We start from the raw sequence: 142,532 nt of genomic DNA, 5'->3' as shown, positions 1-142,532 counted from the left end.
ACAACAACAACAACAAGAACAACAACAACAACAACAAGAAAAAGAAAAAGATCTCTTTCTCCGCATTGATATTCAGGATATTTCTCTGGGCTGTTAGGGGCTGCTCCCTCAGCTCTTCAGGCTTTGACTTGAGTGTGATGTATTTAGAAGTCGATTCCTGTAACTTTTACTGCCGAGGGGGTTGAAAGAAGAACAGTGTAGGGCCCTTCCCAGCTTGGCTTAGGGAAGGAGACAGAGATGAGAGTTTGTACTAATACCAAATTTCCTGGGTTAAATAAAGGTGATCCTATTTTATTTCTGTAGGGGAATACTGATGTTTAATTTCTTTTTTGGAGCCTTCCTAGATTAGAAGGGCTTGAAGTGCATTAATGCCTTAAAGCTTCCTTGCCTCTGACTTAGCTTTGCCTGATTAGCCATTCTATTTCCTTTGGCTACCTTATCTGTTTCCTTTTGATGTCCCCTATAACGCATGACTGCTATTTTTTGTGGAAGAAAAACTGAGGATAATAACCTGCCAATTTCCTGGCAATATTTTATAGGAGATTCATTAGTGGTAAGAAAATGCCTTTCCTTTTGAATCGCAGCATGAGTATGGAGAGTTAAGAAAGCATACTTGGAGTTAGTATAAATGGCAGCTACCTTCCCCTTGCTTAATTTAAGTGCTCTTGTAAGAGCTATTAGCTCAGCTAATTCAGCACTTGTGCCTGGGGAGAGACGTTAAGAGTGACGACTGCTTATCCTGCCTTATGTACTTCTTGCTTTACCAGCTGTTTGTTAGCTAAGAGCTCCCCCTAGAGGACAGTAATCCTCACACATTATGTGAAGTGTAAACAGTTAAATTATTTCCTAGGGTTAACTTGGAGGCTTTTCTGACTAGTAGAGTTATTATGACTTGGAAGCATGTGTAAATAGGTCCTCCTAACTACAACTATGGTTGAGAAAAATATTGGATTAGAGTTTTTCCTGAGACACCCCTTACGGTCGTACTATGGGAAGAGGAGAGGCCTGGATTAGAGAGGAGAAAAGGGAGAGACTGGCTCTAATGTTTAGAAGGAGGTCTACTTTCCTTCCTTTAATTTCCAGAATTAGCCGGGGCTCCTGTGCTATAATGGCAGTTTGAGCCACTGAAGCCAGGGTTTGAGCCCCAGGACCCATCAGTCCTGCGGGACCATCTGTGAGACTGGTCCTGAACCCAGTGGCCTCCATCTCTGGGGGCAGTTCCATCTTCAGTGGTCTCTGCCACAGCCTGGACAGGGTTGAGGTGGCTTTGTCTTGCTTCCTGGGGGTTCCTTTTTAAAATGCCCTGGGCTGCCGCACCAATAGCAACTAGCGAATGCACCTTGGGGATCCTGGATTTTGCAAACCTGCAAAGCAGCTGCTAGAGCCTCTGTCCTTCTCTTGAGCTTTCTCTCTTTCTTTTGGGCCTCCTCCTGGTTCCTGTTACAAAAGACCAAAGTGGCTACCTTCAGGAGGTTCTCTAAGGTGCTATCTGGTCTTATAGCCTGCTTTTGTATTCCTTTTAATATCGGGAGCTGCCTGTGTAATAAACGTGTCCTTTAGAATGAGCTGTCCCTCGACTGAATCAGGGTATAAAGAGGTGTACTTTATTAGTGCCTCTCTTAGCCTTTCCGTAAAGGCTAGAGGATTCTCATCTGGCTTTTGGTTTATCCTAGACAGTTTAGCGTAATTGAGAGGTTTGGCCCTGGTCTTCCATAGGCCCTTTAATATACATCTTAAAATGTGCCTCCTTTTCCATTCATCTCTTGAGTTATTGGGGTCCCAATCGGGGTTGTTTACCAGAACTGCTTCCCTTCCTAGTGGGAAAGGAGTCTACACGATTTTTTCGCTTTCCCTATCTGCGTTCTTCCCTTTTGGTATATTATAGGAGATATATTGCTCATCCCCGAAATCTCTGCTGCTTGCAGAATTGCCTGCTTTTCAGCTGCTGTGAGGGTATGGTTTAGGAGCAGCATAACATCCCTCCATGTGAGGTGAAACACCTGAGTTAAATTTTGGAAAGCTTCTATATACCTATCAGTGTCGTTAGAAAATCGGCCTAAGTTTCGCTTTATTTGCTTAAGGTCTTGTAATGAGAAGGGAACTTGAAGGGGCCCAAAATAAGGGGGATCCTCAGATGGTTCCCCTGGAAGTTGCTTTTCTAATTTGGGGGAACTGTTCTCCCTGGGCCTGCCCGATGTGATTGCTAAAAGACCTGGGTTGATCTTAAAATGCTTGCACGGGTTTTGTAAAAACACCATGCCCTTGTGTAAAAGAAAATGAGTCACTTATTTCTTCAAAGTCCTGAGGTTAAGGAAGTTCCAGTGTTTCAGAGTGCACTCCAGCGGGTGCAAGCCAAAGATAATCTGTTTCCCATCTAGAAAAAGAAGCAAGAATAAAAGCGTCCTTTTAGTCTCCTCCCTTTCCGTATGACCCAGGGTGGAGGAGGAGACAGGGAGCATCCTCCCACTGTTTTCCCTCCCTGCTTCCCGGGTCCTGGCACCATGTTAAATATGCGACCCATGGCTGTAGGCGTGGTCCTCCAATCCATCCATGGTCCTCCATCCATGGAACTGGATGAACTAAGTGATGGGACTAACCACACTTTACCCATGCAGCTTCAGCTTATCCACCTTGTGTGATTCCCCTTTGACTTCCTAAATCTGTGTGATCCCCCTGGCTCCCCGAAAAATGGATCTAGGGAGAGACTGTGTCGCCTTAGGGCAAGGCTCCTTTAACGGAGGCAGTGTGCTAGATTGCCTGCTACTATGGCCCGTGCTAAAGCATTTACTCTTAGACAAATGGTTCCGGTTAACTTCTGGACTTAAAATCCCCTTACTAATTAAATATCATTTTAATCGGAGACAGAATAGTTTCCTTAAAAGAACATAGGAACTAAATGGCCATTTTTCTGCTGATGGGTCAATATCGTGACAAAATTTGGCTGCAGAAGACATCTTACTCCTAACTGCAAAAGGCAGAAATTTCCCTTTTACAGAAGTAGATCAGAGCCTAGCTTCCAGTAGAAAAGGCGCAAAAAGGAAAAGTTGGAAAGCTGTAATATACTGCAGAGAACCAGCAATGTGTCTTACGGAGAGGATTTTTTTCTTTTCCTTTTTTTCTTTTTTTTTTTTTTTGAGACGGAGTTTCGCTCTTGTTGCCCAGGCTGGTGTGCAATGGCGCCATCTCGGCTCACCGCAAACTCCGCCTCCCAGATTCAAGCGATTCTCCTGCCTCAGCCTCCTGAGTAGCTGGGATTACAGGCATGTGCCACCACGCTCGGCTAATTTTGTATTTTTAGTAGAGATGGGGTTTCTCCGTGTTGGTCAGGCTGGTCTCGAACTCCGTACCTCATGTGATCCGTCCGCCACGGCCTCCCAAAGTGCTGGGATTACAGGTGTGAGCCACCGTACCTGGCCAGAATTTCTATTTCCACTAGGTGGCGCTATTGTCTTAGGAATACCATGTCTTACCAGCGAATTAGTAGCAAGTAACCTCACCACGTGGTGGGGAGGTGGTGGTGTGGTGGGGGAGGTGGCATTGGGGGGATGGCGTGGAGGGGTGGGAATCTCTGTTCCTAGAAGATTGCAAGGACATTTTCCTGAGCTATATCCCCAGTGCTACAGCATTTCCTGATCTTGCTTAACAGGATTACTCCCTTAGGCTGTAAAAATTCCTGCACATTCTACACACACAGAGAGAGTAAGAGACCACGGATAGAAAGAGAAAGAAAGTTTGGCGACAGAATAGCAGGAAGAGAGCCTTGAGATTAAAGGACAGATTTGAGTTTGAGATTTGCTCCACTCTGTACTCACCAATCCGTTGAATGAATTCCCGGCCAATGCACCAAAATGATATGGCTCCGATGACTGGAGGAACACCAGAGTCCTTGGTCTCATGATGACCGACATGGACACAAGTCTGGAGTGGTTTTAAGGAGCAGAGAATTTAATAGGCAAGAAAGAGGAAAGGAAGAAGAAAACAGCTCCCCCATACAGAGACAGAGGGAGGGGGATCCAAGCAAAGAGAAACCCTGTGTGTGGCAGAAAAGTGGTTGGTTATACGGGAGGCTGGAGGAGGCGGTGTCTGATTTGTATAGGGCCCAAGGGATTGGTTTGAACAGGTGTGTCATTCACGTAGCTGGCAAAAAACCTGGCCATCCCAACTTAGCCCTTTAGTATGCACATGCGGGCCTGCCATGATGTCCCAAACATGTGGAGTTATCTGGAGGTGCCCATGACACTTGGCATACCTGGTGACAAGAAGAAGAAGGTGGGAATTGCCATATTGGGTGGACCCAGTTTCTAATGACGTGCATTTGCATATCAAAGCTTGCCCGCCTGGCCCTCTTTAAGTACCTTTCTGTTAGAAAAGAAATAGTTTGGAGGTTGCTTTCATTAAAAGAAAAACCCTGACTGAGAACTCCTTTTACCTTCTCTATCTGCCTGAAAATTATTTCTTAATAACTCCTGTATTAGCCCCACCATCCACCCAGAGTCACTCAGGCCAAAACCCTAGAGGTCCACCCTCGATTCCCTTCTCCCGTTTAACTCACATCCAATCCACCATAAAGTCTTGTCGAGATGACCTCTAAAGCATTTCCCAAATGGATGCAGCTTCCTCCCTCTCCACTATGTCCAGCCTGGTGAAAGCTACCATCACATCCTGCCTGGAGTACTACAGCAGCCTCTTGCTTGGCCTTCATATTTGTATTCTCTTCCCCTTTCGGGTGTTCTCCATAGACCATCTGGAGGTTGTCTTTTTAATCTAAGTTGATCACATCACCCTCCTGGTTAAAAGCTTCCAGGGGCTGTCCATCTGATTTGCAAAGAAATCCAGACCCCTCTCCCTAGAAGCTGCATAGGGCCTGGGTCCTGCGGACCTTGCCAGTGCCTGCCCTTGCCTCCCTCACCCCTCCTGGCAGTAGGCTTCAGCCATGGTTGTCTTTGTGTCTGTCCCCTAAGTTTGTTCCTGCCTTAGAGACTTGTATAAGCTTCCTCTTCTGCAATGCATGCCCCTGAAAGACAGTTAATTTCTTTTAATTGCCTGAGTTTAGCCTAAACATCATCTCTTTAGGCCCAAACTAGAGGTCCTCCCATCATTCACCTATCACAACTCCTGATTATATTTTCAATACATTATGTACAAGGTGATCTAAAAGTTTTCATGCATTTCTGTACTTGTATAGGAATGGCCAGTGATGACAGGTTCATCTTGACCAGTGATGAGAGTTTCCAGTTCTTCTTAGTCAGGAACCCAGATAAGGATTTGGGTTAATTTCCTTTCTTATCAGATGTGCCATGGAGCTTTTTCCCAGTCATTTTGGATCAAGCGAAGTCCTATTCCCAGATGCTTAGTAAACATTACTGTCCTGCATGCAATACCATCCTGGCCCTCCTGCCTCTAAACCAGGCATTATCTCCATCTGACTCTGCCATCTTGCTTTTTGTACTGTTTTGGCCTGTAGACCTCTAAGGGGATGGGCACCAAGGCAAAGGTCACTTGGCTTAGGTAATATCCTTGGGACCACTCTCCTTAGTAGCCCTGGAACTAGCCTTGCTAGGGTAAAATCCTAGGAGGGGCAAGTAGTTGTCCTCCAAAGCCACCCACTTTTAGTCTTTTTGCAAAACCTTCTTTTCTAGTCATATTCTCGATTTCTTCTAGACATGTTTTGTGATCAGTAAGTGTTGAGTGAAGGTATTGGTCAAAGGGGAAAATTTAGAGGTCAAGTCTATATCAGAGGGAAAGGGAAAGGCACCAAGAATATGCCAGTTAACACAATTTCTATTTAAGGGGCTAGAATGATACATTTAGGAGAAACAGCACAGGCTTCTAAACATGGTAGGACAAGAGAGTCAAACAAGAAGAAAACCCAGGCTGTTCAGTGGTGGGTTTGTCTTTGTCCAATATTAAGATTGAGAGCTTCTGACCAAGCTGAGGAAAAGCTAGATTGAGCTGCCTGGCATGTTCTCCCCTGGATAGCCTGGCAGCAGACACCCCCTGTGCTATGGCATTGCAAGGAAAAGACAGTGGGTAATTAAAGCCCGTGGTCATCTGGAGCTCAGCCACCTTGTGGTTCCCTTGGTTCCCTTTGGGGAAGGTTGGGGAACATGGGGAAGGGAGGGCTTTGTACCACAGAAAGGAATGGCTGGTAGGAATGGGAGATTTTGAGTGAAGCATAAAAAGTTATTTGGAGCCATGGGTTGGAGAGAGCCTCTAAGCATGGGGACCTCCTGCTCCTGCTTTTAATCAGACCAAGAGGGTAAGTAATAGATCCGGAGTTATATCCACATTGTCTCATGTGGCCTCCTCATTGTCATTGCTGCTTAAACAAAATGGGCATAGGGAGAGGGAAATGTTCATCCTCCTTGTGCCTCGGGAGGGTGCCGGGGTAGAGTGATCTTGGCAGCCTGTGGCTTCGTCACTGCCTCCCATGGGAGGACTGGGCCTGCCCAGAGCACAGAATAGTAATGGGTTGATACTATGCCTTTTTTATTTTTCGTCTCCAAACACAGGTGAATCACTTTGATTTAAGTTTCTTATAAAATGCTGTATCAGCTACTACTAGTTAAATGAGTTACTATTTGTCAAGAGCTTAGAACAGCACCTGGCACTGTCACATATTAATTTAGTAGCAATTGTCACCATGATTGCAGCTGTGGTGTTTCAGGTACTAACTTCTGGCAGCCTGTATAGATAATCAGCTCTCAGTGTTACTCCGGGGAATCAGGGCAATGCTTATCAGCTCAATTTGCCTGATGGGCTTAAAAGACATGAAAGGGAAAAGGTTGAGGGAACCGCTCCACATGCAGTTATTTGTTCTGACCAAATATCCGACATTGGTGCCTTCTGAAAATGAAATATGCTCCAATGGCCTCATGTACACATGCATGTGTTGCATAATGTGTGTGAAGTGTACCTCTGTTACTGAAACAGGATCCTATTTATTGACAATGGTGAAAGAAACATGAAGACGGTATTTATTGGGTCGGCTATGAGGTCATCAGACCACTTAGAGCCATCTCTGAGCCACCTAATACCTGGCCCCATTGATGGGGGGGGGGTCCCATATGATTCCACTTGGATTCAGAGACTAGGTTGATAAGCCTTCACAGTCAGGCCTCCTACTGAAATAGAATACTTGTTTTCTAGTCACAACCCTGCTAACCGAAACAGGATGCAGTCCAAACAGGTTAAAGTTAAAAAAAACAACAAAACCAGCAGATGGTGACAAAATGATTGCTAGCTGACCTCATTGCTCACTTGCATTAGACACTCCCACCAAGCGCCATGACAGTTTACAAATGCCATGACAACAACTCGGAAATTCCCACTCCTTTCCATGGCAACAACCTGGAAGTTACTGCCCTTTTCCTAGAAAGGTCTCAATAACCTGCCCCTCAATTTGCATTGACCCATCCTTTAACTTGCATATTATTAAAAGTGGGCTTTTGAGAGTATAAATATAGTTGACGAGAGTCCGTACACTGCCAACTCTAGGTGCACTGCTTATGAGTTAGCCCTACTCTGCAAGGAGCAGTACCAGTCAATAAAAGATTGCTAACACAATCGGCTCACCCTTAAATTCTTTCCTAGGCAAAGCAAAAATCTCTCCAGGGCTAAGCCCCAGTTTTGGAGCTTGCCTGTCCTGCATCACTACCATCATCCTGGAACACGAGGAAAGGAAAGCCAAGGCCCTCCTGGGGACATAGGGCTCCCTCCGCACACCCACCCTCACACCTCCTTGGGCACAATCACTGCCCGCCTGTTCCTTGGCCCATAGATGTTCCCGAACCCCGTGAGTGAAGTTATACCACTGGATTACTGGCAAGAGGGATTTAAGCCCAGGTCCCTAAAGTAAGATCCTGTGTTAGGCTGCCTGTCTCTGAACCACTTCACTTGTAAGGACAGGCTCGCTTTCTCTCTCTGTACTCAAACATTCGCTCCTTTACTGTTTGTCCCTGCTCTGCTCTGAGAGTCTCATATCAATTGGCTCCTGGGGCCTCTTACTTCTCTTGATAGTTTTCTTCCCTGTTTGCAGAATCCCCTCCACCTGCAGACCAGTGTGAGCTGGCTCTCTCCCCGCACTGCCTCAGCCCCGCAGCCTGACTGCCAGCAGAGTCTCACTCCGGTTGCACTGCCTCAGATGCCTGCTGTTCTGGGCAGACACCTGCCCAGGTTGCCGCCAGCCTGCCTTGGCGCTCTGAGGGGTTCTGGGACCCAGGTCCCCTGTCTGGAGACTTGTCTAACCCTCTTTAATTCCAGGGGTTTCAGTCAGGCTTCTACTGGAAGCAGAGTCCCAGCTGTGTGTCAAAGAGGCTTCTTCTGCCACCTACCAGTGCTTGTTGGAAATGCCAGATTCCCCCCGGGGACCCCTGAGTAAATGCCAGAGCATCTTTTGGGTCATTTCAACCTTTGATGAAGGCTGCTGGTGGGATAGGTGGGCATGGATTACTATCATAAAGTGTTCTCTTTCTCTCCCCTCCCCTCTTTTATTTGACGTAACTAGCAGGGTTTTCCCCTGCCCCCATGTGATTTAGAACAGTGTACTCACTTTTCAGAATGGCATTGATCTGCTCTTCTGAAACATTGAGCCATCCTGACCAGCTCATTTGGTGGAAAAAACAATTTCACATGCGTGGCGTGACCTAGCCACACAACCCGTTTCTGAACCACGTGGAGTCCTGGGGGTTCATGTTGATGAGCCCTGAGGGGGTGAACTTTCCTCCTCCTTTGGCCCCCAAGGACCACAATGGCCCACAATGGCCGCTCTGGGCATTCCTTGGGAGCCAGAGACAGAATCTGCACAAAGACAGAAAAGCACCTGGAAGGCAAAGGAGTGACAGGAACATTTCACTTTGTATCAAGATGTGAGAGCAGAGTTTCGTTTTTGTTTTCCAAAACAGGTACTTTGTCTCCATACACCTGAATTATGAACCAGCCTATTCTCTTCTAAAAGAAGAATAGATACTTGATGTTATCAGAGCTGCTAAGTCTTGATTTTTTAAAAATCTTAATTTTATTGAGGGACATTACATTTATTTTGTTGGGGGGCCATTCTAGTCTGCTTTCATTTTCTCTGCCCGCTTTCATACCTTCCTGAAATACACCATGCGGGTTCATACCTCTGGGCCTGGGCTCATGCTCTTCCCGGTGCTGGGGCAACCCCTGCTCCCGAAGCGCCTCTCCCACTCAGTAGCCAAATTCCCACTCATCCTCCAAGACTCAGCGCAGACATACATTTCTCAGGAAGCCCCCCTTCTCCCCTTTCCAAGGGGACAAGACCCCTCCCCACTGACCTCCTATATCCCATGCATACATCTCCCTTCTCCCTACCCATGTATCAATCAAAATTTCAGCTGTGTCTCTCTTTCCTTCTACACAGTAAGCTTTTTGGGAATAGTTGGTGAATTTTAATCATGGTTGCATTGCTCTCAGTCATCACAAACCTTGACACGTCATTGATGCTTAAGTTGGCGTTGTTTACCCCTGTGCTGTCCTCTTTACGTTATTGCATTCTAGATACTTTCCTTGCTTGAGAAGAAACTACATGTCCTTGGGCACACCTGCATGACATTTTCTTACTGTTTTAAAATTTTTATTTTTGAGACAGGCTCTCCACTCTGTCACCCAGGCTGGAGTTGCAGTGGCAGAATCATAGTTCATGACAACCTTGACTTCCTGTGCTCAAGAGATCCTCCTGCCTTAGCCTCCCAAGTAGCTAGGGCTACAAGCACATGCCACCACACCTGGCGGTTTAAAAAAAAAAATTTGTAGAGATGGGGTCTTGCTGTGTTGCCCAGGCTGGTCTCCAACTTTTCACCTCAGGCAGTCCTCCCACCTCAGATTTCCTTACTTTTATAGTGGTTAATATGTGAGGCTGCTCAACACATTTTGTTTTGTAATGTCTTTGCTCTATTGTCTGTATCAGCAGTTAAACTTTTTGGTCTCAGACCCCCTCAATAATCTTTTTTATTTTGAGACAGGGTTTTGCTCTGTTGCCCAGGCTGGAGTGTAGTGGTGCACTCATAGTGATCATAGCTCACTGCAGCCTTGAACTCCTGGGCTCAAGTGATCCTCCCACCTCAGCCTCCCGAGTAACTGGAACTGCAGGTGCACACCCTATGCTTGGCTAATTTTTAAATGTTTTGTAGAGACAGGGTCTTGCTACGTTACCCAGGCTGGTCTCAAACTCCTGGGTTCAAGCAATCCTCCTGCCTCGGCTCCCGAAGTGCTGAGGTTAGAGATATGAGCCACCACATGTGGCCCATAGATGGAGCTGCCCAGGGAGAAGGATTAGGAGAATGAAAAGTCCATACAGCGCCCCTGATCTCGGCTGCCCCTGTCCTCTTCTCAGACTAACACTTCCATCACAGGCATCTATATTCTGGCAGAGGCTGTTTCCCCTCTGCCACCAGGAGGCTCCTCGGGGGCAGTGTGTGCAGATGTGCTTTGTCTCGTAGTTGGATGATGATCATTCCTGGGCTGTGGGACCCTAGAGCCATTCAGACTAAGGTATACATCTCTTCCAGTTCTCCATGTGGCCTCTGAAAAAAGAGTGATTAACTGTTCTGTTTAAATAAAGTTTCGGTGCCACCAAAGAAATAGTACTCGAATATAAAATTTTCCTCTTAATTCTCAGCAAGGCAAGTTACTCCTACAGAAGGGTGCACCCTCACAGATGGAGCAATGGTAAGAGCACACTTGGACAAGGGAGGGGAAGGAGTTCTTATCCTGGATGCACGTGGCCCCTGCTGCTGTGTCCTTCCCCTATTGGCTAGGGTTAGACCACCCAGGCTAAACTAATTCTGATTGGCTAATTTAAAGAGAGTGACGGGGTGAGTGGTTTGGCAGGAAAAATGGTTATGCAGGGTGGAGAATGAGTTCGGGTGGAGCAGGTGGCAGGTAATCGGAATGAGTCAGGGTGGAGCATGTAATCAGAATGAGTCAGGATGGAGCAGGTGATCGAAAAAGGTTGCTTTGTGAGGAAGTTAAGTTTAAAAGTAGAAGGCAAAGAATTGAACATACCGACATATTGATTCTTTGGAAGGAAATTTAGAACTCATATCTAACAGTTCCATGGCTCATCCCCAAAACAAGTCTCCAGGCTTCTCAGATTCAGCTTCGGTCATTAAGTGATTCTCTTCTACAAAGAGGGCAGGAACTCATCTCAGCCTCCAACCCCATCCAACATGCACCTTCCCAGTGATGGAGGGGAAGAGCTCCCTAGAGTGTGCAAGGCACACTCTACAAGGACAAGGCAAGAAGGGACGAGTTCTTAGTCTGGAAAGTCTCTGGCTTGCGTGTTGGGGTGGAGTTTCCAGAGCACAGAGTTTCCCCTGCAGCTATGAGTGAACGGTAGGAAGGTGGGCAGAAGTTGTGGAAGCAACTTTGGAAAGTCCCTGGTGGGTCACAGGTCTGGATCAGAAAACAAGTGCACGAAGGGAAGGCAGAGAAACTGGGAGAGACACCGCATAGGCAGCAGTTAACCAAGAAAATAGATGGCAGATTAACCCAGTGTCAGGAAGGTAAGTACAAAAGTGTGTGAATAGATAGATAGGCAGATGGCATGGATATTTAGTCTAAAGGTGGACTAGCAGACAGCTGGTCAGTCAATTGACTGGGATGATGAGTTGGTTGTAATAACAAAGGTGACTGCCTAAGCTATCCCAGAAGGAGGTTTAGGACACCATCTGAGGACCATGTCAGACTTTGGGGCCAGTATCCCCAATCCTTCCCCATTTTCATCTCATTTTTCCTGCCTTGCCCCTTTACCCCAACACTAACACTATATCTTCAATTCTGCCCAGATCACAGTTCATAAGATGTGCTCAGGATACAAGAAATGGGTTCTAGCAAACTGTTTAGAAACTTGAGGTACTCATATCCCAAGTCACACTTAGTTTCCAAACATCATCAATCCCCCAAAAGAGAACTCCTGGGCTCTGACCTGGAATCCTTCTTTCCCCATTCCCCAACCTGAAGCATGTGCTCCTCACCATTGTCCTCTGGTAATTGGTGATGATATTTGTCACCTTCTAGCACAGTGGAGTTGACATCTTGTTCTTTAAGATGTCTTTGTTTTGACCTCTAGTAACTTGAAGGTTCCTCCAAAATTGCTTTCCAACAAATATAGAAGAGAGGGGATTCAAGAAGAAAGGAAGGCTAAAGGGAGAGAATAAAGAGAATGATGATCCTTGGTGGAGAAAAGAAGAGGAGCTGATCTAGGGAGAGGATTAAAGCTGGACCATGGCTTCAGGGGAGCAGAAGGTATGGGTCAGTCTCAGGACAGGTGACCAGACCTGGAGCTGGGAATGCACTGGACCAAGTAGTGCTCTGCTGACAGGATTTCCTCCTGGGTATGTGCCCAGCCAGCTACCTTGATGGAGGCGGTCTACCTGTTACCAATAGAAGGTGTCTGAGTTATTGGCGGTGAATCCATTGGGTCCGCAGCAACTTCAATTCTTGCCTTCTCAGAAGAATTTGATGGAGGGATATAAAGCAGAAACAGAGACCAAGGAAAGTTTCAGAGAAGGAGTGGAACTTTATTAAAAAGTCCTTAGAACAGGAAGGAACACTTGGAAGAGATCCAAGTGGGCAATTTGGAGAACAAGTGCAAGAGCAGTGATTAACCATGAGCCTAGGACTTCACAGGCTCACCTCTTTCCCATGATTCTTCCCTTAGGGTGGGCTGCCCGCATGCACAGTGAAATCCTTACCCTTTGGAATTGAGCATGCGCAGTGTGTTTAGGAAGTCCTATGCATGCCCATCTGAGGCTTTCTTCCTGTTTCCAGTGGAGTGTACCCAGGAGGTCATACTTCACCATTTTGTCTCTTAATTTGCATGCCTAGGAAGTTGCTTTTTCCAGGGTCTGCATTCAATTAACACTTTAAGGTTAACAGCTGTGGATCCTCAGGAGGTTGTCTCTCCCTGGCGCTCTCGCCCTGCTGCTGAATTATCATTTTTAGGGAGGCAGTGTGATAATTGTCGAAACATCACATTCCTAGTGAGTGGTGGAGAAGAACCCTCTTCTGCCCTGCTCATGCCTCTCTAACTACCTGTAACATACCCTGGCTGGAGCCAGGAAGGTGTCTGAGATGCCCTCATTTTAGCAGCAACTTGTAGTGCCTCCATAAAGTTGCCAATGTTCCTTCTGGAGAGATATCCTTTTCATTGTCTTCTAAGGAACCTAGAAGAACTGTAAATGTCCCTGTAAGGAATAAAGATGGAGGGGAGTGTTTCTCTCCTGCTGGAGGTGGGAGTTTCATTGGAGGTGTTTTATCATGGTGGGGTGAAAACATCAGAAAACTTCAGTTTGGCTTCCAACACAGACTCTGCCCCTCACTACCAACTATCCTCAGGTAACTTGCTTAACTCCTGGGGCCTCCATTTCTTCACATGCGAAATAAGTTCAATAAAAATTAACATGAGAATCAAGAGATGAAATCCGTGCTAATAGATATCAACTTTCAGGATCTCAGCCTGTTCTTTGGGCTACATCTTTTCACTTGAGGTCATACGTGCATCTTATGGGTAGTAGAAAGTTGTAGGGGTGAGGGGTGCTTGTCCACAGGTCTATGAATAATTGATTACCACTAACTACAAACTCCTATCACAGTCACATGTACCTTTTGTTTAGTTAATAGTGATAGAAAAGAAAAAACACAGCAAATTAATTTAGGCAGGGCTGTGTTTACAACCAGTCACATTTTTCTCCCATTTTAACATCGGATAGGTCTGAGAGTGGTCTATCTCTCTGAGCGGTCTCCTCAGAAACTGCCCAGGGGATTTCCTATCCAGGGCAAGAAGCTGGGATAGGTGGCCTCTTCTGGTCCCTTCCAGCCCTCTACGGTAACTTAAGGCTGCACCTCTTAGTTAAACAGGAGAGTTCCCTGCTCCCCCACCAACCCTGTGCAGGATATGCCACACAGGTGTGGCTTGTCTGGCCGCCACTCAAACCCCTTACGGGAGGGAGAGCACACAGACAGGCAGATGCAGGAGCTGAGGTGACTGCTTTTGGGATTTGGCCCCATGGTGGCATCTAGGGGTGTGTGCCTATGACTCTCAAAGTCCCAGTGGGCATGCTACAGTGCTCTTTTAGCTCTACTGCCCATAGATGGCTTAAGTGTTAACCAGCTCAGTGTCCTCTTGATACCCGGGTTCTTGTCTGGCATCCAGGAAGAATCAGGTCACACATGGACTTGAAGGATGGTGAATGCGGGGATTTTATTGGGTGATGAAGGTGGCTCTGAGAGGGAAGGATGGGGCGCTGGAAAGGGGATGGAGTGGGATGATGATCTTCTCCTGGAGTTTGGCTGTCCCATGGCAGATCTCTCTGACTGTCCCCAGCCGAACTCCTCTCGACATTCGGATGCTCCTTCTTTTCTCTCCTTCTCCACTGCGTCACTCTTCTGCTCCCCTGCTCTTTTGTTCATCTTCTTGTCTGCTTGTGAAGCCTGGGGTTTGGGGTTTGTATGGGTACAGGATAGGGGGGTGTGGCAGTCCAAAAGCAACATTTGGCTTGAAAACAGGAATGCCTGTTCCCATTTAGGGCTGTGGGCTTCCAGGCTTGGGGGTGGGGCCTTTGCTGGGGAACTACCCTCTTCTACCCAGTATTTCCCTGTCTCCTGTCTGTATCATTAGGACTGTAATGTGCAGGGCAGCTATGTGGACTGGAAGCACCTTGTTTCACAATCCTAGGAAGAAGGTCTGCTGTCTTCTGGGCCTCTTCCCAGGACCTCTGCCTCTCCAGGTTTGGCTTCCCAGTCCCTCACCAAAGCATTAGGTTCATGAACACCCCGTTGTGGCTTCAGCTGGAGGTGGAGGATGGAGGTGAGGGAAGGTGCCTTCCAGCGTGGGTGTGGGGGCGGAAGGCAGAAGTGGATGAGAACCCTCAGACAGGACAGAAGAAGGGGTAAGCCAGTTCAGAGGTGGGTGCTGCCCTCACTTCTGCTCTGTCCCCCACCTCCCTAAAGTGAATGGACTCACCCACTTTGCCCTTGCCAACCTGAACAAAGAAAGTGCCATTCACCTAGCTGTGAGGTGGGCTTTTTGTGCATACATGAGAACGGGCTGCCCAGCCACCACCTCAGGGTGCACAGAGGAGGTGGGGCACAGCCTGCTCTCTGGGCTCTGTCCTGAGGACAGACCTGGACAAGGGCCTTCACCTCTGACCCCTCCCAGCAGGGGAGGGGAGGGTGTAGAGCTAGATAAAACCAGTGTTTGCTGTTTTAATTACCTCCCTCTAAGGGCATTTTCATATGAAACTTTGTTCTATATTACATTAAGGAAGAGTGATTTTTAGAGGAGCTGGGGGAGGAGGCCCCAGGGGTTTTCTTCTCCCCACAGATACATCTGTCAGTGAAATAAAACACAGCGAAGCACTCAGCACAATGCCCGGCACATCGTAAGTGCTCATTGAACATCATAACCCTCTCTTCCATTGCAGTTGGTAAAAACAACACTCAGGATGCTTCAGCCTGGTGAAGAAGGAAAATAAAGCCCAAGTTCTAGCTCTGGGGCCTTGTCCTCTATGTGGCTGCTCAAGGATAAGGGCAGGTCTGGCTCCAGGATTGCTCTTGCTCAGAATGGGCCAGTATGTCCTGTGGGTCGTGGTCCCTTCAGAAGTGGTGTTGCCTGCCCTCTGCCATTCTGCGTCTTCAGCTCAGCCCACTGTGTCTTTCCAAAGCACAGGCCATATTCTTCTCCTCCCGTTCTACCTGGAGCTCCCATGGCTCATCTTTCCTTCCAACTGGGGGGGTAGTGATATAGTTTGGATCTACCTCCCCACCCAAATCTCATGTTGAATTGCAATCCCCAGTATTGGAGGCGTGGCCTGGTGGGAGGTGACTGGCTCATGGGAGTGGATTACTCACGAAGGTTTAGTCCCATCCCCTTGGTGCTGTCCTTGTGATAGTGGGTGACTTCTTGCAAGATCTGGCTGTTTAAAACCATGTGGCACCTCACTCTTTCTCTCTTGCTCCTGCTCTGGCCATGTGACATGTCTGCTCCCCCTTCATCTACTAACATGATTGTAAGTTTCCTGAGGCCTCCCTGGAAGCCAAGCAGATGTCAGCATCATGCTTCCTCTACAGCCCACAGAACTGTGAGCCAATGAAACCTCTCTTCTTTATAAATTACCCAGTCTTAGGTATCCCTTTATAGCAATACAAGGACAGACAAATACAGGTGGGTAGCCCCGAGAGAGCTCTGCCCCTCCCCTGTCTGAGTGTCTCAAAGCCAGGATCTTTTCCTGGTACCCTCAGGTGCTTGAGGATAAAGTGGCCCCCAGCATGCAGGGTCTATAGAAAGAAAGATGGAGGGAGGTACTGAGCTGAGCACTGCTAGGAAAAGGAAGAACACTTAGCTCACACCTCAAGAAGTTGTGACTAGGTGAGCAAAAGCCCCCATCCCAGTGGGGAAAGTGTTACCTCCCAAGGCACATCCTGGCATAGGAAGATCTGGAGCTCAGGTGGGATTCAGGCTCAGCAGGGCCTCAGGCTCACTATCCTTTGCTCAAAGACACTATCAGAAGAAGATATCAGGAACTTCTCAGCTGTGCCAAACAAAGGCCCAAAGGCCCAGCTGTCTACAATGGAGGGGAGGGACAGCCTTCTCTCTAGGGCCACACTGCCCTATATCGTATGGCCCAGGACCCTCCTTTCAAGTTGGTTCTTTGCATACTCAAAGCATCATCTCATCTGTTACTATATTTGTGACTCACAAGAAGCTTTTGAGTCAGGCAGGGCATGTGTTAACCCAATTTCATAGAAAGGGAAACTGAGGCATAGGGTGGGCTAAGTGATTTGGGCTAGAGTGAGTGGGGGTCAGAACTCAGATCTTCTTGGATCCAAATCAGACACCCTTCTCCCACGTAAAACCCTCACCCTAATCTTAACACTTTTGTGGCTCCATGGCTTCCTCAGTGATTTTAGGAGGAAAAAGGCCACAGCAAGTGTGTTGGTGTGCACATGTGCATGTGTGCCTGTGTGCTCGTGTGCATGCCTGCATGTGTATGTGATGCCTTACTTGCTGAGGGAAGGGCAGGAGGGTTGGCAGTCTCTGATTTTTTGTCTGGATCTCGGACATTTTACGTGCCACTCCTGAGACAGCCAGAGACCTGTAGTGTGTCAGGACAAGGGGTCTCAGGAGGAGACATGTGAAGTAAGGGTGAGTGAAGACCCTGAGTCCCACAGGGAGTCCAGCCTGTTCCCCACAGAGATGTGAGCTCTGCAGTCCTCTGCCCAGGCCAGCCAAGGTTTGGGGAAGGGTCTGGGGGAGGCAGGGGCAGATCCATGGAATTTCTCCTCTGGACATGATTTTGGGAAGAAGAGGAGATCAAATATTATAAAACATCTGCACAGCATGTGGCATCTCATTAGGGGGATGGGACCACACCCATATCTCTCTCTCTCTCTCTCTCTCACACACACACACACACACACACACACACACACACACACACACACGACTCCCTTTTTTAGCTTGGCCTTTCCTCACCAGGAAAACTTTCAAGCATTCTTTTTAGGCTGTAACCAATAGTCATCAATATGTTTTCCAGTGAGACTCAGTGCACACATCCATATATTAACAATTAACAAATTTTTTATGCAAAGCCTTATAATAAAGTCCCAGAAAAGGACACTGTTGGCAAATCTAGGGCTGAGATTTTTGTTCTTGCTGGAATTTTTGGAGTAGAGTGTTTAAACTGCAGACCTAGATCCATTAGGAGGTCGTGACATCAATTTGGTCAGCCCTTTAAAAGAATTGCACAGTGTAGCACAATAGGAAATATCAGAGTGCATCAAAAGTCACAAATGTTAGTATTATGTGGTGAAACATTTGGTTCATTGCCAATATGTGTGTGTATCTAGAAAGTCTCCTTGTAAAATGCCTTGATGACAGTGGGTTACATTAAAAAACATTAAAGACACACTGTTTTTAGAAGCTTTCCTGAAAGTACTTTATATTGAGGAAGGACTAGCTTTTTAGGCTTGTGAAGAAAGGAAAGGTGTGGCTGGAGGTGAAGGGAGGGAGGCCCCGGGCCCCTCAGGGGGTTGGGGGGAAAGGCTCCAGACAAGCTAGCACAGCATGTGGCTTCCTGGGGTCCAGAGCTTTCTGGTCCAGAATTGGGTTGGAGGAGTAGCAGAAGTGTCTCCTGTCCCCCTGATGAAGAAAGAAGAATCTAGTGAATAAGGAAAAGCATGGAAATAGTAGAGACAAGGAGCTCTTGACAAATCCATCAACCACCCTGTGCCTTCATGTCCCCATCAGCAAAATAGGATGGTGGGGGTGATAGACCTTCATGTTCCTGACAAAATGAAACACAGTCAACACAAAACCAAAAGAAACATTGGAAGCTTCTTAAGAGATGACATTCCCTAAATTGATTTTTGGGGAATACAAACTCATGCACAACCACCTATCCTAGAAGTCAGGAAAAGTGTATGCTTTAACCCATTTTGGCTCTTCTTGAGTGCCTGGTGCATGCAGGCACTCTGATAGGTTGTGAATAAACCAGTCCCCATACTCAAGGAGGTTTTCCAAACTAGTTAGGAAGCTAAGAGGGTCTCAGAAGAGGAAGATAACATGGAGAGCTCTAACTAATTGCCCACAGGGTGGTACAAACCCTGAGGGGTACAGCCATTCAGAGAAGGTTGAGGGCAGGATGAGCTTAACATGTACGATGCACAAGGTCAAACAGCTGGAAGTGCAAGAGTAGGGGTGACTTGTCTAAGAGGAAATATAATAGGGAGGGCTTGACTAGTTGAGAATGAGAGCAAGGCTTGGAGGCATAAGAATGTGAGGTCTCACTCAACAAAGGCTGTTGCACGTCTGTAAAGACTCAAAGTCACTGTGCCAGGAACAAGGGTGGATTCACAGAAGATCAAGGCAGCAGTGTCTCTCCTCAGGGTGGGGGTTGCACCAGGGACCAGCAAGTTGATGGCTTCATCTGCAAAAGGAGGTTAAAAGGCAACTGTGCCTCTCAGACTGCAGGCCGACACACTAGGGATTGTGAAATCAATATTTTAATGAATGAGAACAGACTGAAGTAGACTAGAACTTACCAGTGTGCAATGTATTCACACTGGAAATTTAGCTGCACAATAATCCATCCACCGACATGGAGAAATGACCCAAGAAACTGCCAGCAACATGGTCAAGAGTAGAGAATGGCATCCAAGGAAAACATGTCAGGGAGATTCCCTGGACGGAATACCTCTTGGCCTGGCTGGCTCCAGCTGAGATACTGAAATGCAAGATTCCATTAGGTGCATCCGTGCGTGATGGGAATGTGTCAAATATATTCTCACTGTGAGTCACCATCAAAAGACCTGGATGCCATTGACTTAATACCTCCCAAGATTCCTTACAGTGCATCTAGTTGCTGACTGAATGATTGTATGCTTGTTGTAGGCAGCTGCTTATGTGCCCTTGGTGATGAAGAGGTTGGCAGGGCAGGGAGAAATGGGGGGTGGCTGATAAGTCTGGGTTAAAGTTGGAGAGCAGCTGTGGCACATAGCAGCAACACATGCAAACACAGGAGCCGAGGCCTTTCCCTGAAAGAACCTAAAGGGCCTAGAATGTTTTCAACTCTCTTGACACCTTTGACCTGAGACTGCCTTCACTGTCCTAAATCTGAAATGCAAGTTCATAGGACAGGCTGTGGATGAGGAGCTGGAAACTCCCAACCAGCAGGTCTGGAGACATCTGTGATGCCGGGGGCACGGTGGAATTTCCTGGGAGGGAAATGCATCAACCTGTATGTAAGCACAATATGGGGGGGCAGGGGGAGGATCTCTTCACTAAGGAAAAGAGCAAACTGCTTTCTGGGGGTGGCAGCTGTCCCTACGCAGTGGCATTTCTCAGCCTCCAGGAACGAGCCCCAAGAGTTCTGTGTTCCAGGCTCTCCTACCGGGGTGATGAAAATCAACAATTGACACCCCCAGAAGAGGACAAGAGAGACATCTGGCAATCCCTGAAGACGGGCTCCCTCTGCTCTGCCTCACTATTAAACACACACATTGCTCTCCAGATGTGGCCAGTGGTCCCCTCTGAGGGGACACCGGTCAGTGCTGAGGGTTGATTGAGAGATCATGGAAACCTGACTCAAACAACCTCCCCAAAGTGGGCTGGGCAGATTTTCAAAGTGGCGAAACAGAATTCCAAAGGCAGGATGTGCCCAGATGGGCCTTGGACATATGCTGCACAGTATGTCTCAGAGATAAGGTGACAGGGTGGAGAAAGGAGGTGTGCCTGGGGCCACAGACATTGCTCCTCACGCCCCAGCTGGGTGTGAGCCGTCTCAGGCTAGCATGCTCTTTCCCTGCCCTGTTCCTGGTTCTCTGGCTGGCTTTGCAGGTCAAAGGGCCTCCTTCTACCTGGAATGTCTGAAGTGACAGAAGAATTTAGGGGGACACATCTCCCAGAAGACGGTCCTGCCCTGCGTCTACTTGACCCTCTGGTGGCTCATACATTTGGACAGGCTGCCAGCCACCACCCAGCAGGATAGATGGTCCCCAGGATGAGGGACAAATCCCCGAGAGATCAGTCAGTCTTCCCTGTCTCCAACTGCTGGTACCTCCTACCCCTGGCCCTAACGGCCCCTCACTAGGGCTGCCCACTCTTCCTGGGCAGGCGAGAGCCTTAGCAAGGTCGGTAATGTCATAAGGTGGATCTAGGAAATACTGCTGAGTAGGAACTCTTCCCAGGATCCTGAAGAATCAGCAACTGCAGGATCTGCCTGAGCTATCTTCTTTTGGTGCCACAGATGTCTCCTCACCAAACAGGCTTAAGCTGTGGGGCACCCGTGCAGATGGAGTTTGAACACACTGGAAATTTAGCTGCACCACAATCCATCCACCGACATAGAGAAATGGTCCAAGAACCCGCCAGCAACGTGGCCAAGAGAAGGGAATGGCATCCAAGGAAAACATGTCAGGGAGATTCCCTGGATGGAATCCCTCTCAGCCTGGCTGGCTCTAGCTGAGATAGTGAAATGCAAGATGCCAGTACCAAACGTATTCTTGGTATTTAGGACTACTCACTTAAAGAGTTATCGAAGATCATTCTATTAACCCCAGGCAAGATGAGGTCTAAACCTTGGTTTCCTGAAGTTTTACTCATTTAATTATATATTCCCTACATGGACCTAGGCTTTAAATAATTTTTTTTTTACCCAAAGGCATTCAGCTGCTAATCGAAGTTCATAATCTGCATAAGATGACAAGTGTGACCCAACTGACGTCAAAGAAATGCACTGTTTTGCTTAGCCCAGGTGGCGTTGCCTAAAAAGGTATGATTTCCACTGGGCTTTCCAAAATATTGAACATACCTTAAACTTTTCCTAGATCTCCAGGGACCCAGGAGCCCCAGGTTGGGACCATGATGAGCTGGGATAGGGACGTGGCAAAATGTGGGGACACTGTGTGCGTTATTCTAAAAGATTTCTTTTTTCTTTTATTATTCTTTTTTTTTTACTTATTTTATTTTAAGTTCTGGGATACATGTGCAGAACGTGCAGGTTTGTTACACAGGTACACATGCGCCATGGTGGTTTGCTGCACTCTAAAATATTTCTAACAGTTGATTTCCCCCATCTGTTCTCAGCCTGCTGGTAGGCAAGAAGGTCATCTTTATTTTGTACTCCTCTTTATCCCTTTCTCCGCCCTCCCACCTAGGTGGTGATCTTCCCATTTTCTCCGCCTCTCAGAGCTGGGCTTTCCCCACACAGTGTTGCTCTCTCCTGGGAGCACATCTCGTCAGAGCAGCTGCTGCTGGGGAGCCTCTGCCAGGGTGGGTCGTCAAGGCTGGTCCCTGCCCTCAGGATGCTCAAGAACATGCTGGGACAGAGGACACGATATGTAAATCGTTTGATTACAATACAGTGTAAGACTTAAACTATGGATCAACGACAACCTGAGCTAGAGGCTGATGGGGCATTGTTAATGGCCCAATTAATTGCAAAAATTAAAACAGCAAATACTGGTTTGGTCTAGCTCTGTGAGATGTGCACTGTACTTCTTCACAGACCTTATTTTGCTTGAACCTCACACCAACCCTGTAAGGTGGATTGATAAAGAGGGCATCTGTGTTCTGGTTTATAGAAGATACAGGCATCATCATTCTCTATTATACTGATGAGAAGACCAAGAGTGAGAGAATTCACAGCTACTAGGTGACAGGGCCAGGGCTGAAATGCAGATTATCTTGATTCCACTCAGCCACAGCTTTCTGAAGTTAGAGGAGAAGCAGGCCACATTGCACTGAGATAACATAAAATATATTTTGAGATGGTTGAGACTCATGCCAGGTCTGATGAGGTAGGATTGAGATGGGTGAAAATGATGGCATGTGAATCCCAGGTGGGTGGAACTAGCTGGAAACAACAGCTGCAAAGCAGTGGTTGCTCAGAAGCAGGGGCCTGCCTTGCCTGGCGCCAACCACTCCCAACAACTCCCACTGTTTGTGTGTCCACAGGCATTTTCAGCGGTGGGCCTGAGCCCTCTTCTTCAGAGAAGCCATTCCCCTGCCTCATTCCCAGGCCATTCTCCACCACCCCTGCCATAGCCCCCAGCCCAGGCAGGCCCTGCAGCTGATTCCCACCCTGTGCGGGAGGTGGCTGAGTCCAGCAAGGACCTCACCAGCAGTGTCCTGTCCAACCACTGCAGCTCCTGTGCTGAAGACACCACCCCCTGGCACAGGGTTGGCAGCACAAACCAAAGAGCCCGGCCTATCTTCTCCATGGTGGGCAGCCAGGCTGGGACCCTAGGAGGCAATTCCATGCCAGTGCCAGCAGCCTGGTGAAGTGGTACATGACTCCCCATCACACAGCAGACAGGGGAGGGAGAGGCCATGGGCAGCAAGGGGACTTGGCATGCGGAGCTGAGAAGGGAGAACCTGGCTCTTTCCAAACTGATGGTATGTCAAGCCTCTGAGCCAGAAAGACCCTCCCTTCCCTCTCAGGGCTATAGAAGGATGGCTGGCTTGGGAAAATATGACCACACAAGATGTTACTGGCTCTCTTGAGGCTGGGCCTGATACAGGCAGAGAAAGAAGCTACTGAGAAAAGTATCCCTACCATAGGCCGGTAAACCTCGAGAAAGGCCTCGAGGCTCCATCGTATGAGCCAGCCATGTGCTGTGATTGCACAAGATGGAAATGTGATTTTGGACTGTATTTATGCACAGAGAAGGTCAGGATCTGTGGTGCTCAATGCTGACTGCTCATAAGAATCACCTGTGGTGCTTTGGAAATCCATGACAAGTGAAACTGATATTTTTAAAAGCCCTTTGATGATTCTAACGCACAGCCAGCTTGAGAGCCGCTTGTCTAGCTAGAACAAGAGAGCTTTCAGTTCCACTGTACTCTGCCTGGTGAGAGCATCTAGAGCATCCTGGCACCATATTTTAAGGGACCTTCAACAAATTGGAACAAACCCAAAAGAGGATGATCAGGATGGCAAGGTCCCTAGGAACCATTTCATAGGAGAACTGGTTGAAGGAATTAGGTAAACCAGGAAAGGAGATGACTTCAGAGGCTGTGCTGGGCATCTCACACCTGCAATGGGAGGCATGGGGAAAGGGTCACGCTCCTGGAGCAACTAGCTCAACGGACAGGCGGGGACATTTCAGCTGACATGAGGAAGACATTCCCAACTGAGCTCTCCCAAAATGAGGGGGCATTTCCTAAAAAGTAGCGAGCCTCCCATCACTAGACATATACAAGCAGAGATGGTGCCCATCAGTCATCAGGCTGTCATGCAGGAGATGGGGAGTTAAACCAGATGGCTTCGAAGGTCCCTTGAAACTCCAAAACTCTGATGCTTTATGTGGCCTTGTTATCCTTTATTCATTTCACAGATCTCTCCTGAGCACCTACCATGTGCAGGTGCTGTTCTAGGTGCGGGGACACAGCTGAGAAACAGAGCCTCCGCACTAGTGACTCACATTGTGGTGAGGGGAGACAGATAATAAATAAACACGTATGCAACGGGTCAGGAAGGGGCAGGAGCTCCAAAGTAAAATTAGGCAGCGTCAGGAGAGAGTGATGTGGGTTGGGAGAAAGACGAATAGACACCCGGGAGGAGCTGTGCGAGGTGCGCTCTGTGGCTTCCTCCCATCCTTTGTCTCAGGAGCTTGTTTTCCCGTAGCCAGGCATAAAGCTGCCAACAGGGAGGATGGAGAAGTTTTAGGCGTCGCCTGCTGGCCCTTCCGAGCAGGTGCGTGCACGGTGTTTCCATGCATACTTCTGGATCCTCACCCCAGGAAATACAGCCAGCTGGCTATGGGCAGTGGGCTCGGGGCTACAGTTTCAGCAGGGAGAATGAAGGTTTCTTGGGAGGAATAATACGAAAGGCATCAGAGAGAAGAGAAGGGCAGGCTGGGGTAGGCCTAGGAAGCAGCAGGGCAGGCTTCCCCGTCCCTCTGTGAGCCAAGTCTTTGTTTGATGATGGCTTTTAATACCCAAGGCAAAACTTCTCTTCTCCGGCCTACACATCCCTAATCCTTCGGTTGATGCTCCCTCTCTGCTCATTTCCTACAAGCACCCCTCACAACCCCTCACACATGCGCACACACACGCACGCACACACACATGCACTGGCCCGCGAAGTTCCGCGTCAAAAGCCCCTTACTGCCACCCTCTAGAGGAGTCGAGCTCCAGTGATAATGTTCCTTTGATTCTTCATGGCCTCCAACCCCGCCCCCTAGGTTTTGATTTCAGGACTGGGGCAATTTGCTGAAGACCCGGAGTTCACAGAGGTCTCAACCCAGAAGCTGGCCTCCGCCTGTGACAGCACAGGAGACGAGGTGGAGTGCGAGGCCCACAGCGTCCTCAGCGGGGCGCCCCGCGGAGCCCTGCAGAGGCCCTCTTGCCTTTAGTGAACTGCGGGGACCTGGCCAATGCCGGCAGGGGCCAGCGCAGAAAAGCCTGGGAGATGCGCGTCCAGGGCCGCGAGTGCAGGGAAGCTGCGGGACCGCAGAGTCCGCTCGGCAGCCGGTAGTCAGGGCGCCGGGGCGTTAGGCTTCAGATTTACTTCAATGTTCCTAATGGGCTTGCTTCAGAAGTGCTCACTGTTCTCGCCACCTGAGGAACCGCATTTTCATGTATTTGTATTGGGACAAGACGCGGAGTCCGGTGTGTAAAGGGCCTGCTTTGAGGGAAGAAAGGCCGCAGCCCAGGGTGAGTTCGCAGAGACGGCGGGTGAGGAGGAGGCGGGAGATCAGGGACGAAGGGGAGGGCAGAGGCCCCTGCCTGCTCCTGGCACTGCAGGCCCTGCGCCGCGAACCTGCGGCCGCCTCTGGGGAGAGAGGAGCCCGGCTTCCTGCGGCGCTCACCAAAAGGACCCGAGAGCAAACGGGTGTCTTTCAACTCAGCTTGTAATAAAAGCATTTGCACATATCCTGTATGAGCCTCCCTGTCTCCAGAGAAACAGGGCCTGTGGATTTGGAGAAGGGAGCGGGGCAGGACTTCTCGCGAGGACCCCAGCCCAGCCCACAGAGGGAGGGCGAAGCAGCCGGAGCCGCGGAGCTCCGGGAAACAGGCGTGGGAGCCGGGGCCCAGGGCAGCAGTGCAGCTCACCCCAGACCCGGGCACAGCGGCGGCTGCCCGGCCACCTCCGCCCGCCCGCGACGGGATCACTTGACCTACACCCAGCACGCGGAGCTCCAGCCCAGCAGCTGGGCAGGCAGCCGAGAAAGGAGCTGGCGCCGCCCACAGGGAAAGGGCACCAGCGCCCACCAAATGAAGATGTGCTGAGCTTCTGTGGAGCGCTCTTTTGTTTTGTGGTTTGACACTTTTCTTGCAGTTTTCATTTTTTGATTTGTTTTGGGCTTTTTTTTTTTTTTTTTTTTTTTTTGGTTTTTATTTTCCCAGAGGAGAGGAGAGGAAGGAGAGTGTTTACAAAGTCCTGTAGCCACCCACTTTGTTTTCACTTTTGCCAGTGTAACTCGGGTTTGGTTTTCTTGTATTATTTAAATGGTTGTGGTTTCCTTTACCCAGGTAGGGTTCAATAGAAGCCTTTGTTGGAGAATTATACTAAGTATTGTGTATGCCCAATAATTTGTTATAAATCCCTTAAGTAGTAATCCTTTTTTTTTTTCCTGGCTTGGTTTAGTTTTCTAATGTAAAGGTAATTGGCAATGCACTTGATATATCTTGCACAATATAGGTAATTGAGTTGGGTTCCATTTTACCCTGGGTGTATAGGTAGGTGTGGGAGGGAGGAGCATGGGTGAGAGAGTCTTTGTGTGTGTTACACATGTGTGTATGTAGTAGGTTGTGTACATATGTCCAAATGTGTATGCACCCATATCGTGTGCCCATGGCACCTGTGAGTACACAATCCCCCTATTCTGGTTTAATTGTGCGGAGATCTAAATCTGGGACCGTTTGAATACAAAAACAGACCACTGTCTCTACTTCTAAGGTGGTAATCCATAACTCTTTGCATTTCTGTCCCACAAGATAATGCAAAAACAATGCAATAATATTCATTTTAAAATATAGTTGTGAGTTCCCTTGGCATTAAAACTATATTTTAAAAAAACACAGAGAAATTTAAGGGAAAAACTCAAGAAGGCATTTTGCTTCGATACATCTCATGTAATTTTTTATTACTTTGCTAATGTTTCTGTTGAAGAAACTTAAATTCAGGTCAGTTTCAGTATTTTTCAAATTTTTTTTAATGGAGTTACAATTGTGCCAAGTGAATATAATGATTATATTTTAATTCACTTCTTGTGTAATTTGCTGCATGTAAATCATTTTGTATTTGGAGTGTGACAAGGGTTACTTCTGAACACTTAAGTGCTTTTCTCTATGTGATTGAGGGAAAGGGAATGATTTTTCTTTTAATTTGTATGATGAGCAAAGGTATTGTTGCAGTCTCACTGATGCATCTTATTGTAGCAGTTTCTCATTGTTTGAACTAGTACCCAGGGTTCTTTGTCCTACATCCAAGAAGGTTAAGGAATGTGGATACAAGGATGAGGTTGGAGCAAAAGTTTAATAAGCTAAAGAAGAAAGCTCTCCGCAGCAGAGGGGAGTCCGAGTGGATTGCCAGGTTGCAGCTGATTGCAGTAAACTTCTATAAGCAACTGCTCTCCTCCCTGTAACTGTTTTAGTAACTTTTTACCAGTAAAGCTGTCCGTGCAATTCCCCTTATGCAGCTGTAGGTATGTCTTTAGGCAGGCACAAAGCGCCACTTCTCTTATTTATATAACTGTGGGTTTGTTTTAGGTAAGTCCCCCTCCTCCCTGTGCCAGTTTCTGTGGAGCCCACCGTGTATATGCCTGAAAAGGGGAAGAAACTTTTTCCTGGGAGTTTGCTAATTATACAAAGAACAATGGGCTTCTCTGCAGGACCCTGTCTGCTTATCTGTGTGCATGTGCAGCCTGAGGTTTTACCCATGTTTGTTTTTGTTTGTTTGTTTTGTGTGTGTGTGTGTGTGTGTGTGTGTGAGTGTGTTTTCCTGTTGCTCTGACTTTTGAGGCAGGCTGCTTTTGCAGTCCAAGTATTCCCCAACTGATTTTTCCCTTTCCTTCTCCCTCATTATTCTGGTATCTGTAAGTCATTATTCTGGTATCTGCAAACAAGTTAGGACATTGCTGTTTTGAATATCTTGTGTTTGCTTCCATTTCCCTCAATTTTTCTAAAATCATGTGATAGGTATATTTGTACCACGTCTTACTTTGTGAAACCAAGACCTGTTTTATTCTTTCTGTTGTTTTTTGAGATGGAGTTTCACTCTTGTTGCCCAGGCTGGAGTGCAATGGCGTGATCTTGGTTCACTGCAACCTCCACCTCCCAGGTTCAAGAGATTCTCCTGCCTCAGCCTCCCGAGCAGCTGGGATTACAGGTGCCCACGACCATGCCCAGCTAATTTTTGTATTTTTAGTAGAGACTGGGTTTCACCATGTTGACCAGGCTGATCTCAAACTCCTGACCTCAGGTGATCTGCCTATCTTGGCCTCCCAAAGTGCTGGGATTACAGACATGAGCCACCATGCCCTGCCTGACGTGTTTTATTCTTGTCTTCACTCTATCCACTCGTTTTGGGTTCTTTGGCTTCATACTTCTCCAAGAACAATGCTTCACTGTGAGGTGTAGGGAGGCATTCTGACCAGCCTCTGTGTCCCTGAGCTGGCATCAGAATCCTCCACAGAAGAGGTGGCTGACCTTCTCTTTATTGCCACAGCATGGACTTCTGTCATTGGTTTCCTGGGGAAAATGTGCACTGACTGAGAGTATGGAAGTAGTCTCAGGCTGGCTGGAGGGAGGGGCCTCCTCACTCCAAGCCTCTGCTCTACTCAAACGCAGACATCAGGGGCTCAAGAAGGGAAACTGGGTGAAACCATTGTTCATCCAAAAATCAACTCTGTCATGCTCATTTCTCTATCCTTTCCTCACTTTAGACCAGGCTTTCCTCCAGCTGCCATGGAGGGGACCAGGACAAGGGAGGAGGCAGCAAGCAGGAGCTCACAGTGGTGGAAACAAATTTTGTGGGGGCAACTCTTATGCTAGTTTGCATCTCCCTAGAACATTGCCCTATGGTGTTGTGTCCTTCAAATGTATTTTGACAATGATGGTTGAAAAGCAACTGCTTTGGGGAAAATAGGACCCAACTATTCACCCTGAATTGGCTCATTGAATCTCTTGTAGTCCCAGTGTTCAGCCCCTCTTGGCACTTGTATCAGCAAGCTAGAAATTAAAATAGACCATCATCCATTCCTCAATGACGATGAGTTGTGCTTTCATGGACTGATTCATGAAAAAGTGGAGAAAGTGTCAGTAACTCCCAGATTAACTGTTTCTAGAGTCTAGAAACAAGAGTCTTTGTGGTTCTCCAAGTTCAGCCCATCTAGATTTTCTTGGTTCCTTTTCATTGCCATAAAGGTCTTCTAGAAATTGACTTTAGGTAACATCCTTTTTCTAGTTTCCCAAGGTTTCTACCACTGCGCTGCTAAGATTCTAGTTATGATGGTGATGGGGGCCCTTTTGAACTGACAACTGGTTCTTGCTGTATATTTGGCCCCTAGATGGAAATTTGGAGTTTTGACAGACCCAACACACACACACTCTCTCTCTCTTTCTCTCTCTCTCTCTCTCTCTCTATCTTTCTCTCTCTCAAAAGTTTTCTGCTGCCTTCTCTTTTGAATTTTTCATTCCCAGGTCTCACTGGACAGTGGCATGGGCTATGGGGTGGGCTCCTGCCCACAACTCCCAGGGTCCTGCCAGTTATGATCCCCTCACCTTTCCCACTCATACCCACAGGCTCCCTTCTTGTCTAATGTCAACACTGGCCAGAGTAGCCTTCCTCCCTGCACCCTACAAGGAAGATGTCAGCTGTGACAAGGACACCTTGCCCAGTGCTGCTGTGAGGGAAGGAGGTATAGATGGGAGTTCCCCATCTAGGGCAGTGGATCTTTCCTAGCCTGACCTGCTGGTCATTTAGTCTAAGACTGATGTACGATGCCTATCATCAGGATAGATTAGTTCAATGAATAGTGACATCAATGAACCACATCCATGATGTGCTTGGTGATGTCTACTCTCCACCTAAAATGGAATTTTCCCTATGACCTTGTGAAACATAATTGCCAAATCTCCTGTAGCCCTCCTGAAAACCCCTGCATGGCAGGAGAAAACAGCCAGTGGCTGAGGAACCAAAGGACTTGAAGAAGCACAACTTAAGGTCTTTGATTTGATCAACTTAATTTTTATTTGTCCTCTGAGCAGCCCTGCCTCTTTTATTTCTACATCTTGATCTTTTAGTAATTCTTCATGTGCATGGCCACAAGAAGCAAAAAAAAAAACAAAAACAAAAACAAAAAACTCCAGCTGTTTGTTTTCTGCCTGTTCCTAGAAGATTTTCATGGTTTTGAGATAAAAAGAGGAGGCTTTTTTCTAGGTTTTGACTTGGATTAGTGAAAATTTCCCTGCTATTCAGAAGCTGTTAGTTATAGCCCCCAGTGGGCTTCCCGCTGACTGGGGAATCAGGTCAAAGAACAAGAGGATGTCTCTTATCCTCCCGTTTCCCTGGTTCCAAATTCCAGGTACTTGTCTGGAGTGAAGCTGCCTATCACTCCCTGACAGCCGTTCTCCATCCAGAATGTCTCCTGACCCTCCAGCTGAAGACAGCAGAGCCAGCACAGGAGAAGCAGACCTTTCCATGCCCAAGTTCAAATCTTTCTGAGAAATAAGAACACTCTGAAAATGAGGAGTTTGGAATCATCAAAAGGGTGATGGTTGCTTTATAGAGGCTGAACGATGCACACTCAGCACTCCTAAAGGCAAAAATATAGAATAAGAATTTAGGTTAGGGATAGACTAGAACCCTGGTAATTGGGGTTTTCAGCACCATCAAGCCATTATCATAAATGTTCCAAAGGAGGATGATGGTATCTCCATGCCTACAGGCCTAGAATAATTGAAATGCCATTCTCTAGGAGTTAGAATCAGTTTAGCAAAGAGACCAAGAAAAGGGTTGTCTGGCTCCCAGAAGCCCTCTTTAAACCCCAGGACAATCAAAAACTTGCTGATAGAGTCTGGGCCAATTCTGCTTTTTAAAGAAGACCTGGTTCTGGGGTAAAGGTCAGCAGAGAGAGGACTGTGGGGAGAATAGGGGCAAGAAAAGGGCATATTTTGGCTCCTTCTGTGTCTTCTCATTGTTGTAGAAAAAAACAGGTTCTCATCGCACAACCAGGAAAGATTAGGCATGCAGACACTTTGAAGGGTGAGTGGTTACAGAATTTATTGGGCAAAAAGAAAAAAGATTCTCAGCAAAGCTAAAGGGGTTCCTGTTAAAAGGCCCCCATCTCACAGATTGAATTCCAGGTCACCACCCAGGAACAGGAGAGGCCAGGCTCCTCCCCCCTACAAACAGCACGAACTTCCTGAGGCCCTGCCCCATCCTCCCAGTGCACAGGCCAGTCGGAGGTTCTCCAGGGACCACTTTTTACTTGGCTGTCTCACCATTTTGTGGAAAGACATGTTTAGTTCACCCATCCACAGTGACCAGTGGGGTGGAGTGGCTGATATATCAAGGGTCTATATAGGAAGATTTTCAATCTGGTGGTGTTTTCGCAGTCACATTGACCTTCCTGGCAGGTGTGAGGGTCTCTACCACCCAGTTCCCCACTCTGCTGATGTCCTTCCACTCATGCTATCCAGCTGCCACATGACACAGGTCCTGTCTGAAGGCAGGCGGGGAAGCCCAAACCTGACTCACAGGGCAGCTCGCAGTTGCCAGAGTCTAGGTTCTCCAGCAGCCACATTTTGAAGAAAGACATGTCCTACAATTGTCACGGATGGGCACCCTTCCCCCTCCCTACACAGATCTCCCTCTTCCTGCTCCCCTCCCAGCTCCCAGCTCTCCCTTCTCCTTGTAGCCTGGTGAGAGGGACAAGTCAGAGAGAGTTCTACATACAGATATTTGCACAGTTTTTTTGTGAGGCCACTTTTGGTTTTAACTTTATTTCTATCTCAAAGCAATGAAAAATTGCTTTATTGCATCAGATACCAATATAACAGTTAAATGCGTTTCTGCTAGATCTCCGTATTGGTTTTTTGTTTTTTGAGACAAGGTCTCACTTTGTTGCCTAGGCTGGAGTGCAGTGGCACAATCATGGCTCACTGCAGCCTTGACTTCCTGGGATCAATGGATCCTGTCAACTCAGCCTCCCACAAGTAGCTGGGACTAGAGAAGCACGTCATCACACCCAGCTAATGTTTGTATTTTTACAGATACTGGGTTTCACTATTTTGCTTAGGTTGGTCTCCAACTCTTGGCTCAAGTATTCCTCCCATCTTGGCCTCCCAAAGTGCTGGGATTACAGGTGTGAGCCACCACACACACCTGGTCTCCACATTGTTGGGGAGATACTTGAACACTCCCTCTACCAAAACACACACACCCGTAAGGCCCAAAGATGAGTGGAGCTCTAGATAAGGGACCTTTCTTCTTCCCAGAATGGTGAGCACTGTATAGACAGACATGGAGAGAGAACCAGAGTGACTCCTTGGATGGAAAAATGACTTCCTTGGGGGAAAGAAATCATTCTTATTAATAAGCAAGATGATTTCTACATAGAAAATTCCAAGGAATGCACACACACACACACATACACACACCCTAAAAGTAATACAAGGTCAACACACAACACACAGCTGAATTTCTAAACACTAGCAATAAATAAAACCAAAAATTTTGAAATAATTGCACCTATAATATCTCTGAAACATAAAACTTCTAGGTATATATAGGATCTGTGTGCTGAAAACTTACACAATGCTGTAAACAAAATCAAAGAAGTTCTAAATAAATCAAGAGTATATGGATTCATGGATTGGAAGACCCAACACAGTAAAGATTTTAATTCTTCCCAAATTGATCTATACCTTTAATGCAACTCCATCAAAATCCCAGCACAGGATATTTTATAGAGACAAGATGATTCTATGATTCTATAATTTACATGCAAAGATAAAAGGTAAAAAGAAGAATACAGAGAGTCTAGAAATAGGTCTACACAAATACAGCCAATTGACTTCTGACAGAGGTGCAAAGGCAACCCAGTAAACAAAGACACTCTTTCAATAGGTGCTATTGGAACAATTGAACTGTCATGTGCAAAACATTGAACCGCAACCTAAAGCTCCTACCTTATATAAAAATCAATTCAAATGGACCACAGATTTAAATATAAAATGTAAAACTATAAAACTTTTAGAAGAAAATATGGGATAAATATTCAAGACTTAGTCCTTAGACATGGCACCAAAATAGTAATTGATGGAAGAAAAAATGGATCAAATGGACTTCATCGAAATTTAGGACTTTGGCTTTGTGAAGGATCCTATAAGAGGATGAAATGGCATGCTATAGACTGAGTGAAAACATTTGCAAACCGTATATCTGACAAAGGACTTGCATCTAGGATATATGAAGAACTCTTAAAACTGAACACATTTTAAAAAATCCCCTGAGAAAATGGACAAAAGACACGAGCAGACATCTCACCAAAAAAGGGATATGAGGCCAGGTGCAGTGGCTCACGCTTATAATCCCAGAACTTTGGAAGGCTGAAGCAGGAGAATCAGTTGGGCACAGGAGTTGGAGACTGGCCTGGACAACACAGGGAGACCCCATCTCTACAGAAAAATGTTAAAATTAGCCAGGTATGATGGCATGTGCCAGTAGTTCTAGCTACTTGGGAGGCTGAGGTAGGAGGATTGCTTGAGCCCAGAAGGTTAAAACTGCATTGAGCTCTGACAGCACCACTGCACTTCAGCCTGGGTGACAAAGTGAGACCCTGTCTCAAAAAAAAAAAGAAACGAACAGCAAATATGCACATGTAAATATGATTGGCATCATTAACCATTAGGGAAAAATACAAATTAAAACCACAATGAGCTATCACTATACCTATTAGAATGGATAAGTTGAAAAATCACACCACATGCTAGCAAGAATGCAAAGAACACCAGACATGTCATATATTGCTAGCATGAATAGAAAATGGTACAGCCATTCTGGAAAATAGCTTGGCAGTTTCTTATAAAATTCAACATGCACTTACCATGTGACTCAGCAATGGCACTCTTTGGCCTATATCCCAAAGAATGAAAACTTATGTTCAAAAAAGCCTGTGCATGAATGTTAATAAAAGCTTTATTCATAATAGCCTCAAACTGGAAACCACCCAAATTTTGTTCAATGAGTAAGGGATTCAACAAACTCTAGCATATCCATTCAGTGGACTACTACTCAGGAATAAAAATAAATAAACTATTGATATGTACACCAACTTGAAGGATCTTCACAGCATGAAGCTGAGTGAAAAAGGCCAAATGCATAAAAGGTTACACACTATAATTTCATGTAATAACATCCTCAAAATGACAAAACTATAGAGGTGGAGAATGGATTACCAGTGACCAGGGGGACAGGGACAGGTGGGTGATGTGACTGAAAAGGGGCAGCACAAGGGAGTTCCACTTGGTGATGAAACAGTTCTATGTTGATGGTGGTGGTGGTGGTTACAAGATACTATACATGAGGTCAACTTGCATAGAAAGCACACACACCCCCACACCCCCACACACACACAAGTACATGTAAAAGTTGTGAGAACTGCATAAGGTCTGTCGTCTAACAATATTGAACCAATGCCAATTCCCTAGTTTTGATAGTGTAACTGCTGTTATGGAAGATGTCACCTTTAGGGGAAGCTGTGTGACTCATCCGAGGGACTGTACCTACTATTTTGCAACTCCCTATGAATATAATCACTGCAAAGTAAAAAGTTAAGAAGAAAACTAGCAGTGAAAATATTGGAAACAGTCCAATGTCCATCCATATGGGACTGATCAAATAATTAATGGTACATCCACACCACACAACTACATGGAAATTGAACAACTCAGAGATTCTGAATTGTAACAGAACAGCTGGGTCTACTCCCAGGGTGGTACCCCCTGAGCCACATAAAAACAAGATGAGGCTTGTTGAATAGAATGGAACATTTTAAACCCATGCCTTTCCTTGCAAATCTGTGCTTCACGTTTTAAAAGCAACCTCTTACACAAATTGTAGCTGCCTAATTTTCAAGAAGATCATTCACCCTTTTGCTGTCTGATGGGATTCTGCGAGGTTTCTTTTGTTGTTGTTATTGTTTTTCTGGATAGCAACTGTTAACCATTGTAATGTATTTCACTTTTGTTGTCCTTTGTGTATATTTACCTACGTTTTACAAAATTGGTATCGCACTATTCATCATGAACCTTTTTCCCTTGAGTTTTCCCCAACATTTTATTGTGAAAATTTTTAAACAGAAAAGTTGAAAAATTGTACAGCGAGCAGCCATATATCTACCACTTAGATTCTCATTACCATTCTATGATATTTGCCTATCACTTATCTGTCCTTTTATCCATTCCTCTATGCACCTATTAATCCATCTTACTTTTTTAAGGCATCTCAAAGCAAGTTGTAGACATTACTACACTTAGCACTTCAGCATGCATATCATTAACTAGAGTTCAATATTTGTTTATAGTTTTTTAGATAACATTTATGTACAATTAAATACATACATTTTTAATGTAACATTAGATGAATTTTTACAAATATATATACCTGTGCAACCTAAATCCCTATAATATATAAAACATTATAATCACTCTAGAAAGTTTCCTCATGTCTGGGGTTGCCAGATTTAGAAGGAAAAATAATAATAAGGTGCCCAGTTACATTTGAATTTCAGATAAATAATGGCTTTGTGTGTTTGTGTGTGTGTGTGTGTGTGTGTGTGTGTGTGTGTGTGTGTTTAAGTATGCCCCCACTGCTGCATGAGAAATTCTTGTCCTAAAAAAATCATTTGTTGCCGAGCTGGGCATGATGGCTCACACCTGTAATCTCAGCACTTCGGGAGGCCATGGCAGGAGGATTGCTTGTGGTCAGAGGTTCGAGACCAGCCTGGGCAATATAGCAAGGCTCAGTCTCTACAAAAAAAGAAAAAGAAATATTAGCCAGTTGTGGTGGTGCACACTTGTAGTCCTAGCTACTTGGGTGCTTGAGGTGGGAGGATCACAGGACCCCAGGAGTTTGAGGCTGCAGTGAGCTATGATCACACCACTGCATTCCAGAGTGAGACCTTTTCTCAAAAAAAAAAAAATACTCATTGTTTATCTGAAATTCAAGTTTAACTGGGCATCTTGTATTTTGTCTAGCAACTCCACAAATAACCCTTCCTAGTCAATCCTGAATCCTTTATCCTCTAGATGCATCTACTGTCTGATTTTCTTTTTGTCATCTGTGATGGTTAATATTAGTTGTCAAGTTGATTGGATTGAAGGATGCCAAGATAGCTGGTAAGCATTGTTTCTGGATGTGTCTGTGAGCGTGTTGCTAGAGGAGATTGACATTTGAGTCAGTGGACTGGGAGAGGAAGATCCACCCTCAATGTGGGTGGACACCATCCAATCGGCTGCCAGTGTGGCTAGAACAAAGCAGGCAGAAGAAGGTGGGATAAGCTGGCTTGCTGAGTCTTCTGGCTGCCTTCTTTCTCCCGTGCTGGATGCCTTCTTCTGCTCCTCCTGCCCTTGGACATCAAACTCCAGGTTCTTTGGCTTTTGGACTCTGGAACTCGCACCATTGGTTTTCCAGGGTCTTTCAGTCCTTTGCCCACAGACTGAAGACTGCACCGTCAGCCTCTCCAGTTTGAGGCTTTCGGACTTGGACTGAACCACTACCAGCTTCTCTCTTCCCCAGCTTGCCGATAGCCTATCATGGGACTTTGCTTTGTAATTGTGTGAGCCAATTCTCCCTAATAAACTCACACACACACACCCTATTAGTTCTGTCCCTCTGGAAAACCCTGACTAATACAAGATCATAGATTAGTTCTGCCTGTTTTACAAGGATCTAACTTCATAAATTGGAATCATAAAGTATGTCTCTTTTGTGTTATACTTCTTTCACCAAAATAGCATTTTCAAGATTTATTCATGCTATTTTATCTAACATTAGTTTGTACTACTTTATAAATTTGCCACAGTTTTTCCTACCGATGTACACCTGGATTGTTTTCAGTTCAGGGCTATTATAAATAGAGCTTCTACAGACATTTTTGTACAAGTCTTTTTGTGGACTATTTTTTTTTATTTCTCTTGGGCAAATACCTAAAAATGTAATAGCTTGGTTACAGGGTATATGTATATTCAGTTTCCTAAGAAACAGGTAGATCTTTTCAAAGTAACTATACAATTTAACATTCCCACCAACAGTGCATGAAAGTTCAGGTTGTTGCAAATCCTGGCCAACATTTTGTGTTTCAGTGTTTTTATTTTTAGTCATTCTGGTAGGTGTGTAGTGGTTTTTCATTGTGGTTTTAATTTGTATTTTTCTAACAATTAATGATGTTAAGTACTTTTTAATGTTCTTGTTGGTCATTCATATATATTAATTTGTAAAATGTCTATTGAAATGTTTTGCCTATTTTTAAAAGTTGGGTTGTCTTTTTGTTATTGAGTTAAGGAGATTTATTTATTTATTTATTTATTTATTTATTTATTTATTTATTTTTGAGACGGGGTCTCACTATGTTGCTCAGGCTGGCCTTGAACTCCTGGGCTCAAGCGATCTGCCTGCTTTGGCCTCCCAAAGTTCCAGGATTACAGGTGTAAGCCACCCCACCTGGTCAGGAGTTTTTTTAAAATATATTCTGTTTATCAGTTATTTGTCAGATATATGTCTTGCAAAATATTTCCCTATGTCTTGTCTTTTTTCTTAATAGTGTGTTTGAAGAACAGAATTTTTTTTTATTTTTATGAGGTTTCATTTATCATTTATTGCTTTTTATATCCTAACAAACTTTTACCTATGTCCAATTCACAAAGATATTCTTTTGTTTTCATCTGGAGACTTTATAATTATAACTTTTATGTTTAGGTCTATGCTCCACTTGAATTAATTTTTGTGTATGGTGTGAGGCAAGGGTAGAGATTCATTTATTTCTGTAGAGAGATACCTAGTTGTTCCAGAACTATTTCTTAAAGAATTTTCTTTTCCCATTGGCACCTTGTCAAGAACCAAATGGCCATGGTATGCATCTGTTTGGGAGTTCTCTATTTATTCCATTGACTTACTTGTTTATCTTTATCCCAGTACCTCCAGTAAAGTTTTGATTTCTGTAACTTCAGAATAAGTCTTAAGTCCAGTAGTGTAAGTGCCCCACCTTTATTATCCCTTTCCAAGGTTGTCTTGGATATTTTAAGTCCTTTGCTTTTTCATATAAAATTTAGAATCCTATGAATAAACCTGATGGGTTTTAAAATTTTTAAAATTTTTGTTTTATCAAATATGTTTTCTGGGCCAGGTGCAGTGGCTCACTTGTAATCCTAGTACTTTGGGAGGCTGAGGCAGGCAGATCACCTGAGGTCAGAAGTTCGAGACCAGCCTGGCCAACATGGTGAAACCCTGTCTCTACTAAAAATACAAAAATTAGCCAGGTATGGTGATGGATGCCTGTAATTCCAGCTACTCAGAAGGCTGAGGGAGGAGAATTGCTTGAACCTGGGAGGTGGAGATTGCAGTGAGCCGAGATTGTGCCACTGAACTCCAGCTTGGGCAACAGAGTGAGACTGTCTCAAAAAAAAAAAGATTTTCTGAATATATTGAAATGAGTTTTCTCATCTTGTCATGAGATGAAAATTTTTTTCTTTGCTCTACGGTTGTGGCGAATGTGCTACTATTATTGTATTGTAGTCTATCTCTACCTTCAGAGATAGTAATGTTCGTTTTATATACTTGGAAGCTCCAGTGTTGAGTGCACAGATATTTCTAATTATTATATCCTCTTGCTAAATGGACCCCTTTGTCATTATGTAGTGACCTTCTTTGTCTCTTTGCAATCTTTGATTTGTGTCTCTATAGGTGAAGTGGGTTTCTTATAGGCGGCATATAGTTGGGTCTTATTTCTTTATTTGTTCAGCCACTCTATGCCTTTTAATTATAGAATTGAGTCCATTTACATTCAGTGTTGTTACTGAAAAGGTAGGACTTATTAGTGCCATTTTCTTCCTTATTTTCTGATTGTTTTGTAACTCCTCTCTTTCTTCCTTTTCTTACTGTCTTTCTTTGTAGTTATTTTCTCTGGTAGTATGTTTTAATTGATCACTTGTTATTTTTAGTGAATCTGTTGTTGGTTTTTGTACTGTGGTTACCATCAGGCTTACAAAAAACATCTCATAGGTGTAACATGTGAATTTAAAGAGATAACAACTTATCTTAGGTCACACAAAAAATAGGAGCAAACAAGGAAAAAAACCCTCTACACTTTAACTCCACTCCTGCAACACACATTTTGACTTTATATTGCCTCAATTTACTTATTTTATATTGCCTGTCTCTTATCAAGTTGCTGTAGGTATTATTGTTTTTAATAGGTTTGTCTTTTGGATTCATACTAGGGTTATAAGTATTTATAAGTATATAAATACACAGTTATGGTATTAGACTACTCTGGGTTTGTCCGTATACTTGATTTTACCAATGGGTTTTGTATCTTCAAATGTTTTCTTTATTTACATTAATGTTTTTTCCTTTCAGAATAAGTAATTACCTTTAGCATTTCTTGTAAGATGAGTCTGGTGGTGGTGAATTCTCTCAGCTTTTGTTTGTCTGGAAAAGACTTTATCTTTCCTTCATATCTGAAAGATAACTTTGCTGGATAAAATATTCTTGGATGTCTGCTTTTTTTCACTCAGCACATTGAAAGTGTCATCTCACTCTTTTTTGGCCTATACAGTTTCTGTTGAGAAGTCTCTTGCCAGATGAATTAGAGCTCCTTTGTATGTTATTTGTTTCTTTTCTCTTGCTGCTGTTAGGATCCTCTCTTAAAAGAGAGAAAGGATCCTCTGTTTGTCATTGACCTTTGAGAGTTTGAAGATTATATAACCTTAGGTTAGTCTTATTTGGGTAAAAAATATTTGGTGTTCTTTTACTTCCCTGTACCTGAATATTTATCTTTTTCTCATGTTTTGGAAAGTTTTCTATTATTTCTTTGAATAAGGTTTCTACACTTCGCCCTTCCTCAACTCTCTCTTCAATACCAATGATGTTTAATTTTGTCTTTTCAGGTAATTTTCTGTATCTTGTAGGTGATCTGTTTCTTTTCTTTTTTCTTCTTTGTCCTCTAACTGTGAATATTTAAATAGCTTCTCTTTAAGCTCACTGACTCTTTCCTCTGTTCAATGCATTTTGCTGTTGAGGGCCTGTAATTAATTTTTTAGTCCAGCAAATGTATTGCTCAATTCCAAGATTTCTGTTTGATTTTTAAAAAATTATTTCAATCTCTTTGTTAAATTTCTCTGATAAATTTCTAAATTTGTTTTCTGTGTTATCTTGGAGGTCACTGCGTTTTCTCAAAACTATTATTTTGAGCCGGGCATGGTGGCTCATGCCAATAATTCCAGCATATTGGGAGTCTGAGGTGGGAAGATCACTTGAGGCCAGGAGTTTGAGATGAACCTGGGCGAGATGGTGAAACCCCATCTCTACTAAAAATACAAAAATTAACCAGGTGTGGTGGTGCATGCGTGTAATCTCAGCTACTTGGGAGGCTGAGGCACAAGAATCACTTGAACCTGAGAGATGGGGGTTGCAGTGAGTCAAGATTGCGCCACTGCACTCCAGACTGGGTGACAGATTAAGGCTCTGCCTAAAAAAAAAACAAAAAAAAAACTATTATTTTAAATTCTTAGAGAGTTCACATATTGCCTGCCATCTTATTAAGATCAGTCACTGGTTCCTTGTTTGGTTGTTTGAAAAAGTCATGGTTCCCTGATTGCTGTTGTTTCTTGTGGATGTACATCTATGTCTTTCATTTAAGGATTAGCTCTTTATTCCAGTCTTCTTGGTGTGGCTTGTTTTGGTTTTTATTGGATATGTTTGCTTACAGATTGTAATTTATCTGTTGACTTCTTTTTTTTCCTTGCTAGGTCACTGCCTTCTTTTTGTCACTAGATGGCACTTTAAGCCCAGGTTTGCTACAGTTCTAGTAAATGATCAGAGTGCTTCCCAGCCCAAATGGGGAGATGCCAAATGAAATATCGCAGTAGTGCAGGAAGGCTGCCTAGGGTGTTCTGCCCAGAGCACGAACCTGTTGAATGAACCTCCTACAGCATGGTGCTGCTGAAGAGCTACTCTGATTTGTGCCTCATTTCGCTGAGTTACAGAGGTTCCAGGGCTGAGGATGGCAGTCTCACTTCCCTCCTTTGTCTCTGGCTGCCCTCAGGAATAGTTTTCCTTTCAAGGTACTCCTGATGCTTCCCTTGGGTTGAGGCAGGGATGGGTCTCCTGCCAGAGAACCCAAGATGCTGGGGAAGCTGGTTGTCCACCTCAACCTCGGTTTTTCCAGTGTGGAAACTATAAGTCAGGGAGAAATTTTCCGTACACTTGGTGCTGAGCAGACTGGGAGGAAAGGCATTGTGGACACGAAAGTCTGATTCTCTTACCATCTTCTCAAAGTTTTTCACTTCTCTGTGGCCCCAGGAACTGTCTCATCTTCATATTCAAGTTTGACATATTGCTGGTAATAATCTCAGCGCTATATATTTGTTTTTGGTTTTCTGTGGAAGAAGCTTGATTCTATGCTGCCATTTTGGAACCCCTGGTGAAATTTTGATTAAGAAATATTCTGGGCTGGGCGCGGTGGCTCACGCTTGTAAATCCCAGCACTTTGGGAGGCCGAGGCGGACGGATCACAAGGTCAGCAGATCGAGACCATCCTGGCTAACACGGTGAAACCCCGTCTCTACTAAAAATACAAAAAATTAGCCGGGCGTGGTGGCGGGTGCCTGTATTCCAGCTACTCAGGAGGCTGAGGCAGGAGAATGGCGTGAACCTGGGAGGTGGAGCTTGCAATGAGCCACGATAGCGCCATTGCACTCCAGCCTGGGCGACAGAGCGAGACTCTGCCTCAAAAAAAAAAAAAAAAGAAAGAAAAGAAAAAGAGAAAAAAAAAAAGAAATATTCTGCAAATGTTTTTATATTTTACTTCCTTTTCAATTACCACCATCAGCATTCTGCAGCCATGTTATTGACAAGCACTTTCACATAGCTCTATACACCTCACCACATTGTTCTCACTCCCTTTCATAAATAGGAATTACTTCTAAGCCTCTGATTCTATGGACTCATCTTGCTTCATCTCTCTCAACATTCTTTGTATTCTGTCATCTGCAACCCTCTCTCTTCCTTTAAATTTTACTGCACCTTTTCATTAAAATATAAATGTAATTCCTATTCTTGGACCTAATGATTCCCTACTTTGGCTTCACATAACAGGAAGAACTCCAGCCTAAGAGTTAGGAATTTCTGATTTATTTACTAAGTACAACACCTAGCTCTCTCTTTACCCTCGGCTCCCACAATGGCTGTGCTGGTTCTCTCTTTACCCTGGGCTCTGCCACTGACTGTGTAGCCTCAGGCTATTAATTTAGCCATCAGAGCCTCAATTTACTTATTGTTAGGTGAAAAGATTAAATCACTGTTGTGGTTTTGTTATGTGATGGTGGTGGTTTGTTTTTCCTTTGTTAATACTAAAACTCTTTCAACAATCTAATGAAATTCATGAACTCTCTAAGGTAAAGCACATTCACACACACATTTTGCAAATAATTTCCAAGTGTTTACAAACTTCCCAGAGCCTATTCATGGACTTGAGCCTAATAATCCTTAGACTGGATATACCCCTTTCTTAATAGTTCTCTCTGGCACTAATTCCTCTTAAAATTAAAAATTAAAAAATTGCAATTTCTATTCCTGCTAAGAATTCATATTTGAGAAAAATGGTTCTGACATCTCTCAGCCATATTCTGATAATCAGAATTTTTAAAAGTCCCTATGCTAAGAAGGTAAGTGGTTTAGGCAAAAAAAGCTCCATAAATCTCAATCTCCTAACCTTTTGATCTGCCCACCTTGGCCTCCCAAAGTGCTGAGATTACAGGCATAAGCCACCTGTTTTTTGCCTCCTAGAAATAAAAGCTAATCACTTGTAGAATTTGGTGGCATTCTCCCTTTGGGTAATTGCTCCAGCCATGTGAAATCCTTGCTTCTCCTTTGCCTTCCACCATGACTGTAAGTTTCCTGAGGCCTTCCTAGAAGCAGAAGCCATTATGCTTCCTATACAACCTGCAGAACCTCTTTTCTTTATAAATTTACCTAGTCTCAGGTATTTGTAGCAATGTGAGAACAGACTAATACAGAAAATTGGTACTGACGAGTGGGGCGTTGCTATAATGATACCTGAAAATGTGGAAGCATCTTTGGAATTGGGTAACTGGCAGAAGTTGGAAGAATGTGGAGGCTCAGAAAAAGACAGGAAGATGAGGGAAAGTTTAGAACTTCCTAGAGACTTGTCAAATTATTGTGACCAAAATGCTGATAATGAAGTCCAGGCTGAGGAGGTATCAGATGGAGATGAGGATCTTATTGGGAACTGGAGCACAGGTCATTTTTGCTATGATTTAGTAAAGAAACTGACTGCATTGTGCCCTTGCTCTAGGGATCTGTGGAACTTTAAATTTGAGAGAGATGATTTAGGGTATCTGGTAGAAGGAATTTCTAAGCAGCGAAATGTTCAAGATGTGGTCTGGCTGCTTCTTCTAACAACATATACTCATATGTGTGAGCAAAGAAAAGATCTGAAACTGGAACTTATATTTAAAAGGGAAGCAGAGAGTACAAGTTTGGAAAATTTGCAGCCCAGCCATGTGGTAGAAAAGAGAAGCCTATTTTCTGGGGAGGAATTCAAGAAGGCTGCATAAATTTGCATAACTAAAAGGAAGGCAAATATTGATAGACAAGACGATGGAGAAAAGGGTTCCAAGGCATTTCAGAGACCTTTGCAGCAGCCTCTCCCATCACGGGTCCAGAGTCCTAGGAGGGAAGAATAGTTTCCTTGGCTGGGCCCAGGGCCCTGCTGCCTTATGTAGCCTTAGAACACTGCTCCCTGCATCCCAGCCACTCCACCTCCAGCCATCTCTCTCAACATTCTTTGAGAATGCCATGGCTAAAAGGGGCCCAGGTACAGCTCCGGCTACTGCTTCAGAGGGTGTGAGCCATAAGCTTTGGCAGCTTCCATGTGGTGTTAAGCCTGAAGGTGCACAGAGTACAAGAATTGAGGCTTGGGAGCCTCCATCTAGATTTCAGAGGATGTATGGAAACACTTGGATGTCCAGGTAAAAGCCTGCTGCAGGGGTGGAGCCCTCATGGAGAACCTCTACTAGGGCAATGCAGAGGGGAAATGTGGGGTTGGAGCCCCCACATAGAGTACCCACTGGGGAACTGCCTAATAGATAGGCAGTTGAGAAGAAGGCCACCATCTTCCAGACCCTGGAATGGCAGAGCCACTGACAGCTTGCCACCATGTGCCTGGAAAAATTGCAAGCACTCAATGCCAGCCCTTAAGAGCAGCCATGGGGGCTGACCCCTGGAAAGCCACAGGGGCAGAGTTGCCCAAGGATTTGGGAGCCCACCCCTTGCACAAGTGTGCCCTGGATGTGGGACATAATGTCAAAGATTATTTTGAAGCTTTAAGATTTAATGACTGCCCTGCTGGATTTCAGACTTTTATGGGGCCTGTAGCCCCTTTCTTTTAGTTGATTTCTCCCTTTTGGAGTTGGAATATTTACCAAATGCCTATATCCCCATTGTATCTTGGAAGTAACTTACTTTTTTTTGATTTTACAGACTTATGGATGGAAGAGACTAGTCTTGTCTTAGATGAGACTTTGGACTTTTGAGTTAATGTTGGAATGAGTTAACACTTTGAGCAACTGTTGGGAAGGCATGATTGTATTTCTCAATGTGAGAAGGACTTGAGATTTGAGTGGGGCCAGGAGTGGAATGATATGGTTTGTATCTGTGTCCCCACCCAAATCTCATGTTCAATTACAATCCCCAGTGTTGGAGGTGGGGCCTGGTGGGAGATGATTGGATCATGGGGGCAGATTTCCCCTTTTGGTGCTGTTCTCATGATAGAGATAGAGTTCTCATGAGATCTGGTTGTTTTAAAGTGTGAGGCACCTCCGCCTCTCTCTCTTCCTTCTGCTCTGGCCATGTGAAGTGCTTGCTCCCCTTCCCATCCATGATTGTAAATTTCCTGAGGCCTCCCCAGAAGCTGAGAAAATGCCAGCATCATGCTTTCTGTATGGCCTGTGGAACCATGATCCAATTAAACCTCTTTCCTTCTTAAATTACCCAGTCTTAGATATTTCTTTATAGCAATGTGAGAAGAAACTAATACAGTAATATTTCTCCATCTTTCAATCGGCTCCATAAATTGTGACTGACATGTTTAGTAACTTGAAACTCCCACTTCTGCTATATTTATTTGGGAATGCTGTATTGAATTTAAATAGATATGTTGTAAATAAAAAAGTTTAAAAATATTTTTATATTCAAACAGCAGTTAATAATTGGGTAAAGTGGGAATTATATTGCAAAATCATTGTGAGCTATTTACCTTTTAAAAGTATAACTTTTCTAGCTCTAGCACTAAAAATGGCCCACAGAAGAATTATCCATTTTAGACTCATGGAACAATTTGATATGCACCCTTAGAACCCTAAATGAGGTCTCTAATACAGCACTGAAAGAATGAAGGCTTGGTGAAAAGTAGATAATTCCATAACTTGGTGCCTATAATATCTTATTTCCAGAAAGCAAAATGCTTTCAGACTATGACTATGTGGGTGACACTGACAAGACAAGAACAAGCTTAAAAAATCTTCCACTGGAGATATTACAGTTTGAACAATACAAAGGAAACACCTAAAAGTATATTTCACTGGAACAAGTGTGAGAAAAATCATGATCATATAATAGTATTCCAGAAAGGATAAACCATAAAGTGTGCTAAAAGAACATTTCAACTCACGAAAAGGATGATTATGTAGTATATATTAATTAGTGGTTATCATGTTATCCTATTTTTTATCACTTTACTATTTAATTGTATAGTATTGGCATTTTTATTATATCAGGAAATTATTGGCTGGGCATGGTGGCTCACACCTGTAATCCCAGCACTTTGGGAGGCCGAGGCAGGAGGATCACTTGAGGTCAGGAGTTTGAGACCAGCCTGGCCAACATGGATAAACCCTGTCTCTACTAAAAATACAAAAAATTAGCCAGGTATGGTGGTGGGCGCCTGTAGTCCCAGCTACTTGGGAGGCTGAGGCAGGAGAATCACTTGAACCCGGGAGGTGGAGGTTATAGTGAGCTGAGATCACGCTGCTGCACTGCAGCCTGGGTGACAGAGCAAGATACTATTTCAAAAAAAAAAAAGAAATTATTAAATATATTTGTTCATTTGTTTAAGCATATCAAAATTTGTGGTTATAAGCATAGTTGGTCCATTGATCATGGCAGCAAGAATGAGAGTTGATAAAAGAGGAAAAGTAAAATATTAGAAGGGTGTGGAATCCAGTCAATTCGCAGAGTAATTAGTTACAATCTGGATAGAGGGCTCATTACATCATCAATTCAAATCAAGAGCCCAAACATTGTGAAAGTGATCTCTGCTATAAGATGGATACATGCTCCAGGTTTTCAAGGAAAAAATGCTGGCCTGAAAAGGTCCACTACGTTAGAAGGATTTCGGTTTGTATTGTCAGTATGCCTATGCTTCTGCTACAGAACAAAACACCATAAAACTTAGTGGCTTAAGTTTTCTCTGAATAGTTTCCCCTATTCTGTGGGACTCTTCTGGTCTGGTCTGTTTTGTCTTTGTGCTGAATGTTCAAGGCTGAATGGTCAATGTCTGGTAGTTGGACGGTTGCTTGGCCTAGGGAGGCTTCAACTAGGATGGCCTGAATCTGCTCCAGGTGATGGCTCATCCTCCAGTAGGTTAGCTCAGGCTTTCCACACGTGGAAGCCTAAGGATTCCAAAAACCTGCAAGGGAGAACAAGCCCCAGTATGTCACATTTGCTATTGTCCCATTGGCCAAAACAATTCTAATGAAAAACTCAGAATCAGTGTTGGAGAGGATTACTCAAGAAGATGTGAACAAATTGGGGACTGTTACTTTAATAACCTATTGCAGTTTGTTCAGTTTGATTCATTGTATTTTTCAGGTATATATTTTTGAGGTATTGTTTAAAGGCTTATAAATAATTTTCATGTTAAATTTATAGGTCTAGTCGTTGGCATTTGAAATGTTTAAGAGAAGCAGGCACAGAAAATTTCAATGTGATTTGAGATGTCTAAGGAAATTTAATTAATCAAGTTCTAAGTAGTATTAAATATTTAAGAAGGATTTGGCCTGTTACATTTATGAGTTAACACATGAATCAAAGAACAAGCAAAAGTGATTGTTTTTATTTTCTACAAATATTATCAGAGTAATGAATGGACTTATGAGCTTTGTTAAGTTGAATTTAAAAGCTTGAGAAAAACTAGGATTTAGATTTTGCAACTCAATTTAAGGGACTAAAAATCAAAACACATTACTGTGAAAAAGTTTTCCACACGCAGAAACCCCGCTTGAGATTTAGTAAATCTCAGTTGACACATTTATTCAATAGTTTATTCAAATCATATTTATGGCCAGGCAAATGGCTCACACCTGTAATCCCAGCAATGTGGGAGGCCGAGGCAGGTGGATCACTGGAGGCCAGGAGTTTGAGACAAGCCTGACTAACATGGCAAAACCATGTCTTTACTAAAAATACAAAAATTAGCTGGGTGTGGTGGGGCACACTTGTAATCCCAGCTACTCAGATGGTTGAGGCATGAAAATAACTTGAACTGGAGAAGCAGAGGTTGCAGTGAGCTGAGATTGTGCCACTGAACTAACTATAGCCTGGGTGACAGAGCAAGAGTCTGTCTCAAAAACCAACCAAACAAACAAACAACCATATGAACCATATGTATTAATCATCTACAGTGTATGTATTAATCTAGGCACTGGGAGTATGGTTGTCTTAGTCTGTCTTCTGTTACCTAACAGAATACTATATGCTGGATAATTTATAAAGAAAAAAAAACTTACTTAGTTCATGAATATGGAGGCTGAGAAGTCCAAGAACATGGCACTGGCGTCTGGTGAGGGCCTCCTTGCTGTGTCACAACATGGCAAAGGGCATCACATGACAAGTGGTCAAGCATGTGCATGTCAGCTCAGGTCTTTCTTTCCCTTCTTATCTTCCTCTTCTTATAAAGCCACCAGTTCCATCATGGGGGTGGGGGCCCACACTGATGACCTTATCTAATCCTAATTATGTCCTAAAGGTTCCACTTCCAATCAACATTTGAATTTGGGGATTAAGTTTCCAAGACATGAAATTTAGGGGACACATTCAAACCATAGCAATGTTAGGAAATGACTCCCAGTCCCTTCCTTCATTCAGACTTAACACCAGCAGCGCACATATTGGAAAAAACAATTCAAACAAACGGCATGATTTCAGATAATGGAGACACAAATATCAGTCAATCAGAGACTAATTCCTAATCCCATTTTCCTCATTGTGAAGGGTATTCTGTCTCCTCTCCCATTTTCCAGGAATGGGATCAGTGGGCATTTCCTTTTTCCCATAGCCAAAGACACCACCAAGTGCTCCATTTCCTACCTGACTGATTCTTGATACCAGTCTACTGCTTCTTTCATAATCAGTCAGTGAATCCAAAACTGTTGTTTGGCTATCAACTGTCTCCTTTAGACACTTCTCGAGGGCGCTTCTGTCAGGGAAGAGAAGTGAAGAGAAAAGTAAGAATCCAGAGCACATGCAATAAACAAAGCAACCCAAAGTTGATAAGCATTCAGCAAGCATTCACTGAACACCTCACATTCAGCTAAGTGTGAATGGTGAGAAAGCAACACAGGAGGGAGGAAGCCAGGCTCCTTGCCATCAGGGGGGATCAATCTTGTAGACAAGGCAAAATTACATTTCACCCAAGACACCTATATTTTTTACATTTTAAGATTTCTAAAATGGGACTTCATCTTACAATCATGACACCTTCGACTGGATGAAATACAGTAACTACAACACAAAGCAGCATTGTGCCCTGAGAGGTGTGCAAAGCCTACAGCAATTAGGACACTGGACCAAGGTCAGGGTGCATATTAGAATCACCTGGGAAACTTTTAAAACTACCTTATGCCCAGATCCCACTCCAGACCAACTGAATCAGTATGAAAGAGTGGGGTTGAGCATTTTGGCATTGGTACTTTTTTTTTTTTTCAGACGGTGTTTTACTTGCCACCCAGGCTGGAGTGCAGTGGCATGATCTCAGCTCACTGCAGCCTCTGCCTCCTGGGTTCAAGTGATTCTCCTGCCTCAGTCTCCCGAGTAGCTGGGACTACAGGTGCCTGCCACCACGCCTGGCTAATTTTTTGTGTTTTTAATAGAGATGGGATTTCACCATGTTGACTGGGCTGGTCTCGAACTCCTGACCTCAGGTGATCCACCCACCTTGGCCTCCCAAAGTGCTGGGATTACAGGCATGAGCCACCACGCCTGGCCAGCAATGGTAGTTTTTAAAGCACCCCGTGAGATCCTAATATGTAGCCAGAGTTGAGAACCAGGATAGTAATTTCAAATGAGAGTACACATTCCCTGAGGTTACCTGAAGACTTTCCATGGGGCATGCTGACACGAATACTTTGGTAGAGGTCAGCACACTAGGGCTTATGGACGAAAGCTGCTGCCTGTTTCTGTACCCCCCAGGGAGCTAAGATGGTTTTTACATTTTTTAATGGTTGGGGGAAAAATCAAAAGGGAAGTAATATTTGGGGACACATGAAATTCAAATATAAGTGTCCATAATTAAAGTTTTATTGGAGCATAGCCATAATCTTTTGTTTACATATTGTCTATGGCTGCTACAAGGTTGGAGTTAAAGAGTTGGGATAGGACCATATGGCTGGCAAAGCCTGAAATATTTACTATCTGACACTTTACAGAAAAAATTTGCGGAGGCTGGCTTGAAGAGAATGAATCTTCAGAATCTCAACATTTTATGTCCTATTCCAGAAACTGACCTGCCTGTAAAGGTACAGCTGTTAAGGTGTCAGGTGTGGGTGGAGGCTCATCCCCTTTCCCATGCTTTTTTCATAGTTGTCCTCCCACTTTCAGAAGAAAGGTAGGCCTCTCACCAACACTGGGGTATGAAAAAAAACCCTAGGCACCAGACAAAAGAATAATCCCAAATACTGGTGTCTGATGGGGACTCTGACCACTGGGTAACCATATGTATCTATATATCGATATATATGTGCATTTGTGTGTGTGTAATATATAGTAAATCAGGTGAGTTCCAAATATTGCCTTACCAAACCTGAAGGAGAACCCAATCAAGTTGTCAGCTGGCAAATTATTGAAAGTATTTGGCTGAGTGTAGTGGTGCATGCTTGTAGTCCCAGCTACTTGGGAGACTGAGATGGAAGGACCTCTTGAGGCCAAGAGTACAAGTCCAGCTTGGGCAACCTAATGAGACCACATCCCTAAAAAAAAAAAAAAAAATTAGTGACGGATGGCTATGTGATTTTTGGCATATAACTTAGAAAGGGTTCAAAGAATTGAGTAACATAGTGATAAAAAATTAATGTCATAATTATTTATGGAAACAAGGTACTTTAAGGCTTACATCTAAAATATGTTAAAATGCTGAGTATTGTCTCATAGGAATAAGCAATATTCACAGATACGTGAACTAATTAGGAAGAAAAAGCCCATTAATTTCATTAATGCCAGCAGGGGGCAAAGGCCTTGAGCGTTTTGGACAGTGAGAAGCCCCATTGCCCCAGATCTGGGAGATCCTCTCCCGGCCGGTGGAATATGCAAGGGAAAGGCCATGTGAGTCTAGATTCCATGGTGTTAATGCCAGGCAGAGGCAGACTTTAACAGACAAGGAAATGAAGATGATGATGGGTTCAGGAGGAAGAGGATAAAAAGTTTACCGGGCCGGGCGCGGTGGCTCACGCCTGTAATCCCAGCACTTTGGGAGGCTGAGGCGGGTGGATCACAAGGTCAGCAGTTCGAGACCAGCCTGACCAACATGGTGAAACCCCGTCTCTACTAAAAATACAAAAAAATTAGCTGGGCTTAGTGGCGGGCGCCTGTAATGCCAGCGACTTGGGAGCCTGAGGCAGGAGAATTGCTTGAAACCGGAAGGCGGAGGTTGCAGTGAGCCGAGATTGCACCTCTGCACTCTAGCCTGGGCAATGAGAGCAAAACTCCATCTCAAAAAAAAAAAAAAAAAAAAGTGCAGTTTACCAAAGGCAAATGTGGCCGGAGCATGTAGGATGAACTAGGGAAGAGGAGGCTCGAAGCCCCGGACTGGCCATGAGGCTGGCAGGAACCTAGAAGAGGGGAAACGCGTGCCCGACTTGGTATCGTCCTGGAGGGTCCAGAGAGAAGAGGATGCAGGCAGCATACGTTTTAAGGGATGAGTCGTCGGAACTGGATGCTAATCAGATATAATCAGCTGACGACATTCCTTCTGTGGAGTAAGCCACTTGGGAAGACAGTCTTGGGTGCGGAGGGGACCCAGCGGGACGAGACCAGGTGCCTGCTGGTCTCCCAGGTTCGCGCAGGAAGGCTGGGAATTTCCTTGCCTCCTCCCCACCGCACCATCCTCCACCCCCGGCCCGGAGCTGTCTCTACCTGGAGAGAAAAAACGGAAAGGCCGAGAAATCAGAGCCAGAGGGCAGAGTGAAAGGGGTGGGGATGGGAGAGGATACAAAGGGGTTAGGACGAAGAAAACGGACTTCCTAGAGTCCCGACTTGAGGGCTTGACTTCAAGAAGAGAAGAGAAGTCTGAAACGGGGGCGAGAGCAAAGGCAGGGGGTTGGGGTGGTCGGGGGGGGGCGGCGATTATAATCGACTTTTATGGCTTGACGGCCAGGGCAGAAATTAAATTTGGGGGCCGGCTAAGGCTAGAGAGTAAGGTGACGGCTCGCCCCGCGGGTTTGGAGCTGTGCGCTGGGGGCCAAGGGAGCAGCGGGAGGAGCGCATGCCTGGGGCGCACGGGCCGGGAGGGGCGGGAGGAGAGCCCAGTCCCCAGCTCAGATTACTCTCCTAGGCATGGTCCCCACCAGAGCCGGGGCTGGAAGCTGGAAATCCGAGTAGAGCTGACTCGGACTTAGCTGCCCAAGGGAAAGCCTCCGGGCGGTCCTCGCTGCGCCCCTAGTCCGGGGCCCCGACCCCTCCCGGACACTGCTTGGGCCATGCGGGCGCCGCGTTGCCGGCCACTCGTCGTCCCGGGGTCCCAACTGGGGCCGCTCCTGCTGTTCTAGAGCTTGCTGGCCCCGGCGCGCCTCTCTTGCAGCTCCTGTACTACTCGAGGGGACCACGTCGTCCCGGAGGCGCGGCCATCGAGAGGATGCTGCGGCCGCGGGGCGGCGGGGGCGGGCGTTTCAGGGCTACTCACCCGAGCTGGGAAGGCAGGAAGTCTGTGCTGGCTGGGGGTTGGTCTCAGAGGGACTCTGGGGCTTGGACACAAAAATCGCGGCGCACTGGGGAGGACACCCGGAGCGGTGGGAACTGCGGTGTGGACCCGGGAGAAAAGGGGGTTGGAGGTGGGGGGAGATCGCGCGGCACGCGTTGCATAACCTGACCTGCCCTCCTGGGCTGGAGGCAGGAGTGACACCTCCGCCTGAGCCGCAGTTCAGAGAAGGCTACCGCGGCGCTGGGTCCTGCGGGACAGCCAGCAGGGCTGGGGTGGAATGGGGGCAGGGGAAGGAGCCCTGAGAGGAGCCAGGATGGGTCTGGACCTGGCTCCAAGTCGCGTGCCCTACACACCCCCTCTGCGCTGCCCAGCGGGGCACGGCCCGACCTCGGAAGGCCCATCCGGCTCTCAGAAGTGGCCGCTCTACCAGCTGCCCATAATGCTGCCGAGGAGCCTGTGCCAGTCCCACGGCTGCCGTGCAGCAAGCGGGCGGCCCGACTGACTTCAGCCACGTCCCCTGCGTCAGACAAGTGGGCGTCCCCTGCGTCGAGACAAGTGGGGGATCCGCGAGGCCTGCAGGGGCGCAGGGACCAGAGTGCTAAGACGTGGCATGACCTTTCAGGGAGAACTGCGCAGAGGGTGGCCAAGGGTCACCTCCCTCGAGGGGCGAAGCCCTGAGATGTGAGGATGATTCTTAAGACAGCGCCCTTCCCGCCCCTTCCAACCCCCCAGACCACCACCCGGGTCTGGGAACAGGGTGAGCGCATGGCGAGAGGTTGTCTGGTTTTGTAGCTATCAAGTTGTACCCCCGCTGTGCCCATAGGAAGTGACTCATCTGCTTGTCAGGTAGTGGCCTTGCTGTGAGCCAGGACCATATTAAGAAAAGAAAGAAAAAAAGGAGCAGCAAAACACTGTGCCCCTGCACAATGTGCTCTCCTTTCTTCTGCCCTCCCTCTCCTAGGCTGTCCTCTTCTTCCTCCACTTGTAGTTTGCTCAGCCCCCTCCCATCCACTGCCACCCCCGCCCAGTTGAATAATGCTCGTATCTGAGTCAGCGGATGTGAAACAAAGGGTTATTTCTCCTTATCTAATTTTGTGGAAGATTGACTAAAAGAGGGTGGAGAGTGTGTCTATTTAGCAGGAAAAAGATGTTTTTAACGTGAATAATATTGAGAAATGTGCTGTGACTTTCACTGTTGGGCAAAGCAGGGAGACGCCTGCCTAGCTGGCCCTTCCTGCAGGCTTGGTAAAAAGTCCTCTCCGGTGGAGGGTTGGTGGCCATTTGTCAGGTACCTAAAGAATACAAGGCGCTATGCTAGGAACTAGAACTGTACAGAAATATCCCGAAGGCTCTAATGTCATGGGACCTAACTCATTTCGGAGGAAGTAAGGCTTGAAGGTAGAGAACTATCTTGCAAGGCCGCCTGTGGCAAGCTCTTTGCACAATCAGTGAATGTACAGAAATCCAGGGTAAACAAAAATTACTTCCAACTGGGATATACTTCATAGAAAAGGCATCTGGGGTGGGGCGCAGTGGATAACGCCTGTAATCCCAGCACTTTGAGGGGCTGAGGTGGGTGGATCACCTAACTTCAGGAGTTCCAGACCAGCCTGGCCAGCCTGGCCAACACGATGAAACCCTGTCTCTGCTAAAAAAAATACAAAAAATTAGCTGGGCGTGGTGGTGGGTACCTGTAATCCCAACTACTTGGGAGGCTGAGGCAGGAGAATCGCTTGAACCCAGGAGGCGGAGGTTGCAGTCAGCCAAGATGGCGCCACTGCACTCCAGCCTGGGCAACGAGAGCAAAACTCTGTCTCCAAAAAAAAAAAAAAAAAAAAAGAGAAAAGAAAAAGAAAAGGCATTTGGACAGCCCTGGGGTTGGCAGAAGACTTCCGGATGGTAGAAGCCAAGGTCCTTGGGTGGGACAGGATAAGGTATGTGGCTAGAGTGGAGAATCTGTGTGGCAGGAATGTGAGAAAAGATGCCAGAAAAGGAGATAGGGACTCCTCTGTGTGTGGCATGGGAACTGGGCTTTGACTTTCATTGCATAGTGAAGCAACTGAAAGTCATGAGCAGGGGCACAGCGTGGCTCCAGAGAGGGCTGGAGAGAGATGCTTGCTGGCCATATTTGTCTGCAATCTTCCACTCTTCTTTCTTCTTACTCTACCCTTTTTTTTTTTTTTGACAGAGTCTCGCTCTGTCACCCAGGCTGGAGCGCAGTGGTGCCATCTCAGCTCACTGCAAGCTCCGCCTCCTGGGTTCAAGCCTTTCTCCTGCCTCAGCCTCCCAAGTAGCTGGGACTACAGGCACCCACCACCACGCCTGGCTAATTTTTTGGTATTTTTTTAGTAGAGATGGGGTTTCACCATGTTAGCCAGGATGGTCTTGATCTTCTGACCTTGTGATCTGCCTGCCTCGGCCTCCCAAAGTGCTGGGATTACAGGCGTGAGCCACCGTGCCCAGCCACACTCTACTCTTTGTAAACCTGGCTCACATAAAACTCATCTCCATGGGCAAACAGCTCTGCTCCAGTGACTGGTCGTTTTCAAGAGAAAGAAACCCCGGGCTCTCTCTCTCTCCCTGGTGTTGTAGTGATATAGTGAGGGGCTTACAGATGTGGCTTCAGAAGACCTGGATTTGCATACCAACTTCACTGCTTACTATCTCTGCAATCTTGGGGAGTTGCTGCCTGGGTCTGGGTTTCCTCAATTCCACCATGAAGGCACTGAGTGAGCCTTCTTAAAGTGAGCCTGCACCACCTTCCAGATTATAAATTTCTATTGAAAGCCCAGTTAGATTTAGCCCTCCATGACTCTATTCTGAGACAGAGAGGAGGCTTTTGCAGGCCTGCTCTGTTGCTGACTCAGGGCTGCAGGCACAGGACGTGGGGCTTGATAAATAAGTGTTGAATGAAAGAACAAAAGAATGCAATGCATGAATAAAGCAATGAATGGTTAGCTCTGCTTGGAAAGCATTGGTAAGCTGAGACCAGCCCCAGCACGGGTTCTGGCTGCCTGGGGTTAGCACCTCAAAACCCAGATAACTCTGATGTTCCCACAAAAATCAATACTGGAGAAAGCATCAGTAATTGCATTTCCTGGGCAGTCGTTTGGCTTACCCTTTCCCTACCTGTCTTTCTTGCCATTTCCCATGACTGTCATCCAGAGGAATCTCTGTAAGGAAAGACAGCAGCAACTTGGAGCTGGTCACTGTGAATGTTTACACACAATTTTATAGACAGAATGTGTTTCATCACAAATTCTTTTTTCCTGAGCACTTGCTATTTTGACCTGTAGTGTTAGAACAACTGTTTGGTTTAACCCTTTTATCTTCTGGTTGCCAGAAGCTACTTTCAGCCACACCACTCTTCCAGAGTGTACAAAGCTGTGTTATTTGTGCCAGGCACTGTGCCAGTGGTTCACATTTCATCCCATGCTCACAACACCCTATGAGGTCAGCATGATTAACCTGTTTATTAGAGGCTGGGTGATTGGCCCGAGATCAGCAGCTAGTGCAGGTCAGAGCAGGGCTATGCATGTAACATCAAAGCCTACTTTTCTTTATCAGGCATTCAGTAATGTTCACTGAATGCACAGAATTGAATATAATCTTTCATTTCTCTTTTTAACCTTTACCACTGTGGATAGAGAATAGTGGCCTACCTTTTGGAAGTGTCCCATTTTTATTATTTAGAGAGGCAGCATAGCGGCAATTAAGAGCATGGGTTCTGGAGCAAAACTGCGTGGTATAAGTCTTTGCTATGTGGGACCTTGGGCCACTTAGCTCACCTCCCTGGGCCTTAGTGCTTTCATCAGTACAAATGGCATAAGGGTACTTAGCTCATAGGATTGTTGTCAAGATTAAATGAGATACATGTATGAAGTGCTTAGTGTGATGCCTGGTGCGGAAAAGGAGCAATAAATATTAGCTGCTCTCACTGTCATCTTCATTGTCATGAATATTCTCCTCTGATTTTTGCAAGATCTTTCATGTAATGCCATTCACAAACAGGAAGCTCATAAATAGTATTCTTATCCTACTATTTTTAAAGAATGGGTGGTTGGCAGTTCAAAGTGAAGAAATTAGGGATGACTGTTGGAGAGGAATTTGTTGGACAGAATAAGATGTGCCTTAGTATCTAAAGAAGATTCTTAATGAATTTTTAACATTATTAAAAATGTTAGGTTAATGTAAATTCTACATTGGAATTAAATTATGAGGAAGATGTCCACTATTTCTTCCCTAAACAAATGAATATCTTTTGACTTACAAATAGATATGATATCTTTTGACTTATAATAGATGAAAATTACATTACTATTATAGAACCAAACTTGGGTCTGCTCTCCCGGTACAGTAAAACCAGATATCTACAGTGAAGTTTTGCAGCAATAGAAGGAAAAGCATTTATTTGTAGGGTGCCAAACAAAAACGACTAGACAGCTAAAAACCCGTGTGGCTAGAACTGCTAGTAAGAGGGAGAATGATATAAAAACAGAATTAGAGAGGAAAGCAAGGGGCGAGATTACTGAGGGCATTGGGGTGAGATGGAGCAGGAGCCCCCTCTCTAGAGGCCTGAAAACCCCAAGCATGGAAATAAAGAAAAATCTGGAGTTCCTTAAAGGGAAATTCCAGGAACCTAGCTAGCCCCAGAAGTAAATAAGAAATTTGTCAAACAAAAAGGTAATAGTAGTCTAAAGCAATAGCCAAGGAAGTTAGAGTTCCAGAGATGTTTGCTTTCCTTATGGAAACTAAAGATAACATCTTAACATATGTCCCTGAGTTGTCTTTCAGGGCCCTCACTGAATGGATCTGCTGGCCTGTAGACCTCAGATAAGTGGAAATTGAAAACTGAACTCTGACCACATTCTTTGTCCTAAAATTTTTCCAGAGGGGCTTAGAGAATGTCACAGTCCCCTGGGGGCTCTGGGGACACAGAGCCAAACTATATCATTCTGCTTGACATTTTTCTGCTGATCCCAGTTTTTTTTTTTAAAAAGCTTTTCCTCCTAAACCAATTGCAAATGAGAAAGTCTTTGAATCTACCTATGACATGTAAGCCTGCTTCACGATATCCCGCCCTTTTAGGCCTAAGCCAACATGTAACCTCCATGCATTGATTTACAATTTTGCCTGTAGCTTTTGCCTGTGCTACAGGCAAAATCATAAAACAATACATGGAGGTTACATCTACCCCTGCTTTTAAAAATCCCAGCCTGCAAGCCATCCGGGAGTTCAGGTCTTAAGCTTGAGCTGCCCTGATTCTGCTTGCTTGACGCCCTGCAATCAGTGCCTCACTTTCTCTCACTGCTATCCCAGTGTCAGTGATTGGCTTTACTGAGCCAGGTGAGTAGATCGAAGTTCAGTTCTATAACATGTCTCTCTTTTGTCTTAAAATAACCCAAGTTTATTTTTGGCTTAAGGGCTTTTGAACTTTCTATTCTTGAAGCACTCTTACTCAGATATTCATTGAAGTTGGTCTATTTAGGGGAGAAGGCATTGAGAAAAAGATAATTAAAAATGATTTTTTAGGCTTTTGGTTTGATCAACTTGGATGGATGGTGGTTTTCCCTTTACTGAGGTGTGAATAGTGGGGGAGGAGATGTGGAATTTGAGATGTCTGTTACTAGCTTACGTTTATAGAATGCTTAAGTATTGTATAACAAATTATCCTGAAACTTAGTGGCGTAAAGCAGCATTTATTATCTCATTGTTTCTGGAGATTAGAAATCTAGTTGTGGAGTAGCTGGGTCCTCTAGCTCTGGGACTCTTGCAGGGCTGCAGTTCTAGGACTCAACTGGGAAGGATTGTCTTCCTAGCTCCCTTGGGTGGTTGCCAGCAGAATTCACTTTCTTGCAGGTTGTTGAACTAAGGTTTCATTTACTCACAAACTGTCAGCCAGAGGTCTCCCTCAGTTCCTTGCCACATGGACCTCTCCATAGAGCAGCTCACAACATGGCATGACTTCATCAGAGAAGGCAAGACACAGTGCTAGCAAGATGGAAGTCACAGTCTTTAGTAACCTAATCACAGAAGCCATGTTAAATCCGTATTAGTTGGGGTCCTCCAGAGAAACTGAACCAATGGGATATATATGTATATGTGTGTGTGTGTGTGTGTGTGTGTGTGTGTGTGTATATATCTATATCTATATCTATATCTATATCAAGATGTATTATGAGGGATTAGCTCATGTGATACGGAGGCTATCTGCAAGCTGGAGGGCCAGGAAAGCCAGTAGTGTAGTTCCACCCTAAACTTGAAGACCTAAGAACCAGAAGCAAAGATGTTCAACGGCAGGAGAAAATGGATGTCCTTGCTGAAACAGAGTAAATTTGTCCTTTTTTTTTTAGAGGGAGTCTTGCTTTGTCATCCAGGCTGGAGTGCAGTGGTGCAATCTCAGCACACTGCAGCCTCCACCTCCTGGGTTCAACCGATTCTCCTGTCTCAGCCTCCTGAGTAGCTGGGACTACAGGCACCCGTCACCAGGCCCAGCTAATTTTTGTATTTTTAGTAGAGACAGGATTTCGCCATGTTGATCAGGCTGGTCTTGAACTCCTGACCTTGAGTGATTTGCCCACCTCAGCCTCCCAAAGTGCTGGGATTACAGGTGTGAACCACAGCACCTGGCCAGTTTGTCCTTTCACTATCTTTTTGTTCTATCTGGGTCCTCAATGGATTGGATGATACCCACTTACATTGGTGAGTGCAATCTTCTTTACTCAGTCTACTGATTCAAATGCCAATGTCTTACGGAAATATCCTCAAAGATACACTGAGAAATAATATTATACCTGCTATGCGGGCATCCCTCAGCCTCATGAAGTTGACATTAAAAAATTAACTGTCACACCCTCACTTTTGCCAAATTCCATGTATTAGAAGCAAGTCATTAGGCTCAGCCCACACTCTAGGGGAAGGAATTATACAAGGGCTGATCACCAAGAGGTGGAGACCACTGGGAGCTATGTCTGAAGCTGTCTATCACAGGTATGTGGGCACTATCCTAAAATGCTTTACATGTCTTAAGTCACATAATCCTTCCAGCACAGCTTAAGATAGATATGCTATTATTGACTCAATTTCACAAATGAGATATCAAGAAGTAAAGTAACTTGCCTGTGGTCAAACAGCTAAAGTCAGTGGGGTTTGGAGATTTGAACCTAAGCTGTCTTGGTTCAGCATCTGTATTCTTAACCTGTTTGCTGCACTATTTGAAATGGAGGCGTCCAGTAAGAGCTGGAATCTGGACTTCTTGGGAGAGGATTGGACTGGCAAAAGAGATTGGGAGGATGAAATTAACGAATCCTAGAAGAATCACAACTGATTTTCAATTTGTTTCTCTTTTGCACCCAGACTTCTCTCCAGTGCCAAGGAGATAACTTTTCTCCTAGCATCTTTGTAACAGTGAAAAGGAGGCCTAGCTCAACAAACTCCATTTTGCTCCTAACACCCCCCTTCCCCCTCCAGGTGGTACCTTTTAGATTAACTAATTTTTATTATCTCTGCATGAAGGCCAAGAAAATGATATGATGGAAGGAATTTAGTTTGTAGTTTAACTTTAAAGCAAGGATAATAGGATGCTAGTTCCTTCCCAAAACTAACCTCCAAGGAGGTAAGGAGTGTGTACATACAAGGAACAATGTTATTTTAAAGATTTATGGGATCCTAGCTTTCACTCGGTATATGAAAAAATAAAATAATAATAAGAAATATATAATTAAAGATTTATAGGAGCATTGTGACCTGACCAAGGACAAAGAAGTTTTCCAACTCCCTCTCAGATGCTCTCTGCTGCCCAGATGCCTATAACCATCAGTCACCTCTTGAACTCCATCTCCTTCTACCCTCTTCCCTTAACAATAAAGGGACCGGAAATGCACATTGCCTTAAGACAGTTCTTTAGGACATTAGTCCATCATCTTCTCGGTTGAGCAGATAAACTGAGTTATTGCCCTCTTGCCCCAACACCTTGTCTCGTGACTTATTGACTGTCCTGCAGTGAGCAATACCAGCTTAGACTCCACTACATTATCTTGTAGTATTCATCTGTTCCCTTACTTTTGACAAGTGTTTACTGACTACCAACTATGTGTAAGGAAAGTGCTAGATCCTAGGGAATATATTTTTAGCTCTCTGGATACAGAAGATGAAATTTAGTTTGAGAAGTTATTGAACAACTTGTTCAAAACATCTACTTAACTGTCATCTATTTCAACTTGAACTGCCTTTCTATTAAATGTACCACTATTAAATGTTGTGATGGTACTAGAAAATCAGCAATTTGTAAAGCATTTGCACAAATTCTAACAAGGCTTACCACTTCGGCTTTTTCTATTATCTACTTAGCAATCAAAGCAACGCCTTAATTTAACGTATGATATTGAAAATAATTTTACAATATTTCCAATTAAGTTAATTTTCACATTGCTTTTGTGCTCTTTGTCATCACATGGAGAATGATGAATTCTATTTTACATTTCATTAGTGAACATAAGGTGTGTTTTTCCATTTGGGTCACTATTAGCTCTCTATTATCTAATTTCAAAAATACTGAGTTCAGTACCCAATCTACAAATTATACAGTAACCACTTCTCTAAATGAACCACAATTTAGAGTTAAGCTCACAAGCCATTTCTTCATTTGTGCAAATGTGTAACAAGCCAAAGCTTAATGGTTCATTTCAGTTAAGTAGGTTGCACAAAATTTAGAAGTTTGTTAGTAAGAAATGTGACCTAGAACCATTATGGAAATGAAGAAAAGATGAAATTACACAGTTTAGACCCATATTATCCAACTCCTAATTTAGTCAGAGATTATTGAAGTGACAACTCTCCTTTTTATGAAATAAAATACTTGAAAAAATAAGAACATTGTTCTGCTTTTAATCTCTGCTAAATAGACAGTTAGTTACCAGGAGAAATATGTTGTAAAAACCAGCCTATGAAGAATATCAGGAAAGAAAGTAATGTTACCTGGAAAATCTAACCTACTAAATTTTGATAAGCATATGAGCCACCAATCTAGTTACATTGCCAGGAAATTCTGATAAAAGGCAACTATTAATTTCTAAAGGATAAATCTGACAGAATCTCAGGATAATTCCATTTGGACTCCTTATTTTTTATTATTATTATTATCTTTTTTTTTTTTTTTAAATTTATTTATTTTTTTTTTTGAGACGGAGTCTCGCTCTGTCGCCCAGGCTGGAGTGCAGTGGCGGGATCTCGGCTCACTGCAAGCTCCGCCTCCCGGGTTCACGCCATTCTCCTGCCTCAGCCTCCCAAGTAGCTGGGACTACAGGCGCCCGCCACTACGCCCGGCTAATTTTTTTGTATTTTTAGTAGAGACGGGGTTTCACCGTTTTAGCCGGGATGGTCTCGATCTCTTGACCTCGTGATCCACCCGCCTCGGCCTCCCAAAGTGGGACTCCTTATTTTTTTTTAAGTTTTTGTGCTATTGCTATGGAAATATTCTGATGATTTACATGGTTGTGCTAGAGTTTTTTAATTTGTCTATTAGAATTGTGAGAACTTCCTTTACAAAAGTGCTCATTTTTATGTAGCTAAGAGACCAGTACAGATCTTCTCCAAAGAATATCATCATCACAAATTAAATAAAAACTTAGCATACAAAAGGATTCACATTTTACTGCTGAAAGTGCCTCCGGATCTAAATCAGCCCATCAATCAAGGCTTTCTTAGACACTGACTAAATGTTTAGCATAATCCTGAGTACTCTGGGGCTGTGGAACTCTGCATCTGCTGAACGCCAGGATCTAATGGGGAGCTTTATCAAATAAACAGGTTCCCGGTGGCTCCACTTCTGAAGATTCAAATTGGTGGCTTCTGGCATGAGGCTCTTGGGAATCTGGTTTTTTTGTTTGTTTGTTTGTTTTTCTTTTTTTGTCTTGTTTTGTTTTTAACATCACAGGTGATTCTGATGATTAGTCAGGACTGGGAACCATACCTGCTGTGGTTCCCAAAATCTGGTCCCTGGACCCACATTATCTGCATCACCTAGCAACTTATTAGAAATGCAAATTCTCAGGGCTGTGAATGGAAAATAAAAATCTCGGGACCCCGAACTCACTATGCCAAAGGGAAAGTGAAGCTTGGGAACTGAGTCACACAAAAGCAATCAAACTGCCTTCCTTTTTGTTCCCAACCAAATAGCTGCAAAATAGAAGGTCACATATCTTCCCAGGGGTCCTCCCTCACAAATTGCTCACAAGGAAATTCCTCGTGGACTCCACATCTTTCAGAATACATATCCCTCCTATAAACTTGCCCTAAAATAGAGTGCTGTTGAATCTTACCCTGACAATGCAAATTAACAGCTTATTTTCACAGGTAAGGGCCAAACATAAGACTAGAAATTCCTCCACCCACCCCAAACAAATGCATAATTGAGTTCTTCCTCTACTCTATGCTTACTTTATCTTATGTAAAATGTAGATATACGCAGCATGAGAAGAATGCATAATTGACTTTAACCCCACCACTCTCTTTTCACATGTAAAATGTGGATTCAGTGAGTAGTTTTTAAGGGCTAATAGAAGCCTCACAAGAATGTAAACATGTTACTGCCTACACCCAGCCTCTTTTTTTTTCTCCTTCCTCTTCTACCTGCTCTTTCCTCTTTAAATATTGAAGTCCTCAAAACCCTCTTTGGAAAAAGTACAGGCCGCAGATTCTACTGTAACTTGTGTTTCTTTTTCCCTGGCCACATCCTCAACCTTGGCAAAACAAACCTCTAACTCGATTGAGATCTGCCTCAGCCACTTTTTGGTTCACAGGCTCTATTCAGACCCACTAAATCATAGACTCTTGAAGTAGGGATTAACAATCTCTGTTTTATCAAGCCCTCCAGGTGATTTTTATGTTTGATACAGTTAAAGAATCATTTCAGATTTTTAATCTACTGAGCTTAATGACCTTTTCTTCATATGAAGATTGATGTCAAAGTTCTTTCTTTCTTTGCTGCAGAGCTAAGGAAATAGGACTTACTTTTTTCTCTTCGATTACCTAGCCAGCCACTATACCCTTCAGGGTTCTCTTATTCTTAATATGCCTGAAAAAGTGTGGAGAGGAAATAGCTTTCTCAACTTCCCACTTCCTTGCTGCTTGGGAAGACAAGAATATATGTAGACAGGCCCTTCTGCTTCCAAGGAAAATAGGAAGGAGATAACAAATGATAACCAATATGAAGATGTGTCAGAAGTTCTGGAATTTTAAAATGACTTTCTGCCCTGGTCTTGTACCCCCGGTTTTTATTCCTGATTATGGAGCTCACACCCTCCCCACTTTCTCACTCCTCCTTTAGCAAACCCTTATGACTCTTCACACCAATTCAAGGTCTAAAAAGAAAATACAGCCAGCCAGAGATGGCCTCTTTCAGCATAAATTTTATTTTTACTTGTTAATGGAAATCTCCCTAAAACAAAATTGTAAGAGTTAAAGAAACAGGAAAGAGACACGAAATGTGGTTTGACAGTAAAGACAGGTTTACTTTTGATAAAACCTGAGAGGGGCTTCTGGCTGACTTTGGTTAGGAGCACTTTCTCTTACAGACTAAGAGAACATATTGGTTTTAGGGTAAGGGGGCTTATTAGAAGCTTGGAATGTTTCTGTGTGAGGGACAAGTTTTATGGTGGGGTTGGAATGTCTCTGGGAGGAGGGGAGTTTATCTTGGGGCAGACATCTTTCTGGCTTGGAGTGGGGTTATCTCGGAGCTGGCATCTTCCTGGCTGGCGGGGGGTTATCTCGGGGCTGGCAAGTCTCTGATTGGGGAGGAGTTTGGAATGTTTCTGGTTGGAGATGTTATTTGTGGTTATTGTGGTTTATGCTGACCTTAGCCATTAGGCTGATACCCTTTGGATTTAGGCGTTTTTTTTTTATTAAGGTGAACTTTAGAATGAGGGGCTTGTCCAAGATGGTGATGCTCCTGCTCTGTCAAAAATTTGTTTACTGTCATCTGGATTTTTGTTGATGGATCATTTAGTATTATTACAATGAACATTAACTGTTATATACTGCAACAAACAATGATGTCATGGACTTTAAAGACTGAAGATGTGTTTAGCCATTAAATGATCTAAGATGTCTAGGATTTTATTTCTTATATTTATATTTCTTTCTTTTCACTACCAAGTGATCAGAAAATCTGCCTAAATACCTTTTCCAATATTAGTTTTTACTGCTTTGAATTTTTTGCTTTTAATTTGTGAGGGCTGGGAAACCAGAAAATACGTTTGTTAAAATTGTGTTTTAAATGAGTACAGCAGATTAAGTTGTGTGATACTCAATGCTGATGAGGTTGTATTAAAGTTAGAACTTCCTGATTATTGTTTGAAAGCATTAATGTAATCCTTTGAGAAAGCAATTTGGCAACATATAACAAGATCCTTAAAATATTTATATTCTTTAATATAATATTCTTTTTTCTAGAATTAACATAAGAACTTAATTTATTGCCAAAGTATTTATCCACAATGAAATTTTAACGTAATTTATAATAAGGGAAAAGTGTAAATGATCTAAATATTTAATAGAAGAGTTTTCAGGTAAATTATAGAACCTTTAATGAAACTGTATATAGTCATTAAAACTGATTATACAAAGATTATGAAATAACTTTATCTTGTGATACATGAATATGATAGAATATTAAATGAAGAAGGTAATTCTCACATCCACTTGAGACCTTAGAAATGATGTAAAAATAATGCGTATTTTATATAAGTTATCTCATTTAAACCTCACAAAAAACCTCTAAAGTGAGTACTATTATTATCTACATTTAATAGATGAGAAAACTGTCACCAAGAGTTTAAGTAACTGGCAAATAATTGTCAGAGCTGAGATTCCAACCCCAGCAATATGGGTCCAAGAACCTGTGCTTATAACCACTGGGCTTTAAGCAGAGACATCTCAGTTTATGCTTGGTGTCCTAGCATGATTATTTATAGTGTCCCATTTCATTCTTAGAAGTCACAATTTGAATGATAAATCATATGGTTACACTAGCTCTACATGAATACATGGCCATGCTAAAAAAATAAGTAAATTATCAATAGATCAGAAACTATGGGGATTTTTTGAGACTAAATCCATGTAGAATCAGAGGAAAGAAGAAACTGGTAACCCAAACCAGCTGAGGGAAAGAAGAGCATGAGCACAAAGAATCAGTGACCAAGTGGGCCTCATGCCTGGAGGCTATCAAAGTCAGGATGGCATCCAGGAGCAATTGGTGTGGGAAGTAGTGGGTTACTATAGCAAGAATAGTGAGTTCAGTTGTAGTAGATTGCAAAAATGCTCACAATACATCTCCAAACAAGAGAGTAGGGAGATGTGTTCCCACCCCTTTGAATCTGGGTTGGCCCTGTGGCTCTCTCTGACTGAAAGAATGTGATAGAAGTGACACTGTGTGAATTCTGGACACTGCCACCAAGTGAACAAGCTTGGGCTAGCCTGGTGGAAGATGAAACCACATGGAGAAGGACCAAGTGTCCCAGCTGACAGGTGGCCACCTGCCAGACATCCAAGTGAGGCTACTTAGGATTCCTCCAACCCCTGCCTGCCCAGCGGATCAGCCAACTGCCAACTGACTGCATATCTTGCAGCTGACTGCAAATGCACGAACAAGACCATAGAAAAACTGCCAGGTTGAGCCTAGCCCAAATTGCTGACCTGCAGAATTGTGAGTTGAAGAACATTGTTATTTTAAGCCTCTGAGTTTTAGGGTAGTTTAGGATGTAGCAAAAGTGAACTAATATACCAAGAAGCCCTTGCAAATATCTCCAACTTCCACCCCTCAAAAGTCCGGGCAGTATTTATTTGGAGGTGTCTGTGACAGGCAAGAGCAGTGCTTGGGACAGAAGAGTAGTGACTATATGTCTAAAGTCATTTGGGAAAAATTAAGATCAACTGAGCCTGGAAAAACGAGCCATGATATATCACAGCCAATAAGATATGTAGTTCCTTCTAGAAGATAAATCACGTATATCATGAGATGAGATGAGAACATGGCAAATTTTGCCAAATATCTAAGTGAACTCTGTCTGTATCCAGGAATTATTCTTACTGTTATTTAATGTTGCTGTTAAAAAAGAAGAGCCTAACCATTAGGCCTGCCCCTCAGTATAACTCACATACTAGAATTCCAACTGACTGTTGCTACAGCCCATAAATTTTGCCCCCAGATAAGTAATAAAAAGAGTTAGAACGCTTTCCCCCTTGGAAGCAGACACTTGGTTATACCCATAGGTTTGGCTGTAAATTGCAGGAAAAGATCCTCTTTCACTGTCAAGATAATAAGATCTGGCTGGATGTGGTGGCTCAAACCTGTAATCCCAGCACTTTGGGAGGCTGAGGTAGGCAGATCACCTGAAGTCAGGAGTTCGAGACCAGCCTGGCCAACATGGCAAAACCCCATCTACTAAAAATAAAAAAATTAGCCGGGTGTGGTGGTGTGTGCCTGTAATCCCAGCTACTCGGGAGACTGAGGTGGGAGAATTGCTTGAACCTAGGAGGCAGAGTTTGCAGTGAGCCGGGATCATGCCACTGCACTCCAGCCTGGGTGACACAGTGAGACTCCATCTCAATTAAACAAACAAACAAACAAAAATATAAGAAAATCAGAACTGCTTACCAGTTTGCAAAAATTAATCCATCTTACTAGCAGAGGGTGATTTTATTTATTATTGAGGTGAAATTAATATAACATGTAGTTAGCCATTATAAAGTATACAATTTAGTGGTACTTAGTATATCTGCAATGCTGTACAACTACTTCCTTGGAGTTACAAAACCTTTTTTCACTCCCCAAAGCATCCATACCATTAAATATTCACTCTCCATTGTCCCCTCCCCTCATTCCCAGTTAACCACTTATCTGCTTTTTGTTTTTATTATATGATTTGCCTATTCTGGATATGTCATACAAAAGGAATCATTCAACGTGTGACCTTTTGTGTCTGGCTTCTTTCACTTAGTGCAATGTTTTTGAGGTTCATCCAAGTCGTAGGATGTATCAGTACTTCATTCTTTTTAGTGGCTAAATTATATTCCACTGTATGTATATACCACAGTTTGTTTATCCATGTATTTGTTGATGGACATTTTTTTGTTTCCAACTTTAGGCTATTATGAGTAATTCTCTTATAAACATTTGTGTACAAGTATCTGTGTGGACACGTTTTCAGTTCTCTTGGGGTACATACCTAGGAGTAGAAATGCTGGGTCATAACATAGTTCCATTTTTAACGTTTTGAGGAAAAAAGCATTGGTTAAGATAATTAGAAAATAAAAGGAAAAACAAATACTCTGACTGGTTCTTTCTCTTGGTGCCCCAACATTTTGGTGCTTTAAAATTTTCTTCCTCATAGTTTATTATAAACAATTAAAAATAGGCCTAAAAAGGAAAATATTAAGCCATTTTCAAATGATGCACAAAGGTGAGATAAAAGATATATTTTAAAAAATAAATATCAAGCAAATAATAACAGATGTGATAACAGACGTAGTACTACAGATGTAATAACAGAGGTAGTACTACAGATTAAAAAGACTAAAAGAGATAAAGAAAAACATTTTGTAATGATAAAAGAAACATTTATCCAAAAAGACGTAACAGTTAAGATCTTATGTGGAACCAACCACAGATTTTCAATATACATAAATCAAATACAGGTGGAACTATAAGGAGAAATAGACAAATTTATAATTATAGTATAAGATTTAAAGTATACTCTGTCTTAGAGACTGACAATATTTACCAAAAATAAGATTTATTTATTTATCTTTTTTAGAATTCATGTAACACATTTAACAGGCAGTATCTAGTATCAAGCACATTGCTTTCTAACAGGTAGCTTTCAAGTGGCTGTTTGGCAGACATGCAGCTAAGGCCAGGTGGCTCAGCTAGTGTGACATGTCACACCCTATAGGTAGTGATAGATCCCATGGGTTTGGATAGTGTCTTAGGTCTTTCCCTTCTACTTCTGAAAATCTGTCAAAACGCCAGAGGGAGAGAGGATCCTATTGTTCCAAAAGTAACCTGTACTTTGTCCTCCAAACTTCGCTTATTGATGCAGAAGGTGGCAGGAGCATCTTCTGAGAAGCATGTTCACCTTTGTAAGGAAACTAACACCCATCATCAGGGGCTTAAGAGGCATTTTGAGGCATAATCGGGGCACAGTCAGGCACAGAACCATGCCAGACTTCCTCTATTGGAGGTTCACCTCAGCAGTTTCTAAATTACCAAGTCGTCCAAAACCAATTAATTGTAAGAAGGTGCCAAACTACATCCTTGGAGCTTGCCTCTGGTGGTTCCCAGGCAGAAGGGACATCCCTGTGCTGGGGCAGCGTCCAAGACCCTCAGGGAACCGATAGTCAAGGCTGGGAGCCTGGAGTGGTTTTCAGGTCGGGAATGTGCAGAGGTGTGGGGCCCAGCTCCACCTGAGCCCCTGGCTGCCACCCTGGAGTGAGTACCTGCAGCTGCAATGACAGCAGAGCAGGAAAGTATGTTGAGAAAGTCCAGGGAAAGAAGGTCAGAGGGGCTGCAGTGGCCCCATTCTCCCTGCTGTCTGATTTCCCCAACAACTTCGCCTTACTCCAGGCTGTAATGGAGCCTGGTGCAGGACACTGTGCTCTTCATATTTCTTTTGCCAAATGGGACTTTTTGTACTTGCAGTTGTTGCCTCCTCTCTGGTACTCTAAGCCTCACAGTCCTGTTTTTCTTGAATATAACTTGCTCCATATGGTCCCTTTAGATTCCTAGAAGAAATTCTGCTGCATCATGTTAGGTGTCCTAGAGGCAAATGAATTCAGATTCTCAGAAAAGAGTTAGGTTCTAAAGTACACATCTTATCCTAGTAGTTAAGTGTTGCCTGGAGATATTTTTTGCTATATCTGTTAGAACTGCTTTTGCTACTCTAAATGTGATATCTGTTTATGGGAGATTCTCCTTCCCTTCTTTGAACTGGGATAAAGAAAACAGTTGACCATATAGAGTTGTAAACCGAAAATAAAATTTGAAGGCCCTGGCAACCATCTGAATGTATGCCCTCCTCTGTCAGGGCGCTCTAAAATTTAACCTGAAAAACTGGTTCAGGCCAAGATAGGAATGGGGGTTGGCATGCCTCATTATACCCCCCAGCATTAACATCAACATAGACTGTAATTCTAAGAAGAAATATTTAAAGTCTATTCCTTCTAAAGCCTGCTATTTGGAGGCTTCACCTGCATGATAAAACCTTGGTCTCCACAACCCCTTATTGTAACCCAGACATCTTTCTACTGATAATAACTCTTTCAACCAATTGCCAATCAGAGTATGTTTAAATCTGCCTATGAACTGGAAGCCTGTTCCCCTTTGAGTTGTCTTACCCTTCCAGATTGAACCAATGTAAATCATGCATGTATTGATTGATGCCTTATGTCTCCCTAAAATGTATGAAAGCAAGCTGTACCCCAACCATCTTGGGCACATGTCATCAGGACCTCCTGAGGCTGTGTCACAGGTGTGTCTTTAACATTGGCAAAATAAGCTTTCTAAATTGATTGAGACTTGTCTCAGATACTTTTTGCTTTACAGTGTAATAAAACAAAACAAAACAAACAAAAAAAAACCCATCCATTAGCCAGTCCTGGTCATTATTTAGATTATATGAACCCCGAACATTTGAGACAGGTCTCAGTTAATTTAGAAAGTTCATTTTGTGAAGGTTGCGGACCTACACCTGTGACACAGCCACAGGGGTTCCTGACGACATGTGCCCAAGGTGGTCAGAGCACAACTTGGTTTTATACATTTTAGGGAGATAAGAAACATCAATCAACATATGTAAAATGAACTTTGGTTCGGTCTGGAAAGGCAGGACAACTCGAAGTAAAAGTGGGACAACTTGAAGCGGGGAGGGGGCTTCAGGGCACAGGTAGGTGAGAGACCAACAGTTGCATTCTTTTGAGTTTCTGATTAGCCTTTCCAAAGGAGGCAATCAGATACGCATTTATCTCAGTGAGCAGAGGGATGACTTTGAATAGAATGGGAGGCAGGTTTGCCCTAAGCAGTTCCCAGCTTGAATTTTCCCTTTAGCTTAGTGATTTTGGGGTTCCAACATATTTTCCTTTTACATTTCCCCCCTTTTCTTTTTTAAAATCTTTTGGAGAAAGCATTTTAAAAGAAAATGAGTTCCTGGTTCCAGGTTTTGTCTGATATCTCATGGCTAGGATGGTTTATTCCTGACCAGGTAGGTCTGGTGTTATGAGGAAAGCTCATTTTTAGAAGGTTGTGAAGTCTCATATCCTATGAAGAGAAAATAGGAGGACAGGGAGGAAGAAAAAAACAACAATAAACAAAAGAACAATCCTGGAAAATTGATATAGGCCACATTACTCTGAAGTCTATATATCAGTAGGCAGGTATGTAAGTGGCTTATGTATATAAATAGGTTGCTGTTATTTTCTTCTGAAGTTTAAGTTGTCTAGTTTCAGTTCACAGGGTGTTATGAAAGCACAGCTTAATTTTCAGTGACTCCAAATTATGAAAAATGGGGAGAAAAGAAGGACAAAATCTGAAAACATTATTTTGAAGACTTGTAGCCAAGAAAAATTAGAATTCTTTCCAAACTGTAGAAAATATAAAAATTGAAAAACATTAGGCAAGTCTAGAATTTAACAACAGGTGTTTTTGAACATAATTTTTGAATTATGTTTTTGAATTAAGTTTTTGAAACATAATTTTTCTCTCTCTAGCTTCCCATTTTTGCTAAAGACAAATCATGGTAGGACTGGTTTGCTTTATTATAGTTGGCCTAATTTGTATACAGTATAGCAAAAATAATTATTTTTTACATAACCTTTTAAATGGGGTTTGATGGAACTATGTTCCATAGGAGGAATCTCAGATAAAACTTTTCAAAAGCCGAGCCCTGCCATGGATTTGTGCCATCAAATATCTATGAGTTGGATGATCCTCTCCTTTTGAGGTTCCAGTATAAACCTGGGACTCCTGGGACTTTCAGTAAGTGACATTCTTTACTTGTCACAGGTCAAAAACTGTGTATAGGAACTGTGTACACAAAATATGGGGCCAGTTTTCCCAAGGGCTTTATTGGCTCCATACTTTAAGTTTGATTCCTTAAAGGAAAGCATACCATTCCAGTCAAAGCCTTGGTAAAATAATGAGTTTTTCCAATTGTGTCCTGTTACAAATGAAAACAGATTCTTATTGCACTTATGCAAATAACTGTATTGCCGTTAAGAATACTCATCAGTAGTTTCCAAATTCTGGAGAAATCAGGTAGAGAGAAACAAATATGCTCCAAATTTTGTTTATAGGGGTATACTAAATTGTTAAAAGTTGTCAATAGTTCAAAAGAAAAGTTTCAAGACTCTGAAAAACAAAACAAAGGATCAGCAATGTCTTAAGCAAAAAGTCAAAAAAATTCCTGTTCTGCTTGATATTCATGAACATTTTAGCTCTCCATGAGTCCTGAAAGTTTTTCCTTTACCCTAATGGCACATTCTCCAAAGTTATCAGAAACCTGCATTCGAGAGCACCTGTTAGAGTTTTATAGCTGATTATAAAATCACCTTCTAAAGAGGACCAAAACAAGACAACAATTGTCCGTGGATGAGAAAACGTTTTAGGGCAGCCATAGTCAAAGACACAATTGAGAGGGAAATTTGTTACCTCTGTGGCACACAGTGATTTAACATAACAATTATAATTATTACTGATAATATACACTAAGTTATATTAGAATTGTAGGAGTTTCCCATAATTTTGGAACACATACTAGTAACATATTTATACAAACACAGCCCAAAGAAAACCAAACACCATTTCACATTTGACAATGCTTCCTGTGTAATTTTTGTAACAAATAAGCCAAATTATGTCATTTTTGGACTTTAGGGAACTTAATATCTTAAAGAATTAATTATGTCAGAAAAAGAATAATTTATAATTTGATTTTGGAAAGCCTGTGAAATATCAAAGGTTTAAAACTTGATATCACAAAATAGGATCACAGGTCAATGTAAAATAAGTCATTCATTTAACCAAAGTGGTAACTCAAAGATTTTTTTAAAAAGGTGAAAACCTTCATTCTGTGAGAGAGTTAATTTTCCAAATAATAAGCCCTAATAAAAACAGGATGAAGCCAATTAAATTTGCTTTCCTTTTTTTTTTTTTTTTTTTTTTTTTAAAAGATGGAGTCTTGCTCTTTTGCCCAGGCTGGAGTGCAGTGGCACAATCTTGGCTCACTGCAACCTCCGCCTCCCGGGCTCAAGAGATTCTCATGCCTTAGCCTCCCAAATAGCTGGGATTACAGGCGTAAGCCACCACGCCCAGCCAAATTTGTTTTTCAAAATGTTATAAACAATCTATAAAATTTTAATGTAGACCGTAAGATATAACTTCCATAAGCTTTTGATAACCCATATAACTTTTATTAAGGAGTCAGTTAATGCTTCAAGAAAACCTTGTTAATTTGACACAGGGGGCCCATATGCTGGTCTTGCTTCAGTGTGCCTTTAACATTAATGATTAATTTATAGAGAATATGAACTAATTTTTTTTTTTTTTTCAAAATCAGCCCTTACAATCCCACATGCCCACCTCTTCCATGAGAGTTCCTGGGCCTTGAATTGAAATAGCTTTAACTTCTAGCCCTGTGTCTCTGACATGCAGTTTATTTTGATTGGTATCTTCTATGGGGCCTAAAAATGGAGCTTTAATTGCTGTCAGTGTTTACAATTTAGCAGGACTTGGTGTCCTTTTTAGACCCAGAAGTCAAAGCCCTCTAACTCAATGCCTTTAAAAGTGCATACAGAGAGATACACAGATGTAATAACCTTATTTTTTTTTTTAATTTAATCTCAGTTTTTTCCCTAAGCAAACCAATGCTTTATAATAATAGCATAGTAATTGTTGTGATAACGTGTAAATCTGTTAGGCCAGTTACCAAAAATCAAAAGAAAAGATCTTCAGCAGTGCACAGAATATTATGATGGAAGAAAACATTTCCTTTAGACCTTTAAGAAAACATTATCAGGCCACTACAATAGAAGTCCAGGAAAAAAAATATATATATATGAGCTGAAAATGAGTTGAAGGAGAGCATTACTATTTCATACCCTTTAAAAGGGGGAAGAAAATGGAGAAATGCAATAAAAGTTGAACTTTGGCTTAAAAAAATTAAAATTTTTTATAATTTATTAAAGTAAATAAATCCCTTAAGAAAATTTCATTGTTCTAACCAATTATTTAGTGTATAAGTGGTTTCCTTTTTACATCATACCCAATCTCTAGAAAGCCCATTATAGTTTTACTTTAATTATAGACAATTGACCATATAAAAGTTTTTTTTTAATAAATCATTTTATTGTGACTTACAAAGGCCATTCATGACATGCTTGAACTTTCTGGTTTGTCCTGAACATCCATCTTTCTTAAACAACCAGTCATTGTATTCTAGGTCTAAATTTACCATTCAATATTCTTTCTCATATAAAATTATTTGTCTTTAAGCTTTCTTACCAAAAAAACCTCTTTATTTCTATAACTTTCTTTGTATTTCTCTTATTTCTCAGATCTGTTTACCTTGTTTTATATATAACCTTTAAATAAGCTTTGAATTAGACAAAGCTTGTTCATTTTTATTTTTTTTTGAGATGGAATTTCACTCTTGTTGCCCAGGCTGGAGTGCAATGGCAGGATCTCAGCTCACTGCAATCTCTGCCTCCTGGGTTCAAGCAATTCTCCTGCCTAAGCCTCCCAAGTAGCTGGGATTACAGGCATGCACAACCATGCCCAGTTGATTTTTGTATTTTTAGTAGAGACAAGGTTTTACCATGTTGGTCAGGCTGGTCTCAAACTCCTGACCTCAGGTGATCCACATGCCTTGGACTCCCAAATTGCTGCATGAGCCACCATGCATGGTCTTGTTCACCTTTTTTAGACAAAGGACACACTTTTTTTTTTTAAGCAAGAATGTTTTCCTACAATATATATTTGTTGGAAAATACACAAGTAATGAAATAACAATTATTTAATTTGATATATCTTTATATTCTAAATCATGACCAGTTTATCTACAAGTATTTATATCATTACCTTTACCTAATTATTTTGTTTACCTAGGTTATTTATGAAAACTGTGATAGTCATGATTTAAAGTTATGAAGCTGCCATTGCAAAATAATAACTGAGACAGTCAAAAACTATTTGACCCAACTGACTCCATCTTGCTCTTAACCTCCAAGCTGTCCTTGTTCATTCCTGGGCACAGGTGGAACTAACTTTGAGAGGAACTTCGTTTATAGTTTAGCTTTGAAACAAAGATGATAACAGTCCTTTTCCAAAACAAACCTCCTTACTGTCTGTGGACTAGACTCCCTAAAGCCACAGTATTAGAAGTTGTGGTAATCTTGCTAAATTCAAGATGCAGCTATCTTCATTAAACCCATATCAATGTCTTATTTATTAAACATTACACAAGTGAAGATAATTCTGTTTTGGGCTGGGTTTATAGTTCTGTAACCCCTGTGCCAATTTTGACACACACCTTATAGTATTTGCTAGGGATAAGTATGAAATTGCTTGATTAATAAATGCAAACAAAAATGTATGCTGGCAATTCTTAAGACATTTCTAATACTACTTTACCAATAATTTTAAAGCTAGCTTATTTATTAAAGATTTTACTTAAGTTACATAAACTTAAAAAAGCATTTGACTAGTCTTTTCTTTTTCCCTGATAAAGTATTTGATTTAAGCAATTTTATTTTTCTTTGAGCCAATTAATTAGAGCTCTTTTATATGTTTTCAGTGGTGAAACATTGTGTACACAACATATAAATACATAGACGTATTAGGCATGCTGATAGAAGTACATCTTACAGATTCATAAAAACCTTTTTTTTTCCTATCTTAGACTTTCAGATTCTTGATAACCTGTTTCACAACCCTAGGCAGTTGTCAGCTAAATAGCCTTAAATTGGCATATTAACAGAAACACCTCAGGTGTATGTCAGATAGCACAATTTACATCATAATGTACACAAAGAAAGTTTGGTGAGGTAGAGAGAAATTAAAACAGATTTAATTGCCAACTGAACATAAAACTATAGAAATTTATCATTGGATTGTATAAGGAGACCAATTTTATTTAGATAGGGACTACCTATTTTTTTTAACTGGATCTGTGAGCTCTAGGCAGGGCCTACACTGAATTCTGGGTCTCCAAAAAGAAAGAATTATTATGAGGCTAGACCATGTGATTCTTTTACACTGCACTTAAAAAATGTTTTTGGCCAGGTGTTGTAGCTCATGCCTGTAATCCCAGTACTTTGGGAGGCTGAGGTGTGTGGATCACTTAAGGTCAGGAGTTCGAGACCAGCCTGGTCAATATGGTGAAACCATGTCTGTACTAAAAATACAAAATTATCTGGGTGTGGCAGCACACGCCTGTAATCTCAGCTAATTGGGAGGCTGAGTCAGGCAAATCACTTGAACCCAGGAGGTGAAGGATGCAGTGAGCCAAGATCGCGCCATTGCACTTCAGCCTGGGCAATAGAGTGAGACTCAATCTCAAAAAAATTTGTTTTTTAAACAAAGACGGTTCAGACTAAGTGTCTAAACTACACTCTTTCTTAAAAACCCAATACCTATTTTAGTAAAAAAATCAGGTGAAAACATAATTCAGTCAACTGAGAAGAAAAAACCTCTTGCTCAAAAAAAAGACAAGGTCCTAGGAGAGAACAACAAACAACAACAACAACAAAAAATGAAGGCCTTTTAAATACAAACATGCACGTATGCACACATACACATACACACACATATCGGATGTTAGCCTTTTAATTAAGCTGACTTTTAACCATTGAACTGCTTTTAAAAAAAATCCTTTTAAATCTCATTACCATATTTTAGCTAGGAAAACTTGCTGCTATTTCAAAAGTACCAAGTAACAAACCAGAAAGGGCTTGATTTAGGAACCAAACCCAGGCTGTGGTGGTGAAAAAAAATATAAAAGCAGGACCTTAGCTATCGAACTGCAGCATAGAATGACAGCCATTGCTCTTTCACTTTGGTCTGGCTAGCAAAAAGGTGGCCTTGTTATGTAAATAAAGCCCCTTAAGTACTCAAAATCAAAAATCTTTTTTTTCCTTTTGTTGGCCATTTTTCTCCTTCTACCATACCACCTTGTGTGTGGGGGGGGGGGAGGGGGTGGGGGGTGGGGGAGGTTTTAGCCACTTTAGAGGTCTTGTTCCTCATAATTTGGAACTTTCCTTCAGATTTGATCAAGTTGGATAGAGTTGGTCAAACCCAATGGGAAAAAGACTGAAACAACAACAAAAACAGAAACAAACAACAACAACAAAAAACAGTTAAGCAAAACAAACGATCATGCCACTTACATGATTACTGAGCACTCTAATGGTAAGAAGAAATTAAGACTAGCTGGTTGTTAATCTTAACTTTAGCCAAGACATACCCCAACTCAGTTACTTACCTAGGGATAGGTCTCAGGCTGTAGACTGCTCTCTACCATCCTAGAAGCAGGAGAAAGACCTCATTTTCCCTTTTAGAAGCGAGCTCAAACTCCACAAAGGAGTTACCTGCCTTGGATCATCATGGAAGCAGGAAAACTTGCCTTCCTTGTTGGAAGAAAGTAGAACTCCAAAAAAAACAAAAACAAAAACAAAAACAAAAACAAAAAAACAGGGACTTGTAAGGCAAAATAAACTTTAGATCTAGATTAGATCTTGGCCAAATTTTGGGAGATCAGGGATTCTCTGGAGGGGGTGCTCTCACACCTCAGCAAATTGTCCTGTTGGTTTGAGCCATAAAGTTAGCTCATGCTGGTAGCAAGCACCAGTAGGAGATTTGTCAAAGGTCAGGGGCATCTCCACTCAGAATCCCTCTGTGGTTACCAAATGTGAACCCCCAAAATTTGAGACAGGTCTCAGTTAATTTAGAAAGTTCATTTTGCCAAGGTTGAAGACGCATGCCCATAACACAGCCTCAGGAGTTCCTGATGACATATGCCCAAGGTGGTCAGAGCACAACTTGGTTTTGTACAGTTTAGAGAGATATGAGACCTCAATCAACATATGTAAGATGAACATTAGTTCGGTCTGGAAAGGCAGGACAACTCGAAGTAAAAGCAGGGCATCTTGAAGCAGGGAGGGGGTTTCCAGGTCACAGGTAGGTGGGAGACAAGTGGCTGCATTCTTTTGAGTTTTTGATTAGCCTCTCCAAAGGACTCAATCAGACACACATTTATCTTAGTGAGCAGAGGGATGACTTTGAATAGAATGAGAGGCAAGTTTGCCCTAAGCAATTCTCAGCTTGAATTATCCTTTTAGCTTAGTGATTTTGGAGTTCCAAGATATTTTCCTTTCACAATTATATACAGTTAACAATACTGAATGAAAGGTGACAGGCAAACATAATTGCTTCTGGATGCAGATGTTTACATTTCTTATACCTGAGATGCTTATGAATTGGAATTGAAGAGTGAATGTTGAGCAAAATTTATACCTGGTTTAGCCTTGCCACAGGGCTGGGTAGGGCAAACAGCCCAGGCCCCTTCACTTATGACACATTTACAGTTGCCCTCTGCACCTTCTCCTATCTTCCCACTGAGTACCTTCCAAGCAACAGATACTGTGGTGATTGCTGAGATCTGACAAAGAAAAAGACTACCACTCAATATCTGAAACAAAAAGCTGAATCTAATGGTGCCTGAAGCACAGTCTCCTCCAGTAAAGCAAGGAGCTGATTGTCTATAGAAGTTTGTGGAGCATGAAGTTGAGGGATTGGCAGAATTTCAGAGGTGGGAGTGGGTTCGTTGTTGCCAGCTAGGGAAACTTGGTTGTTTAGATGAGATTGTTGTGGATTGGCTGGCTTTCAAAAGCATGGGGCTGTTTCTGGCTAGATTTCACAAGTGTGTTCGCTTAGGTAAGTTGCCATCAATCCACCAGACCAGATTATTTTATTTTATTACTTTTTGTTTTTTTTTGAGACAGGGTCTCACTGTGTTGCCCAGGCTAAAGTACAGTGTGCAATTACAGCTCACTGCATCCATGAACCCCTGAGCTCAAGTGAACCTCCAACTTCAGTCTCCCAAAATGCTGGGATTACACATGTGAGCCACCATGCCTAGCCCATTAAACCAGTTTGGAACTGGTTCTGGTGGTTACTTGTTGCCATAACTGCAGCACGTTTAATCTTTTCCCAGGAGTGTCGGAATTTTTTTATTTTCAAGTCTCTGCCTTCAAGAAAATCATTATCTATGTGGGGGATAGCCATGCAAACTATACATAGAGACAGCATAACAGAGAAGTTAAAAGCACAGTTTTCTTGCTAAACATAAAAGATTGGTGACTTGCATTTCCTTCTGTTCCTTCCTGAATTTTCACCTAGATGACACTAAAGGGATTTTAAAAGGCATAAATCTAAGAGAAAGAACATGAAGGGAGACAACAGGAGAGGGTAGAAGAACAGCTGAGAGATGCCAATTAAATTTTGGAAGCCTCCAAATCAGTTTGCAATTGCTAACTGATCTAGCAGACCAGAGAAAGCTGAAACAATACTGCCTGCAGAGAGGGAAGCCAAAAAGAAAAACCCTGCCTTAAAACCCTGGAAAATCTCAGGAATAGGTAGTATTAGTCATCTCTGAAGGTAGGGGTAAGAAGTGAGGCTGAAAACAGAAGGATGGATTGAATATCTGTGAATGAAGCAGTTAGACCCTTATATCCCTTTCCATACCATAGGCAGACAAGTAACCCAGCCCAGCAGAAAATGGAAAGGTATTGAATTGAGGAACTCAAACTCAGGCATAGGTGAAAGGCAGGAAGCTCTGCAGAAAGTAGGGGAAATAAGTGGAAATTGATATATCTCAAAGTAAGACTCTAAAGCCTCCTTCCTTACCGTGGCTTAGAATGTTGGCATCTATAACACCCACCAAAGTATGAAACTGGAAGGAGAATTTCTCCTGAGGAAAATGGCCATGCCTAGAAAAAAGACTTACAGATGCTGACACATTTCTGGGGAGGTTTTCCCTAGGGAATAGCTGGGGCCCTACCGAATCATTCTTCAATAAGACTATAATTCAATACATTGTACTTCTCCACAAAGGTTTTGTTTTTAGGTTTCAGTGCCTCACTTTTAGATATAAATGAATAGGTAAGAATCATCAGACACTTGAGGAAAGTTTCCAGCATAAAGAAATAGAGATAAAACAAACAGGAAAGAATGTGGAGGAAACTGAGACAATAAAGGAATCAGAAAAGTTAGGACCTACGATTTATGGTCTCAGAGAGATAAAAGAAGCTATTGCATTCATGAAGAAAAAATGAGACGTTTTTTAAAAGCCATATGTAAGCAAGCCAGGTTCAGTGTCATGCACTTGTAGTCCTAGCTACTTAGAAGGATTGCTTGAGCCAGGAGTGTGAGTCCAGCCTGGAAACATAGTGAGACCCTGTCTCTTTAAAAAAAACCTATATAAGATGTATTAAGTAATACCATAGAGAAATATATAAAGCTGCATAAGAAGACTTTTGAAAGTAGAACTTAACCCTGTCAGGAGGAGATAGGAAAGGTTTCATAGTAGTAGAAAGCTGAAACGGGGTATAAGTGGATGAATAAAGTTTGACAGGTGACGAGTGGGAAGAACATTCCAATGTAGAAAGGTATAAGCTGTAACATAAAAGTCTGAAAGATATGTGTTAGCAGAAAGAATGTGAGCCAAGAATTTATATATTGTGCTTAGTTGACTTTCAAGTATAAGGCCTACAGATCAATTGTTATGGACATTTAGGATCTCAGGGAATATCGCTCCCATGAACTCTTCCTGAGGAATGTACTAGAAAATTAGCCTCAGATAAGCAAAATGACTAGAGAGGCATTGACATAATGACTGGTGGCACTGGTCCTTAATAGGTCTAACATCACAAAAGAGAGATAACCATACATTGTGTACATCCTACTGCAAGAGCATGGCAAGAGCATAGCTGTGAAGCAGCAGTGTCAAGAAAATTAAGCTTAAGTCTAATCATGATGGAAACCTAAGATGGGTGGACACTAAACTGAGAGAAAATTTGGAAGCTCCCAGACCCTGGGTTCCATAAGGAGAGCGAGGGAAGGGTAGGAGTGAAGAATGATGTGAGACTCCCAGTGCAGGTCACCTTCCAATATTTAATCCAACATTTTTTAATCTTTAAGCTGGTGACACCTTTGGATATTGCCTATGATCTCTGAATCACACAATGTTGCTTTGCCTTAATTTTGGCTCTCTGATGAAGAAGATTGAATTAATCACACAGCTCGATTCCTAGTACATTATCATCATTAGTCTGAGCAAGGTCCTTCTCTTGTTTTATTTATTACCTATTAACCCCATTTCCCACTTGCATCTCCTTCCTCTCCTATAGGCAAACATTCTAGTCTTTTTAATGTGTTTTTGTTTTTTTGCTTGTTTCTTTATATCATGCTTACAAAACGGATATCTTTGTATGCATGTGTATTTTTGTTTACAAAAAAGTGCATCATATACATCTTAGTCTTGGGCATTATGCTTTAAGTTCAGCCATGTTGCAATGTGCAAATCTGATCTATTGCTAATCTACTCTTCCAGTGATGGACACCAAGATTATCTATTCACTGTACCACAAATATTGTTACAATGTACATCTTTGCATATGACCCTTGGGACATATGTGACCTGAGACTATGGACCTGAGACTATCTGAGCACGGGAAGGAGCTTAAATACTGCCCAATATTCATTCAATGTTAATCAACAAGTATTTGTTGAATGTTACTATAGTACCAGCTACTATTTTAGTTTCTAGGCATATAGTGGGAAACAAGATAGACAAGGTCCTTGCTCTCAAATAGCTCACTTTCTAGTGTAAAGAAACAGAATAAAGACATTTTTTACACATAATAAAAAGTCCTATGCAGAGAACGAAAACATTGTGATGTGCTAGTGTCAGAATGGCTATTTAGATTTGTTAGATAAGAATAAACATTAGAGCTAAGATCTTGAATGACAAGAAAAGGTCAGCTAGGTAAAGAGCTGGGTTAAAAGCCTCCTAAGCAGAGGACACGGTAAGTGCAATGGCCCTGAGGAGGGAATAGCCTTGACTTATGGGGAGAGCAGCAAGAAGGTCCAGTGTAGAGATGAGGAGTGTAATGGAAGAGAAGTGTATTCGTTATCTATTGTTATGTAACAATATTACCACAAATGTAGCAGCCTGGCACGGTTTAGCTGGGTCCTCTGCAAAGCTGCAATCAGGGTATTGGCCAAAGTAGGGTTCTCATGGGAGGCTCATCTGTGAATCTGCTTCCAAGCTCAAGTAGTTGTTGGCAGAATTCAATTTTTTGCAGGCTCTTGGCTGTAGGGCCTCAACCTCTTGCTGGCTGTTGGCTAGAAGCTGCCTTCAGTTCCTTGCTGTGGGGGCCTTCCCATTATGGCTGCTTGCTTCCTCAACATCAGCAAGGGAGAGAGAGTTTCCCAGCAAGAGAGGTTACAGTCTTGTGTAAGGTTATAACAGAGGTGATGACCCGTCATCCTGGCTGTATTTTGTTGGTTAAAAACATGTCCAGGTCCTGCCCACTCAAGGGGAGGGAATTACACTGGGATGAATACCTGGAGGTGGGAATCATGGGAACCACATTAGGGACTGTCAGCCACAATGAGGAAACAGGGGTGGAGGTTGCGGGAGGGTTTATATCATGAACACCATCTTAAGTACTATAGTATGAATTTGTTTTTTCTAAGTGAGGTAGAGAATCATTAGGAGACCTGAGCAGGAGATTATATCATATTTTAAATTCTTAACTATCCCTCTGCTTCAGTGTCTAAGAGAAATTGTAGTGGGGTCAGCAGGGAAACAAGAAATTCATAGGAGGCTGTTGCTGTAGAGAGCAAACAGTGGCCTGGCTTCAATGGAAGTGTATATAGAGAGAAGTGGACAGAATTGGGATATGCTTTCAAGGTAGAGTTGATAGCACTTGCTGACAATTTATTGGGGGACTGTTAACAGACAAATTTAGTAGTTTGCCCAAGTTCACAAACTATCATTAGAAGAGCTAGAATTAGAACTCTGCCTGCCTGGTTCTTAGTCCCGTTCTCTTTCTACTATGCCATTATAGATGCATGATATATCCAGTACATCCTCTCTATACTAACTCTCATTGCCTGCCCTTTACCTCTTACCTTCAAATTTTGCTTTAAACAAATAACCATTGCACAGGCTGCTCTGAAGAAGATGCATTGTTGCTGCCACTCTAAATAATGTTTTTAGAATTGGTAACATTAACAGTGATAGTGTCAGGTAGGGGTAGCAAAAGGAATGATCTTAGAGAAAACATGCCTACTCCAGCATTTGCATTAAGCTCCTGTGATGCCCCCTCTACATATTTATAGAAGTCTGGGTAGCCCAAGCTACCCAGCATGGGAAAAGAGACTATGCTGTCTTCTTGATTTGCGCTGTCCTGAGTTGTGGGGTTTTTGTCTTATGAATTGTTTATATAGTGCCCTACTTCCTTTCCCTAGGCTGTCCTAATCCTTTCATGGCATATATTCTTCCTTGGCTACTTTTAGAGTAGATAATGGCTCATGAGCAGAAACTGTTTTTGTAAGAATAAGGACCAATTACTGAGTATGATATGACAGGCAATGTGCTAAGTACTTTACATCTATTAGCTCATTTAATCATCAAAACACTCCCATGAATTATAATCTTATTTCAGAGGAAATAAAACTAAAGCTCTAAGAAGCTGACTTATTAGCTAGTAGTTTACTTACCTGCATCTGAAGGTGACTTTCCTAGAAAAAAATAATTTGCCTCAATAGTGAAACATTCAGCATTTAAGTGAAGTTCCATTTAGTCTTTTTTCCCCCATGTTGTTTTACTTACTAGTTGTTAGGCATTTTGAAAAAAAAAAATTATGAAGCCTTTAAAAGTATATATCTTTTAAAATTTCCTATGAAAATCAACATGTTTATTTTCCGTTCTTCTCCATGGCCCCAAGATAATTTCAGTGCCAACCTACATGAATAATATGCATGCTCTCAGGATTCCTGCTGAGATTAAGGGAAATATTCTTATTCTAAAAGTAAATAATTTGCTGAATTTTTTTCTGGCACAGACATCTGCTTTAAAGCTTTAATTAATGTTGCATGGCTTTAAAGAGACTAGTTTCCAATAGCCCGAAAAATATCAACATTATGATGAAGATGAAACAGATGTAGAACACTCAGATCAAATAAGGAGCTCAATTATCTTTGGAAGGTAAACGTTGCTGACGCCAACTTTTGCTTCCTGATACTAATTACAAACAAAAAGAATCCGAGGAGGGCAATTCAGATGGGGCAGCTGGGAGGGGAGACTGGAAAGAGAAGTAGGGAAATGCCATAGAAAAGGTAAGGCAGCCAGTGAAGGTACTTTATTTACCAGCTACCATGTGGAAAAACCCTAGGAGGTAATGTAACATACAAACCTCAGAATTATCCCACTAGAGGGATGATGGAGCTGGAAAGTCAGGGATGAATGCTCCTTGTGACTTGTGTGTATGGTGGGGGGTTGAAGGTAGTGGTGTTCATTTTCTGTGCTTTTGACCTTCCTATAATCCCATAAGACGCCTTGTTCAGATGGGGATGGGACTCTGAGGCACAGAGACTGAGCAGATATTGACAGTCGGAAGTCACAGGAACACACTGACAGGTCTGGGCTGGCAGCAAATGCTACACATGCTGTGTTAATGATGGGGAGGATAAACAGGTTGCATATGTTGCTGATGGGAGTTTACATGTGGCTACCTCTATGAAAATCAATTTGGAAACACCTATCAAAGGCATAATTGATCCAGTAATACTACTTTGAAGGTTTTCTCCTACAGATATATTCATAAATGTGCAAAATGATGTATGAATAAGGTTATTAATTGCATAATTGTAAGGCAAAAGGTTGGAAATATCCTTAATATTTTTCACTAGAGGACTGGTTAAATTATGGTACCTTTATTTTTTTGTATACATTTATGAGTTCCAAGTACAATTTTGTTACATGCATAGATTGCCTAGAGATCAAGTCAGGGCTTTCAGGGTATTCATTTCCTGAACAACTTACATTGTGCCCATTAAGTAATTTATGATACATTTAAATGCAATACTGTGCTTGTTTGAAAGAATGAGGAAGCTCCTTGTATAATGGTATGGGGTTGATTGCAAAGATAAACTGTTAGGAGAAAAAAGCAAGATGTAGCGGTGTTTGTAAGTGAACATTTGGATTAAAAAATGGTGATGGTGGTGGGAGACTATACTTGTTACATGTGCATAAAATCTATGGAAAGATCCACCGAAGATAGTTAACACTTGTTAACTCAGAGGAAGGGAACTGAGGACAAGAGTGAGGGGATACTTTTCCTTCCGTATAGCAACTGTATTCCATTACCTACTCAAAAATAAAATGTAAATAATTTACAAAGAACATTGCATCTTGGGGGCAGTTGGGACCTGCTAAATTTTGTTTTAATCTTTCACTGAATATGTGATCAGACCTGTTGGGATGGACAGGCAGTTGGGTGGGATGCAGAGTTTCAGGGAGCCTAAAGGGAGAGACAATGACTGGATAGAGAAGCAACCAAAGTTTAGTTCCCAGGGCCAAAGCGCCAATCAGGGAATAGTATTCAGCTATTAACTTGTCAGGGAATGTACTTGAGTAGGTAGGGGACTCAATCTGAAGGTAAATGGTATCAGGCTACCTGTTTTAACTGCATTTTCTTAGATTCTGTATGTCTATTTGGTATCTACTTATCGCAGGGTCAAACCATAAGTAAATATGGTAAACCATATTTACTTTTGTCCTGTAAGTCGGCTTGCCGGGAACTCATGTGCAGACCAACTGAACCAAGGTTGTGGCTCCACATACCTTCTTATCTAACTCTCACATACCAAGCCACTGTTTGCCCTACCCTAAATCATCACAGGGCCAGGTATCAGGCAACTACATATCACCCCTATAGCCCAAAGCCTATTGGAATTATTCAAACTAGCCAATCCTAAACTGTTTCCCCTGCTCTGCCTTGCATTTGCTGCAGAACCCCAGTAAGGGCTCTGGCCTATGCCTTCCCCTCACTCCTGCTTCTGTCCCCGCAGAAATCTGCATGAATAGAGCCTCCTTTTCACCTTTTGCCTTCTGGACTTCCAACGCTCTCTGCCATGAGTATACACATTTCCACTTAAAACAAAAATAAAGCCAGAGCCCTTAAAAATAAAGCTTTATTAGTATATAATTCACATACCGTATCATACCATATATATTAGTTTTATATGGCTACAAATTACCACAAACTGGGTGCATTAAAACAACAGAATTTGTTTTATTGAATATTGTTTTATCGAATATTTACAGAATTTTATTTTACATTTACAGAATATACAGAATATTGTTTTATTTTATTGAAAATATTTATTTTCTCACAGTCCTGGAGACTGGACATCCAAAATCAAGATGTCGGCAGGGCATGCTCCTGAAGGCTCTGGGGAAGAATCCTTTCCCTCCTTTCTATGTTCTGGTGGTTGTCAGCACTCCTTGGTGTTCTTTGGCTTTTACTCCATTGCTTTACTCTGTCTCTGTCATCACATGGCCTTCTTCCCTGTGTCTCCTCTGTGTCTTCAAATCTCTCTTTTTTTTTTTTTTTTTTTTGAGACAGAGTCTCCCTCTGTCACCCAGGCTGGAGTGCAGTAGTGCGCGATCTCGGCTCACTGCAACCTCCACCTCCCGGGTTCACGCCATTCTCCTGCCTCAGCCTCCAGAGTAGCTGGGACTACAGGCGCCTGCCACCATGCCCGGCTAATTTTTTGTATTTTTAGTAGAAATGGGGTTTCACCGTATTAGTCAGGATGGTCTCGATCTCCTGGCCTCGTGATCCACCCGCCTCGGCCTCCCAAAGTGCTGGGATTACAGACAGGAGCCACCGTGCCCGACCCCAAATCTCTCTCTTCTCATGAGGACACCAGTCCTTGGATTTAGGTGCCCATCCTAATCCAGTATGGCCTCATCTTAACTTGATCACATCTGCAAATATCCCATTTCTAAATAAGGTGATATTCAAGGTACAGGGGTAGGACTTTAACATATCTTTTTAGTGGACACAAATCAACCCACACCACCATACAATTCACCCATTTAAAGTATACAATTTAATGGTTTTTAGTATACTCACAGAATTGTGCAATCATTATATCAACTTTACAACATTTTCATCGCCCCACAATGCAACCCTGTCCTGTACGCATTAGCAGTCACTCTCCATTTCCCTGCAACACTCCCCCAAGTGCTAGGCAACCAGTTATCCATGTTCTGTCTCTATAGATTGCCTATTCTGGACATTTCATATAAATGGAATAATATAGTATGTGGCCTTTTGTGCTGGCTTTTTTTTTTGAGATGGAATATAATTTTATTTTATTTTATTTTATTTTTGAGATGGAGTTGCCCACGCTGGAGTGCAGTGGCACGATCCTGGTTCACTGCAACCTCCACTTCCAAGGTTCAAGTGATTCTCCTGCCTCAGCCTCCCCCATAGCTGAGATTACAGGCGCCCACCACCATGCCTGGCTAATTTTTGTATTTTTAGTAGAGATGAGGTTTCACCACATTGGCCAGGCTGGTCTCCAAGTCCTGACCTCAAGTGATCTACCTGCCTCGGCCTCCCAAAATGCTGGGATTACAGATGTGAGCCACTGCGCCTGGCATCACTTAGTATAATGTTTCTAAATTTCGTACATACTGTATCAGTACTTCATTCCTTTTAATGGCTGAATAATATTCCATTGTACAGATATACCACATTTTATTTAAGCATTTATTAGTAGATGGGACATTTTGGTTGTTTCTACTTTATTTATTTATTTATTTTTAGATGAGTCTTGCTCTGTCGCCCAGGCTGGAGTGCAGTAGTGCGATCTTGGCTCACTGCAACCTCCGCCTCCCGGGTTCAAGCAATTCTCTGCCTCAGCCTCCTGAGTGGCTGGGATTACAGGCACCCGCCACCAAGCCTGGCTAATATTTTTGTATTTTTTTTTTTTTTAGTAGAGACAGGGTTTCAGCATCTTGGCCAGGCTGGTCTTGAACTACTGACCTCGTGATCCACCCGCCTCGGCCTCCCAAAGTGCTGGGATTACAGGCATGAGCCAGCACGCCTGGCCTGGTTGTTTCTACTTTTCAGTGATTTGAATAATGCTGCTATGAAAATGTGTGTTCAAGCTTTTGTGTGCATATGTGTTTTCATTTCTCTTGGGAGTATACCTAGGAATGGAATTGCTGGGTCATATGGTAACAGTATATTTAACTGAAGAACCGCCAGACTGTCTTCCAAAGCAGCTACATCATTTTACACTCCCACCAGCAATGTATGAGGATTCCAACCAATTTTTCCACATCCTCGTCAACACTTGTTATTATCTTTTTTTATTATGACCACCTATGTAGGTGTGAAATGATATCTCATTGTGGTTTTGATTTACATTCCCCTGATGAGTACTGATGTTGAGCATCTTTCCATGTACCTATTGGTCATTTTTATCTCTTCTTTGGAGAAATGCCTATCATATTCTTTGCACATTTTTAAATTGGGCTGTCTTTTTATTAATGAGTTCTAAGAGAGTTCTTTATATTTTCATACAAGTACCTTACATATAATTTACAAATATTTTCTCCAACTTTGTGGGCTGTCTTTTCACTTTCTTGATAGCATCCTTAGAAGCACAAAAGTTTTCAATTCTGATGAAGTCCAACTTATCTGTTTTCTTTTGTTGCTTGTGCTTTTGATGCCATATCTAAGAAACAGAACTTTTTAAAAACATACTGTTTATCAAAAATGAGTAAATCGTTTATGTGAAAAATTCTAGGCTAACAAAGTGATGGTGAATAAGAAGTATTTTTTTCAAATCACAAAATAACTTGTACCACTTTAGGCTTTCTTTCTAGAGTCACTTTTTTGTGTTTCATTTAGGATTCTTGTCCTTGTACAAAAAGAATAATTATGTAGATTACCATTTATTCAAATAGTTACTGGTGTATTATATTGCTGTGATTCCTATTTGGATAACTAACATTTCTGTTAAATAATGTTAGTTCTAACTTGTTCACAGAAAGTAAAAAGAATATAATTAAAATAATATGAAATTCTACCTCCCAAAGCTAATCCGAAGTTAAAGTTTATTTAATTAATTAATTAATTAATTAATTTATTTATTTATTTAGAGACAGAGTCTTGCTCTGTCCCCCAGGCTGGAGTGCAGTGGCATGATCTCGGCTCACTGCAAGCTCTCCCTCCCGGGTTCACGCCATTCTCCTGCCTCAGCCTCCCAAGTAGCTGGGACTGCAGGTACCCGCCACCACACTCGGCTAATTTTTTGTATTTTTAGTAGAGACGGGGTTTCACCTGTTGGCCAGGATGGTCTCGATCTCCTGATGTCATGATCCGCGCGCTTCAGCCTCCCAAAGTGCTGGGATTACAGGCGTGAGCCACCACACCAAGTTTATTTTAATAAAAAGATGCTCATTATATTTTAAGTCAAAATAGCAGAATTGCAAAATGTTTAGTACATTCCCATTTTTGTAAAAAATTATACAGATATTTTCTTGGAAATAAGTCTAGAAGAATATAAGCAAAAAGTTAATAATGGTAATCGGTGGAGGGGGCAGCTTTCATGTTTTTGGGAAAATACTTTTTCTGGTTTGGTATAAAAACTAAACATATGCTATAAAAATAAAGTGAAAACATCTTTCAGCCTTTTCCATGCATATTTAAAATGAAATATTTTACAAAGTCACAATCTTACTAAATGTTTTATACCGTGTTTTATCCTGCCCTTTTTTCACTTCATATAATATCATGTCATTGAATATTCTTTGAAAAGATGATTTGTACTACTTGAATTAAAATTCATGGCTTAGAGTCACATTATTTAGCCATTTCTCTATTGTTGAGTGTCTAGGTTGTTGTTTACAATTTCCCACCACTTAAAAAAATGTGGTGCCTAGCATTTTCATAAATAAGTGATTGTTTGCATCTCTGATTATTTTGATAGGGGAGATTCCTAAAATAAAGGCTACTGGATCAAAAGATATGAATATTTTAAAATGTCTTTCTGAATGAATTCCTTTGAAGACACTGTAACACTGAATTGCTTATTCTTTTTGGTTTCAATCTTCAAGTTTAATTGCCTATTTCTATACTTTATTTACTCCATGGAAGCAGCAAGGGAAAGGGATGAAGCGGCCTGGAGTGCATGTTGCATTAGAGGGCAGAAGACCTAGATTCTTTAGGTCTTGGAAAACTCACAAATGTCCACCAGCTTTATATACCTTGTCTTTCAAATAAGGGCGGGGGGGTGGGATTCCTTAGCCATAAATTCCACAGTTCTCTAGTTCTCCTTGGCTACTAGGAGAAATGCTGGGCTTCGTATTATGGCAAAAGCAGCAAATACAGGTATCTCAGTGGAGGATATGTTTTCATGGCCTAGTCTCTAGTCAGATGCTTTTACAGAAACGAAATGAAATCCTTAACAATGCTGTTAATAGGTAATATTATGTTTGTTTTATTATCAGCAGTTTTACAGCTGAAAAAACTGAAGCCCACAGAATTTCAGTCACTTGCCCAAGATCATTCAGCTAGTAAGGGGCAGGAACAAGAATCCAATCCATGTGTGTCTGGCTCCAAAGCCCATGCTGTTGACACTTTATAATACTTCAAAGTTGGACAGAAATCATATTTTTATGGGCTTGATATTATTGATTTAATGACACACATTCATAAGTTCTACACTGATTACTCCTCCTCTAAAGAACTTTTATTTCAAAGGTACTTAATGGTGGAGCACTATTAATGCATTAACTTCAATATCAGAAAAACAGTATCAACAAAACCAATAGGAATGTATAATTTTATGAAAAAATAAGCCTACCAAATTATTAATCTTACAAACTAGATATTTCTCTAAAAATACCCTAAACTATTATGGCAAGTTTTTTTTCCTACCTGAGGTCTATATTTCTCAGTTCTTTACTTTCATAAAAAGTTTCTCAAATATTTGAATAGACACTCTATGAATCAGCAAGTATGTGAAAGTACTGTATATATATATATATATTTTTTTTTTTTTTTTTTTTTTGAGACAGAGTTTCGCTCTTGTCATCCAGGCTGGAGTGCAGTGGCGCAATCTTGGCTCACTGCAACCTTCTCCTCCTGGGTTCAAGCGATTCTTCTGTCTTAGTGTCCCAAGTAGCTGCGATTACAGGGGCGCACCACCATGCCCGGCTGATTTTTGTATTTTTAGTACAGATGGGGTTTCGCCATGTTGGCCAAGCTGGTCTTGAACTCCTGATTTCAGGTGATCTGCCTGCCTTGGTTTCCCAAAGTGCTGGGATTACAGGCGTTAAGCCACCACACCCGGCCAAAAGTACTATCTTTTTAACAACCTTATGTTATTGTTCCTGTCTTTTTCTTTCTTAGCCTTCTTATTATTTTTCTTGGTGACTTTCTCCCTCTCTCTCTGTCTCTTGGTGGCAATTCTCCACAAAGTCTCGTAGAGCCAATAAGAAACAGACTTCTATCACCCACAACCATGTGTCTAAGATAATTTCTCATATCTCTACTAACACGCTACCAGGTTTCACATCCTTTGGTGGATTTATCTTTCCAGTTTCAACAATATGAAGCTATATTAATTTTAAGTGACTACAGCATAACCATCCCTGCAGCAATTGAACATTTGTCAGACAGTGCATATTTAACACCTTCACATTTTCAAAGGACGTAAAGTCTGGCTGTTTTTGTAGAAATCAAACCATCCATTATTAAAGTCTTTAGTATTTTTGTCTTCGGGTTTTTTGATTTGGTTGTTTTTGCCATTTACATCTATAGCTTTTACTGAATTCCCACTTAGCTCCACGAAGGCAGAAGCTATATTGTCTCAGTCACCATTATGCCTTATCACCTACTACATAGCAAGTGCTAAGTAAACATCTGTTGAATGAATAAATGAATATATTCTTCTATCAATGATTCGAGACAACACTTTTTATCATATTTCCAATATAGTTATTCCTTGCTAAGCTTGGAGGTGGCATGCCACAGATACTGCCTCACAGTTGGCAAGAAAAGTCACGGTCTTACAGAAAATAGGGAGTGGGAGAGGGTAAAATAAACTAAACTCCTGACAAATAAAAGTTTTGGGGACATGTGCTTTCAAAGTAAGCCAGACTTACTGACTTTAAAGATCTCCTCTAGCAGAAAAGCTTTTATCTGAATCATCTTTTTAACTTGTTCAGAAGACATTGCTTCAAGAGTATCTACTGTGGTATGTTCTCCTACAAATGTCACGCCATACGTATACAGACTGTACCCTACTGGACTTGAAATTCAATTATTTTTGCTTTTGCATTCTTTCGTGATGCATTTTTATAATCCTTCCTGAGAAGTAAATCTGTATGGATTTATTCATTTAGAAGAATATCCATTTAGTAGAAAATTTAAAATTTACGGCCTCCTTTTTGCCTGACCGATTAGAAGGCAAACATTTCTTTCTTTCTTTCTTTTTTTGAGATAGAGTCTTGCTCTGTCACCCAGGCTGGAGTGCAGCGGCACAATCTCGGCTCACTGCAGCGTCCGTCTCCGGGTTTCAAGCGATTCTCCTGCCTTAGCCTCTGAGTAGCCATGATTACAGGCACATGCCGCCATGCTCGGCTAATTTTTGTATTTTTAGTAGAGATGGATATTCACCACGCTGGCCAGCCTGGCCTCGAACTCCCGACCTCAGGTGATCCACCCCGCCTCGGCCTCCCAAAGTGCTGGGATCACAGGCTTGAGCCACTGCGCCGGCAGGGGGCAAACATTTCATGATTAATCTGACTGAAATACCATTTTTAGGTTCATCATTAGCTCGGACTACAACTCAGGCTGTGCTGTAACTTTGTGTCAACTCATTGATCCAACAGTGTGTCCTTCACATTTTTTCTTATGGCCACTGTTTTTTGTGTTACCAAAGGTGAAGGCATAGCCTTCCTCTCCTCATGTTCAGCATCTTCTGCGTTTCTCTGTTTATAAACAATGAGAAAAAGGGAAAATCTAGTATTTCTCTGACCCTGAAGAACACATATGGGATTCAGAGATTCAAAGTTAAAATGCAACATTAGGGTACATTATGTCACCAGGGACCGAAAAGAACACGGATAATAGATGCCAAAAAAATGTATTAAGTAATGTTAAAATTAATTTGTGTGAAGTTGACCAAGGCTTTTAAAACTAGACCTTTGTTTCCTTGATTCTTCTTCTGAATTTTCTGTTCTTTTGCTAGTCTCAATATTTTTTATCAGAGCGTCAGGGACAATCAGGACCTAAAAAACTCCACTTGGTGTAATAAGTAAACACATGTTGGGGCAAAGTATTGCTGAGTGTGTGTGTGTGTTTCTTATTTGGTATCAGAAACACCTTCCTTTCCTCAATAAACTTTTACATATTTCCAGACTTTTCTCTTAATTTTATGTAACCTTACAAAGATTTTTTACAGCTTTCTCTGCGTGCCAGTCAATTAATGTGTGTCACATGAACAAATAATACGGCTTGAATAAACTCAATCCTATTATTGCAGGTTGCGAAGTCACCTACTCCGTTTTTATGGCGATGCTGATTTGGGGCATTCTGCTCTTACAGGCTGATTCCCCGGTAAGGAAACGGTGTTTTTTCCCCATCCTACTATGAAAGATGCTATCTGAGGGGCAAAGGCGCATCTGCATTTCACGACTACCCACTAGGCTACGACAGCCTCAAGCATGGCTTATCTGGTAGTTCCGCGAAGGGCTCGCTGCCCTCCTGGAGCTATTGGAGTCACCTGTTCAAGGTCGCGAAACCACCGGTGCCGCCGGCAATCAGCGAGGTCCAGCGGGGCTGCGCGGTTTCCGGCCTGCCGGCGTTCGGCGTCGCCTCGGCCCCACCTGGTGCCCCGCAATCTGCGCAAAGGCTGGGAGACCGCGCCCTCTCCCGACCTACCACCAGCCCAAGCTGGGCCCGGAACTAACACCCGACAAGCGCTGGCGGCCAGCTGCAGCCGGGAAGGAGCACCGGAAGGAGGCGGTGGCGGGGCGGCCGAGGGCGGAGCGGGCCGGGGCGGGGCGCGGCCTACAAAAGCCACGCGCGGCGCGGTGGGCGGGCCTGGGCGCGAGCGGCTGAGTCGGCTGGGTCTCTGGCGCCGCAGAGGCCGCGGGCGAGGACCGGGAGGGGAGAGGGAGGAGACAGGAGGAGGAGACGCGAGTGCGGGGTGGCGCCGGTCCACCTCCGCAGCGCTCCTGCCTCCCCCAGGCTTTGGAAGGCGGGCCCGGGCTGCGGCAGCGGCGGCCTCGGCTGCCTGGGGAGGTGAAGTCGGGCTGCGGCGGCCTCGGTCGGCGCGGCGGAGGGAGGCGGCTGACCCGGCGAGGGTGGGCAGGTCTGGGCGGCCGGCGCCGCTGCGAGGTGGAGGGGCGGCTTGGCATCCCCGGGGCGGGGCGGGGCTCCCGAGGGCCGCGGTCGGTGCGTTTTCCGCAGGTCAGCCTCCCCCGGGGCCTTGCAGAAGCGGCTTCTGCGTACCCGGGGCGGCTGTGGGAAGGGTGGGGGTCGGTGCCTGCAGGGCTCTCCGTGGCCGCTCGGGAGAGGTGCTCTTCGCTCAGGCTCCCCCGGAGACTTGAGGGGGTGCGCGCTGGCGTGCATGGGGCCTGTTCTGTCCTTGGTTTGGGGATGCTCCTAAGGGGGGAGAAAGGGATACCTCGGGTGCTTGGAGGTCGAGAGACGGATACGTAAGTGCGCAAGGGCCACTGATTAGGGCACGGGAAGGGCTCGCTAGAATGAGCTCTTAAACTGGTTGGGTGTAAGCGGTTTTGGGCTAGTCTAAACCAAACAACTGAGAATAAACGCGGGGTTCCTGCAGGTTGAGAGAGTACCTGTCTGCAAATGTCCAGTAGTGATGGATTGCCTTGTAGGCCCCAGAGCAATCGGGGAAGTTAGCATTCTTGTTCAAGAAGCTGCTGGTTCACTTAGAGCTATAAAAGAATGTTGTGAGTTTGGATTTTCTTCCAAACGTTCAGGATTGAGGTTAGGGCTGGTGGTGAGGGATCATGTAAAGAGGTTTGAGTGGCTCAGCCTTAGGTCCCGGTGTGGAAAGCTTATTCTTTTGGTGTCATCACGTGGCCATGGGAATTATTTAGAATGTGATCTGCCCTCATGAGAAGAAAGGAGCTCTGAAGCCGTTGCAGTTCTTCCTCCCTATGTGGAAAATCGAATTTCTGGAAACATCCTCCGTATTGGGAGATTTTGCCTATGTAAAGGCTATCCTTATTGGCTAGCGGCACTAATTACTTTAAAAGTAGGATGGAAGTACAAGTATCTCAAGCATCATTGGGTTTCGAGCTCACTTCTGTGGAAAAGAGTTTAAGGGAGTGGTCTAGACTTTCCAGGGAAGTTATTGCCTGGCTGTGTCCCTCTAGTCCTAATTTTATACTTAACTTTCCCCCACCTCCTTCAGCCTCATCTGTTTCAATGGTGCAACTCTTTTCATCCCCTTTTGGTTACCAGTCACCTTCAGGCCATTCAGAGGAGGAAAGAGAGGGGAATATGAAGTCAGCCAAGCCCCAAGTGAACCACAGTCAGCATGGGGAAAGCCAGCGGGCCTTGAGCCCCCTGCAGTCTACTCTGAGTTCTGCTGCATCTCCTTCCCAAGCGTATGAGACCTATATTGAAAATGGACTCATATGCCTTAAACACAAAATTAGAAACATCGAGAAAAAGAAGGTAACTTTTTTTCTTCCAGTCCTGTAGATGCATGATCTTAAAGATTAAGGAGCTGACATTTTTCTTTCAGAGCTCATAGGTGTTCTCTACTAAAAATTTAACTAACCTTAGGTTTAGCTGCTTTAAACAAGCAGGTTACGTGTTGGAAATATTAAACATTTTCTGTTTCATTTGTCAAAACAACGGAATAAAAATATTCTTCATAGTTACATTATGCATGCTGCTGTTGAAATACTTTAAGAGCTAGCTATTTTAGGTGAGATTAATTCCTTATGTAGTATTAATGTTTCTTTTCATAGATGTGTTAATAGCTGATTTTTTAGCTTGTTTTCCTTGTGACTTTCTGCAGCAGTTGATATTGCAGTATAACTGCTGCAGTCGTTGGAAGGTTTAACCGTAGTAGAACTAGAAAATGTTTTACCACTTACTTTTGTGGTGTTAGGTGAAGATTTAAGATTGCTAGGTGAAAGCGTGGTAGTCAGCCTTGTAAAGAGACCCAGGAGTTAAGCCTAGCTACAGAAAATGCTGTTGTAAAGATCTAAATCCTTCTTCATTTCCTGAGTCATGTAGCCTGTGAAACAGACTGCACGTTGCTTTGCTGTATTACGTTTCTCTTCTGCTTTTGGACAGGTGAGGTTGAGTGACTATCTGGACCTATGTGTTGTTAAGTACTTTTGTGCCAAGACCTAGTTAGACCTTAAAGTTGCTTTTAATGGAGGAGTGTGAAGAGACTCTTTAGAGTCTGGTTGACTCTTTTTTTTTTTTTTTTTTAACCTAAGAAAGTAAAGAAGGGCAAGTTGCTAGTAGCTTCTCTGTAGCTCTCACCATTTATCTTTTTAACGTATGCAGTTGATCACAAGTGTGGTAAGGTGAGTGTGCCAGGTCAGCACAAATTCCCCATCACTGTGATAAATGATCAAAGCAGGATCTATTGACGGAGCCTCCCTCAGGTGGAGGAACTACATATATGTATGCTTATGCTCTCTAGCTTACCTATAGTACCTCTTTAATTTTGAATACCAGATAGTACGAGTACTTTTGTTTCAACCTTCTGGGAAAGAATTTTTCCACTAAAGCCAATACAGGAGGAACCTAAAGAATGCTTTTAGAGTACCATAGTGGGTCCGGGTGCAGTGGCTCACACCTGTAATCCCTGCGCTTTGGGAGGACAAGGCAGGTAGATCACCTGAGGTCAGGAGTTTGAGACTAGCCTGGCCAACATGATGAAACCCCGTCTCTACTAAAAATACAAAAAGAATTAGCCAGGCGTGGTGGGGGGTGCCTGTAATCCCACCTACTCAGGAGGCTGAGGCAGGAGAATCGCTTGAACCCAGGAGGTGGAGGTTGCAGTGTGCCGAGATCGCGACACTGCACTCCAGCCTGGGCAACGGAGTGAAATTCTGTCTCAAAAAAAAAAAAAAAAAAAAAAAAAAATACCATAGTGGGTTTATGTCATTATTATGGGGCCAACAAATGCAATTTATTTTTCATAATTTCCTTAAGTATCAAATATAATATGAAAAATAACTTCAAGATGAGCCTACTCTATGATAATGATAGAAAAGAATTCTTGGTGTTTCTGTACTTCCAATAGGAGTTTCTTTTTAGGAAAATGCCACATAATTCAACAGGTAACTGAACTAATAGTTTAAGCATGAGATTAGAGTAGGACTTCGTAACCTCTACACCACTGACATTTTGTACAGGATAATTCTTCGTTGTAAAGGGCTGTCCTGTGCATTTTAAGATGTTTGGCAGCATCCCTGGCCTCTAACCACAAGATACCGGTAGCACTCTTCACCTCCCTTCCCCCTCCCAAGTTGTGATAACCAAAAATATCCCTAGATATTGCCAGGTATCTTTGGGGGACAAAATTGTTCCCTGTTGAGAAGCTACTGTGTTGGGGACACATGATTTAGTAGGTAAGTCCCCATGGGTTAAGTAGTCTAGTTATTAATAGAGTCATTAAGAGAAAATAGTTTTATTACTGCTTAGGTTTTGTAATTCCAGACTCATGTGATTCTGTGTATTTTTTCTCCCCTGACTGGAACTCATCTACAGTTGCTGCATGCCGTATAGTAAAATGATAGTCTTGCAGATTGATAGCTTACTTCAAGGACTTTGTTTCCTAGAGACAAGATCTGGCATTTACTTTATTTGCTTCTGAATTTTATGTCAGACTATGGTAGATACAAGTTTCTCTTTTGTAGCTCAAACTGGAGGATTATAAGGATCGCCTGAAAAGTGGAGAGCATCTTAATCCAGACCAGTTGGTAAGTGGCTTATGATCTTTTAGTAAGACTTGCTGGTTTTCTTTTCTTAATAAAACTACATGGATTTAGTGCGATCAGTCTTTATAGCACACACACACACAGTTAAAATCCATAGTTTGTTCAAAACTGTTTCAGAAGACTTTGTTGTTTGTGCCTGTTAGATCTCAGATATGACTTTTTGTTCTGTTGACTAGAAGATGGTACGCATGGGGGTGTAGATTGTTAACAGGAGTGAAAGTGTAGACTGTCACTACGAGTTAACATACAGATTTAAGTTAAACTTATGTGCCAGAGTGGACTGAAGGAGAAGAGAAGGCATACTCTACCTTTCAGCTCTTCACTGGTATATTCTAAACCTGACATCTTTCTGCTCCAGAATGTGAAAGAATATTTACTGTAGCTTACCTTAGTTTTCTCTAGCTGCCTCACCTTAATTCCTTTCATGGTCTCTTCCTACTTTTCTATCCTGGGTTTTCGTGTGCCCTCTCAGGAGGCATATTATCTGATAGATATCTGGCCTTTAAAAAAAAAAAAAGCTTACTATAAACATTAAGCTACTTGCATTTTTTTCCATCGGTTAACTTCTCAATGATATACCTGGTAATTGCAAATTTTATGTAATTTGTGAAGGAGAGTTTTTGCAGCGCGGAAAGAAAACAGTGCTTCGTGGATGTTTGCCATTTTGACTTGATCATGTCTCCTGGCTAAGAAGGGACACATTTATTTGAAAATTATTTCCTCTTGTTTGTGGGTCTTTTGTCTTTATGTTTTTCAACTGAAATCTTTCGCTATACATCATAGATACTGACATTCAAGGACTTTTCCCATTCCATAGTGACTCCTCTTCACTGACCCAGAATTTTTGTGATGTAGTAAGTTATAATTTTGCTGAGACACATATTTGAATTGTGTGAGCTCTGCAAATGGTGCGCTCACTTAGCTGGGGAGAGGGCTTAGCTGGACATGCAGCATTTCAGCATAGCTTTGTTTTAAAATCACGGTGTGTTCAATAACTCTTAAAGTGATAAAACTTTTTTGTGTGTAAATATTCTTGAATGAAGTGTCCTGTTAGAGTTGTGTTCCTTATTTTTAAGAAACATCGGGGAGAGGGGGTTGGAGATTGATTGTTCCCATGGTAGCTCTCTAAGAAATGTTAAAGACATGCTATATTTCATTGCTCCAGCCAGGCAAACTTCATTCTCAGTATTTCATTACTGTCTTTATAGCCACATGTTGCTTCTATAATAAATGTATGAACTTTGATATCTGGAGTAATACTCTGACAGCTGCCCAATTTATATTGCCAACAGATCAGTCCTCTGAACTCAATATTTCTGTGTCCAGTTGCCTATCCGACACTTCATAATTTTTCCCTGTTCCCCAAAACCTGCTCCTCCTCTAATCTTAGCTATGTCAGTTGATGGCTTGATCAACTAGCAGGAGTTGCCAAAAATCTTGGAGAATTTATCTCCTTTCTCCTCATAGCTCACATCTAGCTCATCAGCAAGTCTGCTCACTTCTCCCTTTAAGATAAATGAGGAAACTGACCATTTCTGCCATCTTCATCTAGGCTATATAACCTTTCATCTGCGTTACTTATTATAGTAGTAATTACTTCTGCCTCACAGGTTTTTCTATTTCTGCCCTCTCCAAGTCTGTTCAACGTAGTAAACTCAGTGATCCTGTACTGATGCAAGTCAAGATGGTTATTCCTCTGCTCAGAAGTCCCCATTTGTTCCCCTCTGGTGGTAAAATGTCCTTAGTGTGTCTACAAAGCCCTACAGAATATCCTTCCCACTTCCTTTGACATTTTGACTCCATTTCTTGCTCTTCTTTCCCTCGCTAGCTCCATTCTAGCTACCCTAGCCTCCTTGCTGCTCCTCAGACATCCCAGGCACACTTCTGCAGGGTTTTTTGCACGTGATATTCCTACTGCTTGGGATGTTCTTTCTCCAGATGTTTCAGTGGCTCAATTCCCAACCTCCTTCAGCCTTTTATTTGAAGGTACCCACAGTGAGATCTGTTCTCACCTCACTATACCTCCACTTCCCCATTCACACTGCTTAGCTCCTTTCCTTGCTTAATTTTTCTTAATAGAAGTTAGCACTTCTCTGACAAGCTATGAAGTTTTATTTTGTCTGTTTCCTACCCTTACAATGTAAGTTCCATGAAAGTAAGGATTTTGTCTGTTCATTGCTGTATTCCTAGTGCGTAGAATAGAGTGTAGCATGTAGTAGGTATATAAAATATTTATTACATATAGATTTACTAAGTATAAAATGAATGTTAGGTCTTTAGATGTAACTAAGCACGTAGTTGGTGGTACTTTTGAGAAATCACACCTCATACATGCAATATATAAGGTAGAAAATTTAGAAAATGCAGATAAGTCAGAAGGAAAAAAAAATAGAATCTTCAGAGAATTGTTACCAGTATAGGCATACCTCAGAGATATTATGGGTTCTGTTTCAGACCACCATGATAAAGTGAAGATTGCAATAAAGCAAGTCACACAAATTTTTGGTTTCCCAGTGCATGTAAAAGTTACATTTGTCCTATACTGTAGTCTGTTAAGTGTGCAGTAGCACTGTGTCAAAAAGAAGGTACACACCTTGATTAAAAATTATTTTATTGCTAAAAAATGCTAATAGTCATCTGAGCCTTCAGTGAGTTGTAATCTTTTTGCTGGTTGAGGAGGGTGTTGCCTCAGTGTTGATTACTGCTGACAGATCAGGGTGGTGGTTGCTGAAGGTTGCAGCGGCTGTGGCAGTTTCTTAAGACAACAGTGAAATTAGCCACGTTGATGGACTCTCTTTCATGAAAGATGTCTCTGTAGTATGTGATGCTGTTAGATAGGATTTTACCCACAGTAGGACTTTTTTCAAAATTGGAGTCAGTCTTTGGAACCCTGCTGCTGCTTTATCAACTATGAGTCTATGTAAAATTCTAAAGGTTTTGTTGTCATTTCAACAATGTTCATAATATCTTTACCAGTAGAGTCTATCTCAAGAAATCACTTTCTTTGCTCATTCATAAGAAGCAACTCCTCATCTATTAAAAGTTTATCCTGAGATTGCAGCAGTTAGTCATATCTTCAGGCTCTACTTGTAGTTCTCTTGCTATTTTCACCACATCTGCAGTTACTTCCTCTGCTGAAGTTCTGAACCCCCTCAGAGTCATCCACGAGTGTTAGAGTCAGCTTTTCCCAAACTCCTGTTCATGTTGATATTTTGACATCCTCCCATGAATCACAAATGTTCTTAATGACATCTAGAATGTAGGGAATATTTTCCAGAAACTTTTCAATTTACTTTGCCCGGATCTATTAGACAAATCACTATCTATGGCAGCTCTAGCCTTATCTAAATGTGTTTCTTTTCTTTTTTTTTTTTTGAGACGGTGTTTGGCTCTTGTTGTCCAGGCTGGAGTACAATGGCACGATCTCGGCTCACCGCAACCTCCACCTCCCAGGTTCAAGCGATTCTCCTGCCTCAGCCTCCTGAGTAGCTAGGATCACAGGCATGTGCCAGCATGCCTGGCTAATTTTGTGTTTTTAGTGGAGATGGGGTTTCTCCGTGTTGGTCAGGCTGGTCTCGAACTCCCGACCACAGGTGATCTGCCCGCCTCGGCCTCCCAAAGTGCTGGGATTACAGGTGTGAGCCATCACGCCCGGCCAAATGTATTTCTTAAGAAGACGTGAAAGTCAAAATTACTCCTTGATCCATGGGCTGCAGAATGTATGTTATGTTATCAGGCATGAAAACATCATTGATTTGTGTATTTCCATCACAGCTCTTGGGTGACAAGGTGCCTTGTCAATTAGCATTAATATTTTGAAAGAAATCTTTTTTTTCTGAGCAATAGGTCTCAACAGTGGGCTTAAAATATTCAGTAAACAGTGCTGTAAGAAGGTGTGCTATCATCCAGGCTTTGTTATTTTGTTTATAAAACACAGAGTAGATTTAGCATGAGTCTTAAGGGTCCTAGGATTTTCAGAATTGTAAATGAGTATTGGCCTTAAAGTCATCAGCTGCATTAGACCCTAACAAGAGAGTCAGCATGTCTTTTGAAGCTTCGAAGCCAGGCATTGACTTCTCATCTCTAGTTATGGAAGTCCTAGATGGCACTTTCTTCCAATAGGAGACTCTTGCATCTACATTGAAAATCTGTTGTTTAGTGTAGCCAGCTCCATCAATTATCTTAGCTAGACTTTCTGGCTAACTTGATGCAGCTTCTACATTAGCACTTGTTGCTTCATCTTGTACTTTTATGTGATGGAGATGACTTCTTTCCTTAAACCTCATGAACCAGCTTCTGCTAGCTCCCAACTTTTCTTCTGCAGCTTCCTCAGTCTCTCAGCCTTCACAGAATAAAAGAGAGTTAGGGTCTTGTTCTAGACTAGGTTTTGACTTAAGGGAATACCACTCAAATCTTGTGCACGTCAGCAATAGCATTTGTTTTCTTATTATTCATGTGTTCACTGGAGTAGCACTTTCACCCCACACAAGCTCAACCTCTTCCACTATCACCATCTCTCATCAGAGAAATACATTTTTTACTTTCTATGAATCTACGTTGACACATCATCATCACCCAAAGTTTGTAGTTTAGAGTTTGCATTAGGGTTCGCTCTTGGTGCTGTACATTCTGTGGTTTTTGTCGGTGTGTGTTTGTTTTTAAGAGACAGGGTCTCTCTCTCACCAGGCTGGAGTGCAATAGCACAATATCATAGCTCACTGTAGCCTTGAACTCTTGGGCTCAAGTGATCCTCTTAGCCTCCTGAGTAGCTAGGATTACAGGCGTGAGTCACTGCACCCAGCTCTATGGGTTTTGTTGAATGCAAATGTATCCACCATTGTAATATCATACAGAATACTTTCACTGCCCTAAAAATTCTCTGTGCTCCATCTACTCATTCACCAATTCTTTTGTTGTTGTTTTTAATATCGTGGCAGTGTTTCCACTATACATGGTCTTTAAAGTTTGGTTGAATTATTGTGTGAGAAACTATCTGTGCCTGCTTCTCTTTGAGGTGGGACCTCTTTGAAAATATGCTCTATGTTTTTCTTTGGAGATTGATTTTTGTTTAGATTTCTTTTGGCATCAGTTTTTAAAAACTTCATTGAAAATCACCTATTTCATTCAGTTTTTAAAATTTATTTGCATAGATTAGGGCCAAGTAGTTTTTAATAAAATTTTAATACAGCTTGTTTCTGTTGTTACTTTATAATTTTGTGTGGTTTTCTTTCCTTAGTTTACTCTTAAATTATCTAGGGGCATATTCCACCCCCCCACCCAAAATCAGCTTTTAGACTTACTTTATTCCACTTTTTAAAAATTTTTCTGCTTTTTTGTTTTTGGTTATTTGCTTTTTCAAATTGTGAAAATTTTCTAAAATTTCTTGAAGACTGAATTTTCCTTCAAGCACTGGTTCAGTTGTATTTGATTTGATATTGTATTTTCAATATTATTTGTGATAAGTTTTATAATTTTAGTTTGATTTTCTTCTTTAACCCAACAGGTACTTATAATAATGTAAATAAAACTTGTAATGTTCTATATGGCTCTTGCAGCCTCTTTGAAGTAGTAACTCTTAAGGGATCTGTCAAGGCTAAGCTACATAAGGTTTATGTTAAATTGGTAGCATAGGTTTCTCTTTTCAAATAGTAAAAAGAATGTCTAATGAAGTTGTTTGTGGAGTCACTTTAACTTGTAATTTAATATAACTTTATAATTTAAATAACTTAAATTGTTACATTTATAACTTTAGTATGTTTGGTTCCGATCTGGATTTGAAATAAAGAGCTGAGATTCAAGTGAATTCTCAAGCAACAGGCAAAGGGAACTTGATGTCTTTGGTTCTACCAAAGTTTTTGTTGTTAAAGAATTAGAATGTGGTACCTGTTTTTGCTGCTGAACTGTGATCCCTTGTTACATTTAATACATCTGTAGTAAACTCAATAAGTAATGTAGAATCTTCCCTCTTTTGTAATTCCACTGCTATCGGCGTAGTCAAGGCAAGCCACCTAAACTTTACATACGCTTCCTAGTTGATATCCTTGTCTTGAGATCTTACCTTCAATTCACCAGTCCTCTTGTCCGTGGTGTCTTTTTCTTGAAACAGCTCTCAGTATATGATTTCTTTCAAAAGCTTTAAATTGTTCAGAATCTTGACCATATCTGATGCTCTCTAAGATCATCTGAACTATCTTTTATTCATTCAACAAGATATATTAAGTATCTACTCTAGGAGGTGCTGTACTTAATATTAGGGTTATAATACCTAGGGGACAAATGTGATCATTACCACATGGAGTCTATAATGTAATGGGGAAGAGAGTGGGGAATAAGCAAATACAGATATGATGGATGTTAAGAAGGTGAAGTATAGGATGATAAGGGATTGTAATGCAGGATCCATCCTAGTCTAGAGAGTTAAGGCCAGCTTCCTTAGGAAAGGAAGAACTTTAGTTAAGACCTAAAATATGAATGAGACTTAGCCAGTGAAAGGGGGGAGGGAGGAAGAAGAACAGAAGGCTAGGCAGATGCTTGCATGCGTAAAGGCTCTGAGAAGGAACAGATTTTTGGTTTTTTACAAAGAGCCTTTTTCAAAAACTGTAAAGAAGGTCACGTGGATGGGTGATGAAGCTGGAGGGGGTAGGTCTTTGTACACCATTTGAAAATTACTTTTTCCCAAAGGCATCAGAAATGGTACAGATATGTTTAAGCAGGGAACAACTACAGATTTTTAGTTAAAAAAATCACTTTGCAATGTGAAGTATGGTTTGGAGATAGTGTATGGATGTAAGGAAATTAGAAAAGAGTTGCCTGTAGTGTAGGTGAATGATTATGGGAGCCCTACTAAGGCAGTGGCAGAGGAACTTGAATCAAGTAGCTGGATTTGAGAGGTAAAATCAGCATGGCTTGGTGACTGGATGTAGGAGTAGAGGGTAGAGCTGAGAGTGGTTTCAGGTTTCTTGCTTGAACAGTGGATGGATGGCAAAACCATTTATTAAACGTGGGACCACTGGGGCAGAAGGAGGTTTTGGGAGGATGGAGTAGGATAAAGAGCTCAATTTTGTACTACTGATTTTAATGTGCCTGGGAGACATCAGTGTCTGGTACCAGCTGTTTAGGTAAACGAGACTGGAGCATGGAGAAGTTTAGCCGATAGAAATATCACCTGTATGACCGCTACTTGAAACCATTAGAGGAGATAAGACTGTCTTGGATAAAAGTATAGAAGGCAGAATAGAGAAGCCTAGGACAGAATCCTGAGGAATTCTGACATTTAATGTTTGGACAATAATGGCTAAAAATGCGGTGTGCTTATTAGGGTCAGGCATCATTCTGAGTGCTTTATACATATGCAGTCATTTAAATTGTACAGCATCTTTGTGAGGTAGGTTCTATTACTCCTATTTTACAGGTGCTAAAAGCAGGTGAGAGAGAAGCTAATGGAAAAATTGCTAGTAAATAAGCAGCTGGAGAAATGGGAGAAAAATGGAAGTTCAGTGTTAGTAAAAACAAGAAATGTCTGTAGAGCAGGAGTGTGCCTTTTTGTTGAAGGCTGCTGCTAAGTCAACCAAAATGAGAGCTATAAAAGATCCACAGCTTTAAGGGATGGCATCGACAATTGCTAACTTCAGCTAAAACAGTTCTGGTGGAATGGTAGAAACGGAATCCAGGTTGATGAGGTCTGAAGAACTGGAGACTGAAAACACATTTGAATTTGTGTAATGCTAGAGGGAAGTAGTTGTCACAGAAGAACTAATTTTTCTTGTTTAGATTGGGGATGACATGAGCTTGTAAAATGCTGATTTAAGCATCAATAGAGAGGGAGCAGCTCTTTGTTAGAAGACATCAAAGACGGAATCCTAAAGTAAAGTTTTGTATGAAGGCACAATTCCGTAGGATCCAGGGCACAGGTAGAAGCGGGGGCGGGGGGAGGGGGGATACCTTCTTCACTTAGTAAAGAAAGGAAAAATGAAAGGATAGGTCTACATTAGATGATGGAAAGTTGAGGTAGTTCCCAGCTGATGCTGCTTTTCTTGAATCAAAGTTAATACCATTTGGGAGTAGATATGGAGTATTTCTTTATAGTTTTACATCCCTCTGAGGACTGTGTATCCTGGTAATGTTATCTGCTCATTCTTGTTTCTGTAGCAGGAAGATCTCTGTACGTTTTTATTATAAAATATATGGCTGAAACAATATATTCCATATAAGTTAAAACACATAATAAAGCAAGCACCAGATCCCAACTCTCAACTCAAATAGTATGTTTCCAACAGTGTTGAGGCTCCTTTCTCATGTGGTACCTTCTCCTTCCTGTAACCATGACCCTGAAGTTTTCCCTTGCTTTTAAGACCATTTTTTTTTTTTGCTGCCCTGTTAGAGTTGTGTTTTTTTTGTACCTTATAGAAAGTGGTATCATGCTATATATTCTGCAGTTTGCTTTTTTCACTCATTATATTTAGTATTTTTATATCAATACAAGTGCCTGTATTTGGTTCTCTCTACTTAGTTTTAGTGTCTGAATAGATGGATGCTTGAAGTTTTGGGGTTTTTTTTTGTCACTGAAGAATTTTACTTTGAGGAATCTTTTAGGTGTTACTGAGAATCAGGAGTAAGATTTTTTTTCAGGGTACATATCTATCATTAGGCTGTAGGACATGCTCATGATTAACTTCATAGGTAAAAATTCTGAACTGTTTTCCAAAATTATTGTACCAATTTATACTAATACTGTTATTATTACATAGGAGTTCCTATTGTTCTGTACCTTTATAAAGACTTAATATCAGTCTGTTTTTTCCAACACTATTGAGGTATAATATACTTAACACAAAGTAAACCCATTCTAAGCGTACATTTGTTTATAGTAAATTTGTAGAGTTATCGAACTGGTAGCACAGTCTAATTTTAGAGTATTCCTATCATCCCCCCAAAGTTCTCTTTTGTGCTCTGATTTACTTTCTATCTTTAAAAATTTGTCTTTTCTGGACATTTCACATAAAATAGTCTTCTGCATCTGGCTTCTTTTACTTAGCATATTTTTGAGGTTTATCCATGTTATAGCATGTATCAGTATTTCATTGGTTTTTATTGCTGACTAGTATTCCATTGTGTGGGTGTACCACATTTTGTTTATCCACTTACCAGTTGCTGGATATTTGGATTGTTTTCATTTTGGGCCATTATGCTGCTGTATACATTTATATACAAGTCTTTATGTGGACATGTTTTCATTTCTTTTGGGTAGATACCTTGGAGTGTAATACTTTACTATTTTAATTACTGAGGCTTTATAATATGTATTTATCCAGTTGCACAGGTTCTCCACCTTGTTCTGTTTCAGATTGGTCCTTTCTCTTCCGTATAGATTTGAGTTAAAGTCCCATGAAATGCCCCCCTCTTTTCTGTCAATGTTGTTTATCTGGGAAATCTTTAAAAAAAAGTTTTGCTCCTTTAAATTTCCTGTAGGACATTGCATATTGTTTGTTATAATATTTATTTTTGTCTGTTACAGGTAATTATTCTAAATCTTTCCACTGTATTATAAATGTCTTGAAGTTGCTTGTTCATCTCTCTGATACTCACCGTGCTATTTGTGTAATATGTTTGAGTAGTGAATGAATATTAACAGAGAAATCCTATTGGCTCAGTGCTATTAAAACCAACAGGCCTTTCTGATCTTAGACTTTATAGGGGTAAAATTAGGACTCATATTTCTAATATAAAAATTGAATTTCTGGCATTAGAATTGAATTTTTAAATGCAACTTAATAAAACTGGTATTAATACTCTTTCTCCTTTTTCATTAGGCAAGTACTTTTTTTGTGTATGTATAGTAAATAGCCATAAGATCTTAAATCTCTTCTACTGTATTTAAGAAACATTATTTTCACATATTTATACTTAAACAGTCACAAAATTTATGTTTTCTTATCCTATTTGGTAGGAAGCTGTAGAGAAATATGAAGAAGTGCTACATAATTTGGAATTTGCCAAGGAGCTTCAAAAAACCTTTTCTGGGTTGAGCCTAGATGTGAGTATGTTTTCTTTGCTTTTCCTGAAACCAGTTTTAACCACTGATCTTGGAGAAAATGTCAGTGTGTCAGTGTCTAGTAATGGTGTTTGGTTATTATTCTTCTAATTTCTGCTGATATTTTATCGTGATGGAAGGTTGAGGATAACTGTTGGAGAACTAGTTTTTTCAGATTTCTGTAGTCTCAAGGGAGAACACAAATGGCATCTGAGTATGAGACATTGTGAATAAAGCATTAGTTATCTAATGTATGTTATTTAATTACAGAATTATAGAAATCATTGACACAGGGAATCAAACTTTTGACAAGGTATATTTATTAAAGATATTTTAGAATATAGGCTTGTAAATTTATATAAGATAGGCTTCTTTCACATTATTTAACATATGAGACAACAGAGTTGGTAGTCTTCTTGAAAGCATGAAAATTATTGATGGGAAAATTAATGACTCATGTTAAATAGAGTTAAATCTGGCCTCACTACTTGTTAGGTTCTCTATGTTGGCAGTTCAAAATTTTATCTCTGACAAATTTAATCAGTAATATGAAGTCTTAAACACTTCTCAGTGAAGTATTCTTTACTTTTTCAAATCTCAGCACTAGAAGGTCCTTTAAAGGTCAAGTTCCAACAATTGTGGAAATTTTTAAATAAATTCATTCCTGGAGAGGAGAGCATGCCTCATAAGATAATCTCTTCTATTTTTTTGGATATTTTCATTAAAAAAATTTATATTTTTTTATTATGTTTTAGAGACAAGGTCTCGCTCTCTCACCCAGCCTAGAGTGCAGTGGTGTGATCATAATTCTCTGGAGGCTTATAATCCTGGGCTGAAGGGATCTTCCTGCCTTGGCCTCCCAAAATGCTGGGATTACAGGTGTGAGCAGTCGCCCTGGCCTATTTTTCTTTATAGTGAACTAAAATTCTCTTCTCCATTCCTCTGGAATAAAGAAAAATTCTTCTAGGCTGGAGACATTTACCATCCTAATTCTTGGCTAAGAAGGATTACAAATATGGTTAGAAGTATACTTTTATGATATTTAAAATTTTCTGTCTTCTGTCTTTACTCAGAGTTACCCAGTAACAATTTAGTTTTTCATTCAGGCCTATATTTTTCTAATATATGGTATTCTTTTCTTCTTTTTAGATTAAAAACGTGTAAAAAATGCCTACCTTGTGCCAGGCACTTATGCAGCTCCACTTGATTTTTACAATAGTCTGGGAAGTTGCTATAAATAGTCCAATTTTACAGATCAGGAATCTGAGACTCAGAGCAAAAGTAACTTATTCTTTTTTTTTTTTTTTTGAGACGGAGTCTTGCCCTGTCGCCCAGGCTGGAGTGCAGTGGCACGATTTCGGCTCACTGCAAGCTCCGCCTCCCGGGTTCACGCGATTCTTCTGCCTCAGCCTCCCAAGTAGCTGGGATTACATGCGCGACTTATTCTTTTTAAGAAAACTTTTATTTTAGGTTTAGGGGTATATTATATGTGCAGGTTTGTTATAAAGTTAAACTCATGTCATGGGGATTTGTTGTATAGATTATTTTGTCACCCAGTTACTAAGCCTTGTACCTAATAGTTATTTTTTCTAATCCTATCCCTCCTCTTACCTCCACCCTCAAGTGGCTCCAGTGTGTATTGTTCCCCTCTTATGTGTCCATGTGTTCTCATTGTTTAGCCCCCACTTATATGTGAGAACATGTGGTATTTGCTTTCTGTTTCTGTGTTAGCTTGCGAAGGATAATGGCCTGCAACTCCATCCATGTTCCTGCAAAGGACATGATCTTGTTCTTTTTTATGGCTGCATGGTATTCCATGATATATATGTACCACGTTTTCTTTATCTGGTCTATCATTGATGGGCATTTAGATTGATTCCATGTCTTTCCTCTTGTGAATAGTGCTGTAATGAACATATGCATGCCTGTGTCTTTATGGTAGAATGATTTATATTCCTTTGGATATATAACCAGTGATGGGATTGTTGGGTCAAATGGTGGTTCTGGTTTTAGCTCTTTGAGGAATTGCCACACTGCTTTCCACAATGGTTGACCTAATTTACACTCTCATCAACAGTGTGTAAGCATTCCCTTTTCTCTACAACCTTGACAGCATTTGTCAGTTTTTGATTTTTTAATAATAACCATTCTGACTGGTATGAGATGGCATCTCATTGTGGTTTTCATTTGCATTTTTCTAATGATCAGTGATGTTGAGCTTTTTATCATATGCTTTTTGGCCACATGTATGTCTTCTTTTGAAAAGTGTCTATTCATCATGTCCTTTGCCCATTTTTTAATGTTTATTTTTCTTGTAAATTTATTTAACTTCCTTATAGATACTGGATATTAGATCTTTGTCAGATGCATAGTTTGCAAAAGTTTTCTCCCATTCTGTAGGTTGTCTGTTTACTCTGTTGATGGTTTCTTTTGCTGCATAAAAGCCCTTAAGTTTAATTAGATCTAACTTGTCAGTTTTTGCTTTTGTTTTGATTACTTTTGGCATATTTGTTACAAAATCTTTGCCAGTTCCTATATTCAGAATGGTATTTCCTAGGTTATCTTACAGGGTTTTTATAGTTTTGGGTTTTACATTTAAGGAAAAGGAACTTATTCAAAGTCATATGGCCAGTAAGTGGTAGAGCCAAGATATGGCCCTAGGTACTTTTTCTCTATATCGTGAATATAGTGTCTTATCTGTTTTGTTTTTTTTTTTCTTTGCTGCTGTAGTCTAGAGGTAGCTCCCAACTCACCAAATTTTGTTAATATCCATGAAATTATTTTTACTTGCCTGTGTTTGAGATTTACTTTCATTTTAGGTGACATGATAAAGTACTTTGGAGGTTGCCTTACTGAATCAAGACCCTGAAAGGTGCTTGGCAGTACTTTTGAGGTTTTTTTAATTTTACCTGGTAATTTTTGGGCTCCTCTTTTAAGTTTTTCTTTTGTCAGACATGTTCTATGATAGCCAGTTTTGCAGTTTGTGGAACATTTTCTTTTTTCCCTTCAAAGTAAATTTGGAAGTCCTTCTTTTCGACCTTGTTACATTCTGCTTTGTCCTCATGAGCTCTGTCTCCTGGTAGGGATTCATCATTCTGAGTCTCGATTAAGAAAACCAATTTTATCGGCCAGGCGCGGTGGCTCACGTGTGTGATCCCAGCACTTTGGGAGGCCGAGGCGGGCGGATCATGAGGTCAGGAGATCCAGACCATCCTAGCTATGATGATGAAACCCCGTCTCTACTAAAAATACAAAAAATTAGCCGGGCGTGGTGGCGGGTGCCTGTAGTCCCAGCTACTCGGGAGGCTGAGACAGGAGAATGGCGTGAACCCGGGAGGCAGAGCTTGCAGTGGGCCGAGATCGTGCCACTGCACTCCAGCCTGGGCGACAGAGTGAGACTACGTCTCAAAAAAAAAAAAAAAAAGAAAACCAGTTTTATCATTCAGTACTACTGATTGAGAGTGGTTTCCTTTCCAAACTGGTCCTCAACTGGAAAAAGAGAACAATGTAACCCACCTTTCTAATTTTCATCTAAAGAAGGAGAAATTGGCTCTTGTCCATGACTTTTCATGACACCTGATTGTGATCTGGGAGACTTTCCTGATATTTGATTTTATTCAACAAAAATTTGAGGCCCTGATATTTGTCAGACTCTGTGCTGGGCGTTAGTGAATATTGGTGAACAGTAGATATAGTCCCTGTCATCATAGATGCAGATAAATAAAAAATAGCCAGGGATGGTGGCTTACGTCTGTAACCCTAGCCCTTTGGGAGGAGGATTGCTTGAGTTCAGGAGTTCAAGACCAGCCTGGACAACATAGAGAGACCTCATCTCTATTAAAAAAAAAAAATTAGCCAGGCATGGTGGCATGTACCTGTGGTTCCAGCTATTCAGGAGGCTGAGGTGGGAGGATCACTTGAGCTCAAGAGGTCAAAGCTGCAGTGAACCTTGACTGTGCCACTGCACCCCAGCCTGGATGGCATAATGATACTCTGTCTCAAAAACAAACAAAAAACCCAAAAATACTTTGATAGGGGAAGTTCAAGGTGGCATGAGCCCATATGACCACCCAGTCCTACCTTGGGAGACTGGCCAAAGATAAATCTGAGATAATCATGTGGTATAATTGTCTGAAGATGCCCTGTGAATCAGTTGCTTTTCCCTATACCATGAGAAACTCCAGTGTTTTGGAGAGCTAGGAGTGCCACCTCCGTCCTCTTTTCTTCTCTCAAGCAGGATCAGAGAATCCTGTAGTTTTGGTAAGTGTTATTGATGCAGTCTATACTGAGGTCTTGCAAAAAGCCTTACTGAGCCTTTCCCATCTGAGAAAATGTGCTTGCCCATGCAACCTTCAACCAGTCTATTTCTCATTCTGAAAATTTTATATCTTCACTTACTATCTTTCTGTCCCTAGCAGTAGCACAAATCATATTTATTAAGTTGCTTCCACATCCCCTAGGAAGGGATTAATTATGCCACAGTGAATCTTTTTCATGAGGTTTTCCCCCTAATTTTAATCTGTTAGGATTTACGAACATCTCTTTTATATAATTTAAAATATCGATGCTATATCAAAGTACTTTGACCCATCTATAGGAAAAATCTTAGTGGTTTTTTTTTTTTTGTATTTTAATCTTCATACCTTGCGGAATATCCAATATGATGGAAACGTTACAATCAAAAACTATGGAGGGAAAAGACCTTTTAGGTTTCTTAATGGAAAGAGATAGTAGTTTTTAGTTAAATGCAAGTCCTTTCTGGGACCCATGAATATTATGTCAGACTTTAAGGTATTATAGTTCTAAGCTTTAGAGCAGATCTAGGGCTGCTCAATCTATGTACACAAATTGTTGGAGGGGAAACTGCTTTTTTTTTTTTTTTGGGACAGGATCTCACTCTGTTGCCCAGGCTGGAGTGTAGTGGCACTGTCACCACTCACTGTAGCCTTGACCTCCCGGGCTCAAGCAATCTGTCTACCACAGCTTCCTGAGTAGCTGGGACTACAGACACACACCACCATGCCCAGCTAATTTTTGTATTTTTTGTAGAGATGGGGTTTTGCCATGTTGCCCAGGCTGGTCTTGAATTCCTGGGGTCAAGTGATTCACCCTCCTCGACCTCCCAAAGGGCTGGGATTACAGGTGTGTATCATTGTGCCTGGCCTGAGGGAAAACTTAAGCTCCATTGATTTTCTGTATCTGTTTTGTCAGCTAAATATTGGAGGATGTAGCTCTGTCCAGACTGACAGGGCAAATTATTATTTAAAAAATTTTTAATTTTACTTCTGAAACAAAATAACATGTTTGCTGTGGCTGGTTTTTGGCATTACACTTGGAAGACATTTTATGTCTGTTAGCTTTTCAACCCCTTATGCTTTAGCCAGTCTTCTTTGGTTCATTAAAACTGACCATTTTAGTTTAAATATTTTTTCCCCTGGAATATGAAATTTAAAAAAAATCCTAAAAGGTCCAAAAAGGACTGATACACATAAATGTGAAAGAGTAAAATGTTGAAATGAATATGGACATCAATGATTGGTACTTCGCTACTCATCATGGTGATATTAGCGGTTCTAGACATATCCTGGATTTGGGAGTCAGATATTTGACCCCCTTGGCTCTGGTTACCTGAGACAAACCAGTTTATTACTCAGTGACTTCTTTAGCTCAAAAAGGAGACAGACTAAACTGGTAGTTTGACAGTCATGAGATTTATCATCTAATCTCAGCTATTTGGGTTTAGACTTTGTAGATACGTATTGCTAATATGGGATGGTAGAGAATTGTTACCCTTAATTAGCCATTTGTTTTAACAGCTACTAAAAGCGCAAAAGAAGGCCCAGAGAAGGGAGCACATGCTAAAACTTGAGGCTGAGAAGAAAAAGCTTCGAACTATACTTCAAGTTCAGTATGTATTGCAGAACTTGACACAGGAGCACGTACAAAAAGACTTCAAAGGGGGTTTGAATGGTGCAGTGTATTTGCCTTCAAAAGAACTTGACTACCTCATTAAGTTTTCAAAACTGACCTGCCCTGAAAGAAATGAAAGTCTGAGGTAAGCTAATGAAAAGATTTTCCTGAAATGAAACACTTGACACTTTAGCTTTTTAGGGGTGTGTGTATGTGAGAGAGAGAGTGTGTGTGTGTGTGTGTGTGTGTGTGTGTGTGTGTGTTAGAGAGGGGGAGAGAGAACTTAAGAAAGTATTAATTTGATTCAATATGGAAACCTTGGCTGGCCCAGAGTCTGACAGGGTTGACAGATTGTCTGGAAGGAAAGTGAATGTGAATGGTCTCATTAACATGCTTCTTTATTGTAATACTGATTTTTAAAAAAATGAGGTCTGAGCATCAAATTTTAATCCTGTACAAGTATAATATTATATCTATTTCTAAAACTTTTAAAGTAATTTTCTCAGAGTTGCCTTCTTACTCCTGCTATACTTAAGTAGAGGTAAATAATATTTAACTTGGCTGGTGTCATTAAACTTTCAAAGTAACAATTATTTGGTGTTCTTATTATGCTGTGAATAACTAGTGATAAATACATTTGATAGTTTAAAATACAAAACCTGCAAACTGGGGCTGTCTGATTTTTTTTCCCTCACAGTGATCCATTGCTCTTTTTGTTTTGATGGAGTAAATCAGCTAGGGGACAGATGCTGTGCTCTTGCTTTGTTAGATGCAGGCTATTCCAGCTTTGTATTTGTTAGCCCTACTAAAGTAGAGTCAGATTTCAACGGTTACCAGAAATCAGTCTCTGATCAGAAAGAAGCCTAATAGAACTCTTAATTGCCTATATATAGCCATGTATTTTTTAATTCTCATGCTGATAGTCTACTCCATCGTCATCATCTATACATTGCCTCCTTCACTTTTGTGGGTTCAGGGAATGTAGCTTCACTTTAATATATGAAATATAAGCAAAACATAATTTGTTAAATAAGCTGCTTTCTTTAAAGTCAAATGCGGCTCTTAATATTTCAATTTCACTGTTCTTTTATGTAGGGCATACACCTGAACTAATGATACTGCATTGGCAGCTTTAAACTCTTTTTGGTCTATTCTTTAATGGGTTTATTTGGTAAAATCCATATTTTAGTTGTTTTAAGGAAAAATTCTTACATTTGAAATCCTTAAGCAGGCATTTAGTCATCTTGTATACATTTCAATTTTTTTATTTCCAAAGAGCAAAAAGACAAAATTAACATTTGAATGTCTTGTCTGTTAATGGGTTATATTGCATAAATTGTGCTGCTCCATATATATGTACTTCTAAAGCCACTTTGTTCTGCTGCTGCTTTTCCTTGTCAGTGTTGAAGACCAGATGGAGCAGTCATCCTTGTACTTTTGGGACCTTTTGGAAGGTAGTGAGAAAGCAGTGGTAGGAACGACATGTGAGTTTTCTCTACTCTGGACTTATGCAGTAAATACTAAACTTTATGTCTAGAAGTTTAGTATGATATTGAGGGTCTAAACTGTGTTAGTCCATCAGAACTTACATGTCTGACAATACTATATTCACTGGGAGAATGATCCCTTTGTTTAGTTCTGTTAAAAGCAGCTATTGTATAACCCTAGTCACTAAAGTGGAATTCAGGGAGAGTTTTGAAGTGGCAAGTTGATATGATTTGGAAATAGAGCTAAGTACTGGCTTCAACACTAGCTTGATCATTTTGGGGTTCAGTTTTCTATTCTGTGTGGTAGTACCTGTTCTATTTAAGAATCTTAAATTCATGCATTGTTAATATCAAGGCTTATCTACCAGATCAGCCTAAGAATATATGAATGGTTTTATAGTCTATTGAAACGTTGTCTATTGATCTGGAAGTGGTCTGTGGAAAGAGAGTTCTTTTGGCTTGCTAAATAGACTTTGGCCAAATGACCAAATACAAATGACTGGACATGAAGTACATAGCTTTGTGTACTAGCTTAGAGTAATGAAAACTCACTAGAAGGTAGTAAATATTTTTGTTACCAGTGATTGCTTCCTTTTAAAAAAAAATCCAAATATCTATAACTATCTTAAGATTTCTAAGTTTGTTCAAGCTTAAATCAAAATTAAAAATTTATTTCTTGGTTAGAATGCAAAATGAGTTTAGAAAATAGTTTGGCAGTATTTTAATAAAATGAAGCATACACTTATAACGCTAAGCAATTAGTCTTCTAGCTAAGATAAATGAAGACGTGTTCATATAAGTACTTGTACATGAATGTTCATATTAGCTTTATTCAGCTGATAAATTGATAAAATGTGGTATACCCATGCAGTGGAATCTACTCACCAATAAAAAAGGGACGGAACTATTGATACATGTAACAACATAGATGAATCTCAAAATAATTATGCTGAGTGAAAGAAGCCAGACATAAAATGAGTACATATTGTAAGATTTCATTTATATGAAATTCTAGAAAAGACATAATGGGATGATAGTGGGTTATTGGTTTTCAGGGGGTCAGGAGAGGACAATTAATTGCAAAAGGGGTAGTAAGGAATTTTTTGGGTTGATGAAAATCCTCTATATCATGGTTCTGGTGGTAACACAACTAAATATCTGTTAAAACTGTATAGTTAAGATAGGAGGATTTTGCCTGTAAATTATATCTGAAAGCTGATTTTTTTTTTAAAAGACAAAATCTGTCATAGTACTCCTATGAAAGGAATAATAGACTCAAAATCTATGTCATAGTACTCCTGTGAAAGGAATAATAGACTAAAATGAAGTACGGAAACTCTGCTAAGTTTGGGATTATGTTTTTAATGGATTTTTAAAATAAAATGACTTTAGACTTATTTGTAGTGTAGTGACCTCAGCATCATTTTAAGGTTTTTCTTGATCATCAAATGGTCAGGTGGTAGGAAGGACAAACAGCATAACTCGAGTAAAATCTTCATGATGGAATTTTGTAGTTGAAAAATACTTCAGAGTTTGTAAAAGATAGGGTTTTCTAAAATAGATTAATAATATTAGTAATCTAATAGAGATTGTCCAATATAGGATTTTCTAACCCAATCTAATAGATTTTGAGGAACTGACTTTTACTTCTCTAAAGCCTTAATTACTTGGGGAAGGTAGAGTGGTTGCTAGCTGTGATGTCTTGGGAGCAGATAGGAAAAATGACTTATTTCTCATCTCAGGGAATAGATGTGTGCTTTTGTGACATACTTGATTAGGGTCTCTGATTTTTAGTCATTTTTCAAATGGTGGAAATGGAGGTCCAGAGAAACTTAAGTGACTTGCTGAACTTTTGAGATTCTGATCTCATTAAAATTCATATTGATTCAGCATAAAATAAAGATGGACTGCATATTTACTTTTCATGGTACTGACAAGTTCTCCAGTCAGTACCATGAAAGTGTAAACTGTTGTAAACTATTGTAAGGATGTACTATGTACATCAATGTAAACTATTGTAACAATGTACTACAACTAGGATAAAATTAGGATTTCTATTCCCAGTAATTTTCAATTAGGTCATGTGACAATTAAGTCTTAATCACTCTTTCTTAGACAAACACTTGAAGGATCTACTGTCTAAATTGCTGAACTCAGGCTATTTTGAAAGTATCCCAGTTCCCAAAAATGCCAAGGAAAAGGAAGTACCACTGGAGGAAGAAATGCTAATACAATCAGAGAAAAAAACACAATTATCGAAGACTGAATCTGTCAAAGAGTCAGGTTTGTTGTGACCTCTGAAAATCCTTATAGTGGTTGCATTTTTTAATACCCCAAATGAGTCACGTATTGTGCAGTGATTGCCTTATTTTAATTTGTTAGGTTCTACATGCATGGAAATCTTTACTTACCACAGGATAAACCTAGGTTTATAAAACATCTCTAGGCTTTATCACCATGATTTACCGAGTGAAACTTATTAGAAATATTAATTTGTACTTTGTCCCAAAAGAATACATTGGTTAAAAGGAGCCATTTATGGAATTTGAATAAACTTCTCTGTTAAACTACTAGTAGGATAATTCTGTTTAAAATTGTTTACAGTGGAAGTTAGAGTAGAAACCAGTACTGTAGTGGAATGAGGATGTAATTAACCTAAGGTCGAAATACTGATTCAGGGGAAAAAAGTGCTAAAGTCAGTAAAGAAAATATACTTTTAAAATTATCATTTGCCTGGGGAAGAAATACTTTGAGCAAGTGGCACTTCTGCTTTTGTTTACCAAAGTTGGATTTATTAAAGAAATACCTCTTCTCAGGAGGTAGTCCAGGCAGGGTTCTGGTAGCCATAAGCAAGAGCGAAACCATTTTCCATGTTTATTTCCCCTTAGTTCTTAATACTAAGTGCAGTGCTTAAGTATCTCCACTCTCTTATCCCCTCCTAACCTTAAACTGGCTTGTAAGAGGTTTTTAAGGGCTCTATTTCAAGCTGAGATGACCAATTTTTACCCCATGGGACATGAGCTATAATGCTAACTTGAAAAAAAGCTGTGTTTTAGGGTAAGAAGAAATAGTGTTATTTTCAATCAGATATCAGTTTTAAACTGAAACTTGACTTTCGTAAAGTGTCTTACATAAGGAGAGCTACTAGTTTGAACTAGCCTCAGACCACATGCTTTGGACTAACAAGGAATATAATTCCTCTTGCCATCAATATACTTGATTATATTACCCTTTTTCTGTTACGAGTCTTCTGAAATATGTTGCTAGAATGAATTATAGTTGTAATCTGTCTAAAAACTTACAGTTCACCTAGTATTTATTCAGATTCTTTTTATCATCCCAGAGTCTCTAATGGAATTTGCCCAGCCAGAGATACAACCACAAGAGGTAAGATACTGAAAGACAATTTGCTGATGTTGATTTTTCAGCCTTTTGCATAGGGTTATGGTTGGAAGCTAAGGCTCTGGAGCCAGACTGCCTGAGCTTGAACCCTGGTTCTGCAGTTTACTAGCTTAGGGACTTTGGGCAAGAAATCTGGTCCAGCTGTGTCTGTTATCCTCATATGTAAAATAGGGATAACGTTAATGACTACTTCATGGGGTTATTGTGAGGATTAAAGAGGTTGATCTAAATTCTAAATTACTTAGAATTTGGTCTGGCACACGAACTGCCCAAATGATAGCTATTTTTGGCTCCTGTGTTAGAGGAACTTTAAGATGCGCAGGACTTTGCTCTCTCCAGAATTTACTCACATTGGTAGCAGAAAAGGGTATTTGTTCTCTTTCTGAAGTGACATTGAAATTCATGGGAAGCTGAAAAGAATGGGAGATTCAAAAACAGTGTCATTGATGTATAAGGGAAATAAAGAAAACACTGGTAACTTAGGAAATGTCACGTTTAAGGTTACATAATTTAACTTTGAAGTTGAACTATCTTCTGCCTTTTAATGTTTGAGGGAGTCAACTGGGGAGAATGGTCCTAAGGCTGGCAAAGGCGGAACAGCCTTGGTAGAAGAATCCGAATCAAGCAATTCTTGCCAGTCTTAGGCAAGTCCAACAGAAGTTGCTACTTTTGATGTATCGAAGTCTGTATTTCTGTTAATTGAGGAAAAAGGAATGGACAGAAAAGTAGGAAAGTAGGAAAGAGAAGTAGGAAAGTCTTTTCAAGTAGAATAAGGACAGAAATTTAATATTAGTGCAACAACTTAGATCAGAGGACATAGCAATACTAATAGAGTTGAATATTCCCTCCAAGGTCTTCTATGAATTTTGTGACTTAAGTGCATTGTTTCTCTATCTAGTTTCTTAACAGACGCTATATGACAGAAGTAGATTATTCAAACAAACAAGGCGAAGAGCAACCTTGGGAAGCAGATTATGCTAGAAAACCAAATCTCCCAAAACGTTGGGATATGCTTACTGAACCAGATGGTCAAGAGAAGAAACAGGAGTCCTTTAAGTCCTGGGAGGCTTCTGGTAAGCACCAGGAGGTATCCAAGCCTGCAGTTTCCTTAGAACAGAGGAAACAAGACACCTCAAAACTCAGGTCTACTCTGCCGGAAGAGCAGAAGAAGCAGGAGATCTCCAAATCCAAGCCATCTCCTAGCCAGTGGAAGCAAGATACACCTAAATCCAAAGCAGGGTATGTTCAAGAGGAACAAAAGAAACAGGAGACACCAAAGCTGTGGCCAGTTCAGCTGCAGAAAGAACAAGATCCAAAGAAGCAAACTCCAAAGTCTTGGACACCTTCCATGCAGAGCGAACAGAACACCACCAAGTCATGGACCACTCCCATGTGTGAAGAACAGGATTCAAAACAGCCAGAGACTCCAAAATCCTGGGAAAACAATGTTGAGAGTCAAAAACACTCTTTAACATCACAGTCACAGATTTCTCCAAAGTCCTGGGGAGTAGCTACAGCAAGCCTCATACCAAATGACCAGCTGCTGCCCAGGAAGTTGAACACAGAACCCAAAGATGTGAGTTGATCTGTATCATTCTGCTTCTGTAAGTGTAGGCATAAATAAGGTGTCGTGGTAATGACTTTTTAGTTCTCTTTTTTTTTTTTTTTTGAGATGGAGAAACACTCTGTTACCCAGGCTGGAGTGCAGTGGCACTATCTCTGCTCACTGTAACCTCCGCCTCCTGGATTCAAGCGATTCTCTTGCCTCAGCCTCCTGAGTAGCTGGGACTACAGGCGCATGCCACCACACCTGGCTAATTTTTTTGTATTTTTAGTAGAGACGGGGTTTCACTGTGTTAGCCAGGATGGCCTGGATCTCCTGATCTCGTGATCCAACCGCCTCGGCCTCCCAAAGTGCTGAGATTACAGGCGTGAGCCATTGTGCCCGGCCTTAGTTCTCTTCAAAGCCCATGTGAAGTTAATGTATAAAATATTTCACCCTCTTTAGTGGGTAGATTTATTGTTTTCCCTTGAAAACTGGGAGTTAATCTAGTCTGTCTTTAAGTCTAATCTGAGATGAAATTTCTGCAATTATAAAATGTTGTTTTAATGCCAAATTTTAACAATATAACATGATATGAAAATAGTAGATAGTTTAGATAAGACCATAATGACATAATGTGAACAAGTGAGTAATGCAAATGCTTGTCACAGGATGGGAGATACTGTATTTCATTTGTTGTCATTTACCTGCTATACGAATAACTTTTTCTGACAAGTTATATTTTTCTATATTCTCTTGCTTCTCTTCTACTCATTTATGGTCACTCAGTTTAGCCCAGGTCTTTATGAAGAAGGTTTATGGTGGTTGCAGATATTTCAGTATTGGGGGAAGGATTTGAATTAGTTCTCTATTTCCATTTCAAAATGAGAATTTTTCCAAAGATAGGAAAACTGTTGGCATTAAATATTTTGTAGTTAGGTTTTGGAGAACAAGATTCAGTTAAAACATAAGGCCACATTCTTTTAAGGATAAATAACCTGTTTCAGGTAGATAACACTTACATTGAATAATTCTTGGGTACAGTGCTATGTTAGGGTTGCCTTTTATTAAATTGTAAATTACTTATTTACTACTATTTATAATGCAAACTTGTTACCACCTCATTTGCTGAGATATGTGAACTTGTGCTTCCAGTGTTCTCTATCTCTATGGAGTAGTCTTCCTTGCACATCTGTGCCATTTTAGCTAAAGGCTTTCTGATAAACCATTGGACCTCTAATATAATAATATGAAAAACATTTTGCTTGGGGAAAGCAAAGCATTGCATTTTATAAGTAAATTACCTTTGGCTTAATTCTGTATGGGAACAAAATTTTAGAGTTATTTGGCTATTTTGCTCTCCTTTCTCTCTCAAGTTGCTAATATTAATTTTAGCTTCTTCCTGACCCTACAGAAGATTGTCAGCTTTATTTTATTAACCAAATATCACACAACAGTAACTGTAATGTAACTATTTTGAAAAACATTTAAAAACCCAATTTAATATCTCAAAGCTGCTTTTAAAAACCTGACTTAAAATTCCAGTAGGTGTAGCAATGCAGAACCTTTATCATACCAGAATATTATCATGCTATTTGATGAATTGCATTTAAAATCAGTGTTACATATTTGGAAAGGTCAAAACATATTTAATTTGCTTTTGTGGGACAGATAGCGTTATATTGAAGTTGTAGGGTTTTTCAGTTACTGAGAGGAGAGGATACTTCTATGTGTAATATAGTATTTTTCTGTCTTTCTTGGAATCTGAGCTGTCTAGAATATTGACTAAGTACAGTCAAGTGCAGAATAGAGTTCAAAGCCAAAAGACTAGATAACATGAAATTAATCACTGATGTTCATACCTTCCTCCTAAAAGAGTCCCATATGTACTCACTTATGGTCTCTTAACTCTTATTTTATCTGGTACCTTTGACAAACTTAGCTGTGTGTCTTCTTTGATTAGAAGGTGGAGAAGAGGAGCTAGTGGAGACTGGCATGTTGACAGCTATAAAAAGTAACTGTAAATTGGTCTAATTCAGAATGTGCATCAATTTTAAGCAATTTAGGATGGATATCAGTAGCCCCCAAGAGTGTACTTACTTTATAACAAAATATATGTATCCCTCTCAATTTTAGGGTATGTGTATGTATGTACTTATATATGTATTTACATTTTGATTTCTGAAATCAGATACATCTTAAAACTGGGATGTACATTTAATGTGGTAGTAGTAATTTTTGCCCTGGAAAAAAAAATCATTGGTATGTCTTATTGTCAGTGGCATCTTATCCTAGAGGACATATGGTAACTCATGTCCATAATGAAAACACTCTTAACAAGGAAGTTCTGCTGGATCTTCCCTTTAAAAGGAATATTTTGTGTTTTAGAAAGAGTTCCATGAAAATTGTGAAGGGGAAAAATCTGTTTAAAGTTTGCTTATTTAGAAAAGGTATTTATGAGAAAATTCTTTACCTGTGATAAGTGAACATTGCTGTTTTTTCTTTTCCTTTAAGATGTAGTGATAAACTGTTTCCTAGATTAGGCTCTTGAATTTGCATTTCACTCTTACACATTATGGGTTTATCTTGTAGGTGCCTAAGCCTGTGCATCAGCCTGTAGGTTCTTCCTCTACCCTTCCGAAGGATCCAGTATTGAGGAAAGAAAAACTGCAGGATCTGATGACTCAGATTCAAGGAACTTGTAACTTTATGCAAGTATGAGTCATTTACAAAATCTTAAATGATATTCATGGGGCTTCTGACTGGAAACATTACAGTGAAATTATTAAGAGCATAGATTATTCTGTCAAGTCCTGGCTCTGCTGCCTCCTAGCTCTCCTAGCCTGGAGTTTAGGCAAATTACTTGATTCTGCCTCAGTTTATTTATTTGAAAAATGAGGATTATTGTTCCTACTTTCTAAGTTTGTTAGAACAAAAAAAAATGAATTAAGCATGTGAAAAGCTTAACTTGCTCAAGGATCATTACTGCTATAGATTATCAGTACTGAGAACTGTGAGAACCTACTCTGTGCCTGATATTGTTAGATACCATTGTAGTACAGATACAGAAAATGAGACATTCATTGCCTTCAAGGAATTTATATTCCAGTTGTAGAAGATTGTAAATTTATGTTAAATCAATAGTTAAATGATAAATTGTGTTATACAATATGTTTAAGTTGTGAGATACAGACACAGAATTTGAGAATGGTATGAGATTACTGAGGGCTAAAGTAGTCAAATAAGTATTTTTGTTTAGTAAAAGATCCTGAGCTTTGAATATGGGCCTGGGTTTAAATTCTGTTACTTACCAGCTGTTTATTTAACCTCCAACACTTATTTGCAAAATGTAGGAATTGCCTATACCATCAGATTAGTTGAAGATGTAAGAACTAAAATGCTCCCTGCAAATGTGTAGCTTAAGTATGCAAAATACTGGAAACTTTTCTGAGAGAACCGAGATAGGCAGATACAAGAGCGTGATTTCTCATCTTGAAAATGTTTTAACAGCATGAGCTAGTAAATGGTTGAGATAAATAGATGCTCTTTGGTTGGGTGTAATAAAAATGGGGGTTCTGATTAGACTAGGATTGATGGCTATGTTTAGGACCTTAGTAAGGTCAAGAGTTTCTTTTCTGACTTAGGCCTTAGATTTAGTATTGTAGGCTTTTGTTTTGTTTTGTTTAAAGACAGGGTCCCACTCTGCTTGTCGAGGCTAGGGTGCAGTGGTGTGGTCAAAGCTCACTGCAGCCTCGAATTCCTGGGCTCAAGCGATCCTCTTGTTTTAGCCTCCTGAGCATCTGGGACTACAGGCACATACCACCATGCCTAGCTAATTCTTCAAAAAATTTTTAGTAGCAACAAGGTCTCGCTTTTTTTCCATGCCGGTCTCGAACTCCTGAGCTCAAGCGATCCTTCTACCTCAGCCTCCCAGAGTGCTGGGGTTACAGGTGTGAGCCACTGCGCACGGCCTACTCTTGTGGTTTTAGCACTCTACACAGCCTTAAGTTATGGCAGTTACTTTAGATTTTATTTTTAATTCTTAATTTCTTTATCTATGGAGACTAGTTTTGGCATCCTGAGACAGTGATTAGCTAGATACCTATAGCTTTAGCTAGATATTTATGTGTAGCTAATAGACTATAGGCAGCATCATGAATAATTCAATGGTAATAGCTTTTAAATGAGTAATCTCTGTTTCCACTCTTTATTTAAAATCATATCTTTAGGAGTCTGTTCTTGACTTTGACAAACCTTCAAGTGCAATTCCAACGTCACAACCGCCTTCAGCTACTCCAGGTAGCCCCGTAGGTATGTAATCATTCTAAAGACTTGGAGCAAACGTCTTGAGCTAACAGCTATTTGTTGTTGTTGTCTTTTCAAATGATTTTATTTTAGATGTCCTAATATGTTGGTGTATTAATTTATTCTAACTGTATCCATCTGTTACCAGTTATATGTGGGTAAATTACCATTAGGACATTAGTGTACTTAACTGACTTGTTTTCATTTTTTGGAGAAAGGCTCTGGATGGGTGAATGGAAATACTCAATAGCTGTTTTTGTAATTTATGTTGTTGGTGGAGTGAATTCTGACTAGAAGTTGCTTGACTCCTTTGGACTCTAAATCTAGTGTTGAGGCTTTTGGGTCTTAACTACGGGTGTGATTACCACAATGAAGTGTAGAACAGTGATTAACACAGTAACTAACAAAAGAGCCTGCATTCAAATCTGGTCTGATGCTTCAAAGCTTGGGCTTTTTGCTCCACATTTGTTTCTCTCCAGAGAGGAGTGACATAAAGCTAGTCCAGCTTTAGTGAGCAGTATATACCAGCTTGAAGATTGGTGTAGCAATTCCTGGGTGAAGTGAGAGTAAATAGAGAGTAATTAATAAAAGTGATGGATATTAACAAGAAGAAACAAAACAAACTATATAATTGAAAAGTATGTTAATATATATAATCAGAAAAAAACTGAATGGATGATCCAGATAAGATTGACTTTGAAATTTGTGAAAATTAAGTTTATCAGTTAATTACTATACATGGTAGCCTGGGTCTTACCTTCCTGGTCACTATTATCAGTTATTTTTAAATGTCTTAGTTCTTTTCTTTTGGAAGTCTTGAAATGCTACTTTTGTCCATTTAACCTTAAAGCATCACTCTGTGTCACCGATGGAACTAGTATTTTCTATTCTTCTACAGTTCTCTCTTGTTAAAACTCTAATAGAAAGTGCATGATGAACTTGAGACGTAGTCCTTCCAGCTAATGTCTTTTTTGTGAAGTGTAAACTTTAGTTTCCTCCTAGTTGATATGCGTAAGCTTTTGTCTTCCCTCAGTAGTTACTGTTTATTTTACTCCTTGCAGCATCTAAAGAACAAAATCTGTCCAGTCAAAGTGATTTTCTTCAAGAGCCGTTACAGGTAACTTTCCAAATTAATCTTTTATTCTTTGCTGCTCAAGGAAGAAGCTCTTGCTTTGGAAAGAATAATCAGACTTACTGATTCTCATGTACCTAATGAAATTATTAAAAGTGTTCTAAGCATATCTAGTTTTGTAGATTAAATACGACTTGTCCTAAAATGATTCCCCGATGACTATGCTGAAAACATATAGTACAGGTTTGCTGACTTTAGTAAGGAGAGACCAAGCCTGAAGAAATCAGAGGGTACCTTGTCTAAGAATATTATGTTCTCTTGAGCTACTTAAGTAATTTAGTTTATTAACATAGTAAAGTGTCTGAAGAAAGAAATTAATTTTTGTTGTTGTTGTTTTATTGAGACAGAGTCTCACTCTGTCGCCCAGGCTGGAGTGCAGTAGCATGATCTCGGCTCACTGCAGCGTCTGGTCTGCCTCACGGGTTCAAGCAGTTCTGTGTCTCAGCCTCCCGAGTAGCTGGGATTATAGGGCCTGCCACCACACCTGCCTAATTTTTGTGTATTTTTAGTAGAGACAGGGTTTCACCATCTTGGCCAGGCTGGTCTTGAGCTCCTGACCTCGTGATCCACCTGCCTTGGCCTCCCAAAGTGCTGGGATTACAGGTGTGAGCCACTGCACTCAGCCTTAATTTTCAAACTGTATTTGTTGAGCAGGGTATATTGGGGTTTTTCCTACTTTCCTCCAATTCACTGACTGCTTTTACTAAAGCAGTTACATTTTTTGTTCTAGCTGTTTAGGGTTCTACATAAGGCTTTCAATTGACAAGGTAAATTTTTTGAAAAGCACTGGTCTAGCTTAGTAGTTCTCTGGTGGAGGCTGTGGGATGGCTGCATCGAAGCCATCCCACTTTATATGTCATAAGGTATACATTTCTAGATAAGATCTTAGACCTGTTGGAGCAGAATTTTCTAGGGTGTTGCCTATATTTTTAAAAGCTTCCTGGATGAATCTTCATACCCATTTTTTGGAACATTGGTTTCAAATATCATGTTTATTCACCAATAACCCACCTCCAACTGGTCTACTTAAAAAGCACTAATTTGGAAGCAGGAACTGCCATCACTTCTAACTAAATACTAATGTAAATGTCTTTGTTATTAAATGAACCTTTTAACTGAAATTGAAGCCATTTTAAGATTAACTATCAAGTGGCCTAAGATGCCTTAATTTAGCATCTGTGAATCTTCCCTTAGCAACAGAGTTAGTTATTTCCCCACAACAGCCAGTTCTACTTTTCTTGGGCACTTGTCTCATTACTTTAATGACAGAGCCAGAAGAACGACCTAGTTTTAGAAACGCTCTAATCTTATAATGGTTCTAATATTTTGGCCAGATCTAAGTTATGCCTATTTACTTGGGTAATATAAAATGTTCTAAAGGATTTCAAATATTTTTTTCCATAAGATCTTAAAACTCAATCCCCAGTCTCCTTCCTAAAAAGCAACATATCATAATGCCTCCTTCAAGAAGGTCACTGAAACATGATTTCTCTGTTTTGTAACCCTTCATTAGTTTCCAGTTCACCTATTTTATTACTTGGGCTTCTGAGAACCACATAGAAGCATTTAGATAAAAGGAGTGGATTCACTGACACTTTAGATCTTGCTATTGCCAGATTTTTATGGGTGTCTCTCTGCTGTATTTGAATACCTGTTGTGCGATAGAATTCTTTCCTAGCCACTCTTTTAATTTTCTGTTGGTTACAGTTGTCACAACTTTTTTTCCTAATGTGCTTTCTCCCAATTTTTATTTTACATATGCTATCAGCTTGATTTTTCACTAGAATTTTTGGTGCCATTCTGATTTATGTAGAGCTTATTCTTCCTATTTATATTTCAGCCTGCCTCTTTAGGATGCTGATAGCACTTAGCATGAAAGCACAGTTATACTATGATCTCTGGCAGAGCTGTGCCTACAGTGTTAAACGTACCCGGAGCTCACCTTCCCGTGAATGCTATCTACTACAGGGCCAAGAATCAGTGAACATGGGATGAGATGTGTAGTTTTGGTGACCAGGCCTGGACAGGCAGTGTAGCTAGCTGGCTGCTTGAGTTTGAATCTCAGCTCTGCCACTTAATTGTAGTATGATCTTGGGCAAATGTCTTAACCTTTCTTTGCCACTGCTTAATTGTCAATAAAATGAGAATAGTACCTACCTCACAGATTACTGTTAGGATTAAATATATTAACACGTATAAAGTGTTTAGCAGAGTGCTTGACACATGTGCGTGTTCAGTAAGAGTAACATATTAGGAAGGCCAGGGCCCAAGAAATATAAAGTGAACAAAATGTGCCTTTTACAATATTTTGTATTTTCCTGTGTCTAGGCTACTTCTTCTCCAGTTACTTGTAGCTCAAATGCTTGCTTGGTTACTACCGATCAGGCTTCTTCTGGATCTGAAACAGAGTTTATGACCTCAGAGACTCCTGAGGTAAAAGACCAATTGTCTTAATTTCTTTTGTATCTTAAAGAATAGCAGAACCAGTTTATCTTATGAATTACAGGCATGATTAGTTGAATGATGTAACATTTATACTTTATTAATGTATTGCTTTCTATAGATATTGTGATCTTGGAACTTTTACAGGTAACTTTATTGTAGCTTTGCCATATAAATAGATTTAATATGGTATTGCCTTATCTAGTGCAATAAATGTCCATTTTTAATCTAAAAAAATGAAAAGTGTAGGTAGCATTAAGTCAAGTTTTCCACTATATTTACACTGAAGGACTTTTAGGAGAAAAGTCTCTTATTTGTATAAATGAAAGCTCAATAACTTTATTTTATTAATATTAGCACTTATTGAGTTGGAATGAGTTACAATCTTGTTTTGGCTAACTTTGTCAAAAATATTTTCGGTCAGATGCAGTGGCTCACACCTGCAATCCCAGCACTTTGGGAGGCCGAGGCAGGTGGATCACTTGAGGTCAGGAGTTCAAGACCAGCCTGGCCAACATGGTGAAGCCCCATCTCTACTAAAAATACAAAAATTAGCTGGGTGTGGTGGCTCATGCCTCTAGTCCCAGGTACTCAGGAGGCCGAGGACAGAGAATTGCTTGAACCCAGGAGGCGGGGGTTGCAGAGATTGTGCCACTGCACTTCAGCCTGGGTGACAAAGTGATACTTCATCTCAAAAAAAATAAATAAATAAAAACATTTTAACAGTATTATGTTTGTGCTTTCAATTTCAATTCTAAGTTACAGTTTTTACTAAGTTTGAGTAAATCCTTGAGATGGACATAGTAGGATGAATTTTGAGGAGTAATTTAGCAACTATCAGGTATTTTTTGTTAACTGTTATAGAAGAATATGTATTCATTATAGAATATAAGAAAATATAGATAATCCTTAGTTTTTATGGTGCTGGCTTGATCTGAATTTAAATTATCTCATTCCTCATTTTAAGAAGAGGAAGAAGTGATTGTTACCAAGTAACTCACAGCTGTCTGCTTCACAATCTAGTTGAGATTGGTTTTTGGTATTTTTTTTAAGCCTTTGGATTTATAATCTGTTATGTCAAGAACTTGTGGCTTCCTTAGGTAAGGATTACTTAAATTGGATCGGAGTTGTTTTCTGTTTTAGGTAGCTGACTTAGAAACCTACTAACTAATAAGTCTTTAAAATAGAGAAAAATTAACACTAAACAACTAATCCAAGTTTTTTCTTAAATCCAATTCTGATGTATAAATTTTGAATAATATTAGGTTCTTAACTGGAAATTACCATTTCAGGGTTTGAAAAGGACTAGGTGCGTATAAAAAGTTCAGCCCCTCATCTGTTAGACTGATTATTGGTAAGACTCTTTCACTTAGTCAGCAAGCTGTGCAAAGCAAATACTGGTATGCATCCTCAGCAATTGAGATTTGAAATTGTAAGCAAAAGCTATTCTTTTGCATTCCTGTGTCCAAATGTCATCCTAAAGAACTTGCTGACTTATGCCAGTTTGGGTTTTAGAGTAAGTTAACTGCTTGTTATATGGCAGGTGATTGGCTGATGCTGCATTTCTCCTCCCCAGGCAGCAATTCCCCCAGGCAAGCAACCGTCTTCACTAGCTTCTCCAAATCCTCCCATGGCAAAGGGCTCTGAACAGGGCTTCCAGTCACCTCCAGCAAGTAGTAGTTCAGTAACCATTAACACAGCACCCTTTCAAGCCATGCAGACAGTGAGTATGAAACATGAATGATGATTGCAGTTCATTATTCCTGTTAAAAGCCATTGTTTCTCTTACATAATTATTGGATACTATGTGAAAAGTTTGCCTTTTGTAAAATTTATTTGGGTTGGTAGAATTATATTTGGCCAATGGCAGTACTTGTTTGTGGCAGAAGAATAGGAAATCCACAGCCTCTAGAATTTTAAATGGGTGTTTTATCAGAGCATTATTCCTTCTTTTAGAATTAGTAGCAGGCAAAGCTGAGGATCCATATTAAACAAACAAAATGTGTGGGTGAGAAACAGAATTTCTAGCAACAGCTTAATAATACTAACCATTACTAATATCTTTACTAGTATTATTCCCTAACATCAGTAACCTGAAATACCGGACACATACTTGGGTGTTCTGTCATTGCTGAAACTTTCATTTTATTTTATCCTGATCTCAAGATGGTTTTTGGAGATTTGTTCAGATTTGTGTGGTGTTTTGAATTACGTATTTTTCTACAAATTGCAATTAAGGCTTTTTAAAAAAATAATATTACAGCTAGTTTGGTATGTTTATTCTCTAAACACAGACTAGTATAAAACAGTTCTTTGTGGGGGAAAAAAGCCTTAGTGAGCCAATAAGTACCCTTCCTATTGGTGCTTAGTGTCCCACTCCAAGCACTTCGGAGTGATGGTGGTAGTGGGGCCAGTGGAGTAGCATGGAAAGCAGGCACCACCCCGGGAGATCGGCTGGTGAGTCCAGACAGCTGAATTCACTCACCTGATCACTTAGAATATCTTATTTCTAGATAGAATAGTTCCTTGCTTTCACTCTTTTCCTGTCAGTTCATCCTGCACAGTATAGCCACATTGGTTTTACCTTTTCTTTTGTCTAATTAAAAGCAAGCAGTGTTCCATTACAGAATGAAATTTAGTACTCTGACACTCAGTACCTTTTCAAGTCTGTTATAACCTGTCACACTAGTCCCCTGAGCTTGCCTTATATATTCTTGTCACAGTACCTTTTGCTCATGCCAATCTGTTTTCTCTGCCTGTTTGAATCCTACCCGGTACACATTGGTTCTTACTCATTTATTGATTAAAGAATAGTTACAAAACCAGGCACTGTTCTTAATCACTGAGGTTGTAGCAGTGAAAAAAGGAAAGTATGCTCAGGAAACTTAACATTTTAGTATGGAGGTAGGAGGGCTAGGGAGACAAATACCTGTATATCAGGTGCTGTGTGATGTAAAGAAAAATGGAGCAGAATCAGGGAGCTAGAGAGTCATAGAAGGACAGATCGTTGCTTGCCACGTGGTAAAGATTCATTAAATGGTAAAATATTTCATTCATCTTTAGTTTTTGAAAAAAAGACCCCTTACCCTTGTATAGCTTTTATTCTCAGCATTATTATGATAGCATAATAGCAGGAAGATTAACTTTTGCTGTTAGGTGTAAAATCTGTCAGGAATCAAGTAGGAGTGTTTTTTTGTTTTTTTTTTACTATGGTAAAATGTATGTAACAGAATTTACCATTTTAATCTTTTTAAAGTATACAATTCAGTGGCATTAAGTATATTCATAATGTGCAATCATCATCACTACTTTCAGAACTTTGTCATTATTCCAAACAGAAACTCAGTACTCATTAAACAATAACTTCCTGTTTGTAACCCCCTCCACAGCTCTGCTAACCTCTATTCTACTTCGCTTCTATGAATTTACCTATTCTACCTCATATTAGTGGTATCCTACAACATTTTTCCTTTTGTATCTGGCTTACTGCACTTTGCATAATGTTTTCAAAGTTCATTTGCGTTATACAGTGTATCAGGATTTCATTTTTGTATGGCTGAATAATCCATTTTATGTATGTACTTCATTTCGCTTATCCATTCATCTGTTGGGAAATTGAGTTGTTTGTACCTTTTGGCTATTCTGAATAATGCTGCTATGAACATGGGTGTGTAAATATCTGTTTGAGTCCTGCTTTCAGTTATTTTGGGTATATACCTAGAAATGGAATTAGTGGATCATATGTTAATTCTATACTTTTTGAAAAGGCAGCATACTGTTTTCCACAGGGCGACTGCACCATTTTGCATTCCCACCGGCAATGCATGAGGGTTCCAGTTCCTCCGCATCCTTGCCAACACTTATTTTCTGTCTTTTTGATAATAGCCCTGCTAATGGGTATAAAATTTTATGGCATTATGGTTTGGATTTACATTTCCCTAATGACTAATGATGATGAGCATGTTTTCATGTGCTTATTTGCCATTTATCTTCTTTGGAGAGATGTCTATTCAAGTCCTTTGCCTGCAAAATAGAAGTTTTTGAATGTACAATTTTGCTGGATACCACCCTTAAGCATTTTCTTTGAAACTTCCCAAATGACTCAGTGTGTCCTTGTCTTTTAAGGTATTTAACGTTAATGCACCTCTGCCTCCACGAAAAGAACAAGAAATAAAAGAATCCCCTTATTCACCTGGCTACAATCAAAGTTTTACCACAGCAAGTACACAAACACCACCCCAGTGCCAACTGCCATCTATACATGTAGAACAAACTGTCCATTCTCAAGAGACTGGTAAGATCTTTGCATATGATATTTGGAAGACTTAGAGGGACAGCCAATTGAATGGACAGCAAGTCTAGGAAGTCTGTAGTGACACTTTAGAAGTATTTTCCTGACCAGTAAGCATTATTTCTTTACATGTTCCTCCAGTGTTGAGAAAAACCTAATGCCCTTTTTTGTGTTAAGTTTACCTATTAATTTTAATTTTTGTAGAGATAGAACTTAGATGACGGATTTAACCTTGAAGTAGGTTTGTATTTTTAAATCTATTTGCTTTGATTACCACAGACAGTGATTGAGGTAGATGGGCACTATCTGGCTGCTTATATGAAGGTTTTGAAACCATTCTGTTAATCCTTTTAACAAATGGTTATCTGTCCTTTTCTATCTTATAATAAAAGATTGAAGATATGACTTAGTATGCTCATTGTACTGTTTGCTTAGAGATGGGAGGCTATTTTGATTTTTCATGCTGTTCTAAATCATGAAAGAATAGGTAACTTTGTACTCATTTCTTAATTTAAATTTAAGAAGCACTTGTAGATTTTTTGTATTGGTATTTCAGATCCCTATTGAGTTTTTTAACTGAAGTCGGAGCAAATGAATTGAGCATTCTGAGTACTTGGCTAATCAAGTGATGAAGAGGTAGTAATATGAATTCTGGGACCTAGGCATAGATGACCTGATTCTGTTCTCCCCTCTACTGTTGAAAGACAGGGCAGGTGACTTACGTAAGGGATATTTTTGTCAGGTGCCTTCTCAGATATTAATTAGAATCCATTTTCTTTTACTCCCTCATCTGGAGTATTTAGCCTGCTTTTTAAAAATTGTCGTAAAGTATACATAACATAAAAATTACCATTTTAATCATTTTTAACTATATAGTTCTGTGGCATTAAGTACAACCAAACTGTTGTGTAATTATTACCACTGTCCACCTCCAGAACTTTTCATCTCCCCCCAACTGAAACTTTGTAATCATTTAATACTAACTCCTCCTCCTCCTCTCCCCCCAGCCCCTGGCAACCACCATTCTACTTTCTGATTCTGAAAATGACTGCTCTAGGTACCTCATATAAGTGGTATACAATATTTGTGCTTTTGAAACTAGCTTATTTTACTTGGCATGTCTTAAGGGTTCATTCATGTTGTAGCATGGGTCAAAATTTTCTTCCTTTTTTAGGCTGAATAATATTCCATTATATATATGAATTACGTATTTGAGTCATGTAGATGAATTATATACATGAATATATGTATCTCCTATTTATTTTTAAAGGCAGCAAATTGTATTAATGATTTTGATATATATTGGCTTTTAAGTATAAAGACTATTACCATTTAACTCTTGGACCCTAAAATCGTTTTTCTTAAGCAGCAAATTATCATCCTGATGGAACTATTCAAGTAAGCAATGGTAGCCTTGCCTTTTACCCAGCACAGACGAATGTGTTTCCCAGACCTACTCAGCCATTTGTCAATAGCCGGGGATCTGTTAGAGGATGTACTCGTGGTGGGAGATTAATAACCAATTCCTATCGGTCCCCTGGTGGTTATAAAGGTATGCCCTGAATAAAATTGAATTATACTGAATTATTTTGTCTGTGTGTTTACTTGACTCACACCATTTTTACCTAACCTTGCTCCCTTTTGTCATTTGCAACGTAGTAGAGAATTTCCTGTTTGTGGATAATAAAGTATTTTTAATATACCTATTCTCCATAACAGAGGAACTAATTTTCTGTATGAAAAGCAGATTGATTTTGTGACTTACTGAAGTGGAAAGTTTCACCATATTGTTTTACAAAGGATGAATTTTCATATTTGAGTAATGTTTTTCTTTTGTTGACTTAACTCTGCTAAAAGTGTATCATATTTACAAGATGCCCATTTTCTAATTATTTCTAGTTATTTGTTAGATTATGTCACAAAGAAGAATATAGAATTTGAGACTATAATAGTGATATTCTCTTAAACTGTTGTTATGGTTCCAAGTGTCCTAGTCACTACTTATTATTAACAAAAATACTCTAGACAGGCTGGGTGTGGTGGCTGACGCCTGTCATCCCATTACTTTGGGATGCCAAAATAGGAGGATCATTGAGGCCAGGAGTTTGTGACCAGCCTGGGCAACATAGTGAGACCCTACCTCTACAAAGAATTAAAAAATATTAGCTGGGCATGGTGATATGCACCTGTAGTCCCAGCTACTTGGGAGGCTGAACTGGGAAGAATGCTTGAGTCCAACAGTTTGAGGTTACAGTGAGCTGTGATCTCACTACTGTGCTCCAGCCTGAGTAACAGAGCGAGGCACTGCCTATAAAAAAGCAAACAACAACAAAACAACCCTAGACAGAGGCCCTAAGTACCTAACTGCCCTACCACCACCCTTTCCCAACCCCACCTTGCATTTAGCAGTAGTAAATTTATAAACCTGGCTTATTTGAAGACAGCAATGTTCTATAAATATGTTTTACTTTGGAAGCAATATTAGTAGAGTTTGCTTAAAGAGGGCATAAGTCTAATGATGGCATTATATAATCAATTTAACTTTTAAAGCAATATAGAATTAGACTGTTTAAAAGTTTAATATGATTTTGTCCATAATCTTATGTAAGTTTGTTTATTTATTAGGTTTTGATACTTATAGAGGACTCCCTTCAATTTCCAATGGAAATTATAGCCAGCTGCAGTTCCAAGCTAGAGAGTATTCTGGAGCACCTTATTCCCAAAGGGTAAGTAAGAATAGTTGTCATAGTTGAATAGTGGTACAGTTGTTGATGTTAAGCTGGTGATTGAAGTATATCGCAGAGTCATAATTTGTTTTCTGAAAGTGCACTCTTAGTTTTAAAACTACTTGTAAGTCCTATGGAGAAGAGTTGAGTTGGAAGTTTTTGCAATTACCCAAGAAAGATAAATGATAATTGCTTGTTATGTGGAACTTAGAAGGTGTTAAGGACATTATTAATCATGTTGTTTGCATTAACTCATTTGCTCTTCCACCTCACAGGAGAAATGGGTTCAGAGGTTAAATAACTTACCTAACGTCACTTATCAAGGAAATGGTAAACTAAGATTAGAATGTGACTTTCTTACTCCAGAGCCCATGATTTTAACTTTACTACATTGCCTTCAGCTTAACTTGCCTAAATAGCAAATGTAGCAAAGCCCTTTTTCGTTAAGTTTTTTGTTGTTGTTTATACTTACTTGAAGAACCCAGCATATTTTCTTTACTACATATGGTAAAAGACTCATAAGAGGATGTTAGAAATTCCACTTTAACAAAACTTGGGAACTTACGGATTTGAATCTATAATACATCAGCATATTCAGTTTTGAAGTTTTACAAGCTTTTGAGTATGTGTATGGTACCATACTGAGTTCTGTTGGTAATATATAAAATACCTATCCTTGAAGAACTTACAGTTACATAGGGTAGGATGGATATCCACACAGAGGCAGTATTGAAAAGGGTGAAGGCCAGGCGTGGTGACTCACGCCTGTAATCCCAGCACTTTGGGAGGCTGAGGCAGGTGGATCACTTGAGGTCAGGAGTTCGAGACCAGCCTGACCACCAACAGGGTGAAACCCCATCTCTACTAAAAATCAAAATTAGCCGGACGTGGTGGCACACGCCTTAATCCCAGCTACTCAGGAGGCTGAGGCAGGAGAATCGCTTGAACCTGGCAAGTGGAGGTTGCAGTGAGCAGAGATAGCGCCATTGCACTCCACCCTGGGCAAGAAGAGCGAGACTCTGTCTCAAAAAAAAAAAAAAAAAAAAAAAAAGAGTGGAAAACATCTTGGAATCTAAATGCCTTGGGTTTGACCCCTCATTTATCACTTCTCTTGCCATGTGACCTCAGATAAGTTAGTGAAACTTTTTGAGCTCTAATTCCTCATCTGTTAGTTTTTCATCTAACACTGAGGTATTCTCCATGAGATATTCTGAGAATTAAATGAACTAAAGCACCTAAGTGCTTAGCACTACAGAGCCAGGTGTGTATATCAGCCGTGCAAATATTAGATGTTATTATGTGATCCTCAGGGAATGTATGTGAGGGGAGGATGTTTATTAATACAGACTTAGGTAAAAGAACTGTCTCTTCTTAATACCACTATTACAGTATTTTGTGTGCTCTTTTACATTTTTCCTGAGGAACAAGAAACTGATAATGCTAGTTGCTATTGCAAAGGGGCAACTGGGAGTATGGAGTAAGAGGCTTTATTATTTTTATTGTGTACCTTCTTGTCCTGTTTCAATTTTTATTGCATATAATAATTACACCACTAATTATTCTTTTCATGGGTTGTATGAAGTTTGGCTTCCTTCATACTTGAGTTTGTTTGAAGTACTGCCCCTGGAACATTTTTTCTTAATATATTAGATTATATTTCTAGGCAATAAATATATTTATACAATATAATTTTTTATCAATTTCTTAAAAAAAAATTCCCAAACCCCAACACAGTTGGTATTGGTCTTCCCAGTTTGGTGTATAAATAGAGCAAGGTTGAGAAAAGTCTGTGTTTTTGCTTTATGATGTCCTTTTATACTGAGATGAGGGACAGAGGACCATGCCACATTTAAAAATTTCTCTCATTACCTAGCATTGTATCTTTTACATAGTATTCTCCAAGTGCTTTGTTGTTTTTCAGGTATTAACAGATCTGATTGGTCAGGTTAATTAACAGGTGAAGCAAGTAATGCCACTGTTGCCCTTGCTTTGTTTTTCTTAGTGTTTGGAAACATCTGAGCCTCTTTGGTTGCTGGGGAAGGCCAGGTAAAGAACTAAGGGGACTAATCTTATTTGCCAGCCGGTAGTCCTGTGTAATAACCAATTATAGTCCTGCATTTTTGATGCCAAGGTAAATATTATATGTTCACTTTAGGATAATTTCCAGCAGTGTTATAAGCGAGGAGGGACATCTGGTGGTCCACGAGCAAATTCGAGAGGTAAGGGTAATTAGCTGAATAGTTTTCTTACCCAGCACATGTCTCTAGTTCTTTCTGCATCCTCTACCAAGTTCTTTCCAAAGCACATTGCTTTTTAGCATTTATCTTGTTGAGGTTTTCAATTTGCTTGAATGTAGTACTAAAGTACTAAGGGAGATACTAGACCACTAGATAGGCTATGGAAACCAATTGCAAATTGAATTAAAAGGGTGGGTGTTTTTTAAAAATCTGCTTGACACTAGAGCATATTTAACTTTATATATTCACTATGCTGATTTCGAATATTTTTCATGTGATGATTCACGATGGTGGTTTTTGTAATAATGGGTACTTCTTACTGTAGTGTCACTGCATTAATAGATTCAAATAAGCACAAATTAAGACACCGTGACTTGAGACAATAGCAGAATAGTTATAACACTTTTTAAAATGTGAAGGAACTATTAAAAGTTTGTATAAGGGAGAAGAAAAATCACTGAAGAGTAACTTTGGCACAGGAAAGCAATCTTTTCCTTCTGAAAAAATAGCTAGTATTCAATTTGCCTTTGCCTTAGTGTGAGCAGTGTTTTTGTATGGCACTTAAAACATTACAAGTGTATGACTTGGAAATAAAAAAAGCATTCATCATCATGGGACTTAGTTCCATATCAATATATCTCTGAATGGCTAGTGGCTAGTAGTTCTAAAAATTGGTTCTTTTATGTAGTCTCCATTTTCTTGAGACCTTCTACATTAGGTGCTTTGTAGAATGACCTCTGAGAAATTAAGAATTATGGGAGGAAGATGAAGTAAAAAGTGTTCAGACCTGAGTTTTAGACTTTGCTAAGTTATCTGGCCTTTTGGGGGCCACATTTTCTTAATCTTAAAAAAGGATCAGTTAGACAAGATTATCTTGGACCTTTCTGGCTTTAGAAGAGTATGTAAAAACCTATTACCAGAAAAATCTAGAAAAGTATAATCTAGCTATATATTGCTTTTGTTTTGGAATTTACTATAAAATGTATCTTTGTCTGTTTCAGTAGCCGACTAATGTTAAATATTGTGTTCAAAGCTAACTGCTTCATTATGAGAAACTCACTGTTGCTAATAAAACAGCAGGGTGGAGTGATTCTTCTCAGGTGAGCAGCCCAGAAAGAGACAACGAAACCTTTAACAGTGGTGACTCTGGACAAGGAGACTCCCGTAGCATGACCCCTGTGGATGTGCCAGTGACAAATCCAGCAGCCACCATACTGCCAGTACACGTCTACCCTCTGCCTCAGCAGATGCGAGTTGCCTTCTCAGCAGCCAGAACCTCTAATCTGGCCCCTGGAACTTTAGACCAACCTATTGTGTTTGATCTTCTTCTGAACAACTTAGGAGAAACTTTTGATCTTCAGCTTGGTAGATTTAATTGCCCAGTGAATGGCACTTACGTTTTCATTTTTCACATGCTAAAGCTGGCAGTGAATGTGCCACTGTATGTCAACCTCATGAAGAATGAAGAGGTCTTGGTATCAGCCTATGCCAATGATGGTGCTCCAGACCATGAAACTGCTAGCAATCATGCAATTCTTCAGCTCTTCCAGGGAGACCAGATATGGTTACGTCTGCACAGGGGAGCAATTTATGGAAGTAGCTGGAAATATTCTACGTTTTCAGGCTATCTTCTTTATCAAGATTGAAAGTCAGTACAGTATTGACAATAAAAGGATGGTGTTCTAATTAGTGGGATTGAAGGAAAAGTAGTCTTTGCCCTCATGACTGATTGGTTTAGGAAAATGTTTTTGTTCCTAGAGGGAGGAGGTCCTTACTTTTTTGTTTTCCTTCCTGAGGTGAAAAATCAAGCTGAATGACAATTAGCACTAATCTGGCACTTTATAAATTGTGATGTAGCCTCGCTAGTCAAGCTGTGAATGTATATTGTTTGCACTTAATCCTTAACTGTATTAACGTTCAGCTTACTAAACTGACTGCCTCAAGTCCAGGCAAGTTACAATGCCTTGTTGTGCCTCAATAAAAAAGTTACATGCACCTTCAGTGTTCCTATTTAATTAAACATTTAGTTGAGAGGTAAAATATCTGCTTTTTAATAGTCATCACTGATAACTCTTGAATGGTTATTTCTTCATGGGCTCATGCTGTTATTTTAAAATAAGACATATATATATAACAGTTCCTTCTAGGGTTACTTTTCTCTGATATTATACATGCCATTCATCAAAACATTTGATCTGTTTTCCATGGGCCAAATCATGCATTCTTCTTGAAGCTATTCTGTTTTGCAGTAGGGCATGGGCTTCCTTTAGTCAGCTATCTTTGGGTAGCTACTACATGTGTAGTAATATACAATAGGAGATACACAGGTAATACTACTGGCCCACCATCAATAAGACTTACACTTTCTAGTGGATTCTCAATTTAATTTGAGCAGGCAAAATGCTAAGACATTGAAAAGCAGAGGCTCTGTGGTCAGGCAATGCTGTGTTTCAGAGTCCTGATTCTGCCACTTAGTAGCTAATCTTAGAGAAGTTATGTTACCTCTAAGATCTCTCTCTCTTAAATACTGTTTCTCAAATGTAAAATGTGAATGGATGATAGATTACCATCAGGACAATTGTGAAGTTTAAGAATATATCTAAAGGATTGAACGTAGTGCCTGGCACATACACGTTTAAGAAATGCAGTAAAATTTAGTGTTCGTTCTAGCCATATGATACTTTCTCACACTTAAAGCTTGTATGTCTTCAGTAATAAGGTTTTTTATTTCTCAGTTTAAATAATAATTTTTGGCCTGGTGCAGTATCTCACGCCTGTAATCCCAGCACTTTGGGAGGCTGAGGTGGGCAGATCACCAGAGGTCAGGAGTTCGAGACCAGCCTGGCCAACATGGTGAAACCCTGTCTCTACTAAAAATACAAAAATTAGCCAGGCGTAGTGGTGGGTGCCTGTAATCCCAGCTACTTGGGAGGTTGAGGCAGGAGAATGGCTTGAGCCTGGGAGGCAGAGGTTGCAGTGAGCCGAGATCATGCCACTGCACTCCAGCCTGGGTGACTGAAAGAGACACTGTCTCAAAAAAAAAAAAAGAATTTTAAAAAGTGAGCATTTTGGTTGCATTTTCGGGACTATATTAAGGGTTGCAGAAGGGCGTTATTACACATCAACTAAAGCAAGTAATCTGCTGAGGCAGAAAATAATTTGCCGGGTCTGACCCACAGACCCTGGCTGAACTATGGATGAAAAAATGTACCCTGACACAGGTATTTTGCCTGACAGAGTGATGAGGGGACTTCACTGCTCAGCACCGCTGACGAGAGAGTACAGCGAGAGTGAAGCCCCAATAAGCCAGCAATATTTGTATTTATTTAGTACAGATTTAATGACAAAAGCTTTGAGTCAACACACGTGTGGGTAATTAACATGCCCGCTCCCCTCCCCCACCCACCAAGAGAGCAGTCCTGTGCACGAATGATTAAAGGCCAGGTTCCAGGTTCCGAAGCCTGAGTAAACTAACTTACCTAGATCAATTCCTTTACATCCCCTTGTTATCTAACCTAAGCTTTTAAGAGAATTCAGCTGCCTTCAGCCAAATTGTCTTTTGAAGCTTTTGCAGAACCTCCTGGCCTTCCAAGAAGGTTTGCTTCTTTCTATAATTTCCTCTTATAATTTCTCCCACCGCCCTGTCTGAACTCCTACAATAATTGTTTTGATCCTCCTCTCTGAGGTGTTGAGTAATCTCAGGAAAACGGTATAACAGCATTACGTTTATTACAGTTGCTATTTTTGAGCTGGGTGTGGGTTCAGCAATTACACCCTGAAGCCATGTTTAACTCTCCATGGTGTTAAATGCTAGTGTAGTGTTCTCAAGATAGAATATGTGATTTGATTCAGTACCTCACATAACTTTTTCAGCTTATGGTAGGAATTTTGTAGGGTAGGGATAATAGTATTCCAGTTAAAAAAATTAGTTCATGGCTTTTATGTCCATAACACAACTAAAAAGCACATAGAAAAGTGGTAATATGATTAAATGATGGAGGGGAAAACTTGATGTTTAAGAACAATTGGTGATCAGTAGGGCCTTTCTCTAGCTGTGAATTTCGTACTGCATTAAAGTATTCAGCGTAGTTTTTTTCTTACACACACAATGTTTATTTAAAATACTCTGGGCAACTCTATATTTTTTTAAAGATAAGTGTCCAACATCAAGAGAGTCATTAATTAGGGTATCCCCTTATGGTAAGAGTCATATTTTAGGAGAGTATTTGAAATGTTACTTTGCTAAGTATAAAGATAATGAACTAGACATTTTTTGACTTATAAGAATGAATGGACAAGATATTTCATTCTGAAGCAGTATAACTTTGAAGCTAGTTCTGGAAGCTATTACTAAAAGCAGATGTCTTTACGGAAAGATGTGCACATACACAGAATTTACATACATTTGTAAGAGATAGAGTAGGGATCCAGAGATATCTAAAGTCCATTTATGGACCTTGTGGAAAGAACTTATGTTTTGCTGGGAAGATCTTATTGTAGATATGGCTTACATGGAGAGACATTCCATATAATTATTCCATATAATTATCTGAATATACAAATACTTAGTTGTTTTACTAAAAGCAGAGATGAGGGAGGTAAAAGAAGTTTCCTGTTTACTAGATTCTCCTCGGAGTTTTTTAAGTTTTTTAGTCTTTTATTAAGTGATGTCTCTCCTCCCTACGCCCAAAGTTGTGAGCCACTGACTTTTATCTCCTCTAAAATGATTTGAGTAAATGCAGGCATTTAAAGCAGGATTTTTTTAAGAGGTTTGCTCACTTGTTTCCTGTACTAGTTATCTGTCAACCATCCCATTTTTCTGTTTACCTTTCTCAATTCCATAATAGCTTTATTTTTACAATCCTATGACATCACATACTGTGTTTTTATACTCTTAATCTTTCCTGTTTGCACAGTTAAACTCTTTAGCTTTAATGATCAGTGTTCTATTGTGAGCCTTATGATAACTAGGATGTTATTTTATGTATTTTAAAGGTGAAATAATTGTTAGCATATACAGTGTTTCCATATTGCTAGGTACAGTGGCTTACGCTTGTAATCACAGCACTTTGGGAGGCTGAGGTGGGTGGATCGCTTGAGTGCAGGAGTTAGACCAGCCTGGGCAACATGGTGAAGCCCTGTCTCTACAAAAAGATATAAGAAATAAGCTAGGTGTGGTGTCGTGCCCCTGTAGTCCCAGCTACTCAGGAGACTCAGGTGGGAGAATCACCTGAGCCTGGGCGTTGAGGCTGCAGTGAGCTGTAATTGTGCCATTGCACGCCAGCCTGAGTGGCAGAATGAGACCCTGTCTCAAAATAAAATGTTTTTTTGTATGACTTATCTCCTCCTCTGCCAAATACTTTAAATAATTTTGATGAGAAATTTAGCTCTCTGGTTTCTCTACTTGCTACTCTATATCAGGGGTGTTCTTACTGACCACTTTCGTGATTAGGCCACAGTAGTTTTGTTCTCATTTCGACAGTTTACAGGTACAGCTCATTTGCTACCAGTGCAAGATATTGAATGCTAGATTATAAAATGATTGTATTCATTATTAATACCAAGAGGACTTAGCCTCAGTAATTCTGTTTCTCAAGCATTACTCCTTTATTCATTTTATTTCAAAGACCCTAAACTTTGGTAATGATTAGTCTTTCAAATATTTGGGTTATCTGATTTGTATCTGACTCTGGGACTACAAAGATGAACGACATTCAAATATTCAGACACCTCAGGTGTGTCCATTTCACCCACTGAGAGCAAGTCTCTTTAATTATTCATTTGATTTTTATCACACTTTTCCTCCTCTCTGTCTGAAAGTGTTACTATTCAAAAACTAGATTTTTGGATCACTTCTATAACTTCCTTATCTTTTCTCTTGTTTCTGATTTTTATTGGGAGATTTCTTTGACTTTATC

The 142,532-nt window shown here is 41.0% G+C and overlaps 1 protein-coding gene and 2 long non-coding RNA genes across 99 annotated transcripts, besides 12 other annotated features; 1 reads left to right on the top strand and 2 right to left on the bottom strand.

Moving 5' to 3' along the window:
• Positions 10,210–11,409: an enhancer, noted in NCBI's record as "BRD4-independent group 4 enhancer chr12:30989687-30990886 (GRCh37/hg19 assembly coordinates)". NCBI's record gives its function as "activates an origin of replication core promoter dependent on BRD2, P300/CBP, MED14 and CDK7 cofactors, and independent of BRD4, by STARR-seq in HCT116 cells {active_cell/tissue: HCT116}" and the evidence as "EXISTENCE:reporter gene assay evidence [ECO:0000049][PMID:35650434]".
• Positions 45,451–52,481, bottom strand: LINC00941 (long intergenic non-protein coding RNA 941). The gene is made up of 5 exons (NR_040245.1): positions 51,946–52,481; positions 49,847–50,017; positions 48,141–48,249; positions 47,561–47,628; positions 45,451–46,461 (listed from the first exon to the last, which is right to left on the bottom strand). It is a non-coding gene; the product is annotated as a long intergenic non-protein coding RNA 941 (long non-coding RNA).
• Positions 51,690–52,191: an enhancer, noted in NCBI's record as "H3K27ac-H3K4me1 hESC enhancer chr12:30948905-30949406 (GRCh37/hg19 assembly coordinates)". NCBI's record gives its function as "activates a minimal SCP1, AML or CMV promoter by ChIP-STARR-seq in naive H9 embryonic stem cells {active_cell/tissue: H9 hESC(naive)}" and the evidence as "EXISTENCE:reporter gene assay evidence [ECO:0000049][PMID:30033119]".
• Positions 52,192–52,691: an enhancer, noted in NCBI's record as "H3K27ac-H3K4me1 hESC enhancer chr12:30948405-30948904 (GRCh37/hg19 assembly coordinates)". NCBI's record gives its function as "activates a minimal SCP1, AML or CMV promoter by ChIP-STARR-seq in naive H9 embryonic stem cells {active_cell/tissue: H9 hESC(naive)}" and the evidence as "EXISTENCE:reporter gene assay evidence [ECO:0000049][PMID:30033119]".
• Positions 53,194–53,693: an enhancer, noted in NCBI's record as "H3K27ac hESC enhancer chr12:30947403-30947902 (GRCh37/hg19 assembly coordinates)". NCBI's record gives its function as "activates a minimal SCP1, AML or CMV promoter by ChIP-STARR-seq in primed H9 embryonic stem cells {active_cell/tissue: H9 hESC(primed)}" and the evidence as "EXISTENCE:reporter gene assay evidence [ECO:0000049][PMID:30033119]".
• Positions 53,694–54,195: an enhancer, noted in NCBI's record as "H3K27ac-H3K4me1 hESC enhancer chr12:30946901-30947402 (GRCh37/hg19 assembly coordinates)". NCBI's record gives its function as "activates a minimal SCP1, AML or CMV promoter by ChIP-STARR-seq in primed H9 embryonic stem cells {active_cell/tissue: H9 hESC(primed)}" and the evidence as "EXISTENCE:reporter gene assay evidence [ECO:0000049][PMID:30033119]".
• Positions 54,697–55,198: an enhancer, noted in NCBI's record as "NANOG-H3K27ac-H3K4me1 hESC enhancer chr12:30945898-30946399 (GRCh37/hg19 assembly coordinates)". NCBI's record gives its function as "activates a minimal SCP1, AML or CMV promoter by ChIP-STARR-seq in primed H9 embryonic stem cells {active_cell/tissue: H9 hESC(primed)}" and the evidence as "EXISTENCE:reporter gene assay evidence [ECO:0000049][PMID:30033119]".
• Positions 62,172–62,673: an enhancer, noted in NCBI's record as "NANOG hESC enhancer chr12:30938423-30938924 (GRCh37/hg19 assembly coordinates)". NCBI's record gives its function as "activates a minimal SCP1, AML or CMV promoter by ChIP-STARR-seq in naive H9 embryonic stem cells {active_cell/tissue: H9 hESC(naive)}" and the evidence as "EXISTENCE:reporter gene assay evidence [ECO:0000049][PMID:30033119]".
• On the bottom strand, positions 67,423–93,088 carry LOC645485 (uncharacterized). Its single transcript, NR_135046.1, has 2 exons — positions 92,891–93,088; positions 67,423–68,776 (listed from the first exon to the last, which is right to left on the bottom strand). It is a non-coding gene; the product is annotated as an uncharacterized LOC645485 (long non-coding RNA).
• Positions 91,683–91,886: a silencer, noted in NCBI's record as "fragment chr12:30909210-30909413 (GRCh37/hg19 assembly coordinates)". NCBI's record gives its function as "represses an EF-1alpha promoter that drives an FKBP-Casp9 reporter gene in an ReSE screen in phorbol 12-myristate 13-acetate-treated (for megakaryocytic differentiation) K562 erythroleukemia cells {active_cell/tissue: K562(+PMA)}" and the evidence as "EXISTENCE:reporter gene assay evidence [ECO:0000049][PMID:32094911]".
• Positions 92,978–93,657: a silencer, noted in NCBI's record as "silent region_4322". NCBI's record gives its function as "represses an Ori minimal core promoter by ATAC-STARR-seq in GM12878 lymphoblastoid cells {active_cell/tissue: GM12878}" and the evidence as "EXISTENCE:reporter gene assay evidence [ECO:0000049][PMID:35858748]".
• Positions 92,978–93,754: a biological region, named in NCBI's record as "ATAC-STARR-seq lymphoblastoid silent region 4322".
• CAPRIN2 (caprin family member 2) lies at positions 93,211–138,609 on the top strand. 97 transcript variants are annotated; one of them, NR_169639.1, is made up of 19 exons: positions 93,211–93,481; positions 94,603–94,818; positions 97,029–97,091; positions 107,056–107,142; positions 112,956–113,194; positions 116,652–116,819; positions 117,880–117,923; positions 118,837–119,514; positions 122,074–122,196; positions 123,711–123,792; positions 124,848–124,903; positions 127,247–127,351; positions 128,937–129,083; positions 131,486–131,654; positions 132,659–132,708; positions 133,081–133,203; positions 134,277–134,377; positions 136,533–136,596; positions 137,692–138,609. NR_169639.1 is itself a non-coding variant. In NM_001385506.1 (19 exons), the coding sequence occupies exons 2-19, from the start codon at positions 94,642–94,644 to the stop codon at positions 138,258–138,260; spliced, it is 3,078 nt and encodes a 1,025-aa protein (NP_001372435.1). In that variant the 5' UTR covers positions 93,211–93,411; positions 94,603–94,641; the 3' UTR covers positions 138,261–138,609. The 97 variants fall into 97 exon arrangements, 91 of the variants coding, with proteins under 91 accessions (NP_001372435.1, NP_001372454.1, NP_001372432.1 ...); NR_169640.1 differs by having other exon boundaries at positions 133,021–133,203; NR_169641.1 differs by having other exon boundaries at positions 133,021–133,203; positions 137,648–138,609.
• Positions 93,585–93,754: an enhancer, noted in NCBI's record as "experimental_28171 CRE fragment used in MPRA reporter constructs". NCBI's record gives its function as "activates a minimal promoter by MPRAs in K562 erythroleukemia cells, with activity observed for both the introgressed and non-introgressed 12:30907427 variant alleles {active_cell/tissue: K562}" and the evidence as "EXISTENCE:reporter gene assay evidence [ECO:0000049][PMID:34662402]".
• Positions 93,758–93,837: an enhancer, noted in NCBI's record as "active region_6159". NCBI's record gives its function as "activates an Ori minimal core promoter by ATAC-STARR-seq in GM12878 lymphoblastoid cells {active_cell/tissue: GM12878}" and the evidence as "EXISTENCE:reporter gene assay evidence [ECO:0000049][PMID:35858748]".

The sequence above is a fragment of the Homo sapiens genome, chromosome 12 (genome assembly GCF_000001405.40).
Source record: "Homo sapiens chromosome 12, GRCh38.p14 Primary Assembly".
NCBI classification, from domain to species: Eukaryota; Metazoa; Chordata; class Mammalia; order Primates; family Hominidae; genus Homo; species Homo sapiens.
This window is presented reverse-complemented; position numbering and strand designations above follow the sequence as displayed.

Bases quoted from the DNA above. Each gene is read 5' to 3' on its own strand.
- CAPRIN2 (NM_001002259.3), top strand. From the start codon at position 94,399: ATGGAAGTACAAGTATCTCAAGCATCATTGGGTTTCGAGCTCACTTCT. The intron at 114,534-116,651 runs GTGAGTTTTCTC...ACTCTTTCTTAG, and splicing joins AGCAGTGGTAGGAACGACAT to ACAAACACTTGAAGGATCTA. The intron at 122,197-123,710 runs GTATGAGTCATT...TCATATCTTTAG, and splicing joins GAACTTGTAACTTTATGCAA to GAGTCTGTTCTTGACTTTGA.